This window comes from Apodemus sylvaticus, chromosome 12, assembly GCF_947179515.1.
Source record: "Apodemus sylvaticus chromosome 12, mApoSyl1.1, whole genome shotgun sequence".
Taxonomy (NCBI): Eukaryota; Metazoa; Chordata; class Mammalia; order Rodentia; family Muridae; genus Apodemus; species Apodemus sylvaticus.
In genome coordinates this window covers 62,389,400-62,511,295 of record NC_067483.1, presented here as the reverse complement: position 1 = coordinate 62,511,295, position 121,896 = coordinate 62,389,400, and the positions used below count along the sequence as shown (strand labels likewise).

Genomic DNA, 121,896 nt, shown 5'->3' with positions numbered 1-121,896 from the left:
GGCGCCCGGGACACGGCCCTGTGGCCGCCGGTGCGCCCCAGATGCAGGGCGCATCCTCCGGCCGTCTAGGCGGCCCTCGCTCCGGGAATAGAGCGGAGCCGCGGCTGCTCTGGGCTCCCGGCGGGTGTGCGCCCGGGTCGAGCGGCCGCGACCCTGGGAGGCCGCGGGAGGCTGGGGGTGGGGACAGACCGAGGTCGCGGCTCCTCCAGCCCCTTCCGCCGCCCCTCCTCTCGCCTTCCTCGCCCTCTCTTCCCAGGCCGGCCCGAGGCCGCAGGCTGGGCCTTTCACCTTCAAGAAAAGCTATGAAGTAGCGGTCGCTGAGGCTCCTGGCGCCCAGCGGGGCCCGGGGCGCCGCGCACTCCCGCCAGCCCGGCCTCGCCTCGCGGGGCCCGGGGCGGGACACGCTCCCGGGACGAGGCCTGAGGGCCACACTCCCGCCTGCCCGCCCGGATTCAGGGCGAGTCCGGCCCGGGACTCTGCAGCGGCCCCGGACGGGGAGAGTGGGGCAGGGCCTCGCCTCTCCGAGGGATGCAGGGGATGGAGGCGGTGGCCAAGCCCGCGCGCCGCTCTCAGTGAGTATGGAGAGGAGCCGGGCGGGTGGCGGGGCACACCCGGGGAGACCCGACCTCCTGCCGCCGCAGAGCTGGAGGGGTCGAGGAGGCCCGCCCTTCCCGTCCATTTTCATTCCAGGTTTTTTCTGAGTTAGAGCATCGGTGCTAGGAGTTACGACGTCTTCCAGGAAGATCGTCCGGAGGCCTCCAGGGGGACGGTCTCATTCCTTAAGGTCTGCGGACAAGTCTTGAGCACAGTTGCAGTTTACCCGTCAAGTTTTCTGAAAGCTCGTATTACAACCTGGGCTTCTGGATTGGATCTCAGAGAAGAGGTAGCTGGGCTGCTAAGAGAAACCTAAGTGCATTTTAGATCAGTGGTTCTCAGTCTTCCTAACGCTGCAACCCTTTAAGACAGTTTATCATGTTGTGGTGATCCCAACATGAAATTATTTGCGTTGCTACTTCATGACTGTAATTTTGCTACTGTTACGAATCGTAATGTGAATATCTAATATGCAGTGAATATCTGATCTGCGACCCGGTGATGCCAAGAACCGCTGCTCTAGATGGTCTAGTAGAGAAAACGACTTCTATAATCCTTAAACTTCACAGATTTACTGCTGTGAAATTTTGTGTTACATATGTATCTTGCTTTATAAAATATGCTTATCCTGAAAAACATATAAATTGAATTATAATAAATGACCATAGGAGACTTACCTTTAGGAACATCCTGTGGTGTATCCTATTGTGAGAAGGGAATAATTAACGTCTAATATATAATTTATGCACAAATTCTTATACACTGAGTTTACTTCGTATGGGGCACAGGTAGACGAATGACTTCTGAGTGTTTTAACTGAACAATCACTAAGACACAGTAGCTTATACAGTGAGTAAAACAGTTGTCACTTCATTCTCTGTAAAGCTATTGGAATCAGCTCAGCTACCAAGGGACCATATAATACTAGTGAGTCTTGTGATCTCTGTGGACCCAGGTCTTACTTAAGAACAGGGGGTGCAGTTAAAGGCTCCCTCCCTGTTCCTGAAGAGTCCTGGCTTGGGATGGAAATGTTCAGGTTACAAACTTGGCTCTCCCGTGGCATCTATGTGATGTAATCTCGCTATGCCTCAATTCTTCATCTGTTAAAAATAATATTTCTATTTATATACTATAATATATAGTAATTATATAATAAATGATATCTTTATTTATATGAAAATATCATTCTAGCACAGACATGTCGGAATTATTTTAGAGAATGTTCCATGTTTGAAAAGCCTCTGCTTGGCATAGAGCAGATAGCTTAGAGTTTGTGCCTGTCACTTTCTTCTTTTCGAGCACTGCTTGACTCTAGTCTAAGGCTTTTTCACCGGGGTTGGCATGAAGCTGGCAGGCAGCACCTTCTACTTCAGGGACAGGTCCTTCATCCACAAGGAAGAATATTGACCATTAGCTAACACTTCCATTCTCCTCTGATGTCTCCTTTAGCCCAGGGCTGGGGAATTAACACTGCTTTTCACCAGGGTTCACATTTTTGCATTGGATTGTTTGAGGCCTTGTTTTGCTCACCCTAATAATGGGGATAGAAAAACCGGTATTCTTTTCTTCAGCGGGGTTTCCTGCCCATGCTTCAGTAACCACCCTCCCCAGTCCCCTCACCGCCCCTGAAAGAGCATTCCTCCTCATGCCAGGAGGAAATAAGCTCCCTAGTAACCTATTTCTCCTGTGACTTGTCCTTCCCAGTGTGGGTCCACATTATATAGGGGACACCCCTCTTCCTGAGGTATGTCATCTGAGCAGGGGTCCATGGCAGGCACTGTGGAGGCCAGGGAGGTTACTGGGGCCAGCCAGGTCTCAGCTTCTTTCTTTCCCTGCAGAGCATCGGACTCAGGGAGCAGAACAACAAGCCCCAAACGAGTGACCCCAGCTATGGCCAGGCATGGCGCTGAGCAGCCAGACGGCACACCTCTCCGGAGACCTTCACTCTGCCCCCAGGAAGACCAAGCATCTAACCTGGTGCCCCCCAAACCTCCCAGGACATGGGGGCTGCAGCGCCAAGGCCCTTCTGTGCTGGAGTCTAAGGTGAAGGCCTTGAAGGAGAGAATGACAGCAGGAAAACAGGGGACAACTCCCTGTCCCACTTCCTATGAGTGTCCATCCCCTGCGAAATCCAGATGCCACCAAGTCAAGCCTGAAGCAGTCTGGAGCCTACCAGATGCCCTGGTGGTCCCCCATGCTCAGAACCTTAATGATGGACATCTGGCCAGACATGGTGATGAGAAGAAACCTGGCAGGAACAGTGGATCCAAGCCATCCGCCCCTGAGAGCTGGAACGAACAAAGCCCGTGGTCTCCAGAAGCAGTGTGGATGCTGGCTGATCGTAAGGAGGACTCTGTACCAGGGTCTGACTCTTTACAAGAAAATCCCAACAACCAGGTTTCTGCGGGCCAGCTACAGGAGCCTGATCCCTGCAAAACCACCCACTTGAGCAGCCTGAAGAAGAGAAGACCATACCCGATTGGAGATAGTATGGTCACAAAGGGAGATCTGGACAGCACAGCTCTGACCTCCAAGGAGGATTTAGTTCCCAGAACAGACCAGCCAGAGATGTTCTGGAGAGCCAGGGACCTGGAGGCTCTGGGCACTGCGGCAAATGCTTTGTCCCTGTCTGACCAGGTAGAGAGGAACCGCCTTCTGCTGCAGGAGATGCTGAAGGTTTCCAGACAGAGACTTCCCAAAGCAGGGAGCCCAGACTGGACTCCATCCCGGGACAGGGATGCACCAGGTGAGCCTCATTTTGCTGGCGTGAGTTGGAGCAAATAAGACATGGTAGGGGGCTGGAAAGATGGCGCAATGATGTCACCCACATAATCACTGTCCAGCTGGGACATTTGGTCCTTTATAACACACATGCGGCCCTAACTGCCACCAACCCTGTGGCCCTCTAGATCAATGCAAGGCTATTCTTTGTGCTTAGGGACAGAGGCTATGAGACTCCCTGAGCCTTGTAGCTCTTTGCAGAGCAGCCTCTTGTACTCCATCTAGTGATGTTGCCCCATGCCATGCTAGTGTGGTAAAGTGTGTAAAGTGTGCTACAGTGAACTAGCAGACAGGAGCACATCCGGAAGAGGCTGAGTCCTGCCCTTTGGCTGCTGTTGGAGGTGTGTGCTTAGACTCTCAAAGACATCCTTTCTTGAGCCTCATTACCTTACCTGAGGGCACGTGTGGATGGATCTTCATAGCCAGTCCAAGTCCACTCACAGCCTGACGGCCTGTACCTCCACTTCTCAGACCAGAGCTCTCTAGTCCCATCACACTGGAGATTAGATTTTAGTGTGTGGCTTTGGGGAGCATAGGCATGCGGCCATCTTAGCAGGTAGAGCATCTCTCCTCTGTGTTCACCACTTGGTGGCGCTGCCCTGATCTCTGCTTCTGCTCTGGGCCCTAGAGCGACCAGCGGGAGACGTGGACTGGGACTCGGGCACCCCCCAGCAGGACTCAGGTCAGAGCAGGTAAGGGCTCTTCCTTACCACCACTCCTCCATTTTCTATACACCAGAGCAGTAGGAAACCTTGCTGAGGCCAGAGGAGACAGGCAAACCTTCACCAGTAGATAGTGGCCACTGCCAACCATCGTCCTTGAGGCCCTATAGAAGGGCCTACATGTCTATAGAAGGCAGAGCAGCTGCTGCCTACATGTCATCTGGGCCAAGTCACTGGGTGCAGAGGTCTGCAGTGAGCCTTCCAATTATCTGCTCCTTATCCTGGAGGCCATTTCCCCTGGCTAGGACTCTACCTCTTTTAACAGGAGAAATCAATCAAGACTTCTCGATAATCTGCTTAGTTCACAGGGTTATTGTGAAGCTATTGGGCTTGGGTGTGAGACTCCTTGGGGAAGGCACAGGAACACAACACTTTAACTCCGCCTGTTCTTTTCCTAATCTGAGGAGTGTGCAGGGCTCAGGGCCAAGGATTTCCCATCCAGGCTCTCACGGGCCCACGGACTGCTTTCTAACCCCTTTGTTTCTGTCTGGAGGGGTGAGCAGTGACCTGAGTCCGGAAGCCTGGGATCTGAGGTGTGGTGGGGCCACATGGGGGCCGAGCCTCTGCTGTGCCCACTCAGAGGCTGGCCTTTGCCTTTGGCGGCCTTATGCCTTTGCTGGGATGTTGGCACATGAGGCTGAGAGAGGCCTTGGGTCTGGGAGTGGCGCCCTTTTCCACAGCTGCACATGACATCAGTCTGGGAACAGTCTTCTGATGTCTGCCCACAGTACTCAGCTTTGTTCCTTCTCCCTGGTCAGGCTGCTCCTTGTGTACTCACTAAGATCGACCCGTCCTTTCCAAAGCCCGGGTAAGACCCCAGTAGCAGAATGCTTCTTATAACGACTCAAAATGACTTGTAAACTGCAGAAACACCATTTTTGTGGTTTAGGAGGCTGGGAATCCAAGAGTGAGAGGGCAGAAGACTCAGTGTTTGCTGAGGGCCTGCTTCCTCACAGATGGCATGTCCTCACAGCGTAGACAGGGACAAGGTTGTCTGGTGGTCTTTTTATAAGGGTGGCAGTTTGTCCCTGTGTCCTGACCCCATCACACTGGGGGTTAGATTTCACCACACACAACTTGGGAAACAGTCTGCTTTAGCAAAACGCGGGTGCCCAGAGCCAGGGGTATGCTCAGCTTGGGGAGGGGTGGTGGAGAGATGGATGCCTGGCTCGTCTCTCCTGCCTTCTCAGCCTCCAACCACATCCTTATCCGAGCCGCCGCTATGATGCTCAGTGGTGTTCTGCTCCTCCTGTGTTCTCGATACCTGCAGCCCTCTGAGAGAGCCTCGCAAAGGCTCCTGGGTGCTGTGGGGAAAGCCCCTTCCCCTGACCCCCGCAGCTGCCATGCTCTCCCAGGCTCAGCGCCCAGCCCACGCCAGGGCCCTCACAGGGAAGCACGGCTGCTGAGACTGTGCTCAGAGTCCTTGTAGACAGAAGGCAAGCTCTGAGAGAATGAGGAACAAAACCTGGCTCTCTTAAAGGAGCCGCTCAGTCGGGATAGGCAAAGACTTCCACCCCTGCCTGTGAGGATCTTTAGAACTCCCTGGACGAGACTCCTAGATCAGTTTAACCTGACAGGCCATCTGTAGCCCTGGGTTCTGTGTCAGAATTCAAGTATGAGGGTCCAGTGTGGTGGCACATGGCTGTGAGCCCATCACTTGGGAGGCTGTGGCAATAGGGGTACATGTTCTATGGCTGCCTGGGGTACAGAGTGAAACCTTGTATGGAAAAGAAACAGACAGATCTCGGATATGGCATGTGTGCATGTATATTGTATGATTCACATATGTATTTGTGTGTGTTTATATGTATATATGATGAAACAGTGTATGTGTCTGAGGGGAGATAAATACATAGAGAGAAAAGGACCAATAGACTTAGTTCAAAGACTAATAAAATGTCCCCTTAGAGTGCCTGGCATATAGAGCCACAGGCATGAAGGTCAAGTCCCTGCTAGGTAGACACTTAGGCTGAAGGGCCAGGGAAAATAACTGGTTCAAGGAAAAGAAAATTCCAGGCCTGCCGTGATGTCTGGATCCAATGCCAGGCTCCCCTCTGAGTGAGATGCACTTTATGCTACAGATACAGAGTCTGCATTGCCCAGAGTCTTGGCTTCCCTTGGCTCATGCCCCAGGGACACCACAGAGCGCTCAGGTCCTGGCCTTAGAGCCTGTGCTAAGGCGTGGAGGATCCGAGGCAGAAGAGTGCTCTGCACTTGTGCTAGCTGTCTCGGTGGCCACCCAGCAGAACCTGCCACACTTAAGTTTTTGAGCACTGTGAACTCTCTCAGGCTTGAAGAGCAAAAGGTTCTGCTTCCTGCTCAGTCAGATTTAGAATCCAAATAACCGTGTTCCAATGGCAGAGCTGAGACAGCCAGGTTAACCCAGTGCTCCTTGTTACTGTTCTACAAGGGGGAAAGGCAAGTTCACACTGATTGCCGAACCCGGGGCCTGGCTCTGCGGTATCTGGGCCAGCTTGGCACAAGGTGACCTTAAGGTGTCCACCATGGAGGTGAGAAAAGACTCAGGACTCAAATCCTGCAGGAGACTTCCGTGCCCCACCCCAGGATTGCTCTCTAGCACCCACGAGTGGGTCAGCAGGCTTTTGCTCGGTCCTGGTGGGCTAAGACACTAGAGGCCTGTTGAAAGAGCAGCCCATTGTCATCCTCTGGCTGAGTGCCAGGTGCTAGGAATGCACTGTTTGTACATCTATCTCACTTTGTGGACACATCTCAGCCATTGTTCTTGCTTCACGGACAGAGAGCTCTCTAGGGGAGTCCAAGAAACTTGCCCAGGGCTTTGAGTCAGGCCTTGCACTTGGGTCCCTAGGCTTACATTCTGACTGCCAAGGGACACTGCCTTGAGCTATCCTTTCTGTGTCTCCACAGGTGTCATCCCTTGGATAAGCAACTCCTTGGGCTGGGGACCTGGGGCCTTCTGTGTCCCTGCAAATTCATCTGATCTCTGCTCTGGGGAGTGAGAGACGCATGAGCCAGCTTGCGTGTCTGTGTTTTCACATGGAATCACCCCGCTTCGCTCTTTCTGCTTGCCTGTCCCACAGGCCCTGCTGGCCCTGCCCACCCCCTACTGCCACCAGTACCATTACTGGTGTCTTTCTCCTTGAATTCCTGGAGGCAGGAGCTATGCCACTTTAGAACAGGTGCTCATAATGTATCTGGCAATGGCAGGCAGGAGAGAGCTGACTGAGGACTCCCTGACAGTTGGAGCCTGTGAGGGCTTGCAAGGGTCTGGATGGAAACAGAAGGAACATTCCAGATGGGTGAGGGAGGCTGCAGCATCTGAGGTGGGGGGTGTGGTGATCTGTGGAGGGGAGCTGCCTGGGGAGAGCCTGGAACTGAGATCTCATTTGGATGCAGAGGTATTTGACGGTCTCCTTCCTGCTCCAGCTGTCTCCTCCTACACAAAAGGATGATCTTCTCTCCTGGAAACTTGGGTTGGTGTGAGTCCTGTGGGCTAGTAGCGTCCAGGAGCCTGGGAAGAAGCCATCTTGAATCACTGGCCATTTTTGTACTTTCTGGGCCCAGAGAGTCAGGGATTTGGTTATGAGAAACTTTGTAGCAAGCCTTGGGGATGAGTCATTGGACATTTGGGGATCACAGAGGTCACTGAGGAGTGCCCAGGGTCAAGATGTCACTGGAGTGGTTGTGCCCCAGGCTGCTGCTGGCTTACCACGCATCCCACTGCTACCCTTACCCTGCAATATGCACTATGCAGATACAGAGACAAAGAAAGCTGTGCACTTGCAGTCTCAAGAGGCTCAAAGGAAAAAAGAAAAAACAGAAAGGCAGCCATGGAGCCTCTAAATGCTCTAAATGCTTAACAGCTTCCACAGTGGCCAGGATTCACAGCGGCCGGGATTCCGTTCCCTGGGTTGATCCCACACAGCCAGAGCTTTGGAAGGCTCGGGTACTCTGTCCCTTGCTGCACTTGTTACCATACTCAGTCACTCGGCACAGCCCTGACCCGGGCTTGATGAAGAAGCCAACATCTTCAAGGAGGGAGGGAGCTAAGCTGACCCCAAGAAAAGTCCCTTCTGGGAGTGTCTCAGACATCTGCCATGCCAGCCACTTGTGTGTCCCTGCTGTGCTGATCTAGTCATGTTCTGGGCCTCAGTGGGGAATGTGTCATCATCCTTTGGGAACCACAGAGCTGGTCCGCCCTCTCTGGAAGGATACATTAGAGATGCTAAGTTCTGACCTACCAACAGCCTTTCCTTAGGAGCCCTTTCTTCCTTCTCTGAGGAGAGAAGGGCATTGGCCTTCCTCTGCTCCCCACCAGGATTCCTGTCCCCTGTGCTGTGGAAGTCACCTTTTCCACAGAGCCCATCAAAGGCTTTTGAAAGTCTGGAGCAAACCCAGGAGGCCCTCTCAAGCTGCACGCTGACGTCACTTTTAAACATGCCTTCTTGTCAGCAGCAGTGTAGCTTCATTGGCAGATGACCTTAGTTCATGTTCAGGGGCCCCACCCCCCCACCCCCACCCAGAGAGAAGGGGTGAAAGTAACACTAGGACTAATAACAGAGCATCGATGATACTGCTAACATTTGCGGACTTTTACTGAGCCCTTATTAGCCTATGAGGACACTGAGACTTATCCCTGAAGGCACTGACCAGGTGACACTTGGGTGAGGAGGATTCCTGAAGCCCACTGCAATCCACTTCTTAGGTCCCATTCTGTGGGTGTCCTCCAGACTGAAGAAGGAAGGGTGCGCAAACCCTTGCTCTGCAGCCAGTTGAGACCCGCTCTCCCTCCTCCCTCCCTCAGACAGCAGGACAATGATTGTTGTCCTTGACTGCCAAAGCTTTGATGGAACAATGCCAAGCAAAGACTTAAGACCCCTTGTGCCTGCTCGTACTCTCCCTTCCCCCGGCTGCAGCGGGCGGGGGTGGGGGGTGGGGGGGGTCGGGTCTATCTCCAGTCCTTGATTCGTGTTCCTGAGATGAAGGGGTTAACTCCAGACTTGCTGGAGTCTGTCATCATAATCCAGGATTATGGTGGCTGCTGAGAACTCTCTCTCTCTCTCTTCTCTTTCTTCCTCCTTCCCTCCCTCCTTCTCTCTCCCTCTCTCTCTCTCTCCCTCCCTTCCCCCCCCTCCTACCCCTACCCTTGATTTCCCTGGCTATGAGAGAGATAGGGATTCCTAACCTGCCTCACTGGAGGGGTACTAAAGTCACTGCTAAACTCGTCCCCACTCCAAGAACCTGGCCTAGAGCAGAGGGCAGAGGTCACAGGCTCCCTTTGTCCTCAGGATGCAGGTGGTGTGAGGGTCAGAGGCAAGGGCCTGAACACACCCGTGGACTACTAGCTACCACTCAATAAGTACTTCTTTGGGTGGCCACTCCACAAGAGTCAGTTCTGTGGTCCAAATGGCCCCTAGGTGGGAACCCCACCCCACCATAGCCTGCCTGGCCAAAGACCCAGACTCACAGGGTAGCAGGGTGAGCCCTCTCTCTCCTAAAGGCTCATGCTTACAGGTGGGAAACCGCTACCCTGGAGGAAAAGTATTCGGCTGCCTTATTCCCACACCCTGCCCCAGTGGTAATGGGCTACAGAAATTCAGGCTTTAAGATGCTGATAAGTGTTGTCTGCTTGTAGGTATTACCTGTGCCTGGCTTTACACTGCCTGGCTTTGCCAGAAAATTTCCAAAGGAATTAAAAGAACTGGAAACCCACAGTTAAAAGAGTGGGTTTTAGTTCATGCTAAGAAAGGTTGGCTCTGGGACCTTGTGTCTCTCTCTCTCTCTAGTCCAGGGTCAGAGTAGGGACTTCGTAAGTTGGGAGAGTTTGAACCTATCTTTAAGGAGTGGTGGGTGACCTCTGGTGTGGTATTAAGAGGTGAGTGATAGCAGGAACAGACTTGGCATCCCATAATGCTGTGCCTGCTTGCTCTACTCAGAGAGAGAGAGAGACAGACAGACAGACAGAGAGACACAGAGACAGACAGAAACAGACAGAAAGAGAGATGGCCCTTCCCTTCTCAAGCTGGCAGAGCCACGTCTCCAAGGTGCCGAGTGATGGCGTCCTTGCTCTGCTGACCTTGGCTGTGGTCTGTGAAGGTGGCTGCGACTCCCCTCCCTGCTTGGCAGGTTGCTGCATAGATGCCTCCAGGCAGCCAGAAAGCCTGCCTTTCTAATCAGTGGAGAAACTAGCTTTGTCTGCCAGACTAAAGCAGGGCAGTTGATGGAGGGGGAGGGAGGTGGACAGCTGTTCCAAAAAGGAAAGAGCGAAGCTAGAAATGGCTCAGAAACCTGGGGGCAAGGCTGATCTCGGAGGCAGCATCTGGCCAGCTGCCGAGGGGCCCTCCCGCCTGCCCACCAGGCCTTGTGACAAATGCCCTCCGACAGTCACAGAAGCCCAGCTGTCAGGAAGGCTGTGAGCGTGTCGGCTGGAAGCCAGAGGCTCACCGCTGCAGGGGCACCTCTGTGCTTGGTAACCTCATTATCTCTGCTGTTGGAACTGGAGCCCTGGGGAGCACAGCTGCTCTCAGCTGTGGTTTGGGGAGCTGCCTGCTCTGGCAGCCATGTCAGGGGAGCCTCTCCTGCCAACGGAGGCCTCGTGGGGCAGCAGGCCTGGAGAAGTACTTTTGCATCACTGTGGTGAAGCCCTCCTTCCGAAGCCCGGCCTGGCCCTGCCAGAGCTCGTGGCACAGATGGTGTCTTTATGCTAGCAGCCTTTCCCCCGCTGGCCCAAAGCAGTGTTCAAAACACACGCGAAGAAGAAAACAAAAACCCATCATCTGCTCAGAGCCAGTTCAAGGGTGTCCCAAGGAGCCCTTGTCCTGGAGGTCTCTGTCCACTCCTGTCCTGAGAGTCCCTAGTACCTGCCTGAGATCAGGGTGTGGCCTGTGTAGCATGAGGAGGGATTGAGCCTTTGGCTAAGTTCTCTTTCTGGGGAGCCTCCCAATGAGCAGAGACAAGCATATGTGACAGTGTGGGTACTGGAGTTCCATCAAAGCCTGTCTGACCTCAGCCGCAGACGCCCTGGCCCCCAGGGGGGAAGACAACCGGATGTGGAATGGGCTGCGCTGTCGTCTGCATCACTGCTCTCAATTGATGTTCGACCTTGAGCAATGTGTCCACATTCCTCTCCAATCCAGACCCCTCAGCTGTCAGGCATAGGGAACACCTGCCCCTGTCCAGCCTGGCTGGGAAGCGCGAACTCTGCAGAGAAAGCCATCTTGTCATGGGGAAGTGTGGGCTGTCCCTACTTCCATGTCACTGTCTGGGGTACAGCTTTGGAAAGAGGTGCCTGTCATTTCTACAGCTGTGGACTGACCAGGGAGGCAATGCATCTGGTTAGTAGTTGAGCACCAGAGGACCCTTGTTATGATGAAAGTTGAGCCATATGCTGGCTTGGTTTGAATCCAGCCTAATTTCTCTCCGCCTTGACTCTGTAAGCCCCGACTCGACTCCTGACAGGTCTGGACTGAGACTATGACAAGAAATTACCAGGATTTATAAAACGATATCTCCCAAAGGACCAGGACTGTGACAGCAGTGCCTTGGCCCTGTGTCTGAGATGGGAGCTGGGGACAGTGCCGTGTGGGCTCCAGTGGGTGCCTGTGTACGTGCCTCGAGACAGAAGGAGACAGGGAGGCCATGCGTGGAAAGACCGTCTGTCTGGGCACGGGCCCAGATGCATAACCTCGGGACCTTCCCTTTCTCAGAGCTCCTGCTTCTGCCCAGGGAGGAAAAATAGAATAGTCAGACTCTCTTGTCCGTTTCCCAGCTCCTGAGCAGACGTCCAAGGTCAGGTTGTCTCCTGTCTGAGCTCAAGGTGTTTCCCAGGCCTCGGTGGGTGGGGGTGGGGTGAGAAGACAGTGGGGGTGGAGGGAGCCTTGTGTATGAGTTAGAAGGGAAAGGCTGGATAGAGAAGGCTTTTCCTGGCAGAGCTGGAGCTCCATACCATTAAAGCCTCTTAAACTGTGTTATTTTCTTTTAATCCCCCGCTGTGCTGTCCGTCCTGGCCTGTGCTACCCAGTAGGACCTCTGTTCCCAAGCTGGAGCCTATGCTGAGTGCCAAGCATGAGGAAGCCAAGCATCTGCTTCGGCGTGCTCGCATGAAGGCCAAGACCCAACCTCTCCGAGCCAGCCATGATATTGTGCCCACCATTGCTCAGGGCAGCCGGTGAGTGGGGCTTAAGTCAGGCTGGCCTGGGAGGGCTTGTGGCAGGGAAGGGTCAGTAGCACAAATAGCTGATAGCTGGCCCAAATGCCTCTGTTCCCTCCTGTGTGTGTGTGTGTGTGTGTGTGCTCATGCATGCACGTTTTCTCTGTTGAGCATTTGCTGTGGTCCTTTAGTCAGTCAGCACACCGTTACCCGGTAGAGTGCCATATGTTGAGATACAGAGGTAAATAAAATATGTGATCTGTGCTCTCTGGGGCATACACATCGAGGTCTCCAGGGAGAGAGACGGTCAAATACTTAACCCGTTCTGTGCGGTCATAGTGGAGGAGCGTGTGTGCAGAGCTGGCAATGTGTCGCTCCACCTGGAAGGGACAGGTGAGGCTCTCAAGAGGAGGTAGGCATCTCCCCGGATGGGGCTTCCAGGGGCTGGAAATGTTCACTGGACAGATTCGGGGGCAGGGGGGGGTGGGGGTGGGGGAGACACTGAGAGAGGAAGCTCTGCTCCAGAACCTAGCCAGCTTGGAAGAGAGAAAGCTCTGAGGTAAAGCATGAGGGCGAGAGAGCTTCACAGAGGCCTGTCATGGAGGAACTCCAGACTACCGAACAACTCCTAAGTTCCTGTACTGGAGCCGTTGGGACCACTGAGACTGAGGTAGTTAAACAGATAGACAACAAGATACCGTGGCAGAACCACCTTTCTACCGCGCCCTTCTGGCTGTGCGCAGTGGACTCTGAGAGAGGAGAAAGACTGGGAAGGTTCAAGAGAGCAGGCATGGCGACTTCCCAGAGATGCCCACCAGCAAGAAGCAAGCTGCCTCACCAGGTAGCAGACAAGCACTACCCACGTTGGAATCTGGCCCTGCCAGTGGTTAGCGTGTGCTGTGGAGAGGTCTCTAAATTACTAGTGATCATCTCCCGAGGTGTGAGGTGTTGTGAGCTGATGTACAAAAGCCCACTTGGTATGCTAAGTTCTGTGGGCACGGGGACCACCAGCTCCCGGTCCCCAACACCTGATCAATCAGCTTTTAAGGCAGGACAAGAGGAGGCATTCAGGACAGAACCCAGACTTCTGACTGGTATTGGAGCATTCATGGGTCCCTAGCCAAAGGGCGATTCCTAGGTTCAGGGTCAGGCTGTAGAGGGGAGGTGTTCACTGGATACAGGGTCAGTAGAGGTGAGGCCAGAACCGGAGATGTGGGTCCTGTGGTGAATTCATCCTGCTGGAGCTGCAGGGCTGAGCGCACTCAGTGAGGAGACTAAAGAGAAGAGGCTCAGGGATTCTTGGACTAGCACATCATTCTGTGACCGCCCAAGCCACATGCCTGTCCCCAGTGTTGTGTTCCTCCTTTTCATGGTACACCTTAAAGAGCTACTCACACACGGGCTTCTCCCCGACACAAATGCAGCCACTACTCATGCTTTGAGCTGTCAGGCCATGTCAGGTCTTGCCAGGCCCAAGCAGGCCCACCTCTACACATGGTGAGGCTCGTAGCTTCACAGGCATGGCGGGCATATTGGCTCTGCTTGTCTTCTCCGTCACGATGCGGTAATGAGGACTCTTAGTAAAACCGAGTCATGTGCTCTTTGACGGGGGATGCTGAACCTGCTCACTAAAGGCTCAGGACATTCACAGAACCACCGCCACGATTCCATTGCAAGCAGAGGCCTCTATTCAGTGTCACTGTGACCCTTATGAGAGGGGCACCAGAGACCCCAAATCCTAGGAAATGTGCCTTTCAGGTTATTCTTTCATTTCTACGTGTGTGCCTTGTCAACCTCGAGCTGTAGAGGGCTCACTGCGATGGCAGCTTCTCTGAGGTATCCTACTTATTTTCCACGTGTCCAGAGAGATATCTTAGATGCCAAGGCACTCGTGCCTGGTTTTCTATGGAATTACACTGGAGTAATGGGAGTGGTGAGGCACGCACAGGCAAGACTCTGCCAAGCAGACTTCAGTGTGCTTTGTCCTCTCTGGTACTTCCTTCCCTAGTTCATTCCAGCTAGACTTAATACCCCAGTAGCTATTGTGAAGTAGGTTCCCTCTTTCTTGGCCATAAATACGCTATAAAAATGCAAGGTGACCTACTTCAGCAGCTGCTGTGTCCAGAAAAGAATTACTATGACTTGGCAGCGCTGGTGAATCCTCAGAGGGTAGAGCTGAAAAATCTGCACCAGATGGCTTTCTGCAGCTGCTTTGAAAGGTTACGCTCCATCAGCTCGCCCTGGAGGGCAGGCGAAGTTAACATGGTGATGCCGTGCCGGCCCCAGGCCTCAGCTAGAAGCAGGAGGTCCTGTCCCAGCCCCTCCTTATCACTCCTTCCAGAGAACAGCTCGGCAACAGGCAAACGAGGAAGGGCAGGCAGAGCAGTTTATAGAAGGCTCTCTGTAGCCTAGGTCTACCTAGAGGCAGCAGGGAGAGCCTGGAGCCTGGCCTTTCCCCGGAGGGAGGGGTGGGAACAGATGTGTTGTCCAGAAGCCAATTCAAATAGAAACCGTGCAGCTCCTGGATGCGTAAGATGTCGCCACTTGGGGAAAAGGCAGACTCAGGTTGGTATCCCTAATCCTGAGAGAGTATCCTGGAGAGGTGTGTCCTGTGTGGCCATGGGCTGTGTGTGGCTGCAGAGCTTGCAAACAGTAAATCAATTGCGTGTCTAGGACAGCACTGTCATGGAGCTGTGGGAAGGGATTCTCCCAAAGGCCATGTGATTTCACCAGTACAGGGGGTGCTCTGAGCTCCGCTAGAATCCTGTCCTTCAGGACCTTCGCCCGTGAGAGGCGAGGCAGCTCTGGACTTTGCTTCTGGCTTCGCTGCCTCAAGTGCACATCTCCCAAGGCCTCCCCCTGCTTTCCTGCGCCTGGGTCTGTGTGGCTGCCTGGGGCCTTGGAGTCTGAATAGTTGCACTGAAGACTTTCATGATTAGATCTTTATTTTATTCTCATTATGACGATGAAGTAGGTTTTGTGGGATTTTGTTTCATTCTTGAGACAGGATCTCACTGTGTGGTCCTAGCTGGCCTGGAATTCACTTTGTAGATGAAGATGGTCTTGAATTCACAGACATTTACCTCTGTCTCTGCCTCCCGGGTGCTGGAATCACCATCAGGTATACCACTGTGTCCATCAGGGTCTTGTTTCTGAGACAGGATCTCACTCTGTAGCCTAGACTTTCTTGAACTCAATCCTCCTGCCTCAGCCTCTCGAATGCTAAGTCTGGGGTTCTGTATCACCACACCCAGCTCTTGTTTTTTCCTTTTAAAATAAAAATAATATTTCTCTCTTTGAAATGAATTCTGAAATGGCTCAGTTCAGAATCTGTGCATAAACTTAAGGCTACAGCTGGCGCCCAGGGGACACAGACAGTAACTGTATTGCCCTAAGTACGGATTTTTTTTTTTTCTTTACCAGAACCCAGGGTGGTTCTGAGCCCGCTGCAGAATCTTCAGTGAGCCCTGATTGTGTTGTGTAGACCTAGCTACCCAGCTGGTCCCACCTCTGTGCTGAGGTTACAGCTTCTGCCTGATGAGATAGCACATGTTTGCTGCTGTTCAGTATTTCCTTCCAACGCTGACATCTGACTCTGTGACAGACAGAACGTGGGTGGTTCATGTGTTCAGAGCAGGGACACAGCATCAAGGGGTATTTATTCCGAGTTCTCCAGAGAAGCACAACCAATAGGATGAGTCTATATATAAAGAGGTTCAAAGAGTTGGCTCTCAGACTTGCAGAATCCTGGAAAATCCCAAACCTGTAGGGCAGGCCAGCAGTTCAGTGTCAGTCAGCTTGCAAGCAGAATCCCTTGTTGCTCCAGGGAGGTCAGAGGTCAGCCTTGATTTTCCTCAGGCCTTCAACTGCTAGATGAGGCCTACAATAAGATGGGAGATAATCTGCTTCATTCAAAATCTGTCAGGATAAATGTTAATTTTTATGAACAGCAACAACAACAAAAAAGTCCTCTGCAGTAACATCCAGAATAATGTTTGAGGTAGTATCTGGGTGCTGGGGCCTACTAAGCTGACATTAGATTAACCGTTGGCTGGTTATGGGAGATGGTGCGGTGCAGTCTGAGAACATCCTAGAGATCCCCAGCTCGGTTCAGCCGGGCTCTTGACTTATGTAGAAAAGGGTTTTAGGATCAGCCTGTGTGAAGCACGGGGCGCTTATTAAACAAAGGAGGCACATGTTCAAAGAGGCAGATTGGAGTGTGGCATGGAGAGGGGCGCGCATTTGAATATCGGGTCAGTAGTTAGGCGTGTGACTTGTGGCCTTTGAAGTTACAAAGGATGGGAGGCAGAGCTGGAGAGGGGATAGGGAAGCAGTGAGCCCTTGAATGTTTACCCCAGAGGCTGTCTCCATGCCCTGGAGGTGTTGTGATTCCAGCTGTACTCCATGAGGGACCAAGTCAGGAGGGAAACATGATAAAGGACCACTGCACTGGGATAGAGTGATATAAGTCAGTCCCAAAGACTCAGTCTGTGGTCAGTGGGGAAAGCACCAGAGGGAAAAGGCAGCTGTGTGGGCCTTGGGTCTGGGCCCATTTGCATAACTCTGTTAACCTGGATGTTGGGGTCCTGAGATAGGATTTGTGTGCAGCTGAGCAGGATGTGGTCACCAGCTAGCATTTTCCAGAGCAAAAGCTAAAAAAGATATGAAGATTTCCCCAGCACAGCAGTGTACATCCGAAGGCAGACGTGAGTGTGTGAGCTCTGCAGTTGTCTTAGGAGAGGTGCCAGCATCTGCTGATGTGCAGTCCATCCCAGCAAGGCCTGAGGGATCTCGAGTGGGAACCTCAGGTCAGGGATGTCTCAAATCCCAGAGTTCCAGGCCCACGGAGATTTCCCATGGAGATTTCTTCCCACAAAGGCTTTGCAGCACTTAAAACTGCTCCTCAGTATTCACAGGGGTGGAGGTGGGACCTGGTTCTAGGAGCCCCCTTGGATCCAGGGCCCACGAATGGTCAAGCCGTTGACATAAAAGAGTGTAGCTTTGGCACCTTAATTAGCCACATCCTCCTGTGCACTTTAAACACCCCTAGATCACCCACACTGTTTCCTTATGTGGCACAAGTGCTTGGCAGCGGTAGTGGCTTCATAGTATTAGGAGCACTCTTCTAGTTTGTACTGATCAGTGATTCTCAAGCTGTGGGCCACAACCCTTTGGGGATTGAATGACCTTTCCACAGGGGTCACATATCAAATATTCTTCATATCAGATATTTACATTACTATTCATAACAGTAGCAAAATTACAGTTATAAAGTAGCAATAAGACAATTTTGTGGTTGGTGGTTACCACACCATGAGGAACTGTACTAAAGGATCCCAGCATTAGGAAGGTTGAAAACCACTGCTTTTTAAGGGATGACGAAGAGAATAAGGTCCCTACATGTTCTATACAGATACACAGACACGGGGTTTTATTTTCAGATATTTTCATTATGTGGTTGGCCGAATCCCCAGATGTAGAGCTCCTCACACAGGACTGACTGTACATGTTTCTGCAATCCATCTCTGCCAAGTCAAACCACTTCTTCACCCTGCACACACACATGTACACACACATGCATAGACACACATGCACACATGCATATGCACACACACGAGCACACACATGCACACACAGACACAAACATGCACACACAGACACACACATGCACACACAGACACACACATGCACACACAGACATACACATGCACAGATACACATTCACACAGACACACACATACACACACATGTACACACACATGCACAGATACACAATTCACACAGACACACAATTCACACAGACACACACAGGCACACACATGTACACACACATGCACAGACACACACATGCACAGACACACAATTCACACAGACACACAATTCACACAGACACACACACACATGCACACACACATGCATACACACATGCACAGACACGCATTCACACAGACACACACATACACACATATGTACACACACGTACACACACATGCACAGACACACAATTCACACATACACACACATACACACATGCATACACACACATGCATACAATGCACACATACATACGCATGCACACATACATATGCACACACATATACACACATGCTACACATACACACACATACATACACATGCACATACACACATGCACACACAGAGTACACATAAGGTCTGCCGTCTTTCTTCTGCACAGTCTCTAACTCAGTAGCTTTTCTTGTCAGCTCATGCTAAGCCCAGCAGCAGAGAGCAAGTTAAAAATAAGGAAAGCTGTATCAGTTTTGTTGAACAGTGTGTACTAGGATGTTTTGAGATGTGCTCATCCTGCAGGGCTTGGGGCTTGCCACATGTCTTCCCAGGAGCCTGACTGGGGGTAACCTTGTGGATTGTCTGTACTGCCAAGCACTATGGGAGAATGTGCCCCGGAGTGGTGCAGCCTGGGCCAGAGCACATCCAGGCCAGAGCACATCCTCTCCACCTTGCTGCATGTGATTTCTCCCCTGTCTCTTCTCTAGAAATGGCCAGAGAAGCCCCGCCCCGGATGTGAGGACCTCCTCTGCCTACAGAGAGAACTTCCAGAATGGGAACTCGAATGACCCCTCCAGCGTAGAGTCCAGCAATGAGCAGTGGACCAAGCAAGGAATGCCCCTGTCTCATGTCCGTTTTGAAGATGAGTCTGCCCACGATGCTGAGTTCCGGTACCTGGACCGGCTTCAGCAGCGCCAGCGTCAGGTGTTAAGCACAGTGCTACATGCTGTGGACCAAGGACCTCTGCGCTCCAAACCGGACCTAACCATCTATGTTAACCGCAACGTGGGGAGCAGCTCAGTTTGTAGGGCCGTGGGCTGCCTGGACCAGAGGAACTTCCCTGCACCACCACCTCCATGGGACAGTGAGAGGAAGTGTCCAGCCTGTGGCAGCTGTCTCGAGGAGCATTGCCTTGCTGAGGGGAGGGCAGCCTCTGACCTGAGGGTCCTCCGGAGTCTCCAGGCTGCCTGTGAGGCAGAGGCGGTACTGCTGGGGCCCTGCAATTCCCATGGCCTGAGCTCCCCATTCCTAGGGCTACACACAGAATTGATCCGGGAAACACACATCACAGACACTGTAGCCACACACCCTGAGGAGGAGGAGGAGGAGGAGGAGGAGGAGGAGGAGGAGGACTCTGCCCTGGACAGCACCCACAGTTCAGAGAGCTGGACAGACAGTAAGGGTGCCAGGACCTCTCAGCCCAACAGGGCGAGTGGGCAGATTCAAGTCAGCAGTCCCCAGCAGTGGCAGCATGGGCCTAGGCCCCAGGGAGGCCCCAGGTGGTCCCGAAAGCCTGAGACGGAGCTGCCCTGCGGCTCCCAGGCTTGGTCTCACCTGCACGAGCTTGGTGATGATGTGGTTGTAGGACGGGAGGTGAGAGGAGCCAGTGGGCACGTACCTCAGGGGACTCGGTCTCTAAAGGAAGATGCTGTGCCTAAACCTGCCTTGGAGCCTAAGAGGCCTTGGTCCCAGGGGCAGCTTGAACCAGAGTTACAAAGTCACTGGGCCCACCACAAGGACTGCCGATCTTCATGCGGGACAGCTTATGCTGTGACGTTTTCCAAGAAGCGTGGGTCGTCAGGATCAGGCCAGCCAGACCAAGGTCCTGAAAGCCACGAGTCTCTGGGAACAATCCACACTTCTCCCCTCCAGTGGAACCGTGAAGAGCCCTCTGCACCCCTCCCAGCCTTGCCGCCAGCTCTGCCCCTCAGCCCTGAAGTGCCAACCCCTCCTTCTTCAAGGAAATCCCCCTGCCCTATGCCTCCGACGAAGTCAGTCCAGATGGGGCCTCACAGGCAGGAACACCAGGTGGAGCATATGGATAACCCCCTGCCTCTGTCCCCGCCAAGGACTGTGGTTCTCACACGACCCCAGTCCCAACCCTGTAGCCCCCGAGTCAACATCAACAGCGACTGCAACAGCTGTGCCCATCGAGGGCTACAGAAGCCCTCGGGAGCGACTGTCCACAGGGGCAGATCTGAGAAGGACCAGTGTTGTCAGGAGCCTGGGCCACCTCTGGAGGGTAAGGACCTCTGCCATTCACTCTCCATCCTAATCACCTTAGGATAAGGCCCATACCCCACCCCACCCCACCCCACTCCACCCCCAGCACCTTATGGATCTCTCAGAGCACAGCAGGTGAGCAGGAGGTAAGGGAGCACGGCCAAGTGCAGGATTTAGCAAGAGCATGGAGCGAGTCAGCCAGTTTTCTGTGCTTGGGGGATGGAGAGCAGTGCCTTGGACCTAGGTGGGGATGGAGCCCTCTTTCTGTCGGGAACTCTGAAGTGTGCAGGGAAGCTCCAGTCCAGAGCTGCTGGGGGCCAGGCATCCTGAGAAATCTACTGTTGTTTAGCAGAGTAACTACCCGACAATCACCCGCCTCTTCCGCCATCTTTCTTCTATGCCTTGCACTGTCTGTTCACTGTTGATCAGGCACCTGGTACAAGCTTGGACCTGTCCAGGGCTCTGTGGGGAATGCATACTATGACTCAAGCTGCCCTTGAGGCTTTCTGTGGGCTGCTGTGACCAGCAGGGGGAGTGCTACAGCAAGCCGCCGCCGCCGCTGCCCTCCGTGGCCCTGGCTGCCCCTGCTGGTAGATTCTGATGGGCACGGCAGGGAGGAGGAGTCATGCCATGGGCAGACTCAGTGTGTGCAGACCCAGGCTGCGACCCCAGATCCCAGCGGACAGCAGTGACGTTGCTGAGGCAAAGCCTCTCTCCCTCCACAGCCCTCCCCAGCCCTTGCAGCTGTTGCTCCAACCTGGTGGCTGGTGTGAACCTAGCCACTTCCCGCAGACCTTCTGAGACCCGGGGACCTTTCTGGGAATCCTGGCCCTGCGCATCCTTGAGAGCTCAGTGACAGGGTCCCTGGTGGTCCCCTCCTCCACACTCTTGTTTTCTTACCTACATGGGGAGGGTTAAGATACACCCTGTCTTGTGGGAGCCGCAGGGCAAGGCTGTGAAGGGTTCGCTCAGACAGTGGTCCCAGGGTGGAAGCTATGGTAGAAGCTGAGAGAATTCTAGATTGTTTCCCTGGTTCTTGACTGCATCCCTTGACACCGAATGGGCATGACATATCCCAAGCAACCTGCCACTTAACAGACCCTTCCTTAGTAGGTGCTCTGCGGGGTGGTGGGGTGACAGTAGTCCATGGGACCCCACCCTCGTCCTCACCGTTTCCAGTCTAGAAGGTGCTCAAGGACGATCCCTGGCCATTTCGCTGACTGCTTCCTGGAGCGTCTACTGTTTCTGCTCCTATGGCTTCCACCTCTCCCTGGCGTCTTCCTCCCCTCAGGCTGGGAACTGGGCCTTTCCCCACTGTGACCTGTGGGGACAGTCACATAGCAGGGGCGGTGCTGTGGCTGTTGCAGGAACACTCCAGGACTCTCTCCAGTCAGCGGATGTCACCTCTGTCAATTCTACAGCCATCACCCTCTCCCTCACCTCAGAGGAGCCTGAGCACAGCCAGGAGCTGGGAGGAGGAACACAGAGGACGCAGTCCAGCTCCGGAGGCCATGTGCCCACTGGGTGAGTGGCCGGAGCAAGGCCTGACTACACAGGTGTGCTGGGTGGGGACACACCACCTGGAGCAGCAGCATCTCTAGCCACCCCAGAAGGGTTCTGAGACCACATCCTGGCGCCCTAAACCACCTTCCTAATCCTGGGTGTGTTATGTGTGTGTTGTACATATGTATTCATGGGGGAGGGGTACATGTGTGTCTGGGGACACGTGGGTGTAAGTATATAAGTATGTATACAGGCCAGATGTTAACATTGGGGGATCTTACTTAGTTACCCCACACCTTGTGTTTGAACCCCAAACCCAGTTGTCTCTCCCCCCTCCCCCCCCCCCCAACTGGGGTTATAGACTTGCTCTGCCATGGCCTGGCTTTTAAATGGGTACTGAGGATCTGAACTCAGATCCTCGGGCTTATATGCCATGCGCTTTACCTACTCCCAACCCCACCTTTTCTAGTTCTCGTTGTCTGACATACATCATCGAGACACTGAGGAATCTGCCCACCCTTGAGCCCCGGCTACTAATGATCCAGCTGAGGGCCACAGCTCAGGTGCTCCCGGACGCAAACTGACTCCCTTCTTGGCATCAGCTGGGGCCTAACCATCTGAGGCCTTGCCTAGGGACCTCCCTGGACCAAGTTCAAAGCCTCGGCAAACCTGGTACTAGTAAGGACTTTCCCAGCTCCAGACTGTACCCTGTGACCGCATGGCAGCACACAGCCTCCCTAGGGCCCAGACAGGGCTGGATGGTTGCCAGAATTCTAGGTCTGTCTGGCCAGTTTCTCCCGGACATCTCTCCCAAGTATGTAGCTGTCTCCTCAATAAAAACTCCTCGGGTGCTCTCCCCACACTCCCTCCCCAGCAGCTGTGGTGCCATCCCCACAGCTTAGACCCTGCATCTACCTCCTCCTGCTTTCCCTCCTTCCCCCACCGTCAGCCCTCCCCAGCCCTCAGCCCCCAGCCCCTCTCCTTACCATCTGGTCTAAGCTGCCTCGCTTCTTAGCTGCGCGAGGGAATATTTTTTAAAAACCCAATTAAATGGTATCATTGTCCTACTTAAGGCCCCTCAGCAGTTTCTCCTCACCTTCTCTTCCCGAGGCTGGCAAGGCTCGGCGGCGTGGTGGGACTTGCCCGCCCGCCTGGCTGCACAGCACACCTCTTCCTGCTTCTCTCCCTACCTGGCTGCTGTCGCTGAGCACAGCCAACTTGTTTCTGCTCAGACAGAGGTCCCCAGCTGTTCCCTGCACCTGCAGGTCTCACCTCAGACTTAATGGCCTGATTCCTTCCTGTCACTGGCCCTTGGAAGAAAGATTGTTTTCTGCTGAAGAGATCTTCCCTGGGAACTATATAAAATAAGCACCCAGTCACACCCTGCTCCACCCCGCGCACCGCTGCTGAAGGCCTCTCTTCCTCATGTGCCCCGTTGTTGAGAAGCTTCTCTGCTCCCTTAGCTGAGGGCAGATGATGGGAGGGGAGGCCTGGGAAAGACCCCGGAAGAGCTACGACCCACGGCTGTGCAGCTGTACGGCTGTGCGGCGCTGCGGCAGGGGCTATCCTGGACTGTTCTTCCGGAAGCTAATTTCACGGGCACCTGACAGAGTCTGCGTGGCCCTCTTTGATCCTCCCTGAGAAGTGGTCCATTTGGGGTTCGTGGAGCCCTAGGATGCAGGTGCAGCCAGCTCATGCCCTCCCCCTTCCCTTGTGTTTCAGAGCATCACTGGAGGCCAGCGCAGGGCACAAGCCGCCCTCACCCGCCCATTCTGATGGGAACAAGAAAAGGAGGAGTAGTATTACCTCCACCCTGGGGCTCAAAAAGCTATTCTCAGCCCTGGGCCACACACCCCGGCCCAGACTTGGCCCATCCCGGAGCTACAGTGTGGAACAGTTGCAGCCCTCAGCGCAGGCTCCACATACCAGCACCTCCAAAGTGAAAAGAGCCCCGTCGCTACAGATCCTGCATCTGGTGAGTCCCGAGGCCCTGGACCATAGGGCGTGGTCCCAGTGGTGCCGTAACGGGATGGAGAGTGGACCGGGAGGCCAGTCCAAGTCACAGCAGTGAGGAGCTCCTCCAACCGGCTCAGGGGCTGAGCTCCTGTGTGAGGGTAACCCTTAACTCCGTTTTTCCACCCGCCACCTACTGTCCTTTCTCTCTCCCTAGTTGCCTGCTTCCTGGAGAGTTCATACCCTGATCATCCTTTAACCCACTCCTTGGCCACAGCGATTCTTTAGTCCAAATGCACCTTCTTTTCTCCCTGTTTCTTTCTTTCCTTCCTTCTTTCCTCCCTCCCTTTCTTTCTAAACATTATTTTATTATCTGTGTGCTTTGCCTTCATATATGTCTGTGCATCGTGTGCATGCTTGGAACCCACAGAAGTCAGAAGAGGGCATCGGATCCCCTGGGCCTGGTTTATAAGCTGTTAGGAGCTATTATGTGAGGACCGGATATTGAACCTGGGTTCTCTGGAAGAGCAGCCAGTGCTCTTAACCTCCTAGCCGATCTCTCCGACCTCCAGACACTTCTGATCTGTAATGCCACAGCAAGCCTCGCCTAGCCGCTTTGTTCTGCTTTCTCCGTGCGGCCTCCACAGTGGTTTTCCTGAGGACACACACACACGCCTGGCCATCCGACTGCGCTCTGCCGGGAGTGCTTCCATCTTTGGCCATTTATCACGGTCGGGATAGAGTGGAGGCCACCAGTGTTGTGAGGGGATCCGCGGTCTGCTGCTTTCACATCTCCTCACTCACACAGTGCGACTGAATCTGTACCCGACTGCCTCTACTGTCTCTCCCTGCTGACGCCTGTCTGTCCTCTCCTCCTTAAGAAGCCATCACTGTCCTCAGGCCGAGGACATTCTGCCATTTGTCTTCTCACACAGCCTTTCTCTCCTCCGTGTCTCTCTCCCCTCACTGGAATATGATGTCTGTGCCCCCAATACTGTCTCAGTAGCTAGTGTACCCAGTTCACATCCCGTGACTACAGGCCCCAGCTAAACATCTCCCTCTCTGCGTGCCAGGCTTAGCGAATCACCTCAGTGCACTCACCTCTGCCAGGCCTCCGGAAGTCCTGCTCCGTGGTATGGAGCCATCCTGTTCTCTACCCCTCCTGCTCCTCATGTTCTGGAAACTCCCGACCACAACATTATTTTTGTTGATACTTTATAATTAATTTCTGCTACTGTTATGAATCATAATGTAAATACCAATGTAAAAATATGCAGTGTATCTGATACGTGACCCCTGTGAAAAGGCCGTTCAACCCCAAGGGGTCTCGACCCTCAGGGTGAGAACTGTGGTCTAAGGCCTTGGAGCCTTTCATTTCCAAGGCCGAGGCGGGGAGAGAACGCTGGGTGAATGGCAGGCCACGGACTGATTTCCCTCAGGACAGTGTCTAGGAGTGGAGGTCCCTGTGCAGTAAGTATCTGCTGGCTGGAGGAGAGGCAGAGGGTGAGCTAGGAACGAAGACAGCCCTGCATGACCTCGTGTCTCTGGAAACTCCCAAGTTAGACTTCTCAGGTGTGGAGCTGGGAGCTCTGGCCTTCACATTCCTTACCACTGGAGTTTCTCCATAAGTCCCTCAAGGGAAATGACGATGTCTCTTGTGTCTCAGAGGACTTGCTGTCGTTTAATCTGAGTGGCCAAAGGCAGAGAGCAGCCTGGTTAAAGGCTAAGCCATGCAGGAAGGATGGTGCAGAAACTTGCAAAAACTGGAAAAAAGAAAGAAAGAGAAGAAAAGAAAAGAAAAGAAAAGAAAAGAAAAGAAAAGAAAAGAAAAGAAAAGAAAAGAAAAGAAAAGAAAACCCAGTCTCTCCCAGGAGCACAAATGTCTGAGCCTTCACTGCTAACCAGCACATGCCACACCTCCCATGACCCACCCCTTCTCCCCTGCCCCCACCCCTTCTCCCTGCCCCCACCCCTTCTCCCCAGTCCCCACTCCTTCTCCCCAGTCCCCACTCCTTCTGCCGTGCCCCAACTCCTTCTCCCTGCCCCCACTCCTTCTCCCTGCCCCCACTCTTGTCCCCACCCCTTCTCCCGTGCTGTCTTTCCTTTGTTTTCAGCCGCTGAGCTCTTACTTCCAGCCTCACTCCAGGACCAGCTCCTCCCGCCTCCCCTTCTGGGTCAAAGCCTCTCTGCTCCCAGTTATGAGCTCCTGGAGCTATCATGTTACCTGTCTTACTCCTATTCCCAGCTGGAAGCATTCTGCTCTAAGGTGTGTCTTAAATGTGCTACCAGAGAGCCACACCCCAGCACCTCCCCTCTGAACAGGATCTCCCATGTGACTCAGGCTGGTCCTCCTAATCCTCCTGCCACTGCTTCTGAGTGCTGGGGAGATTTTCATAGGCACGAGCATAAAGCTAAATGCTTTGGACGCCTGTGCTGTCCTGTCTCTTGGAGCAGGCGCTGCTGAGCCTTGCTAGGCACCCGGGTGTCCGACCAACGCTTGCACCCCACCATTGTTTTCTTAGAGTGACCTCAGGTTTATGGTTCCCAGTAAATCCTCTGTGGGGACCCCTTCCCAGGCTGTTTTTTCTCACCTGTAATATTGGGCTTTCTCCACTAGGTGTCACCCTCCCATCAGCATCGGAGAGCAACTTCCTTCCAGAACCTCCATTCTCTGCTAGGTGGCAAGGGAGACCGGTCCAGCCTCTACCTGGTAGAGGGGTCAGGGAACAGCAGTGCACCCAGCAGGTAAGTGTGACCCAAAGAATAAACTCAGAGTGGTGCCACAGCCCTGAGCCCGTTTGTCTCTTTAAGAGGAAGTGGGGCAGTCTTGCCTCCACTAGTCTCCAATGTGGAGAGACAAAGTGACACAGACATCTCAGAAGGACACCTCTGTGCCCTTGCCATGCGCCATGAGCACCGAGAGGCACAGGTTGGCTGGGAGGTGGCTCTGGCAGGCTTGAAGCCTCTCTCTCTTGGCTGTCTGATGACATCCTGAAATCAGTGTTCAGAGTTTTTTTTAGATCTTACTAAACACCTTGACAAGAACCCCCAAAGAGACCCTGGACAATCTGCTTTTACTCAGGGCTTCATGGAAGGACTTTGTGGGGGAAGGGCTCCTGAAAACATTATATAAAATTATAAATTCCTCAGGTTCTCAGAGATCTCTTTCTAAACATGTTAGAGACCACTGTCCTTGCTTCAAGGCTCTTTGGCCTGAGGAGCGGCCAGTGGATGTGAAACCTGTCTGTCTCTACCCTAGGGAGCTCATTTTGCTGGCCAAGGTCAGAGAAACCAGGCCCTTGTGTCGGGTTCCAACATCAGTGATGCGGGTCACCTTAGGGTCAAAAAAACCTGGCCGTGTTACCTATCCCTACTGGTTCTGTCTCTGGTCTCCTTGTAGGCCAGCCAAAGCCTTTCCTCGTCGTGCCCTCAGTGTGGAAGATGTGGGTGCCCCTAGCCTGGCTCGGACTGTGGGCCATGTGGTGGAGGTGTTCCCAGATGGCACGAGCCAGCTGCAGCTGCAACGACCCCCAAAGGGCAGCTTTGGTTTCTGTGTGGCCTATGGCAGTGGCCGTCGAGACTCAGGTATGCCGTTGGGATCATCAGCAAAGAGCCGGGGGTGTGGTCAAGCTCCTTCTAGGCCTTGGTTGAGCAACGGGTTCCCCTCCCTCATCCCTCAGAAGCTCTTCCTGGGTGCCAGGTCCCAGGAGCCCCCACTGCTGAGTGGGTGGAGCTGGCAGATTTGACTCCACTGTCCCCCTGCCGTTCTGTGACATCTTGAAATCAGAGCCTTCAGGCTCTTGCAGAGGGGTCGAGGAAAACTGCCCGAGCTGGCCAGTTCTCAGCTCTTCCTTTGATGTGGCTGATGTATTTCAAGTGTCCTGTTCCCCAGCTGCTTGTGTGTCTGGTCCTGTGGAGTGGGCCTGCCTGTCTGCAGTCCTGTCCACAGCCCTCCCTCACCAGCTCCTGGAGGCCTTGTTCACATGGATGTCGGCTCCGGGTGCCTGACTGGGTTGCCTACTGTATCCTCATTCAATGCCACCATCGCTGAATTCTGACTAGTTAGTTCTTGGGCCCTGTATATCCAGGAGTCCTTCACTGCAACCTGACTCACCCAGGCCACAGCCCATGGTTCAGAATGCGTTTGAGAACTAGAACCCTTGAAAGCTACCCTCAGGCTATGCTTAGCTGGGGCAGAGTGGCCAGTGGAGCGAGGGATGACTCAGAAAGGCAAGCCCAGGAACCCGTGTGGGGGTGGGGGGTGGGGGGGAGGTAGCCTGCCCTCCTGCCTCCTAGGCCAAGGCTGTTAACTGTGAAAGCCCTCCTGTCCCGTGTCTGCAGCACAGTGTGTGTGTGTGCTAGCTCCTGTCCTGTTCGTCACCCACAGCTGTCAGTTAATGAGTACATCAGATGCCTGCCAACAAGTATCATGGACACAGGGTTACAGCGCAGCATGGAGCACACAGACCTCAGGCCTCACGAGCGTGCACTCCAGCAAGGGTGCTAGGTCAGGTCTAACGTTTACTTCATATATTTTGTACTATAAACATGGCATAGTGAAATGGACCAAGAAGCAAATATAAATAAAACAGGCATGGCCAGTACTGGGTAGACAGGCTTGAGGTGACACTCCAGTGGAGACAGGACAGAAGGGAGGAGCCGTGTGGGGTCAAGAGATGAGTCAGGTAGAGGGGCTGTCAAGTGAGAAGGTCCTAAAGGGCCATGGTCCTTGCTGCTAGGGAAACAGGGTCAGGCTGAGAGCTAAGCTCAGAGAGGCTGCAGGCTGTCCTGTCCTAGGGGGCCTGGGTTTTCTCACTGAGTATCATAGGGACCATCTACTGAAGAGGTCTTAACACGAGGGGTGCTCCCTAGCTGTGCTGAGAGTACACAGTGGGACAGGGAAGGGCACTAAACTGATCAAATAACAGGGGGCGGGAGGGTGCCCCTGGAGGTGGAGAGCAGAGGCTATAATCTACTCAACTGCAGTTAGTGTGACCTGAACTTCCTGACAGTTAGGGGCGAGGGAGAGAAGGAGGCAGAGAGAGGACAAGGGGAGGAGGAGACGTGTGTGACTGGGAACAGCGTGGGCCTCCCCCAGTCTGGACCTAGGGTGAGTCAGATGTCAGTGCACACAGGGAGCTGACATTTGGGGAGCAAGACTGAGTGCCATCCAGGCTGTCTAGGTGGAGCCCCACTCTTGCTGCTGTGTTTGGCCACCAGGTGTCACAGGGGTCTCACACTGGGCAGTGTAGTGGCTGCTGGTACTCCACCAAAGGCCTTCCTCTAGACAGCTGCTTAGGGCCGGTTCCCCTGAGCCTCAGAGGAGCCATGGTCTGGGGCCGCTCTGGCTCCTTGCTAAGTGTCAGTCAGGATGCCAGCATGTGTCTCATCTGACACTACACCCACGAAAACAGCAGGCCCTGCCTTCTGCTTCTAACTACTACCACATAGGCACCTAGCACCCTTAACAAAGGCTGCCTCCGGCAGACCACAGATGCCAGAGTTGCCTCAGAGTCACGATTTCAGCTGGGAAGCCTACCCAAGTCTCCCCAAAATGACTGGAGTGACGTCAGTGTCTGGTCTGGCTTGGCTATGTTCTCCTGGGTTTTGTCATTCCTTCCCACCTGCCTCTCCTGCTGCATACCAAACACTCCTGTGGGTTCAGGTGGGGAGGTAAGGGTGGCTCCCACTCTCCAGGCCGCCGTCCCAGAGATGCAGCAGGTAAGCTGTTCAAGCATCGAGAAAGGAGATCAAGCACTGGGCAGGATCTGCTGGGAAGGTCTTCTGCCAAAAACTGTGAGCACTTGGCTATCTCACTGGGAAGACTCATCTTAGCCAAGAAGCACTGAGAGGGACAACCACACCTCAGACAGGAGAGGAAGCATGCACGGAGCTCAGAGCGGCCAAATGGCCACAGTCCTTTAGTAAAGGACTTTTAGACTCGGCATTCAGAGCTGGCTTCTCTGGGTCCCAGGGGCTACAATGGAGGGGAAACTTCTGGGTCCACAGGCCAAGAGGTACCACCTCCCACAGTCCATGATGCTTCAAGCCACAGATGGAGGCCCCAGAACAGACACCCTGCCTATGCTAAGCACCTGACTAGACAAAGGCCGGGAGAAGGCATCATGTGGGCAGTTAGCACGTGTTTCTTCTCAGCCACTGGTGAAGGCGGCAGGACTGCTCTCCTGTCCCCAGATCCCACTGTGTGCTCCTGCAGGAAAGTCACCCACAAGGTTGTCCCCCTCTGTCCCCCAGCAGGCTGGCAATGCTCACACAGCAGAGGATGGCAGTGGGCTCCAGCTTTCCCCAGAGGAACCTACCCACGCATGCTGTCAGTCAGGGCAGTTGACAGAGAACCCGGAAGATGCCTGGCTCTCAGGTGGACACCGTGCTGTGACAGCAGTGGCTGGAGACCTGCCTTGTCAGACCAGGCCCCTGTAGCCTCTCCTACAACATGGCTGTCCTGGGAGCCAGCCACAAGTCCCTGATGGGCTTGATCAATTTACAATCCATGAACGATCCCACTGGCCAGGCTGAGGGAAGGGTGCACTAAACAGGCAAGTGAGCTGCAGATGCAGACATCTGCTTTCCCTGACTTGGGCCACATGCCACCCATTCCCAGGTGAGGAACAGTGTAAGTGACCCTGAGGCCAGGGAGAATCCTGGATAGTACTCTGAAGGAGATGTGGTCTCAGCCACCTCTGTTACTCTAGTGATGAGTCCCCTGCCTTGGCCTTTGGGCTGAGCCTGAGTCACTTGAGCTATGGACTCCGTCTATTTATGAATCCTAAGCAGCACAGCGAACTTAAATGCTGATATCAGAAAAGGGTAAGACTGGTTCATTTGTACTGAACTGAAGACAAATAGTGTAATGTCTTCAAGCATCATTTGCATGGGTTTTGCTGTTTTGAAAGAGGCCACAGAGGAATGAGGTTAAGCATGGGGCAGGGGGCGGGGAGGGACTCATGGCATCAGTTGTGGGGGTGCGTCCCTGTGTCCGGCATGATTTCCCACCTCCCTCTCCTCCTTTCCTTTGCAGGTCTCTATGTGCAGGCCATGGCCGACCTGGACACCGCCAAGCTGTACTCGGGGCTGCTTGGGGTCGGGGACGAGATCCTGGAGGTGAACGGGGCCAAGGTCGCTGGGCTTGGCCTGGCTCACGTCGAAGAGCTACTGGCGCGTGTGGAGAGCTTGTCAATTCGTGTCTTGAGACAAAGGCCTGTCCCCCAGTGACCCTGAAGTACTGCTGACACTCCTTCAGGACCCCTGGCCCCCACATCCAGCAGGAGGGGCTAGAAATGTGCCACCCAGAGACAGCATGAGAAAGGAAAATGCAGGTCACGGATCAGGCATCCGTCTGGGCTGGGCAGGAGCTGTTCTAATGGGCCACCTGCAGGAAGAGGTCGAGGACCTGTGTGCATTTACACAGGTCTGGAGACAGAGAATCCTGGTTTCCTCCTTCACAGAAGTGGTCATGTTCCTTTGTTGGAGGGAGAGAACAGCAATGACTAATCCTCGGATTGGTCCCAGAGAGCTGGCTTCAGCTTCTGGCCACACTCACTGAGAAGGCTCCCCAGCCCCCAGCGCACCAGAGACAGCGTGGCCACATTGGCTCTGTGCCCCATCTCTTTCAGCTGCGGCTTGCCTGGTTTCCATGTGACACTTTGCTTCTGATCCAGAAAGGGCTCAGAGTCTTGGCACAGCCTGACAGCCAGGAGCACATATTCCTAACTGTGTGTTCTGTGAAGTATGGCCTGTCAGAAATTCTGTGCCCCTTCTGGGTATGCAAACTTCTGAGAGATTCTGGGAGCCAGAATATTAAGAATTACTAGAGATTTTTATGGCCAACACAGTTGAAAAACGAAACCACTGCCATTCACAGCAAATGTGGCCGTCGTTCTAAGGCCACCGTAGGGGGCCAGCCCAGGCAGCCCTCTGCCTCCGCCCCCGCCTAGACCGAGGCTGTTGCAGCCTGGCCTGGGCGGGCCTTGTCTTTGTTCTCTTGTCCAGCGCGGAGACAGGGCTGCAGCTGGTGTCTGGCTGGCCCCCAGCTGCAGGGTTCCTCTCCAGACCTCCCTGGTGGCAGCTGTGGGTGGGCAGCAGGCAGGGAGGTTGGGGGCTGGGGGCGGCCACCCCACCTAAGCACAGCACAGGCCACTCAGCTTAGCCCCTGCTCGGGGGTTCAGGACGCAAGATACCTGGACAGGTGTTCATCTTAAATTATTAAAATGCCGGAGCTGCCTCCCCACCCCCCGGACTCGATGGATTCTGTCTTCACTTGTCTCTCCCAGTCCTCAGGGGTGGGGCAGGGGCAGAAGGTACAGGTATAGCCAGGGGGCATTCAGAGGGGGACATGTGGAGGCCTGCAGGAGGAGGGTCATGGCCAGGGTAGATGCAGAAGGCTCTGCAGACCCTGAGTCAGGAGAGAACAGAGCTAAGAACCTTGGGTAGGGGCGTGGTTGCGGTGGTGTGTGCACCTTTGCTGCTGCTTTGGAACTTGGCTGCGGTGCCAGCAATGGCTTCATCTGGCTTGGGCTGACATGAATGTCACAGGCAGTTTTTATCAGACAAGGAAGACACTGAGGGAATATTGTCTGTGGAGAGGTGACAGCCGAAACTGGCCTGTCTGGGGAGGAGATGGGGCCATTTGCAGCAGAAGTCAGCTAAAACCCTGCTGCTTCTGCCCCAGAGGCTGGGAGGGGAAGGGAAGTAGGGGAGTGTCTCGGAGCCCCCAAGAGTGCAGGACTGGACGGCTAGGACTACCTCAGGCTGGAGGCAAAGCAGAAAGGGGAGGGGGTTCTAGCAGGTGGGCAGAGTAGCCAGCATATCACGTACATGAAACCTCAGGGCATAAAGAGGGCACTGGAACACCCCAGAGATGAATCTGCCCCCATCCCTTCCCTGCAGAAGCTACCGCCAAGCGGAAACCCTGGCGACCAGCAACAGCAGTGGTTCTCAACCTGTGGTTTGCAACTCTTTTGGCAAACCTGGCTCCAAAGATTATTATTATTTTTTTTTTCGAGATACGGTTTCTCTGTAGCCCTGGCTGTCCTGGAACTCTCTCTGTAGACCAGGCTGGCCTCGAACTCAGAAATCTGCCTGCCTCTGCCTCCCAAGTGCTGGGATTAATTAAAGGTGTGCGTCATCACCACCCAGCTTCCATTTACTTCATAACAGCAGGAACATTACAGTGTTGAAGTAGCAATGAAAATAATTTTATTGGGGTCACCACAGCAGGAGGAACTGTATTAAAGGGTCGCAGCGTTAGGAAGGCTGAGAGGCACTGCCCTGCTGACTAGTCCCTAGCCTGGAGCTGCTGCAGACGAAATTTCACCTTGGAAAAAGAGTTAATAGCAAAAGTCACCTCTGCTTTCTGTACAGCAGGGTCACTTGTCTCCTGGAGAAATGCAGGGACAGGGCTGGGACTGGGAGAGGACAGGAAGAGGCTGGAGTGGCAGGAGCTTCTGCTGGCCAGGCCCTGGTGTACCCCAGTCTTTACCAGGCGTGTCCTGCTTCCTGTCCTTTCAGAGGCCCTGTCTGCCCAGAGTGAGGGCCACCTGCCTTCTCCAGCCTTTTTCTTTCTTTCCTCCCCCAGGCCAGAGAAGGCCAGAACCTGGATGTGAGAACGAATATACAGGGGCCAATACAGGCTCTCCTGCCTCTGACCTGGGGTCTGAGGTGTGTGTGTGTGTGTGTGTGTGTGTGTGTGTGTGTGTATGTGGTGGGGGACAGGGGGAGTGCTTTGTTCTCTCTCCAGTATCTTGTCTGGTCTCTGTCATTTGCTCTACCTAGAGTTGCTGGCGTGGTTTAGCCCTTCTCCAGAACCTTCTAGAACTTAGTTAATTGTCCAAGCCAGGTCTGATGCAGGCTGGAGGGGTTGGGGCAATGAGGAAGACTCCATCAACATGCAGAACAAGGAGGGGGAAGGCTATCACACCACCTGGGCAGTGTGGCCATGTCCTGGCATGGTGCAGCCTGGTGCAGAGCTGGAGGTCTGGTGGTGAGGAGGGAGAAGGCGCCCCTAAGTGTGGCTTTGTGAAGTGAACAGGGATTTTTAGTGAGAGCAAGGATGATCAGGCATCAAAAATACACAGCCTGTGCAAAGGCATGCATTTCCCCTTGAATAACCTGCATCCCTTAAATCCACAAGAAGCAATTGGTGTTGGGGACCACAGAACAGCAAGGACCAGCTTTGGCCTCAGACAGGCCATGCCACTCTCCTGGGGGTTGCAGGGCAGGGGTGGGCAGAGCTTGCAGGGGAGCCCAGAAGGCACTATTCCAGTCAAGCTGTGCTTCCGCTTCCAGGAAGAGGCCACTGGGTGACCTCTACGGTTGTACAGGACCTGTAGGAGTTGGGAGCAGGATTCCTGTCGCCAGGCACTGCTGGTGCTGGGTTCACCTTGGAGAGAAGACAGGTGTGCCATGGGCCTGTGGCTGGTACGTAACCTCCCTGCCGAGTCAGAGGCAGCTTTGCTGCAACTCTGGGATATATCCTAAGACCCAACAGTGCAGTAGGGTACAAGTCTGGCAAAGACAGGTGTCCCCGAGGGTCTGGGCGGTGACAGACCAGTTGTCAGCTGCAGCGCCTTCAAGGCTACTTGCCATTGAGTAATGTTCCTGGCAGGGCCTGCTCCTGCCGGGCAGGGGACCTCACAGCCTTGTATGCAGTGTCCTGGATGAAGTTCAGTCTGCTCTGGAGCACAATGCAGAGGGAGGGGCAAGTGAGCAGAACTTGGAGGACAGGTACTGTAGGAGAGACCAGGCAGCCTGGGGTGGAGGAGGGGCGGGCGGGCTAAAGCTGACCCTAGGCAAATGCACACACTGGATCCAAGTGTGTGTGTGTGTGTGTGTGCGCGCAGAGGAGCCACAGAGGCATGGCTCAGGCGTGGGTGCAGTGGCAGGCAGTGGCGCCACCCCATCTGCTGACCTTTACAGGTCACACGTCACTCTCAGCTTTGAGGTCCTTTGTGAAACTACGGTCCAACCTTCCACCTTGCCACCTGCAGGAGAGGTTTTCTCTGGCTGTGTTTCTGACTCTAATAGACATTTCAAGCAGGATGCATTGTGGGGAGGGCTGGGAAACCAAGAGTTCCTCCCACGGGGCAGTGACAAGTTCTATGTATCACCTCAGGTTGAGTTGGCAGAACTGATGAAACCCAGGCATGGTCTTTTTTTTGGGGGGGGGGGGGGCGGATTTTTTTTTCGAGACAGGGTTTCTCTGTGTAGCCCTGGCTGTCACGGAACTCGCTCTGTAGACCAGGCTGGCCTCAAACTCAGAAATCTGCCTGCCTCTGCCTCCCACAGTGCTGGGATTACAGGCATGCGCCACCACCGCCAGGCTACCAGGCACGGTCTTTATAGACCAAAGTCCCCAAGAAGCCACGGGCCTGGAAGCAGATTTAATAACATAACTGGACTTCAGGCCCTTCTCAGTGGCCGGGAAAGAGGGCTGACCACTGTGGCGTTCCCAGCGACAGCGACAGCCTTGGCTGCTGGCTGCCCTTGCTCTGGGCTCTTTCGTGTCTCCTGTTCATCTGTGGCCTTTGCTGCCTCTCTTCCACCTACCCACTGCCTGGCAACCTTTACAAGGATTAGAGAAGTGTCTGTCCTGGGAGTGAACCATGACACTGAGTGCTGGCACTGGTTCGCTCCCTCTTTGACCCTCACACAATTACACAGTTGGGGACTTTAGACTGTGACTTTTCCTCAGTGCAATTATCCTTCAGACTTACCTGGCAACAACTGGTCTGCCCTGGTGCACCTGCCCAAGCCATTTCTTCCATCCCCAGGCATATTCTGGAGCTATTCACAAGCCCCCACCATCCCGGATCCCTTCCCACTCTGCACTGTGAAGTCTCTTTCCAGTGCAGCCAGAACACCTGCTCAGAAATGGCAGCCTTCCTTGGCAAACTCTGCCCAGCTCTCAAAGGCTGTGGGTTTGGCCAGGTCGCTGTGCTAGGCCCAGGAAGGGAGCTGCTGGGACTGGCTCAGATACCGTGCCCACGGAGCCAGGGCTCAACAGCTGCCCTGCCAGCCCTGGAGGGCATCCGGGACTGTTCTGTGGATGCCCAGACACCTGCTAGGCCTGTCTTTGTCTTGTCCTTCTGCAGTCTGGGCTCAGGCCTCTATCACAGTGTGGGGCTGCCCTTGGGGTCTGGCCAGGTGCCAGGCATGGAGGGGAGGCCCGCTCTGCGCTTTGGGATGCCCACACCTCCTGAATGAAGTCAGCTACAGCTGAGAGATAAGGCGACTCAGCAGGTCATAGGCCACAAGCGACCCTGAGGCAGCAGGCCCATCCACCTGGGGACCACAAAAGCTTCAGGGGAGGGCCAGCCTCAGCCCTGTGACGACCCAAGTTCACCAGCCTCCATCCAGCTCGGGAGCTAACTGAGAGGAAGCTACGTGGACATGGTGGGAGCTCATGCACTACACTTTCTGCGCCACGGACATGGCAGAGTCTCTGGGGCTTCTGGGTTACTATGATCAGCAGTTTGTTTAGTTTTCTTTTAAACAAAATCCAGACACCACTGGGGCCGACTTCCCGAGCTCCTGGACCAGAATTATTATCTTGGGTTAACCAAGGCTGGCCTTAAACTTGCTGCAATCTTCAGCCTTCTGAGTGGCTGGGATTACAGGCCTATGCGACTACGCCCAGGCCTAAATCAGGTTTCCTGACCTAACAGCAGACTTTATTAACAGCTCCGAGACATGGTCGAGACCAAGGCAACCGTCCTCCATTCTGTCCCTTAGGCCCTGAAGAGTGTGATGTTTCAGGAGCTGGGAGGTGGCTCCATCAGGAGTGTTTGTCTCTTAAAGTGTGAGGACCCCAGTGCTGAGGACCTGATTCTCAGCCCCCACATCCGCCAGCTATGCTGATGGATGCTGGAGACCCCAGGGCTGGGAAGGCAGAGGTGGAAGGGCACCTGGAGTCTGCTAGGCCCAGCTAGAGACCAAGGAGGACGGCTCCTGAGGGACACGCCAGGTTGGAGACAGCTTTCGTGAGCCACCTGGTTGCCATTACTCATGTCACACTGGCATCTTTTCCCTGAAGCAAAAACCTGTGGTCCAGTCAAACTTGGTTCCAGCAGTATCTTTGAGTGAAATTTTCTTCCAGTACTGGAGACTGAACTTGATCTTACATGTTAGGTGGGCACTCTACTTCTGAACTATTATGTCCTAGCCTTTTCCTACATTTTATATATACACACACACACACACACACACCTATTTACTTAGTCTGCATGTGTGTGTGGGTATGTTGGTGCCATGCACCCATCTCCTACCACGTGGGCTCCCAGGATTGGATGGCAAGTGCTTTAACTACTGTACCATTTCCTATCTTACTTCTTTTTTTTTTTTTTTTTTTTTTTTTTTTAAGGATAAGGTCTCACTAAAGTTCATTGGGCTGGCCTTGACTTTTAAATCCTCCTGCCTCAGCCTTTGGAATAGCTGAGGATTATAGGCCTTCAACACTAGACTGGGGGTTAATTTCTTTTTTCAGGTTTATATGTGAGCATGTATGTCTGCAGAGCAAGTGCTCAGTGCCGAGCCTTCTCCAGCCCCACGCTGGTGCTTCTCTTAGTGGCTTCATGCTGCAGTCTTCAGGCAGAGGCCTGTAATCCCAGCTGCTTGGGAAGCTGAGGCAGGGGGATTGAAAATCTGCCCCCCCCCCCCCCCCCCCCCCGCTCCACTCTCCTATGTGTTAGTTAGGACTCCAGCAGGCACATCTGGTCCTAGGGACCGAGCCCTGGGCCTGGCTGGCAAGCGCTCTACCAGCCGCGCTGCCTGTGAGCTCTAACAATCCCCAACTCTGACCTTCTAGCAGCCGCTGGCTTTCTCTGCCCCAAGCAGATGTTCATGTCAGGAAGGATTTTATTTAATTTTTTTCAGATACTTTAACCACGTACTTTCCTCTCCCCCAATTCCTCCCAGATCTTCCCCACCTACTTACCAACTTCATGTTCTTTCTCCCCTTTCACACACCCACACACAAAACAAAAACGACCCTGGGCATGGCCCCTGCCTCCAAGTGCAGATGCCGTACACAACGATACGCCGTGGATTCTTTTCCTGACACCCAGCAGGTATCAACTGCAAATCGTTTCCTTCAGATGTCAGTAGTTTCAAGTGTGTGTGTGTGTTGTGTGAATGCACACATGTCTTTACTTCCCATAGCCAGCGTCTTTCGCTGAGTTTGGAGCCTGTGGGTTTTTCCAGCCAGGTTGGCCATGGAGTCCCAGTAATCCTCCTGTCTCCACCCAACCCCAGTGCTAAGGCTACAAACACAAGCAACCACACCCAGCTTTCTGTGTGTGTACTAGAGAATCAGAACTCGGGTACTCAAGCCTGCATGGCGAGTGCTCTGGTCCACCGAGCTATCTCCCTGGTTCCATACTGACTAGTGCGGATGGGAAGGAGGAATAGCCTGTGTTTAAGTGTGAAGACTAAAACCAAGAACAAGAGTGGATGGAAGTGGTAGAGCACGTGCATAGCTTAAGCTCAGCCTTCCATCTTTGAAGCCAAAGGAGGAAGGGGAAGGAAGAAAACACCCAGGACAGTGCTCTGGTCTTCATTTCGCTTTAATACTGAACAGAATTCCATTACACGGCTGCAACACCACTTCAGGGGCAGTGGTAAGACGTGGACCTGCAAGGTGTGAAAACATCACCTTTATGGAGTTTATTTTACATGGAGTATTTTTATGGAGTATGTCTTAGAAGTTTTCAAGTGTGTGAGGTCATCTAATTTTAGATTACCATCAGAGCAGGGCTGACTCTGAGGAAGGTTCCCTGTAGGTGGAGGGGGGGAGGAGGGGTGCTAGCCTCCTCTCTTCTCCTCTCTTAATGACTCCGCAGAAAATGCATCTCTAACAAGCTTTTCACTCTGGGAGAGCCACCATATAAACCTACCTGTGGCAGAGGTGACAGAACTCTAGTCCCAGGGACCTGGCTCACTCTTACCATGCTGCGGGGACGTGCCACCTGGAAGCAGCCCAGGTAAAGTTCTGACTCCGACCCCATACCAGTGTGTACATCCTATTATTTAAAAGTAAAAGTATTAATCCTTGGAAAAATATATAAGGGTTTCTTTCCTACTATTTTGCCACTTATAAATTCCATTTCTGTATTATACCAATTTCTGATTAAAATGAGCCAGGGATGTTACTTCTACTTATAAAATCAAATCTGCCATTGTCTGCAGCTCAGATCCTTGGCTGTTCCCTAGATGGTCCTCATATCTGCTAGCATGCTGAGGGTTAGGTCCAGCCTGGGCCAGTCAGGAAAATGTCATAGGGAGCTAGCCGAAAACACTTGTCAAAGCTGGGGCATGACTCAGTGGTACTCGGCGTGCTGTATGTACAAGGTCCTGGGTTCAAAAGCAGAACGAAACAAAAAAGCAATTCCCCAGCCTCAGCAGTGGGTGGATGGCCGCCCCGCCCTCAGACAACCAGAGCACAGACACGCTGCTCTCCCCGGGAACAAGGACGCCTGCTTCACAGACACGCTGCTCTCCCCAGGAATAAGGACGCCTGCTTCACCTGAGACAGAGCTCAGCTTCGGGGTCACACTCGCTGTCCACAAATGGATCCCAGCCGAACCTATAGTCCGCTGAGATGAACAATACGCCTGATCCTGGTCCCACCCCTGGGCTCAGGAAAGCTCAGATGGAGCAGGGGACAGGGCCCAGATATCTGCTCAGCAAGCAGTAATGCCGGTGGTCTTCTTCCTAACAGCCCCTGAGGACCAAGTGGCCTTTCAGAAGAAAATTCATAACCATAAGAAAAAAAACTGTAAGATGCACTTCCTCACAAAGCTCTGGTTGCAGTTGACAAGCAGGCCCATGAGCTGCCCATGTGAAGCCCAGCAGCGGGGCAGGCACTGCCTGAGCAGTGTGCACGGCTAGGGAAAGAGCATTTCTGGATTAAGGTCCTATCAGAAGAAAAATAGCACCAACGTGTTAGCTGATGGCAGGGACACACACACACACACACACACACACACGCTCTTTTCTTTCTCACCCTGCCCTGACAGCTGACTTGGCAGAAGTTGTAACATATGGAGGATCTCCAAATGCAGCCCGTCAGCAGCCACCTGAACAGGCACCACTCAGAACTGCCTCAGTGTTTGTCCGTAGGCAAAACACACCACGCCGAGGGGCTGAGTGCAAGTTAGCATCACTCTGAGTGCTGTTACCAAGGCCAGCTCCAAGTGCCTTGACTTGTCCTAAAAGGATATGGGCTCCCGATGGCTAAGTCCTGCCTGCAATGGCTAGTCATCTTCTGCTAGGGACGGCCCCTGGGTCACAGCCCTGCTGCTCAGGTCACAGGAGCTGTCCCACTCTAAACTCATGCTTTTGTGGATTCAAACCAGACAGGAAAGCTGCCCAGGGAGCATTAGTAGGAAACAGGCGACAGTGGCACCCACACAATGGGCCAATGTCATCCTTTCTTTTAAAAATGCACATTTATATATTTATTTATTTGTGTGTGTGCCTGTGCATGCACCCACAATACAGCATGGATGGAGAGGAGAGGACAGCCTGTAGGCGTTGGTTCTCTTTTTCCACAGAGTGGGCCCTGGCAGCAGGCTGTCCCATCTCCCCAGACCCCCTGCTGCACTCTGAAGAGAAAGGCCATTCTCAGGGTAAGGTGGGTTTTAAAGGTTGGGAGTTGAGTAAGGGTAAGTGGACATTTCGGACAGACCACCTCCTTCCTTACGAGGCCCTTCCCAGTGAGGGTTGGGGACGATCCTGTGGCTGAGTCTCCAGTGGCCCAGTAAGGCCTCTTGTTGGGGATTCTTCTCTTCAGGGATTGACTGGGGTGCACAGTGAGGGGCTGATACGTCTGTGAACTCCAATTTTACATTCTCTCTACTCTTGATGGACAAAGTACACTTTTAAAAGATAAACAGAAGCCTATCGCTCCTACCAATTTGGGAGGGAGGCTATGCAGTCGGAGGGAGGCGGAGGTGGAGGCAGCTGCTGGTCTCCGCGGTTATAACTTGCTTCCAGATAGCCCGTTTCTGTTTCCGTTATAAATTCACTTTGTGGCACAAGGTGAAGCCAAAGCACCAAGTCCACAGAGGTGACTCAGCGCGCCCTCCTGCGAGCTCTGGGCCTCAGATGCTACGAATGCCCTCTGGTCTCCCTCCATGGGCAGAGAAATTACCGAAAGAAAAACCTTGGCGCCACCTCCTTTACTTACAGAAGGTAAAGCACTTAACAGAGACAGATTTCTGTTGGAATCAGACTGGATTTCTCTTCGCAGCCCTTACCCGCACGAGGTGAGAAGGCATGGAAATTGCCAAGTTGTTGGCTACCAGACTCATCAGTCTGTTTAACTCTGGCTAAAAGCGGAGGATAATGGGCAAGTCGCCAAGTTTCCCTGTGTCGGCTCTAGCATGAATTCTGAAATTGAAGAAAACACAACATGCGTGTTCCGGCACACACGGCAATTCCATTTGCCTCACGGTCCAGGGCAGGCATAGCATTGTGATTTCCCAGCCCAAACAAAGACGAGATCAACACAGAGGGCTGAGAACCAAAGGCGTTCTGCGATCCGCACTCTGGCAGGCGCTCGGCGGACTGTCCTCCGTCTCATCTCCAGTCGATGAGGTAAAGTGTTCTTCCGCAAGCACGGTGAGCTCCTTCTGTTGACCAGCATATAGATCCACCCGGTCTTTAAGCACGATGGGTGCGAGACCAAGTGCAGAAGGCAGGGTGGGGCTGGGGGAGCGCACCTGTAAGAGCCACCCCCTAGGCAGTGTGGGCTATCCCTGTGTCCTTTCCCTATCCTAGGACATGTTGGAAGGACACCCTCAGCTCTCTGGGTCACTACGGAAGGAAGGTCTGTCCTTGCTCTTTGCCCTGGCTCTGCAGTGACTGCCCAGGCAGCGCACAACAGGCTGGCCTGGAGGAAGCCAACTGCATGGCCCAGGGAGGAACACCTGCAGGAGAAGTTACTTTCTCTCTGCCACACCACACTCAGTTCCAGCCTGTTTTCAGCTCTACAACACTGTTCAGCCAATACCTTTAATCAGTGAGGTCACCATATGAATGCAAAATAGATGCAACAAAATTAAAGCCAGAGTCACAAGACTTCATCCCTGACCTGATGCAGGAATCTTACTAAAGGATTGCTTTCTGAATGGGTCCGAAGGACTCTCCTCTACTAACGGAAAACATGGCTTTAAGTAGGGTAATTTTAATTCTTAGACTGTTCACGGCTAATGTGGAGTGTGGGTTACAGTACTCAGACAAGGCCCACATTGATTTGTAACAAAAGGCTTCTATATTTTAATGCAAATCTGAGGACTGTCCATGGTCTATACTCACAGAAGACTATTCAAAACTTTAAAATTTCGTGAAACAAAAATAACAGAACCCTACATTGAAGCCCTTTGTAATATTCACATTTTCTCCTCATCTGAAAAACAATGTCGCTATTATTTTTACCAGAGCTGCACGCAGACATGGTGCTGACCACCTTTTGGTCTTACTAATCTTTTAGCTTTTACCAACAGGTAGATTTCCTTACCTATCATGATCCTAAACAAGATAAAATATCCTTTTTTTAAAAATTGTTACAAATATTTATTTAAAAGTGCAATTTAAAAGTTAGCTGGGTAAGCACATCATTGGTAATAATAAAACAAAACAAGAACAGGACCCAAAAGGCAAAATCCCAAGGAATATGGACAACCCGGGATTTTTCTTTTCTTAAGTTGGCATGCTAAGGAATGCACAGAAAGGCAAAGCAAGAAGTCAAAGGTCACACTGTCCAGATGCTGCTCTTCCCAGCACGGTGGATGACTGAGCGGCTGCGTCCGATGTGAAAGATTGGCTCTGGCCCTGGCAGCTACTTTAATACCAGGCTATGCATTTGGGACATTATAAGAAATCCCACATTTATGAGCACACCTGAGGCATGGAAACCGTCGCCCGAGGCCTGAAGTGTAGTGTCAGCAGATTCAGCCACCTCAACCCAATGAACCATTTGTCAGGGGATTTAGACTCCCTCCCTCAGTAACTCCAATGGATGATGAAGTCAAGTTGTCATCTTGGAGAACAGAGTACCAAGTTCTCTTCCCCACCCATACTATTACTCATAGAGTAGGGGAGCTCTGGTTCAGAACCAGCCTTTCTGTGTCAGGACACTTTCTGCATAAATGTAATAGATGTGCTGACCCTTCCACCTCGTCTCTGAGTGCTACTGAATACAAGCGTCAGAGAGGAAGGAGTGTCCCACCTGGCTGAGCATCGCTGTGCTGTCCCACACTGTATGAGGCCCTACATTTGCAAGCTGCACCTCTGGAGACCCTGGGACAGAGCAGGTCAGCAGCTCTGGCCAGGCCTTGGGAGATATCAGCAGCCCTTCACTAGGCTAGACCAACACAGGCGCTGCTGTTCTCAACTGCCCCAGTCCGTTAAAGCCTTTTGTCTCTGCACCCCACCCCCAGGGATTTCACTATTTCCTGTTGCTTATCCCTGCCACACAAACACCCGGAAAAGCAATTTAATCTCAGCTCTTACCCAGCAAAACGAAACACTGCATTTCTGTCACAAAGTGTTTCTGAGCCTTCTGTCCCCAGCAACAGCCAGCTCTCGGGGGCTACAAAACATAACAGCAATGGGAACCACACATCCCCAGATGCCCTCATCCTTGCCAGGCTTCTTTAGAAGGGAGAGTGGCCCCCATCTAAGCAGGGAAAGGGTCTGAGCAGAAGGAAGGCGGCCAGAGACAGCAGAAAGAGCAACAGTGTGTGGAGCTGTTAGTTCTTCTGATGCCTCTGAGTCCTTCCTTCCTCAAGGAGCGAGGTCCAGTAAGGCAAAGCAGTGGCTTGCTGTCCTCAGGAGGAATGGGCAGCCGGGGCTTCTGCTATCCAGCGGCATGTGGTCACCTCTTTCCTCTTCTACGCTTGTCCTTTGAGCACTGGGGAGAGGGCTGTGTCACTGCTGGAGTCACAGAGGAAGCGGGCAGAGGTGTGTTTCTGGGAGAGGAATGTAAGTGGCGGAGTGCTTGCTTCTCCTCTCCCCTGCGTCCTCGTGCAGAAGCGCCTGAGGCGGGCCACCATCACAGCACTAGGAAGAGGATCAGCACGACCACCAGGACCGCGAAGAGGATGGCTATGGCACACCACTGGCGCCGATCTGCAAGGCAGGACACAGAGGTGACCTTCCCAGTGTTAGGACACAGGTACTCAGACTTTAGGACCACATCACTGACAGGATCATGCACTTGACAAGGAAGAGCAGACCCCGACCCTGCTCAGGCGCCAGGTCCCCAGTGCTGTCTGCCTTGAGGCTACACTTCAGATGCATCTACAACTCTGCCACTGAGTGCAGGCTTTGAGTCCCGAGCCTTTAGCCGAAGCCCGCAGTTCTTAGCTTTCTGCTGGTGGCAGGAGCGCCAGTGAAAGGCTTCTGGCACTGGTGTGACAGACCAAAGCTCGCCTGCTTTAATCTCCCACAAAGAAATGTACTTCAGCACTGTGCACGCTCTCCTTGTGAGCACTATGAGAGGGCGGAAAGGAGAGAAAGCCATCGCTGGTCAGTTCAGGAAATGAACAGCTGAAAACTAAGCCCTGATGGCAGAGAATGACTAATTTCATATCACACCTAGTCCGCTGAGAAGCAGTTCAGTTAGCCAGTAACTGCTCAAATGATTTACATAGAATATCTGTAATGAAAGCCAATGTCTTCTGAAACCTTCAGCCCTACCAACAGTTTGGAACAACTGGCACAGGATACAGAAAGGCTACAGTTTCTCTAGATGGTTGAAAGCAGAGATGCCCTCTGCACAACAGAAAGGCAGGCAGGCCCAGAGATGCCTATTGCAGCCCACAATCCTGATGCTACAACTGTCCCCCAAAGGGTTAAAGAACAGCTGCACCGCATGCTGCTCAGGGCCCCAGCTTGAGGCCCCCAACACGTCATTAGGACACTTATGTCACTTGGAGAAATGTGGACCTCACAAGTGGCATGTCTTCTAGCAAGTCCTAGTGTTCTTCACAAAGGAGCAGGGCCATACAAAGGAACTTACTAGGCATGCTGGGTGTGTCTGTTAACACTAGGAAGGCTGAAGTATCAAATCAGCCAAAGCTATACAGATTCTATTAAGGAACAAAAAGCAGAGAAGGACATGCTGAGGAATGACTGAGCCCCTAACTGCTGCACGGGCATGAGAGCCAGCACCCTGAACCCAGGGAAACAGGAGGATGGCGGTGTGCACCTGGAGCCCGGGGCTGGTGTGGAGCAGAGCTAGGTAGATCCTTGGGACTTTGCTGGCCAGCCATTCTAGCAGAACTTACAAGCTCTAGGTCTCAAAAAGATAAAGATGCTAAGGTGGGAAGTAACAGCGGGAGACCCCTAGCTGACCTCCAGCCTCCACTTGCACACCCACAGTGAGTGCACACACAGTGTGAATTGTGAGAATGCGGCTGGACGAGGAACAGTGAGCCACTGGAACACAAGTGTAACGGTGTCGGTGAAGTCCGTGAAGTGCAGATGCTGGTGGTCTACTGGACAACCTTCAGACCTCAGCACAGCATAGCCTTGACAAGCATATTATGGGATGGTCTGAATTTAGGAAAATAGCGAAACTCTCCACTGAGCAAATCATGTACTTAGTAAGTGCCACAGCGTCAACGTCCGAGAGCTGTTCCATGGCCAAAAGATGTGAAGACAGCACAGCAGACAGCTTTTTGCTGGACCAACACCTTGTCTACTCCACACCACAAACTCACTGAGTAAAAAGGTGTGAGGAGGCTGGCCTTGGGCAAAGGTCAATGTTTGGGAAGCATTCTCTTATCTCTTTAAAGACACAGGACCTAGTTTCCAGTCCAGCGTGGAGGGATTCCTCCTCATCACTCCTCATCACTCCGTCTTAGCAAGTGAACGCGGTGACAAATTAGCCTTTCTCAGACCCTCCAGAGGAGTGAGCCCCAGAAGACTGCTGCTCCAACATCAGAAAATCTACAGACCAACCCTGGGACTTGCATCTTGGAGAGGACCCCTTCCCCAACCTTACCCAGAGTGTCCTACCGGAACCACTGTGGAGCTGGGAAGCATGAGGTGTAACTGGCCAGCTGCTGGAGAGTTTGTACAGACAACTCTAAGATATGACCCGTTACAGCAGTGGCTCTCAGCCTTGCTAATGCTGCAACCCTGTAATACCACACGCTGCGGCGACCCCAGCCACAGAATTATTTTCATTGCTACCTCATAACTATAATTTTGCTACTATTATGATCGAAATGTTCTGATGTGACCCCTGTGAAAGGCTGTTGGACTCCTCAAAGGAGTTGCACCCCACACGCAGGTTGGGAACCACTGTGTTAAAGGCCACAATGCTGAGCTTTACTTCAGAAGCTCAGCCAGCCCACCAGCGGGCGAGGGAGAAATGAAACATCTGAGGTGCTGGATACGCCACCTCCTTCACTGATCACGACCCAAGACACACACAGTATTAGCATTCTGTCTAAGCACCTTCCCACAGTTACCTGGCAACAGCAGGTACGCCTGACTCACTATAAAAGGGGGTTCTTGTCTCCCTCCCCCTCCCCCTGCAGATCAGACCACTACTCTGTAGCTCATAAATACATACAAATATTATGTGTTAATTCCCCAAATTAAATTAACCAAGAATTTTGAGGCCACTAAAACTCTCCAGTATGACAGAGGGCATGGTGGGCACATGTCCTACTTAGTCAAAGCCATGACAGGCTTGCTGTGGTTGCACACCTTTAATCCCAGCTCTTGGAAGGCAGAGGCGGGCAGATCTCTCTGAGCTCTAGCATAGCTGGGGTATGTAGAGAGACCCTGTCTCAAACAAAGAAAAGAAAGAAGAAAGCCTATTAATATAAAAAACCACTTGTATTTCAAGCAATTGATACTTAGCCAGGGCAAAGCCAGAGCAGGGACCTGGCCCCTCCTTCCTCCTGTCATACACACTTCCTGGCACTTCCCCCTCCAGCAGCCCAGCATGCTAAGTGCCAGATTTCCTATACAACCTGGCCATTGACACGCCAAATTCTGAAGCCCTCCAGTCCATTTCTCTTGAGCAACTGCATTACATAGGAGTTCTAATCAAGCTGACCGCTGTGGGAACTACCACAGGCCAGGCCTGCACTTTTTAGGCTCTTTCCTCTGAAGTGGTCAAGTTGCTTCTAGGAAGCATAACTAGGTAACCCTAGGAAGCTACTGCCCTGGCAGACATCTGAGCACTTCTTGTATGGCTTCAAGCACACAAGGGATGGGTCCTAACTCCAGTTCCCCAGTGGCAGGCATGTAACTCACAGCTAAGCTTGTGTCCCACCACTGAGCTACACCTCCAGCTGGAAGCAAGCTCAGAACAAAAGGAACTCCAATGGTAGTTTCTTCCTCAAAGTATTTCCTGCCTTCACGAGAAAAGATGAATCGCAGACTGTGGAAGGGGAAGAGAGCTCAGCATTATTCAAAAGAGAACCTTTCTCTGGGTAACAGAAAGGCTAATTATTGCCTCTCTTGGGTCATTCACAAAATGAGTGTGGGGTCTTGACACCTCCCTCCCATGCAGTAGCCGACCAGGAAGGGAAGGGAAGGCAGGGCCTGGCTCTCAGGAGCTGCTGACGCGTGCTCAGGGCAGCTAAATCAAACCCTGATGCTGTTGAGACTGCCTTTACATACAGGTTTGATAACAAAGCAATAAACTTAACCAAAAGTTATGGAGGAGAGAAGAACAATCACAAGCTGCCTGGTCGATGAACTGAAACGCATACTGTAGCAGCATTTCTTTGGTAGCAAACAAAAATTAAAATGAAGGGTATTTCATGCTAATACTCTGCTAATATACAACAGAGCAGTTGTAGACTCTCTTCTGTACACAAATATAACCAAATATCTCACACTGTTCCCAGGCTCTTCTTTCTGGACTAAGTGGGCTGAAGCACAGAAAGTGTCAGCGCTGGACACACTCTGCAGGGCTTCCCTGCGCTCTTCACACAACACACAGACCGCCTTTGTTCCCTCGCTCTTCCTCACAGAGCTGATGCTGAGGAGCTACTTGACTGCACAATGAACACACATGCCAATGAGAGGACAGTGTTCAAACTGGCTATGGAACACGTCCTTAAAGAAATTAAAAAAAAAAAAATACCAGCACTCAGGGAGGCAGAGGCAGGCAGATTTCTGAGTTCGAGGCCAGCTTGGTTTACAGAGTTCTAGGACAGAGAAACCTGTCTGTTCTAGGTTAGAGTTCTAGGTTAGAGAAACCCGGTTTCAAATAAACCAAAAAAAACCAAAACAACAACAACAACAACAACAAAAAAAAAACCCTAAACAAACAAGGGTACTGAGGAGATGACTCGGTGGGTGACATGTCTGCTGGCTAAGCATGAGGACCTGAGTGTGGATCCCCACAGGCAGCGAACAGCCAAGCACATTGGTTTGTGCCCATATCCACAGTGCTGGGTTGGGAAAAAGACAAGGGGGCAGAGATAGGTGGATCCAGGGGCTTCATGCTGTAGCCAGGCTTGACAAAATGGTATGGTTCAGGTTATGAGTGACTTAGTCTCCAAAAAATAAGGCTGAAGGCAGGAGAGACTGTTCTGACTGCTCTTCTAGATAACCCTAGTTCAATTCTCAACACCCACATGGTGGCTCACAACTATGTACAGTTCCAGGAAACTAGCATCCCACACAGACATACATGCAGGCAAAACATCAATGTATATAAATAAATAGCTAGATAGCTAGATAGCTAGATAGCTAGGTAGGTAGATAGATAATAAGGCCCAGAGTCTAGTGAGACAGCTGAGTGGGGAAAGTACTTGCTGCCAAGCCTCACGACATGAGTTAGATCTGCAGATCCCACACAGTAGGAGGAACCAACTCCCTCAACATGCATGTGCACAAGCATGTGCACAAACAATAGATAGACAGACAGACAGACAGACAGACAGAGACAGAAAAATAAAAATGACCTCTGGTTTCCACACATGCACATACTCATAAAACTACAAGCACACACCCACAAAAACAGATGTACACACATGTACACCACACACACATACATAAAATTTAAAAGCAAACACATAAATAAAGTAGAGGACTACAGATAGGGGAGAACAGAGGAACCAGAAAACCCCTTCTCTAATCGTGGGGAAGACACAATGAGCTGGTGCCTGCTTCCTGTATAATACACACAGCTTCAGGCAAAGAACCTGCTTGAAGCATAAAGGCATTTCACCTAGAGAGACAGCAGAGAACTCAGAGAAGTGCTTCTTCTTGGTTTGGAGCTGACTGGTCCTTGTCCCTAGGCCTTCCCCACAGAGTGGTATTTTGAGTATTTACAGAGCACCAATGCACTCTGAAGCACCTTTGCATTACTGTTCATCCAATGCTCACTGCTCTTAGGGGCTTGAGCACAGGCCTCATCCCTGCCTGCTGAAGTACTGAAGACTCTCCATTGAGCCTAGCCACAACTCTCAATGTTTTAGTTAAGAAGTGAAGACCAGACACTGCTGTGCAGCGGAGCCAGGAGGTACACTGCTGAAGGGTCCACGGGCGTCTGTGTTTCAGTCCTCCATGTTGCATGCACCTGACTGACATCCAGAAACCACCAGGGGAATGGGGAGGCAGGAAATGGGAAGGTCTTTTATGAGGGGAACATCCTATGGCCCAAAGCACTCAAATTATCTCAAGAAATATCTCGGGTCTTCCTTTCACCAGGCAACAACCTCCAGAAAAGAGGAGATACTAGATTTTGACTTGAAATACATCATTTCCTGTCTGTCAGGGAAGGCAATTTGTAGTAACCAAAAACAATGTAGATTAGAAGACATCTTCAAAAATGGTACTGACCTGAAAACTTACTTATTCACCCCCATCTGCCACACAGTTGCTAGGGCAGCGCTTTATATACCATCACACTCTGAAGAAGTAGGTATTTTCCCAATGATAAAAGGAAGACAGGTCCCTGAAAGCAGCAACTGTTACTGAAATTGCAACTTTAAGTAAGTTCCCTGGGCTGGCGAGCAACAGGGCCTGCCGCCATGAACACACACGCCACACAAAGTGTGTGCATGCACGCACTCATGCTAAAATAAAACTACCGGAAGAAAAGTGTTAAGTTCCATAATGTGGCAAGAAAAATAGAAAAGAGTAAAAAGAGGATTTATGATTGTGGGTTAGCTTCTCTGCTGGAGAAACTCGACAATGTGTGTCAGGCACAAGGCTCTCCCACGAGCACAGGCTACGGCCTCTTCACACTACTATTCCATTTTCTGACAGGAAAGTAGCAGCACAGACAAATATGCTGGAGGCAAGGGAAGGTCACAGCAGAGTCACACATACATACCACTGGTCATGTGAGATACTTTTGCAAGTTTCTTCATCACGTTGTCTAGTCGAGACTGAGTGCTCTCTAACTCGTGAGAGAAATCATCCAGCATGCTAGAGAGAAGAAGAAAGCAGGTGGTGAGCAGAGCCTTGTATTTGCCACGCATTAAGTAAGGCCTGGGCCTCCATCTCAATAAAGATAAAAAGTGTCCCCTGGGACTCAGGGTCCACACTATTACTTCAAATCCTTGGAACGACTTCTGTTTTGTTAAATAAATTTGGAAAATATATGCTTTAAAAAAAACATGTTACATATGCTATAGATTAGTCAACAACCTTAGCAGGGTCTGGGGTAGTTCCCATTATCACGTATGCTTGTATTTCTGCAGAAGAACCCATGAAGAATCCCAGCCACAGTCGGTTTTGCCGAGGCTTTTCCATCACACAAGTCTGCTGCAAATTAAACACTTGGATTTGTAGCTCTCAGGATTGAGACAGGCAGTGTGCCTCTGACTATCACCACGCCAGCTCAGGCCTAGCGCCAGGGCCAGCCTGTGTTATGTCTACCTTGAACAAGGCATCTTACACAACTCTTTGAGACTCCTGATACCTGTTAAACAGGGTAACTGTGCCAAACCAATGCCTAGCGAGGGGGCCTGTGAGAAGCACACAACACACAAAAGTACTTCATGTCACTGAGAGTTAAGGAGTATACTTGAAACCAGACAGATTCTCCAGAGGCTTGACATCCCTGATGGTGTATGGGGTAGGGTGGGGATGCGCTCTCTCTCTCTCTCTCTCTCTCTCTCTCTCTCTCTCTCTCTCTCTCTCTCTCTTTCTCTCTCTCTCTCTCTCTCTCTGTGTGTGTGTGTGTGTGTGTGTATGATGCATCATCGCTGTGAAAAACAGTGTTTCTCCAAGAACTGGAGAATCAGCTCAGGAGGCCTCTGTTATCTGCTATCCAACATGTTGCTGGAAACAGCACTGAATACTGTACTTGTATTCTAGCAACCTTTATTTCATACATTGCTGTACATTCCAAACTTCAGCTTCTGACTAGAACATGATTAGTTTGAGGCTAAAATTAATATACCAATTAGTACCACAGCCCACCTACAAAGAACTTATTTACTTTGACAGTGTCACTGGCAGCTATAAACCATTGCTCTGGGTGTGAGCCCACAAAGGACACATGACAGTCCCCCAGTATCTAGAACTACTAAATCCTCATTAAGTTAACTATCACACGCTACACTGACAACCAAGTAAACAAGTCTTTGTTCTACACCTGAGTTTTCAAATTAAAACATGTTTAGTTCATCTCAGATCCTGGCAGCACTTTGGTCCTGTAGCTGGCAGGCATCTCCAGGCCAAGCACTGAAACAAGGGCTATCTGTGTGTGCTGGGCCTAACTTTTCTTCCTAAAGATAGAACAGGCATGCCGACCAACCATCAGCCAGGCGCAGCCACACGAAGCCTCTGCCCAACAGAGAGACACGGTCACCAGCGCCACTTTGCATTTTTGGCCACTGTGCTTTTTAAAAGGTTTTCAAATTTGAGCCAGGATCTCGAATGCAGTCCAGGCTGGCCTGGAACTTACAAGGGTGATCTTGACCTTCCGACCCTCCTGCCTCTACCTACCAACTGCGAGAACCACACCTGGCTGATCCAAGTGCTACACCAACTGGTCTCTGAAATTAATTTGTAGCTATGTTTTATCTAGGCTACTATATCTGAAATATCCCTTCAACGTGAAATATAAAGATGATGAATAACCTCCCCTGCCCTGGCCCCTTGCTCCAGACTCCAGCACCCCCTTTCTGCTCACAGCCCAGTTTAGTTCATCTGGCCACATCCCAATGCTCAGTAGCCTCATGAGGCTGGTGGCTAGTCTCCCAGACAGCATACGCATTAGTTCAAGGCCCATATTTCTTCCCTTTCATTTTTACCAGATGGAGAAACACCGAGTTTAAAGAGCAAAGCAGTCCTGCAGGGATGTTATAGCAAACCACGACTCTCTTCTGTTACCTATGTGCTCCTATCACCTCAGCTGCTTCTGGTCTTTTCTCCTCTTCTGAAGTAACCAGCTTGTGTCTTATGATGCAGACTTTAGTCCTCAGACTTGATGGTGCAGAACTATGGCATTAGGATTTAGTCCTAGACCATGTGATTCCCACCCCTGCCCCCCTTCCCACTTCTCTGATATACATATACATATACATACACATTTGTGTCACATTTAGATTGGGTCAATATCAACATCAACATTAGCCATCTAAGTGCAGGCTCTTCACAGCTGAGAGGTCTGCGGTGAGTCACACCCTTCACTGCTGCTCTCCTCTGGCTCAGGGGTCAGCTTTCTTAGGCCTACTGAATCCATCCCCTGCCTGCTTTTTATGAGCTAAACTGGTATAACCCAGGTTGCCTGTTTTATGTTCTCCAGAAGTTTATATCTGTTGCTGCTGTGCTGACTTTGAAGGGAATGGAGATACAGACCATCATCATGTCAGCATCTTTAACTAGTGGGATCTTAGGTTGCCTTTCTTTTCAAGCTGCCTCACCAACAAAGTAGCAGAAGCCCTTCCATTTTAAATGGGAACTCACCGTGTGTTTGGGTTCCTGTCACTCTGGAGCCTCACCTGGCACAGCACCTGGTCCACTCTGGTATACCATCTAAAGGCAGCACCTGCTCTCTCTCTCTCTCTCTCTCTCTCTCTCTCTCTCTCTCTCTCTCTCTCTCTCTCTCTCTCTCTCTCTCTCTCTCTCTCTCTCTCTCTCTCTCTCTCTCTCTCTCTCTCTCTCTCTCGCACGCGCCTTTCCTCCACACTGGAAAGGAAAGCCCCGCCTCCTCATCACACTGACAGGCCACACCTGCTGTGCTCTGCCGCCCCCTCAGAACTTCCGCTACCCCTCTCCCCACGCAGACACTGAAAACCTCGTTCTGTGTGTGTACACTTGCCCCTCTGATCTCTCAGGCGCTTGCTCCCGCCTACACACACATCTCTGCAGAATCACTGGCACACTCTCTCAGGCCCCTATCTTCTGAATATCCCACAGGTTTCAGCGGACGCTCTTTCTTGGAAAAGACAGGGCTCTCCAGCTGGCTGAACTGGCCTATCACAGTGACAGTGGCTCCCTCCCCACTGCCACCATGGAACTGCTTCCCTTCCTTTGTGCAGTATGTGCTGTGCCTGGGAAGCAGCAGGCATTCCGGATGGCAGGCACCTCCTGCTCTCTCCTACAGCCCCAGGACCTGCAGACAGCCTGGTGCAGAACACGTGGCCAGAACTGATAATGAGCATATGGAACAGTGAACATTAAGACAGAGGTAGTCTGAGACATCCAGGGAAGACACCCCCACTCACCCTGGGAAAGAGCAGAATGGTAGATTATACCGCAGCCCTCAAGAAAGCTGTGTATGCACCTCATACTTTAGAGTGTAAGAGACAGGTTCTTCAGCAAAAATAATTTGAAGAGTTATGTTTTGCCGTTCTTTTTTTATTTAAAGATTTACGTATTTATTTTATGCATATGAGTACACTGTACATGCTTACAGGCACACCAGAAGAGGATGTCTGATCCCATTACAGATGGTTGTGAGCCACCATGTGGGTGCTGGGAATTGAACTCTGGATCTCTGGAAGAGCAGTGATCTTAACCGCTGAGTCATCTCTTCAGCCCATGTTTTGGTTTTTTTATTCCTTTGTTTTGAGAGGAAAGACTTTTTCTGCTAATCACAATCAAATTTGAATGTTCTTTTGTAAGCTATGACTCATGTCAGCGTAGCAGGGAGGGGTGCCAGCTGGGGGTCCTAACTCCACCCTCAGGCCCAGCATCCTCTTCAGGCACTGTCTCCAGAGGGCGGTTCTACCAGCTTCCCACTCCTAACTGTGCCTGGAGAATCTGCTCAGAGAACCTAGTGTGCCTTTTAAAGGGTTTTAAAGTAACAGTCTGCCTAAGCCACAGTTGTGACCTTTTATTGGGTAGATTTGCTTCTTTGGGGGAGCTACTCTGTGCAACAAAGTAAAAGCTGCAGCCATGCAGTAAGCAGCCACGTAACTCAGGCTAGGCTTTCAGGGTCTCAGTCAGCGGCTCTGCAGATAAGGGTATCTCACTACTCACACTGCCTGTTCCTCCAGCTCCCCTCCGATGCGCTGGGACATGTTCTTCAGCACCCCGATGCTGCCAGAGACCAGCTCCAACTGCTCATCCTGCTGTTCCACAATCAACTGGTGCCAGAGAAACGGAAATAAGCAATTAAAATCCATCTTACCTGGTTCCAAGCCCAGCACTCCAGCAGCTGCTAGTTTCTTTGCCAGCTTGGGACAATTCACATTCAAAAGCAAAGCCCAGAAATCAAAGCAGCAGACCATTGCCTCTGAGAACACACTGCTCCAAAGCCTGGACTGTCAAGCCACTGCTAACCCCTGCTGATCCAGCTTGTGAACAGTCGGCGGGGCTTGAAACCACCAAGAGAGAGTTCCTCTGCCTGGCTGAGGTCCAGGAAGGGAGCAGACAACGTCTAGGGCCAGAGCGCACAAGCGTATGACCAGCACGCCAGGGGCTGGTGAGGAAGAGGAAGCCCACTGCCGAGATCAAGGTCTCCGTCCACAACAGACTGTCAGTGTCAGTGAAAGACAGCCGTGCAGATCCCTGGATGTGGGAGGACTGCAAAGAGCCCTTTTCTTCTTCAAGGACAGTAAGTTACCTTAAAGATGAATGTTGGCTGGCAAAAGACATACTTTCAATTGTGCTGATTCCCTTGCTCTCTATTAAAAACTTTGCTTCACTGTAACATTTTGAGAGCAAGCAACTAGTTAGGTCAATTGATAATATAAAAAGAACAAAGGAGCACAAAGCCGCCATATAAGCATAAACACAGTATCTCTCAGCCAAAGAGTCAACCGACAGCAGATCCTCATAGCCTGATCCACAGTGTCACCCTTAGCTAGTTTTAATAGCACAGCCGTCTTAAAAGCAAAGACACAAGCTGGTGTCGGTGCCTCAGCCTACAAACTCAGCACAAAGGAAGCTGGGGCAGAATGATTATGAGTTTGAGGCCAACCTGGACTACATACCATGACTATGTCTCAATAGAACCATGTCAATAAATACATACATAAATAAATGCAACAACATGGAGACATGAAGTTCATTTTCCTTCAATGCCTCGACCTTTATCAAAACATCTGTTTTTATGAAGAATGAAACAAACTTTCAATGGACTAAACAAGAACTCAATGTTTCTGAAAGTATCTTTGTTAAAATAGACAAAAGGCTAAATGTACAAATAAGAAGTTGGGAAGAGGGAATGTTTCCTTTTTAAAGTCCGTGGCCTGAGCTGGAGCACCTCTGCTTGCAGAAGGAAGAAGCAGGCAAATCTCCCTGAGCTGGCGGCCAGCCACTCAACCACAGCGACACAGCCAGAACCCATCTCAGAACAACAGCAACGAAACCAAAGCCTGCACAAATCCTTGGTCTTGTTGGTTTAGATGTCAGCCAGCCCTGCTTTTCCTGAGATCTGATCATGTGGTTATTTTGGACACCATGCTCTCAAGATTTTAAATAGAGTATACAAGCATTACACACCCGACAACCCAGCATAAGGCAGCTCGGTCTAAGCTGCTTGGCATTAGGTAATAAGCTGTGGCTAGCGGAAGAGTCGGGAGCCCTGGGACACCCCCGCACCCCCCACCCGCACCCTCCCACACCCCCACACCCCCCTCCCCAACTCCCTCCCCCCCCCCCAGCAGCTGTCCTCAGGTACCTGCTGCTGGGCCTGCTGCTCCTCGATGAAGTGGGAGTTGGCTAGCTGCAGCTCCCGGTCAAGGCGGCCATATCGATCTGTCACTCCGGCATTCCAATTCTGGCTGCTGCTATCTCCTAGTAGTGCCTGTGTGGGCAGGGACAACCAGTCAGGAGAAACACCAGGAGCTACTACTGACCGAGCCAAACGGCCCTCAAACCTGCTCCAGGCTTTGATACGGGCATGCAGGTTGGTGCCTGGTAGATGGTTTAAGGAACACCAGGAAGGTATATTTAAGACCTCCAGATGAGTCTCACAGACAGATGCTACTCCTAAGGAGAGAGGCTGGGGGAAGATGACAGGGAGCAGTGGGGAGCAGAGTTAGGGCAGGCTGGCTAAAGTTTGTTCAAGTGTGCCAAAGGCCAATGAGGTAATGGCCACCTTAGCCACTCACTAGCTTCTCTGAACGGCTCCAGGCAGATGGGATAGCTGGCTAGCTGGCTGGTAGCTTTTCCTAGCTATAGCTCAAAACAAAAACAAAAACAAACAAACAAGAGAGGGAGGTAAGTGAGAACAATGAAAAACCTAAGCAAACAAGAAAAAGACAAAAATCAGAACCTAAATTCAAAATTAAGTTCTAGGTGATAGCTATTTGAACAATTAGAAAGGAGTTTCCATTTTATTAGTTTTAATTCTGTGTTAGTGTGTAGTGTGTGCATGTGGGTCTGTGCATGTGAATGAAAGCAATGGGTCCCAGGGTTAGAGTTACGCAGCTGGGAGTGCGGGACAAGGATCCTGGGAGCTGCATCGGGTCTCCATCCTCTGGAAGAGCAGCAAGTGCTTGTAACTGCAGAGCCATCTCCAGCTCAAAAAAGAACCAGGCATGGTGCCTCATATCTGTAATCCCAGCACTCAGAAAGCTAGGACAGGAAGATTTTTATCTTTAGTTTCAAGACAACTTGGGCTACATAGGCCAGCCATAGCTACATGAATAGAAAAACCTTATCTCAAAGCAAAAACAATCCCCTACCCCAAACCATGGGGTCAGGACTGCACTTGGGAAACAGAGGCAGATAGACCTCTGAGTTCAAGGCAAGCCTGATCTACATAGAGTTCCAGGACAGCCATGGCTGTGTAGAGAGACTGTCTCAAACAAACAAACAAAGAAATTTGAAACATGCTAAAGATTCCTCAAATGTCTGTATCAATTTCATTCATGTGTTTAGTTTTGAGATAGAGTTTCACTATGCATCCCAGGCCAGAGCTAAGTTTACATTATGTGGACCCAGATTGGCCTTAGATGTACGTGCAACCACCTGGCTACATTAAAATTCAAACATAACCATGCCATGTTCAAGGAGCCTGGAGTCCCATAGAGAGACAGTAAGTAATTAAGAATCCTTAGCAGATGCCTGACAACATAGTGGTTCCAGAAGAAGAGTAGGAGGCGCTGTGGGGTCTGGCGGCCCAGGACAGGTGAACTGGAGGGTGGGTACAGTGTTGCGAGAAACTGGCTAGAAGCTAAGGTTTGTCTAAATGTCTGCCAAAGGCCACATGGTAAATCCTAGCCCGTGGCACTCCTGAGAGGTAATGGAATCCTTTAGAAGTATAGCTAATACCCATAAATCAATGCATTGGTGAACCCTCACTGGATATGTGTCGTCTTGCAGTAGATGGCAATGAACAGAGACCCACAACTGGACAATGTGCATTTGGAGCACATTTGGAGCACAAAGACTTTGGAGCATTAGTTCTAACTGGGATCACACCCCTCCACCCAAGGCACAGGGATGTATGTGCAAAAGAACATGGAAACACTGTAAGAGTCAGAGATGGCAGATGACTCCAAGGAAACAGCACTCTCTAGACACAACAGGGGTGATGCTCATACAAACTCACAGGATCTACAACAACATGGACAAGGCCTGACAGGTTCAAGCCAGACAAAATCCCAGCATGGAGAAAGAGGAAGTGGGCACAAAGTCCCATCCCCAAACACACAGCTAATGGCTACTGAATGATGGTGGCTGAACGAAAATTAACTCAGGAGAGAGACACTAGGCATTATGAGCTACCTCCCAGGGCAGGCCGCATGCTCAGGAGTAGCGCTCCAACATGAATGGGTTTGTGTGCACTTGCTTGGGCTTGCTTTTTTGGCTTGGGTTTTTGTTTATTAAAGATTTATTTACTTATTATATCTAAAGCATACACCATTCCACTTGCATGTATGCCTGCAGGCCAGAAGAGGGCACCAGATCTCATTCTAGATGGCTGTGAGCCACCATGTGGTTGCTGGGAATTGAATTCAGGGCCTTTGGAAGAGCAGCCAGTACTCTTAACCGCTGGGCCATCTCTCCAGCCCAGCTTTTTTGTTTTTGTTTTTTTGAGAGAAGAAGCAGAAGCCACTGTGATGTGCAAGTATGTGATGGAGAGCTAGAAGAGAAAGAAAAGTGGGATGCTGTGAGTACTACAGAGAAATGGAACTGAGGTGGAGAGAAACAGCCTGATATGTAGCCGGCCCTGCCACCTGCCACTGGAGGCCATAGTGACATCTTGGCCTGTGCTGCCACCGATGGCCAAATCTGAGTGGGAGAGCTGGCCCTGCCCTGCCCCGTGCCAGCTGCTACTCTGTGGAAGTGTGGGCACAGGAGAACTGGTGGGTGGACTGAGCAGCTCAGCTACCACCCAGGCCCTCCCCAGCAGCTCCCCCACCTATGATCTGCTGGAGCATGTGAAGGGGCCGGTCCTGCAGATCCAAAGCTGCAGGATCTGTATGACACAGGGCAGCAACAGGCTCTCTGAGGAGTCCCTGTGAGGGTTCAGTAGTGACAGTGTAGCAGAAGCCAGAGGCCTCAAATCAGACTCATTGCAATGAACATTTGCAGGTAAGGAAGTGTGGACAAAGGTATACTGTGGGACACACTGACACACTGTGGCTTCCACTGTGAGATATTTATTTGGGCGAGGGGTGTGGTTTTTTTATTTGTTTGTTTCTACTTTTCTTTCCAGGGGAGGTTGCAAGGGTAGAGGGAAGATATTGAGGGTTAGGAGATGAGTGGGATTGAGGTGTGTGATGTGAAATTCACAAAGGATCGATAAAAAGTTTTAAAGAAAAGGTATACTTAGAGAAAAAATGAGAAAGACTGACATGGGGCAGGTAAGGGGAGGGGAATCTGAGAAAAGTTGGAGAGGGGAAACAATATAAACAAAATATATTGTATAAAAATATTTTCTTTTTTTTAAAAAAGTGTAGTTAATAAGTTTTATGTCCTGCTGTCCTGAAGCCCTTCCTGCCTCGTGCCTGAAAGCACAGGGGCTAACCAATGCAATCACGGAGGGAGACCTGCCAACTGGAGCCAAAATAAACCCCTTTCTCTTCTCTGTAAGCTGATTAGCTCAGGATTTAACAAACAAAAGACTTCCGCAATACCTACCCTATCCCCCCTTCCCCTCCAGTGTATACAGCTCTTGTCCTCCATCACTAAGCCAGGGATGCTCAGCGATTTCCAAGTCAAGTACCTAGCCAGGTATTTCCTTAACGGGCACTTATACTCTGGTATTTTCTCACCTGTCTGTTTTTCCTTTCAGCCAGTGCCTGCACAGATGAAGATGACATCTGATCCTTCATGTCCTGATGAGACAGAAAACAAGTGAGATCCAAGGAAGGCACAGGCAGCACACACGATTGATTGGCTATCTTTAAAGGTGAGGGGACCTAGGTCCAGATGACAGATACTTTCTCAAAATCACACAGCCAATAAAGGACAATGGGAGGGTAAAAGCCAAGGACTGTGCTCAAGGACCAGCACCCTCTAAAACGCATGTAAAACCTGTTCTTAAAGCACATTTACCATCGACTCTGGCATGTCCAGTTCTTCTGAGCTGCATTAATTCACAGGACAGGCTATTTCTAACATCAGAGTGAATTCTAAAATATTATCAAAAATAATGTATAGAAAAAATCAGTGGCTATATTATGTTAGATAATATATTTAAGCAAAATTTCATTAAATATGAGCCATTAAAATTCTTACTATAATAGATTTAATTCTTAAGTATGACGGAAAACACTAAAGAAAGAAAGATCTAAAGTAAGTATGTTGTAATTGCAATACAGTTCCTTTTTATAAAAGAAAAAAGAAAAAAAGAAAAAAGTCAAGATACTTTGAAATTTTCTGTTGGCAAGTAGACTTTTTTGTTTTGTTTTGTCTTGTTTTGTTTTTTTTCCGAGACAGGGTTTCTCTGTGTAGCCCTGGCTGTCCTGGAACTCACTCTGTAGACCAGGCTGGCCTCGAACTCAGAGATCTGCCTACTTCTACCTCCCAAGTGCTGGGATTAAAGGCATGTGCCACCACCTCCTGGCTTAGACTTATTTTTTATAGATACAAATATATTAAGGTATTCAACTTCTGTTGTTTTAAAGCAAGGTCTCACTCTGTAGCCCTGACTGGCATGGAACTCACTCTGTAGACTTGGCTAATCTTGAAATCACAGATGTGCCTGCCTCTGCTTCCCTGTACTGGGATTGAAGGTGTATGCCCTCATTCCCAGCCAGGTATTAAGAACCACGACAAGTGATTGCTGAATCACGTGTGCCATGGCTTTACATTTCTTACTGTAGTTAGTTTTGAATAATCACCTGGCTTCAACTTTCAAAGTACCGGGGTCATTCATTCAACGAGACTAAATGGTATCTAATATGTCCAAGCATGCAGCGGGTGACAGGTTTAGTCCCCTGCTCCCTTGGAGTTCACATGGTGACTTACCTGACCCAAGAGGTTACTAAAAGTATACTTTTCTAGGCCCCATCCTGATCTATGCCAAATACTCTTCATGGCACACTTTAACAAGTCTCTCTGGGGGAATCTTAACACTGAAACTTGAGAACGTCTACATACAAATTCTAGAAACCTCAAAACAAGACAGCATGTCTTAGGCCGCAGATTTCCCTACTTATCAACTGAAGTACTTTCAGATAACATTTATTCAATCCAGAAACTTTATTTATTTAATATACATTACAAATGAGAGAACAATAACTTTCCAGTTTGCCAATGTTATAACAGTCTTTCTAAAACAACAATGAGCATTATACTTCCATAATGGAATCAGACAAGGCACCTTAGTCTTCAATGGTGTGTGTGTATGGAATCTGTTCACTGTCTGAAGGTGGATGTTAGTGGTAGGTAATGGCTTGAACACACCTCCAACAGGCACCTGAAGATCTGGGTAAGCCTGGGCAGGCTCCTGCTCCTAGGTGCTGTTCAAATGGACTATCCCATTAATAAACTCATCAAATTGAATGCTTAGGATTGGTGACTTTTCTCTATTATTGTATGTTAATAGAGTGTTTTAGAAACTACCATATAATGCATGGATGGTATCAGGACAAACTCTTTGAAAATGAATTTTGTTGTTTTGTATTAAACAATTTAAGAATATTCACTGCCTTGACCCCAATAATAGCAATTTATTTAAAGAAATTAACTAAAACAGATGGGTTAAAAAATGTCTGCAGTATCATTTATAAAAGTAGAAGTAAGAACTGTGTCCAAATAAGGGGAAAAGAATGTATGGTAGACCCAGACCCTCTAGTACTATGGTCAGGTGCAAGGCCAGACATAACTGATCAAGCACAGAAAGGCTCACCAGCCCAGTACTATGGTCAGGTGCAAGGCCAGACATAACTGATCAAGCATAGAAAGGCTCACCAGCCCAGTACTATGGTCAGGTGCAAGGCCAGACATAATTGATCAAGCACAGAAAGGCTCACCAGCCCAGTACTATGGTCAGGTGCAAGGCCAGACATAACTGATCAAGCATAGAAAGGCTCACCAGCCCAGCAGTGATCAAAGCACAGCTCAAGGCATTTTCCCAACTGAGGTCAAGACTTAGCCATGCTTCTTAGATAACTGGCTAAGCTGGGCAGCTTGCTGAACTTCTGTTTCTCCCATGCATTTGCAGTAGTATCTCATGGGCCCACTGGTGATTAACAGTGACCACTGAAACAGATACTATATATAAGTATGTGGCTATTGAAAAAGGTTATCAAAATTTGCTTCTGTCCAACACAGTCGCCATACCAGTTGTAGTTGTGGATCACTTCAAACAAGGTCAGTACATTATTTTAATTAACTAAAATGTAAATTCAATAACTGGTAATCTTTTTAAGCATGCTCAGAAAAAACTGGGTTTCTAAATCTACTTTTCAATTGTAAGTTTTATAAAGTTCAAATGATGGCTAAGTTATTTTCAATAAAAACTTCACACTTGAACTGAAAATGTAGTTTGTAGTATAATAAGTTAAAAAAAACTTTAACACTTCTTACATTGGCTATGCTCAAATGATAATCTTTTGAGCATATTAAGTTAAATAAAGTATATTAAACTCACTTGTTTCTTTTTTAAATGTGGCTACTTGACATAAGTGGCTCATACTGTATTTCAACTGAACAGAGTCGACAACATCGATCTGTATTTATACACACGTATGTTGTTGTTTGTCTTGAGACAGTTTTCTCTATGTAGCCCAGGTTGGTCTTGAACTCAGGATCCTCCTGCTTCACCTCGAAAATGCTAAGCCACCAGGTCCAAGTCACAATACACTCTCTTCTCTTTTTCTTTACTCTCCTTCTCTCTCCCTGACATCATGCATGCTAGGTACACTCTGCAATAAACTTCAAGAAAAATTTACAGGATATCATATTTCTTTTTTTTAAATTCAAGATTTATTTATTTATTATATAAGTACATTGTGGCTGTCTTCACACATACCAGAAGAGGGTGCCAGATCTCATTACAGATGGTTGTGAGCTACCACGTGGTTGCTGGGAATTGAACTCAGGACCTTCAGAAGAGCAGTCAATGCTCTTAACGGCTGAGCCATCTTTCTAGCTCGATATCATATTTCTTAATAAGAGTTTGTGTTATAATACCCAGAAATCAGGCAGAAAAATAATTTTTAAAAAAAAAATCTTATCTATCAATTTACTTATGTATTTAATGCGTTCTTTTCTGCATGCATGTCTATGCACCCTGTGTGTGTGCCTCGTGCCTGTAGAAGCCAGATGTCAGAGCCCCTGGAACAGGAGCTGCAGGCAGCTGTGAGTCATGATGAGGGAGCTGGGAAGCTGTGTTCCTGTCCTCTGGAAGGGCAGCCAGTGCTCTAAACCACTAGGCCATTCTCCAGTCCCAGAAAGTTATTATTTCTAGAAAGTAAATTTCAGACTGGAGGGGCCTTTTCACCCTTCAAACAGAACTGTTCACATTTCAAAAACAGCAAGCAAAGAGTATTCTCAATATGTAAACATACACTTGATTAACAACAAGGCTCCAGCTATGCATCAAGGGAAAACTAGAACACAGTGCTGAATCACGGATTATTCTGAGTACAGATTTGTTTTCTCCTCTTGTAAAAAAACCTACTCTTTTCTTTAATGAAAATGCAATAAATGAAATATGTTTTTTAATCTCAGATTTTTAAAGTTCTTATTTGATGAAGGAGGGAGGGAGTGTATGTATGTGTGTGTGTGGGGGGGGTGTTCAGGGTGTAGGGGTGGTGTGTGTATGTTCAGGGTGTAGGGGTGGTGTGTGTATGTTCAGGGTGTAGGGGTGGTGTGTGTATGTTCAGGGTGTAGGGGTGGTGTGTGTATGTGTGTGTGTGTATGTGTGTGTTGGATACATTCTCTCAACAGTTGTGTGATGTACATATTACACATGCTCACTCCTGCAGTGGAGCTCAGCTTTCGTGTATCTATGTAGGCTAGTCACCAGACACCGCATGGGAGATCACCTTCACACTGGGATATGGAATTTTAAGCTGTGTTACTAAACAGTTTTAAACATCTTGTAACAATCTATCATGCCAAAAACAAAATTACTCATCTTCTTTCTAACACTTGAAGCTTAGGATCAGCAGTTAGTCCCAATAAAAAATGATCCATCTGCTAAAAGAACAACAAATACCCTGGTTATTTATGCTCCTGTTTTCATGTCAACTCTTTCCAAGCAGATAAATGAGACAGTGTGGATCCCAGCACTTGTACTCAAGGGCCCCTCATCCTAATGTCATCTGTATACCTCTGCTTATCTTAGCCTTGTAGACTAACCAAAGTCATTTCTGCTCTAACTGATGGCAAACGCTCTTGGGGTGAAACCCTGTGGACTGTTGGGTACAGGATGCAGTATAGTTCCGATTTTCCTTCCAAAGTTAAAACCAGAGACTGTTAGCAAGGGCTGTTTTGTTGCTACAAAGGAGGTCCAAAAGGCTTACTGACTTATGACAGAATCTATCACGGTCAGAGATTAGCCTACGTCTCAGTTTCTTGGTGTCTTGTTCACTGACCTCCTAAATATGCTGCAAACCCAAATGTACTGAATGGCTGAGGTAAGCCTCAGTCATTTGAGGGGTATCTCCAAAACAAATCTTTCCACTGTGATGACTGCTGAAGAGATGACTCCACAACATAAAAAGAATTAGCTGACTACAGACGAGCCAGGATGTAGCTAGTGCTAGACTGCTTACCTGGTGTGCAGGAGGACCTGGGTTTATCTGAAGGATCGGGGGAAGAGACTATTTTATAGAATAACTAAAATTTTATTTTTTTCAGATAAAAATTACCAGGAAAACTTAATAAAAATTGGACAACCTTGGAAGATGCTTAGCAACTCTGCAAACAAGAGAAGAGTAGAAATTCATGGCCAATGACTCTGAATCAGGAAGTCACTTGGGAGAAAGGCTGTGCTGTAGCTCAGCGTGTATGTCTAGAGTGCACAAGGACCTCACATACAAATCACACAGGAGACGGATTTTCTTCTTCACAGAAAAGAGAAAAGGTATAGTTTATCTCTGACTGCCCTGCCTGACAAGGTGACTTGCTAATTAGAATATCCTCACTTAAGAATAAAGTAGAACACATGTGGCGGCTCACGCCTTTAATCCCAACACTTGGGAGGGAGAATCAGGTGGGTCTGAGTTTGAGGCTAGCCAGGTCTATATAGTGAGTTCCAGGATAGGCAGGGCTATGTAATGAGACCCTGCCTCAAAAAACAAAAACAACAACAAAAAATATATAGGGCAATAACTTTCCTAAACTTTCCAGTTCAACTCCCCAATCGTTCTCAAGGCTCACCCTACTCTCACTTATTAGTGTAACTCTCACTCTCACCAAGGAAGCTGTCTTTGCAGCACATGAAGGCTGTTAAGCGGAGCCACAACTGGTCAAAATACAGAGAACTGACTGCGGGGTGCCCAGGCCCAGTCAATACATCTGCAACACAAACCCTACACCAAAGGCTCAGGGAACATCATGGAAGAAAGGGCAGACAGATTGTCAGAGCCAGAGGACCAGGATGTGTGCTTAAATGACAGGGAAATGAACCCATGAAATTTTAACAATGAGGTACCTAAACAAGACCTGCACAATGACACCAGCTGACATCCACACACATCGTAGTGTGGATGGGAACATGTCACAGGCTCCACTCCTACATGAAGATCTACAGGTTGTGACTGGCTGCTGAGAAGGAGAGCTAGTCTTCTCCAGGCACAAGCCCTGTGATGGGCTATCCAATCCCAGGAGGACTGGATATGTACTATCTATCCAAGGGACAAAGGAGTTGAACTGGAAAGAAAGGGTGGAAATGATATCAATAAAGCACTAATACATGACATTCTGAAGGAAAAAAAAGTAGGCCATTACTAAACGTAAGGTCAGTAGGCCCAATGTTGGCTAAGCCTGTAATCTCAAAGTCCTCCTGTAAAATCTGCCTTGTCCCATTTCCCAAATCTGCTACCCCTGGTCCTTCTTCACAGTTTCTACCAAGAGCCTGCGATCTCTTCAGCTGAACACACTGAGGCCAAAACATACGATTCTTTTGTTTTTTAATCAAGGTGACTCTGCTGTTATTTCCTTCTTCTCTGTAAGGCTTTCAATTAAAGTTATTAAAACCAAGTCAGCAAAAGTCCTGGTTTATTACCCCATCTGTGGCAAATACTAACCGTTTCCCAAAGGTAGGGGTGGGGAATAAAGTAAAACAACAATGCTAGTAAGTCAAGCATTCAGTTAAGAGCACAGCAGAGTGTGGTTCAGGTCCCAAGCTCTGTAAGAACAGGTAGATTCTGGTGTACTGTTATGATTTTAAACAATCCTGAGATGTACTTTAAACAGATTTTCAAATATTAAGAAATGAAATTCAGCCAGGCGGTGGTGGCTCACGCCTGTAATCTCAGCACTCTGGGAGGCAGAGGCAGAGGCAGAGGCAGGCGGATCTCTGAGTTCGAGATCAGCCTGGTCTACAGAGTGAGTTCCAGGACAGCCAGGGCTACACAGAGAAACCCTGTCTCGAAAAAAAAAAAAAAAAAAAAAAAAACAACAAATCCAAAAAACCAAAAAAAAGAAATGAAATTCAGCCGAGCAGTGGTGGCTCACAACTTTAATCCCAGCAGTCAGGAGGCAGAGGCAGGTGGATCTCTGTGATTTTGAGGCCAGCCTGGTCTAGATAGCGAGTTCTATGATAGCCAGAGACACACAGAGAGACCCCGTCTAGAAAAAAACAAAGTAAAAAAGAAAAAAGAAATGCACTTCAGAATCTACTTCCAGTCATAATTTAATTTTCAATATACAGAGAACTTTGAATTCCAATTCTCAAAACTCACAAGTACCACCTTACAGAAAGAATAAATGCATTGATTAAAGACTATAAGCTTTACAGTGAGGCGCAGTGAAGTATTAGGATCAACAGTAGCATCCTTCAGAAAAACCATTGCAGCAAAAAGGAAAGGAGGGAGGACAAGAGCGGAGAGCTGGGGGACAGAGCGTGGAACAGCAGAAGCAAGGAGGGAAGGGAAATGGACCGTGCTTAGGAGGAACCTGAGGGCTGGAGACAGCTCCGCCAGTGCTCAGGAGCACTTGGTGCACACAGGCTGGTGGGTAGGCTCAGCCAGCCAGATGTGCTGGTTCACACCTGCAAAGCTAGTGCTTGGGAGCCTGAGACAAATGGATCCACACTGAGGCTGAGGGCTACAGGGTGAGAGCGTATCTGAATGACTAAACAAATTGATTGAGGGAATTACACACAAAGATGTCACCTAGCAATTTTTACAACTCCCCAGAAAGTCAGAATGTTGAATTCAAGCACTCATTGTCTCCAGGGGGCACCTGAAGTCAAAAAGGTTTCTGCTCTATTACATGTGAGCTTATATATAAACAATTTAGTTATAAGTACATGGAAAGGCCAACTACTGAGTGAAACAAAAAACAAGAATAAAGTTCAATGATAATCTACCATTTGAGATCATTTCGAGAGGAAATGGCATGATGAAAGTCTCTGGCAAACACTGAGCAAGGTTCCTGCCATATGTCAGCACTGGTCTGATCCCAAGTCTTTTTCTTCAAGGAAGCTACTTTCGAGTACATATGCTAATGGCAGCTGCTTCTCTTACATCTAGTTATGCTAATCAAACGGCTTAGCCATAGACTTTCAAAGTATAAAATACATCTGAATGACACAAAATTTTTACCTAAACTATTTTCTCTTTTATCCTTTACTAGTGGGCAGTATTCTTAATAATTTTGTACTAAAACTGTATCCACTCACCAGCTTGTTTTCTATACCACCCTTGGCTTGCCTGCTCTGGGTAACTCCTGGGAAGCTGTCAAGCCCTTGTATGGCAATAGTAATAGCGTGGTGGGAGTTCCAGAAGCAACTCAGATGGTAGGGACAGCCACCAGCCAAACCCAGGAGGAGCACTCTAACAATGCACACGATTACCAGTCAATCAGGAAACCAAACGGCTCCTACAAGAGATTTTGCTTTTGTCCAGAAATAGCACACATTAAGAAGGTTTTATTTTTTAATCTCTATTTTAAGGAAGATAGAGACAGAGGCAAGCAGACCAGGCTGTTAGAGTAACCTTCCAGCCAGCCATTTATTACCTCATTCTCATCCTAACCACCCAGACAATATTCAAAGTAGATTCTCCCAATCACAGACATTGAGTTCATGTGGAAAGGTTGTTTCAGAGTCAACCTGCTGGGTTGGGACTGAGGGAGGGTTCTGACCAGGGTGTCTATCTCTTGCACAGACAACACAGCAAGGCACACTCCTTACCCTGACAATTTGCCGAGTACTTGTGATGAAGGCTTTTCTTATGCTCAATTCAGTTGCATCCAGGTTGAATTTTCTAGGATTTGCTTCAACTATGCGTAGCCAACAAATTAAGGCAAAACAACAGTACCTGATAAGCCGCAGGCACTGAATCACAAGGAATGAAATAACCCAAACCCCCTGAAAACACTCAACTTCACCGAACAACCTTAACTTTTCTCCCCAACCACAGCTACGAGAGGATCCCGTTGCCCCAAGACAGAGATGACCTAGCTGGGCATGGCGGAGCACACCTGTAATCCCAGCACATGGGAGGAGGAAGGATCTTGAGTTCCAGGCTAACCTGAGTCTCAGGTTGGGAATGTAGCTGGGCTGAAAGCATGGGAGAGGCTGGGAGGGGTAGAAAAGAGCTGTGGGGTTCACCATGAATTCATAGCTAACTGACCACAGGTCAGCTAAGATCTTCCTGGTGTTCGCCAGCATGTGTGTCAACCCTTTTGGGACTCCTGATTAGTTGACAGAGGGAACCCAGAGTGTCCTGGACCTCATTATGTAGCTTTCAACTTGTAGTGATAACCTGCCTCAGCCTACCAAGTGCTAGAATCATAGTCACCATAAACAGCTTTTGCAAACTTTTTAATTTGTCATTCCAAAAACTCTTCCTTATGCCAATGTGGTTCCCTTTTCCTCAACCTAAAGAGATCAAACCTTCTTCAGAGAAGCAGCCTTTGGTCTCTTAGGCCCAGCCCTGGCTCAAAATCCTTGAGTACTCTCTCATAGCCTATACGTTATCTTTATTATGATGATGATGATCTGTTCTCAACCCTAATTCTACGAGGCTGGGTAGCTACAGTTTCTTTTGACCTAACCTTAAAAATCAAGAAAATGTTCTGTAGAAATAACAATTGTGGAATGAATGATGAAGACCAAAACTTCTGTCCTTTATCTCATGATCTGAGACAAGGACAGACTATGCAGTCAAGGCTAGCCTAGACTTCACTGCATAGCCCTAAAGCCCAGGTCGGCACTAACTCCTGATTCTCCTGCCTCATCCATCCAAGGCGAGGTGGACACCACCATGCCTGGGCCTAACAATTTTCTTCTTTCTTTCTTGTGGTTTTTAAATTTTATTCGTATAGTCTTTTAAAAATTTGGTTAGCATGCAAAGCAATAGGTTCCCTGTAATACTCCATACAAATGTGTCATTATACTTCACTCTTGTTTTCCCCACTGCCCTCTCCTATTCTCTTGCCTCACAACTTACATGCTCTGATCTGTCTCAGAGGAAACAATATCCTCTTGAAATTGCTTTTGATCCTATCCCCTCACATTTTATTTAATTTAAAAGGCACCATATATAACAGTATAAGTACCACAATGATGAAGAAAAAGTACCGTGGTCTCTAAAACAGAAATTAAACACTACATATCAAGGGCCTATAGGCCCATGCTGCCCAGTGAGAACCTTGTAGAAGCTGGTTTCCTTGATGCCTTATTTCAAAGAAAAACACAAACCAGAATTTAGACACTGAACCAGCATATCATCTAACTAAAGTTTGGTTACAGAGACTTTCTGGCCAAGAACAGAAAGCTGCACAATTCAGCATCAATGGATCTCACGTTCATTGGTCAGATCTGTGGGCAGTATCCCCAGTATCAACTGCATAAATTAGCATAATGGATCTACTTTCACCCAACATGGCTTCTCATGGTACAGGCAGCTGTTCAATGGCTGCCTCTTAAGTGGAGAAGTCTTTGAAGAGATTGTCTTTTGAGCTCTAACTAGCAGGCTGTGCCACTGGCCTATCAACACTGCTCCGCAGCAATGACTGCTAGTATGGTGCATGCACTGATGCCTGTGCTTCTACAGGGCCAGAAATCTGGTTCTCGCATGCTAGGATTAAGGGCTATATTACCTAAGAGCATCCCAGCCCAACTGCTAATCCTGTATAATCAATTAGTCTGGGCAGGCCCATTTTAAGCTCTTGATACACGTAACTCTTGGCATTCCTAAGTTGGGCACTCTCTTTATCCTAGCATTCTTCTGAAGAGGAAACTAAAGTACAGAGAAGCTTACTAATGTGGCCAAAGCCAGAGTCACTGCTGTGTCACTGTATCAAATATATATTTCAATTCCATCTCTGGCACAGGGCTCCTAAGGCCCTTGGACTCTCCAGATTCTGTATGCTACTAGATAACTGGTTTCTACTGCACAATTCCTCTGATCACCAAACAAACCAACTCTATGACTTCCAGCCACCAATGCCCCTGGGTTGAGAAAGGTTCTAAAGGTTGAGCTAATCACCAATAGCTAATGACCTAATCAATAATGTTTCTGTGATGAAACTTTCATAATCCTGAGGTGGACAGGGTTCCTGTGGTGCACCACAGGAGAGTGGCATTCCTAAAAGCCACACAATGCACCTCCCCCTGGGCATCTCTTCTACACACAGTATTAGCATTCTGTCTAAGCTCCTTCCCAGTTACCTGGCAACAGCAGCTATGCTTGACTCACTATGAGAGGGGATGCTGGCCCTCTGCGCTCTCTTGCTCCTCTCTTGCTATTGCCTTCCCTTCCCCTCTCTCCATGTGCTCATGTCCCAGCCTCCTCTACTCCTCTTTCTTCTCCTCTCCCCTCCCCCCTCTACCCTTCCTTCCCCTCCCCTCTCCCTCCCTCTCTCTGCCTCTACTATCCTCTTAACTCCCCTCCCCATGCCCTGAATAAACTCTGTTCTACACTATACCAGTCTTGTGGCTGGTCCCTCAGGAGGAAAGGATGTCTCAGCATGGGCCCACCGAGGCACCCCCTAAGCCCCATCCCTGACTACACCTCCATAGGACATACTCCCCTTTATCTTTTTATAAACACATCACACAGACTTTACAATACATGAGCAGTTAAGTAATGCATTTCCCTGAACTCTACAAGCTGCTCTTAAAAAATTAAACAAACAGGAAGTGAGTTTGAAGCATGGTTAGAACCTGAGGTTTGCACCTGGCATCTGATATGGGGGCTATGAGCACTACAGGATCCCATGCTATCTCCAGGTGCATAGTCTCAAAACCATAGGACACTCAGCTAGTATCTGCTGGAGAACTGTTTGGTGTGTGAGGAAAAATCCCTCACAGATATCAGAAGTTATCCTGTGTGAGAAGAAAAGTTTACTGTCACTTCTACAATGGTGGAATGAGAAACGGGACACCAGCAGACTGACTGCAGGGTCCAAAGTGATGATCACTGACTGCCCTGTACAGCCCAGATAATGCAGGATTTGCCACAGACGGAAGAACAGGGCTGTCCTCCCTGAGATCACCCGGCAATGGCCAACAAAAGAAGATCGAGCACTATAAAAGCCAGCCTCTCGGCTATGGCTCAAGACATCTGCATAAAACCTTGTCTCCTGCCCATGTTCCCACATCCCTATATCCCCAGACAACAGAGAAGGATATTGATGGTTTCATCGAGGTCCTCCAGATCCCACTCTATGCTGCGGAGATTGTTCCTCAGTTCGTTGGTGGTCCAGTCGATTTCTTCCCTCGTTGCTGCAGAGGGACCCTGAAGGAGCTCCGTCCATCTCTGAAACAATCCTTGGGCAGTGTTGACTGCTTTCTGTACCTCTCTGTAGTAAGGTGAAGAGAAAGGAGAGGTCACACATGACTTTTGATGAATAAGAGCAGGACTTAAGGCAATATTACCACACATCCTCACAGCACCACCACACACCATCCTCACAGCATCACCACACCATCCTCACACACCATCCTCACAGCACCTTCACATGCATCTTCACAGCATCACCACACACAACCTCGCAGAACCACCACATGCCATCTTCACAGCATCCCCACAAACCATCCTCACAGCATCACTACACCATCCTCACACACCATCCTCACACACCATCCTCACAGTATCATCACACACCATCCTCACAGTATCATCACACATCATCCTCACAGTATCATCACACACCATCCTCACACACCATCCTCACAGCATCACCACACACCATCCTCACAGCATCACCACACACCATCTTCACAGCATCACCACACCATCCTCACAGCACTTTCACATGCATCCTCACATCATCCTCACAGCATCACCACACCATCCTCACAGCATCACCACACACCATCTTCACAGCATCACCACACCATCCTCACAGCATCACCACACACCATCCTCACAGCACCTTCACATGCATCTTCACAGCATCACCATGCACATCCTCATAGAACTACCACATGCCATCTTCACAGCATTCCCACAAACCATCCTCACAGCATCACCACACACCATCCTCACAGTACCACCACATTCATCTTCACAGCCTCACCACACGCCATCTTTACAGCATCACCACATGCCACCCTCACAGCATCACCACACACCATCCTCACTGCATCACCACACACCATCCTCACAGCATCACCACACACCATCCTCACAGCATCACCACACACCATCCTCATAGCATCACCACACACCACCTTCACAGTACCACCACATGCCATCTTCACAGCATCCTCACATGCATCCTCACACCATCACCACACTATCCTTCACAGCATCACCACACCATCCTCACAGCACCACACACCATTCTCACAGAACCACCACACGCCATCCTCACAGGACAAACACATCACCACCCTCACCATTCTCATAACCCTCACATCTCCAATGCACAAAACAAACACACAGAGTGGGTATTATGTTCCCAGCAGATGCAGAACAAATTGGCCATTATTTAAGCAACTTTAACATCAAGTTTGTTTGAGGAAGACAGTTCTGAGTTTTTCTAAACAGACAATACTAAAGTAATGCAAAGAAGCAATGCTATAAATTAACTAGCGGGTCCTTCACACTTGGGTAGCTTCCATTTGGTGTGCTAGTCAATCTTTCTTTTCTGGGTGTGGGAGGAGTGGAGCACTACCCTCCATGGCTCGTGTTTTACAGATTTAAAGTATTTCATCTGAGACATTTTAAACTAGAAATCTCACTGGAATATTTTGAGTATGTTCGTCTTTGCTAAGTACCTGCTTCCCTAGACTAAGCAACACAGTTTAACACACTGACATGTTCTTATTTACAGTAGGCCCGAGGCCCAGAAACATGACCATGCAGCATGCTTTCAGAGCAGATGTAGCTAGAAGGCTCTACAAATCTTCTTCACTATCACTACACTTACATCCCATTGAAACTACTGTATCAAAAGAGTACATGTGTGCATAAGTGTGCATGTGTACACTTATATGCACATGTATGTACATACATGCCAAGGCCAAACAACATCCTTGGGTACTGTTCCTTAGCCCCTATCCTCCTTGTTTTTTGAAGCTGTCTCTCTTGGCCTAGAGCTCATTAACAAAGCTGGGCTGGCTAGGGAGCCATGCCCAAGGATCTCCCTGTCTCCACCTGAGCAGTCTTGAATAACAAGCTAAAAACACAGCGGTTGCTGGAGATCTGAGGTTCTCATGCTTTTGAAGCACAGCATACCTTTACCAAATGAACTGTCTCTATAGCCTGTCCAGTATCTTAGCTATGGTAATTACATACCTGAGAATTCATGTCATTATGCAGAAGCAGACGATAAAAGAGGTGAATTTCATTATAACTGAAGTATAACTTTAAACAAGAAAAAGAAAATCCAGGCACAGTGGTACAAGCCTTTAATCCCAACACTTGGAGCCAGGCGGTGGTGGTGCATGCCTTTAATACCAGCACTTGGGAGGCAGAGGCAGGTGGATTTCTGAGTTCAAGGCCAGCCTGGTCTACAGAGTGAGTTCCAGGACAGCCAGGGCTACACAGAGAAACCCTGTCTTGGGGGGAGGGAGGAGGGACAAAAACCAAATTAAAAAAAAAACAAAAACCCAACACTTGGGGAGGCAGAGGCAGGTAGAACTTTGTGAGTTCAAGGTTGGCCTAGTCTATAAGGTGAGTTTCAGGACAGCAAGGGCTACATGAAGAGACCCTGGCTCAACAAAAATAAATAAAAATAAATGAAGAAATGTCTATTTAAGGGGCAAGATGTATAAAATTAATAACTCTTACTGTTTCGTGAAGACTCTGTGTAAAAGCATATAATGAACTTTTTTTCTGAGTCCCGGGTTGTAAATCACTGTGCTACAACAAGGTACAATGATTTACAGGATCGCCCAGTATACCACTATTCATCAATGCAAACATCAACAGAGTGAGAGGCAAAAGTGTAATACTGTTACGAAGAGAGTCTGAGTAACAAACAAATCCTCCTGTGGTTCATTGTAATAGCCCCTGGGGTCCCAGACCAGACTTTGAGGACTGCACGGTCTCAGGGCTGCACAGATGGCTCCAGAGCCGAGAGAGCTTGCTGCTCCTCCAGAGGATCTGAGTTTGGTTCCTAACACCGACACTGGGTTCCAGAGATCAGCACTCTCTTCTGACCTCCTCAAGCTCCTGAATACATGGGGAACACATACAGCAGACACGCATACACATGAATCAAAATGAGAGAGAGAGAGAGAGAGAGAGAGAGAGAGAGAGAGAGAGAGAGAGAGAGAGAGAGAGAGAGAGAGAGAGAAAGACTGCACAGTTTTTAAAAAGCTCTCTGGGTGACTGAATATGGAGTGGATGCTGGGGGCACTAAGTCCCTAAGTAAGCCACAATTAAAGCATGTCCCAAAGAAGCAGGAATCAGAAAAATGCGATCTCAGAATAATGCCCAACACCCCACAGACCTAACCAGGTCTTGGTTTATTTCACTCTAGAGACCTTGGTTTTAAATCAGGACTCATTTTTAGTTTTCATTGTAGAGTACAAACATAAGAAAAGTAAACAACCATTACTTCACGTTTCCAAGTCAGGGTTTTGTTTTTTTGTTTGTTTGTTTATTTTTTTAAAGAGACTCCAAAGTTAGGTACTGTCAGCAATGGTTCAATATTTGAAAGAAAAGTCAGAGCTCATGGTGTGTCCAGAAACTCCAACTTAACAATTCCAAAGAGGCTGTCCAGAGAACCAAACAGCCCAACCTGCTAGTAACATTTTCCCAGGCATGAATAAGTAATAGGGAATAATTTGGGTCACGACCAAGTTTTCTGAGGGGTGGTTCTTTTCTCTTTTCTTAGTGGGGAAGCATTTTGTTTTTTAAGACAGGGCCCCTCTATGCAGTCCTGGATTTTCCGGAATCCTCTCTATAGATCAGGCTTGCCTTAAACTCAGAGATTTGTCTGTCTCTGCCTCCTGTGTGCTGGGTTTAAAAGACTGTATCCCCATGATTAACAGGTGGCAGGTTTTGAGAGTCTCATTTTGTAGTCTAGGCTTTCAGAAGGCTGACAGTATTGTAGGCACATGCCAACCATGCCTTACAGAAAACTGAAAACACTCACACTCATCAGAGTTTCCCAAAGAACTTGACATTTCCACAAAGTGCCAAGAGCCACTGGCCACTTCTCAGAACGCACAAGACCAACCAGGACAACCTCTTCCACTCAGACCCTCACATAAGCACCTAGCAGTAAACACTGAGAACCACTGAGAACTGTACATAAGCACCTAGCAGTAAACACTGAGAACCACTGAGAACTGCACATAAGCACCTAGCAGTAAACACTGAGGAGCACTCAGAACTGCACATAAGCACCTAGCAGTAAACACTGAGAACCACTGAGAACTGCACATAAGCACCTAGCAGTAAACACTGAGGAGCACTCAGAACTGCACATAAGCACCTAGCAGTAAACACTGAGGAGCACTCAGAACTTCACATAAGCACCTAGCAGTATACACAGAGGACCATTTAGCATTTCAACAAATTGGTCCCTAAAACTCAGCAGCATGTAATCCTGTCATCCATCCATCTGACATCTGGAAGGGAAAAAGGAGAAGAGCCCTTCTTTTCTTCTCTGACTTCCTAGAAAAGGAAAGGAAGGGAGGGGATCTCAGTCAAACCAGCTGAGGAGGGGCTGCCCAGAAAGCCACCTTCCCCCCTACACGGCAAGCCTAGGAAGCCCTTGATTGAATGAGCAGCTGTGGCCAAGCTGCTCCTTTATTTGGACAGCCCAGCTTAGCTATTCCAGGCTTTTCTCTCAGTTATGTGATGGGAATGATGAAGAACACACAAGAGCACGATACACTTTGACTTCTTAGGGTTTGACTCCTTGGCTACTAACCAAGCAAGCTTCTTGGTTAGTAGCAGTTGGCTCACCACCAGCTTTGGAATCATGTCCAGCATTTCAATTAAAGCTCACTGGCTATCTTCCTGAGAACTAAGGCTCTAGCCCCTCTGCAGAGACACCTTGATCAAGCACTGAGGAAGAGAAGTGACTATGTCCATGTGAGTCAGGGAAGTTTTCTTCTAATCATAGGCTTCAAAACTCAGCCCTATGCACCACGCCATAGGCAATAAGGGCACCACATTAGTAAGACTCTGAAAACAGAAACTTGACCCCTTCTGTTTGACAGCCTGTCAAAATCACTGTATCTGACAAATTCTTATAACCACAAAAAGAAGGATCCTAACAGCAACCCACAATATGACCACAAGACCACTGTAATATAACAATTCTTTCCTGATTAAGAAATGAATGTACCTTCTCAGAAACAGGAAAAGCCAGCTAAACTTTCCAAATAAAAGTTGATAGCAAAAGGACTAACCTTTTGAAGCTAACTCAACACTGACCCACTGGTATTGACTATAAAGCATCTTCCACTCAACTTTCCAATCTGTCATGACATAGTAAAGGGCTTACCATCCCAAACAGTCTAGGCTAGGAGGGCTACAAAGAATATTTCCAAATGTCACCCACTCCCAAAAAAATCACAAAGTTTTCTTACTTATATTTAATTAATTTTGCCAAATATATGCCCCCTATGGTGGTGCATGCCTTAATCCCTTAGAAGACAGAGGCTAGCAGATCTATAAGTTTGAAGCCAGCCTGATCTATTGAGATCCTGCCTCAAAAGGAAAAAAAAAATTGCCAAATATAGAAGTAAATGAGGGCTATCTCAGCTAACATCAAGTGTCACACTTTGGATATGGTTAAGTGTGTCTCTAACAGTGAGTGTCACATTTTGGCTATGGTTAAGTGTGTCTCTAACAGTGAGTGCCACACTTTGGATATGGTTAAGTGTGTCTCTAAGGGTTCAGGCATGCAGCAGGTGGCTTGTCCTCAGCATGGCAGTATAGAGGTTTTGAAAGCTTTAAGAGGCAAGCCCTAGCAGAAGGTGAGTAGATCTTTGGCAGTTCTTATGGGACCCCAGGTAGTTCCTGAAATGCGAAGCTGCTACAAAAGACAGAGCTTGACCCTTCTTCCTTGCCTCTGGCTTACTGCCTCCACAGCCTATGTCCCTCCCATAAGTGACCGCATCAGGTGCGATACAGCTCAGGGCCTTTCTCTACAGGACCCAGTCTTGGACTCTCCATGAGCTGAGCAAATCTCTTCTCTTTATAAATGTCCAGCCTTGGTTACTGCGTTAGATCAGCAGAGAAGATGTTTCTTCGTAGCTGCTATGTGCCTGTGCTAACAAGCTGTGGGACTGCAGCTTCAACTTCCCTTTGGGTTCTGCCTCTCTTCTTTGACAATGCAGACAGACTCTGAATTGGCATCTGTTCCTGTGCTTGTGCAACAATTACTCCCCAACTTGTTGTGAAACAGTGTTTGCTGTGCTCACGGACTCTGTGAGTAAGTGATCAGACACAACAGGGATGACCTGTCCCGGGTCCACACTGTCCCAGGTCTGAGCTGAAGAGTGTGAAGAACAGGGCCCTCCAGTGACCTCCCCAGAGCTCTCTGGGATCTCTCCCCAGCCCTCTGGGGGAGTAGCTTCAGTGTGGCTGACTTCCTACCCAGTCAGCTGACCATCCTAAGAGCGTCCTAAGAGAAGATACCACAGGAGAGAGCTTCGGTAGTTGAGGGACCTTAGGGGTCAGGGTCACCATTTCATTCTGTTCATCAAGACAGTGACACAAATCTACACAGGTGCGACACAAAGGAACACAGACTACTGACTGACAGAAATGAGTGGCTGCTTCCCACCATAAGAAGAAAATGGAACAGTGCCTGCGCTGGTGCAGCCTGTGTCTGGGGCAGCACCCATCCTGTAAGCCTCCTTACAGAGAAGCTTCTGGTTTGACAACACAACATACAAAACATACAAGAAGTCAGAGAGTTTCGGAATCAGAGCCCAATTTCAAAGACCCAGGCTGCAAGCTGTGCAAGCCTCAGCAACCACTTTACTCGCCCACCTCCCACGCTCCTGGAGCTGCTCCTGCCCTGAGCCCCACACTCCACTGCCAACCTCAGATGAGAAAGGCTCTTTCCACACACACCTTCTGCATTCAAGGGAAAATCAAAACACTCTTCACTTAGTTTTACTGCCAACCAAATTCAGAGAGGAAAAGGGCTCTATTTAACTACAACAGTCTCTCTCTCTCTCTCTCTCTCTCTCTCTCTCTCTCACACACACACACACACACACACACCTTACTGTTGTACATTTGTTACTTGTGCATTACTATGACCAAAGTACTAGAGAGAGCAAGAGAGACTGGTTTCTGTCTTAGGGTCTCAGAAGGGATCAGTCCATGCCTGGGCAGAACATGGAGCCAGTGGGAGAGTGTGGAAGAGGGGAGGTGTTCATTCATGGCAGGCAGTAGCAGAGAAAGTGAGACAGGAAGGGTCAGGGACAGGATAACCCCGGGGACAGACAGACAGACAGACAGACACAGGCATGCATACACACACACACACACACACACACACACACACACACACACACACACAGTGACTTAGTTCTTCCAGCTAGATCCTCCCTGCTAAAGTTTTGAGAACTCCCAAACAGCACCACCAGCTGAGCTGAGGCCCCCTGAGGTGCCCTTCATCCCCAAGGCACAGCATGCAGCTCCCACAATGCCCTGTGCTAGTCCTCACAGCACTGACCCTGCAGGCCAGGTCAGGTCAGGAGTGAATCTGACTTGAACTTACTTTCACTGCACCTCACTGCTTTCAGAGTCCTTAGTTGTTTTCTTGGAATGGCTCTTGTTCCTTCGACCTGTGCTTTCTAGTGTACACTGACTATCTCTCTGTCCCACGTGATCCCGTATTCACTCCTCAGAGTCCTTTTACAGCTTCTGGGTACTCACCAGCATTCATGGGTTCAGAGCACGTCTTTAAAGCTAATCAGTCTCCAACTGTATTTCTAACCCCAGCCACTTATCCAGGGGTTACCCCCTTATCCAGGGTTACCCCCTTATCCAGGGTTACCCCCTTATCCAGGGTTACCCCCTATCTGGAGTTATCCCTTCCTCCTACATTAGCAATAGTAATAGAACATTACTATTGCTAAAACCAAAGATTGTAGCATCTCCTACAAGGAAACAGACATTGGAACAAGCAAGCAAAGGCCAACTAGAAAGAAAGCCTGCCTCTTCCTCTAACTCCTACGGAAGCCAACAGTGCCACCACTTCCCAAGCTTGAAGACTTAATCTAGGTGTGAGTCACTGCCTCCTCCCTCACTTATCCTGCACAGCCTCCACTAAATCAACCACTGGGATTTAGATCAGGGAGGAACTTTCAAGATAACCCAGCCTTCACCCACCCAATAGCTAAAGAGATTCAGGGCTTAGACATTTTGGCTGTTTGCCTCAAGTTTATTTGACCTTGAAGATGAAAAGTATTCCACCACCAAGACCTATTTAATCTCAGTACTGAAAGCTTCCAGACAAGTCTGATTTCCTTATAAAACTAGAATATCTGTGTTTAAGGCCCTGAAAAAGTGATTTTTGGACTGGAGAGATGGCTCAGAGGTTAAGAGCACTGGATATTCTTTGAAAGGTCCCGAGTTCAATTCCCAGCAACCACATAGTGGTTATGAAACCATCTATAATGAGATCAGATGCCTTCTTCTGGTGTGTAGGCATATGTGCAGATGGAATGCTAAATAAATAATTTTTAAAAATTTGATTTTAAATTAGTGAACAGTAACCTCTTAAAAAAACAGTATCAAACAAAAACAAAAGCAAAAAACACAAAACCACCCTCTGGGCTCAGCCGTTAAGAGCACTTGTTCCTGCAGAGGAACTGGGTCCAATTCCCAGTACCTACATGGCGACTTGCAACTATACATTAGTCCAGTTCTAGAAGATCTGATGTCCTCTTCTGACTTCCATGGGAACCAAACATTCATGGGAGCACATTTATATACATAAAATAAAATTAATCTTAGCCCCGCCCCCTAAGCTTCATTGACTCAATGAGGAAGAATAGTAAAAACAAAACAATAACAAAAAAAACCTTCCTCCTAAGCAAGATATGGTTAGTGTGTGCATGTAACCCTAGCCCTTGGGAGGCAGGAGCTAGAGGATTGCCATGGTTTTGAGGTCAGCCTAGGCTGCATATTGGATCTGAGGCCATCTTGAGCAATATGGTGAAACTTTGTCTCAAAACAAACAAACCAAAAGCAGGGTCTGTAAGATGGCTCAGTAGGTGATGACTTTGCCTTCCTGTGAAGCACATGGTGAAGGAGAGAACTTCCACAGTCTGACTTCCAGTGTGGTGTGTCCCCAACACATGTATACAAAAATAAATACAAATTTAATTTAGAAAATCAAGAACAAAAAAACCCATAGGATTATGGCCTTAGTAGTACAGTCTTCTTTTTTTTTAAAGGTGTATTTATTTATTATATGTGAGTACACTGTAGCTGTCTTCAGGTATTCCAGAAGAGGGCATCAGATCTCATTACAAATGGTTGTAAGCCACCATGTGGTTGCTGGAATTTGAACTCAGGACCTTCAAAAGAGCAGTCAGTGCTGTTAACCATTGAGTCATCTCTCCAGCCCTAGTGTAGTCTTCTTAGTTGCTGTAAGTACACCTGTGATATCTCACAGCTGACAACATTGTCTAATGAGGCACCCCTCAGACTGTAGCCCAAACCAAGCAACACATAACTGTACTGACACATCCCAACATGCTAAAGTTTGTGGTTTTCTTGATGTCTTGTTTCAGTAGAGGCTGATAATTCAAAAAAGCTAATTCTGAAAGCTTGTGTAACAAGGGGGAGGAGAGGGCTAAAGAACCCAAAACTCGACTGAATTAACTCATTAAATCCTGACTGAGTTCCTATCCTGTATTTTCACATCCAACAAATTAGTACTGAACCTATGCAACAGCAAAGGATTAATAAAATAGGCCTCTTAAAGTAGTCAGGCACATTGTAGGGACAGCCTGGCAATATTCACGAAAGCTTTGCTGTGCATGTGCACTGAATCAGCTATCATGCTGCAGGAACATAGTCCATGAGATCAACCTAAGCAGCCACAGGCCTGGGATAAGCAGCCTACCACCACGTTCAGAGTAAAAAGTTACAGGTGTGAGTTACTTAGAAACTGCTTTTGCTGAAGAAAAAAAACCCCAACCCAAAACCACAGATCTTCTGGATCTACAAGGGACAAGGCCTCCTGTACAGGACAGACTACCTACAAGATGAGAACAGTCATCTACACCCTGGAGCAGATCATCTAGTAGGAACTGGATTAGTCACCCCCCACCCTGCAATGACAAAGACAGTCATAACCAGATGAGAGGCAGATCAGTACCACCTTTACAGGACCACCTGCTGATCTTTGCACGCTTAAAACAATACTTTGCAAAGGCCTCCTTTTTTAATTCCCTCACACTGACACAGCCAGCACTGTTATCAAACTAATATTCCTAAATCCCTAATTTTACTTTCTTCCCAGTTTCCAAGATCTCTAAAAGCGTCAAGATGAGGTCTTCCTTGGGTCAACACAATTTGACCCTGTTCTGCCTGTACTCAGTGAAATCAGGTTGTTTAAATGTGGGGTCTGCAGCTGTTAACTGTGCAACCCCTCAGCTCCTTCTCTTTGAAATGAAACAAAATTCCCAATTATCTGTTCAGTCTTTACAAGGTGACAATTCATATAAAGTGCTCCTGGCTCAGGAGATGTATTCTTTAAATATCACCTGGTCTGTCTCAACAAACTTTCTATTCCATTTGACTGCTTACCTCCATAATTTCTAAACACACAGTTCCCCCACTCCCACACCCCAGGGGCCTCTGCTGATGGTGTGGCCTTCTATGAAGCACCCTACCTCCTCTACCAACAACAACACCACCAGTAAAGAGTGCGTGTTAGCATTTATGCTGTGCATTTAAGGTACTAGAACACCGGAAATTCAGAAAAAAGTCACAGTTAATAAGGCAGCATGAGGAAGCAACACAATAAATGATGAGAAGCACCAAGGAAGCCCTTCCTGAGGCAGTGGAGTGCTCACAGTGACTCATAGAAGCTCGGTGTGTGAACAGGCAGAAGTAAGAACCTAGTGTAGCAGGCACAGGCTGGATTGCATGCTGGAGCACTGAGGCAAAAGGGAGCCGAGTGAGTGTGGTGCTCCACCAGGTAGTGTTCTGGAGATGGCTAAAGTGAGGAAGAGGGTAACCCTGGATAAGGGGGTAACCCTGGATAAGGGGGTAACCCCTGGATAAGTGGCTGGGGTTGGAAATACAGTTGGAGACTGATTAGCTTTAAAGACGTGCTCTGAACCCATGAATGCTGGTGAGTACCCAGAAGCTGTAAAAGAACTCTGAGGAGTGAATACGGGATCACGTGGGACAGAGAGAAAGTCAGTGTACACTAGAAAGCACAGGTCGAAGGAACAAGAGCCATTCCAAGAAAACAACTAAGGACTCTGAAAGCAGTGAGGTGCAGTGAAAGTAAGGTCAAGTCAGATTCACTCCTGACCTGACCTGGCCTGCAGGGTCAGTGCTGTGAGGACTAGCACAGGGCATTGTGGGAGCTGCATGCTGTGCCTTGGAGATGAAGGGCACCTCAGGGGGCCTCAGCTCAGCTGGTGGTGCTGTTTGGGAGTTCTCAAAACTTTAGCAGGGAGGATCTAGCTGGAAGAAGTAAGTCACTGTGTGTGTGTGTGTGTGTGTGTGTGTGTGCCTGTGTCTGTCTGTCTGTCTGTCTGTCCCCGGGGTTATCCTGTCCCTGACCCTTCCTGTCTCACTTTCTCTGCTACTGCCTGCCATGAATGAACACCTCCCCTCGTCCACACTCTCCCACTGGCTCCATGTTCTGCCCAGGCATGGACTGAACCCTTCTGAGACCCTAAGACAGAAACCAGTCTCTCCTCTCTTGCTCTCTCTAGTACTTTAATCATAGTAATGCACAAGTAACAAATGTACAACAGTGAGTTAGGGTCAAAATGTATAAAGCTGTTGGTAATTAAAAACAGACTTTTTTTCTGAATTTGGCTGAATTTAGGTTGGCAGTAAGATAATCAAGGAGTGTTTTGATTTTGCATTTCGATTCTGCAGAGAGAAGCCATTAATCGACACTAAGTAGGCTACACCTGCTTACACCTGCTTGGATCTTGAAAGGTCATACTATGCTGTCAAAATTAAAATCACATGTAACTGTTTAGGTACAACTAAGGATGTTGAAAGCAGTGTCACTGAACAACTAGCGTTTAATTATTTTAAAAACTAATATGAAAGTCAGTGCCCAAAAGTGATATGCATGTTTGGAGCTAGAAGGGCACGTGAATTCCCTCCTCCTCTTCCTTCTTCCTCTTCTCCTCCTCCTCCTCTTCTTCCTCTTCATCCTTCTTTTTCTCCTCCTCTTCCTTCTTTCTTCTTTGAGATCAAATCTCATGTAGCTCAGGCTAACCTCAAATTCATTATGAGGCTAGCTAGCTTCTGAACATCTGTTCCTTCTGCCTCTGACTTCCAGGCCATTACCAATAATCCTTATCACCCAGATACTGAATACATCTTTTGAATTGTAAGTTTAATGAATTCTAAGTGTACGACAATATATTCAAAGTTTTAACAACCAAATTGAAATGACATAGAGGTTTAAAATAACAAATTTTGAGAACTTTATACAAATAATGTTTAATTGCATGTTGAAGCCAAGTGCATGCCTATAATGTCAACACTCAGGAGGCTGAGGTCTGACTGCTAAGTTTAAGGCTACCCTGGTCTACACTGCAAATACCAAGCAGGCAAGTTCTTCACAACAAGACCCTATCTCAAAAACAAAATAAACAAACAAAAAGCAAAACCCACAGCAGTAGTAATATTTTTGATTCTACTAACAAAGATATTAAATTATTTCCACTTCTTTTTAATGTAAGTAGTACAAAATGTCAAATAATGATGCATGCTCACAATTCTAGCAATCAAAGGGCAGAGACACAATCAGAAGATCAAGGCCAGATTGGAAGACAGGAGACTTGGCCACCAAAAAAAAAAAAAAAAAAAAAAAAAAGTAAGAACAAAAAGAAAAGAAAATGGAACTTGCTTTGTGTTTCTGCTCAACAAGGTTTTTGGTTGGTTGGTTTTGTTTTTGTTTTTTTGTTTGTTTGTTTTTGTTTGTTTGGTGAGTTGGTTTGCTTTGAGACAAGGTTTCTCCATGTAGCTCTGGCTGTCCTGGAACTGATTTTGTAGACCAGGCTGCCTTCAAACTCAAGAGATCTGCCTACCTCTGCCTCTCCAGTGATAGGATCAAAGACTGTGTCACCACCTCCTGCTTCTGCTGGATAGTTTTAAGCAAATCCATCAAAAGGCAGAAGAAATAAAATGGAAGCAGGAACATTAATGCAAGTCTCTTTCCTAAGTCCCTAGACAGGACAGAGGGGCCTAAACTGTCTGAATTCTGCTACCTTCCACACATCCCTGTTCCAATAGCTTCTCCCACCACAATTCCTAAGGCACTGCCTTTTCTCTGGACACCTGAGATGCTCATCAGCTGTAGGATGCACTGCTCCACTTACTGATCACATGTCATGCCTACTTAATTCTGATGTGATTTAGTCCACTGATTATACCAGAGCACCTTGTTTCACAATCTTGAGACATCTTTACTTTTTCTACATTGTAATGCACTTTCAATAATCTTGTTTTTTAAACTTCAGCATGAGTGTGTGTGTGTGTGTGTGTGTGTGTGTGTGTGTGTGTGTAAATTCCTACATATGGGTTCTGGGGATCAAATTCAGGTCATCAGTCTTGGCTGCATGAGCCTTACATACCAAGATATCTCAGTGGCCCTCAATACTGTTAATAAAAGAATATGCATGGATATGCTACCACACATCTAGAGACAATGATGCGGCTGGCTTGTCTTTTTTATTGTAACAAGTGACCTAGGACAGTGTTCTAATAGAGTAGGAACACCTAGTCAGTAAGTAAGTACTAGTAGACTCTCAGGGGGAAATACCAATATGGCTGAGCAATAAAGAACTTTCCAGTTTTTCCCCCAAAGGCGTACATAGAAATTTGCTGGTTATCTCTGAGATCTACTCACTGCCTGAGATAACCGTTGCAACTTGAATGTTAAAAATTTCTATTCTGGGGCTGGTGAGATGGCTCAGCAGACAGAGGTGCCTGCCACCAAGTCTGAGACTTGAGTTAGATCCCTAAGGCCGGCACAGTGGAAGATGAGAAGTCCCTGAAAGCTGTCCCCTGGCTTCCACATGTATGCCACACTCACTCACCCCCACACAAGACAAAACAAAAGCCAGGAAAACCCTTCCATTCAAAGGAAAAGTATACAACTCTAACTCTAGATTTAAAAACAAAAAATAACTAAAACTTACATCAATTCCATAATAAAGAACACATTTTTCCGGGTAGGTAAATCTTACTGTTAAATATATACCTTCTTGTACCCCATCTAAATTAAAGCAAGGCAAAAGAAAAACCCTTGGAAGGAAACGTAGGCACAGTCTTAGCCAAGCTGGCCTTTAATCCCAGCACTCAGGAAGCAGAGGCAGGCAGATCTCAGTGAGTTCAAGGGGTTACACAGAGAAACCCTGTCTCAAAAAGCCAAAAACAAAAAAACAAAGCCAACAAACAACCTCCCCCGCAAAACCAGTCATATATTTGACTGTGCATTGACTGTACACACCACAGATAATAAAGTATCTCATTTAAAACACCATTTTAAGTTTCCCAGGACTCTTAAATACAAAAACAAACACCCACACAACTGGTCAGATTTTACCACTACACAAATACGATGCAAGTAGCAACTAGTTAAAAGCAAAGAACACTCTGCAGTCAGAACTTACTCTGTCGTAACTTCGCACTTCTCAGATTTTTGACATTTCTCTAACATTCAAAGCATAAAACTGACACCTTATTAGAAATAAGTTGCGACATCATAATTGCGCTTTCTTGCATTTGTGTAATGGCTACAAAGTTGATACAACAAAGTAAAATTGATGTTTCCATCTCACAACACTCAAACAAAGATGGAGTCAGGACAGTTCCGTCGCAAAAAGAGGGCAGTAGGCTTCTAAAAAGGCAGAATGTGAAGTGAAGGAAACCTGTCAGACACCCAGGACGAAATCAAGGAGTTCAATAGAAACACTCATTTCCTTCGACACGGTGGGAAAATCCCGGTGGCTCACAGAAAGCCTCGGAAAGTTTGGTTTGGCTGATTGCATATTGTTTTCCTTCCAACATCAGCACCGGGCCTGGAGGACTTTTCCTCCCCCGGGAAAGCGCGCGTCCTCCCGCACCCGGCTCCCGCACCCACTGGACGCCACCGGGCAAGCCGCGGGGTGGCCGTCCCGAGCTAGCTCCGCGACTCCACAATGGAGCTCGCCCCCGCGCACGCCCACTCCAAGAGGGCCATTTCCCTTTTCCTGCCCAGATGCTGTCCGCCGACTCCGGCCCGTCGCTCCCCACCTGCGGCGCGCGACCCCGAGGAAGGGGTGGTGCGGGCCGATAATGGGACCCCAGGGGCCCAGCCCCGAACGACGCGCGGTGTCGGAGCAAAGAGGCTGTGCCGCCCTGCCTCGATTTCCCTTCCCTCCTCCTGAGGCGGGAGTCCTCGGCCCACACTCACCCTTTCACTACAAAGAAGGGGTCCTCCATGGACATGGCGCCCGGCCCGGCAACCCGAGCCCTCCCTGAGGTCTACCGTGGCCAGCGCCTCGGCCGGGGCAACCCGGAGCAGCCGTGCGTGCAGACCCGGGTGCCCGACGGCCGTCGGTCCAGCAGTCGGTCAGCGCCGCGGGTCGAATCCCACTCGAAGCCGGCCCCCACGGAGCCTCCTCCCCCGGCACCTCCGGCGTCTGGCCCCGCCCCCAGGACCCTCGCCACGACCAATCATGGACGCGTACCTCAGCCTCACTTCCGCACTCAAGCTCACGTGACCCCGATCGCCCAGGCATTGCGCTGGAGAGGGGCGGAGCCTAGGTTGCGTCACTAGGCCCAAGAGGCGGGGCTCTGGATAGTGGGGGCGGTCTTCTGCTGCTGAGAGAAGGCAATGGGGATTTTAAGAAAGCTGTTGCTGTGTCTGATTTGCATAAACCTTTTACCTTTTCTCTACTTTCTCTCTAATACTTGCTTTTAACGCCCTGTGATTTACATGCCCATCTAATCGTCTTGCACTAAAGGATTCTCAAATTATCTGATTATGGTCATGTAGTATGTAAAGGCTATATAAACATCCTCAATCACTACTCTTTTAGAGGATGATCTTACTGTTTCTATTTTGTTAGAGACTTCAGTCTTTCCTGTACAGGGTCACACAACCCCAGAAACACAGATCCACAGATCCTGGGCATTTTCCCCCAAATGTATTATCGTTTGAACTTCTTCTGAAAGCAAGAAGCAGACATGTGGGGTAACTTCCTCTCAACTATGATTCCAAAACATCCAGAGAGCATTTTATATGGCACAATTAGACACACTGTGCATAGCTTTCATGGATGAGGACTGTGACTTTTGATTATTGATAATCACTGAGCTCTTACTGAGTGTTGGGCAGGATTCTAAGTTACCTCACTGTCTCCCAGTGAGGTAATTCCTATTATTTATTATCTTCATTTTATGAATGAGCTTTAACTCAGGGAGGTTAAGTGACTTACCCAAATTCTCTAATCTTCTTGGAGCTCACATCAAATAAATTCCCTTTGAACCCGCAGCCCCCCCCCCCCATTCAATTCCTCGTCTTTAAGATGTAAGCAAGCCAGGTGGTGGTGGCACACACCGTTAAGACCTGCACTCAGGGGCAGAGGCAGATGGATCTCTCTATGAGTCTGAGGCCAGTCTGGTCTAATGAACTAGTTCTAGGACAGCCTGGGTGGGGAGTGCACCGTAAACATGATCTAACTCTTTAGTTGTTATGTGAACTCTGAGGCCCCAATGCCATCAGGGCCCCCTGAAGGAAGCTGTTGTTGGGAGACCAGCAAGAGGACATGATGGGAGAAGGGAAAAAAGAGAAAAGCAAAAGTCAGAGATGTCAAGCCTCTCTGAACTCCTGAAAGAGCAGTGGGTGGCAGGTGTAGAGAAGGGGAGCTGCTGGGAAGTTGCTGCAGGCTCTAGTTACCTACAGACTGAAATGGGGAGATAAAATGGTCATTCGACAATGGCATGTAAGCGTCAAGCCTCAGCTCTGCTATTCCCAGTGGTGGCGGCACCATGCCAGGTTCTTAATTGTTCATTGTCCTGTCTGTGGATGGATACCATAGTAACATCTTTCTCCTACAGTGTACAAGGTTTGGGACAAAGTCCAGCACATCTGAGCTTCTTTCCTCTGTTCAGGGCATTAAGGACTCAGAGATCAATTCTCTAGTCTCCGAGGAGCTCCCAGGCCTGCGGGGAGGAGTATTCAGTTCCAGATAATGAGAAAGGGCACAGGTAACCGGAGAAATGCACAGCCCAGATAACAGAGCTGAGATACCGGTGTGTTTTGTGGGTGTGTTGAGGCTGGGCTGGGAGGCTCCTAAACAGTGACCAAAGGCAGGAGGGGTCAGCGACGGGGACAAGCAGGGTGGCCTCTCAGGCTGGAGCAGAGAGCTGGGGTAGAGGGGTCAGTAGCAACAAGGAGACACAGCCCAACATTGCAGCTGCCAATCATTCCCTTGGGCATTATGGTCTCCACGCAGGCATGGCCACACAGGCATGGCCACACAGGCATGGCCACAATCTTGGCTATACCGCAGAAAGATTGTCAGAATAAACTATAGTGAAGTCAAGTTAGCACATATACTAAGTATTTAGAAAGCTTGTTGTATAGGAAAGGGGCGGGCACATTCTCGAGACATGAATGTGGGCTCTTCCATAGAGAGTCACACTTAGACGTCTATGTGAATGAATCTGTAGCTTTTACGAGTTTCAGCTTCTCTAAGGATGAAAACTACAGGGCTTAAAGATTATGAAAAATTTAAAGGTTAAAGGTTAAATAGGTATATGAACTTGCTAGCTTTTTAAAAGGACTTGTTTTGTAGTAAATGAAGTTGAAATGTGCTTTCATGATGTCCATTATTTAGATGAGAGGTGAGGGGTCTGGAGCGATGGCTCAGTGGTTAAGAGCACTTACGGCTGGTAGTAAGGATTGGAGTTCAGATTTCAGTTCCTATGTTGGACAGCTCACAACTGCCTGTTAACTCCAACTCCAAAGGATTGAACTCCCTTTTCTCCTTTACTACATTAATGCGCGCGTGCGCGCGCGCGCACACACACACACACACACACACATCAAATCTTAGATTTAAAGATGAGAAATGCCTGAAGATATGGTAAAAACACAGGATTACGAACATTCTGGTCCTATGTAAGAATAGCTCACTGAAGTCAGATTAATTTTTGAGTAAAGATGTTTGCCACTAAGCCTGAAGTCTTAAGTTCAAGCCCCAGAATACACAATGGAAGGGAGAGAACTGATTCCTGCAAAATGTCCTCTGACTACCACGTAGATATTGTGCTATGTGTATGCACAAGTGTACACACACACACACACACAAATGTAAAACTTATATTAACAAAATTAAAATTAATAGACTAGTTCATTTACTGTTTTTAATATCAGATTTGAAATGTTTTTTTAAGAAAACACATTATCTCTGTGGGCAATTTCTCTTTATCATTTGTATTACAGTTCCTTGATTCTGTCAGCAGGAAAGGTAAATTAGAGCCCAGGGCAAGGAGAATCTTCTTCGAATGTTCCATTCACTTTCCTTGTCTTTCTTTCCATCTTGCCTCAGCAGGCTAAGGCTGCAGGTGGGCAGGGCTAGGTGGTTGGGAATGTTGAGTACTCTGTACTCTGTCCTGTAAGCCTAGGAACTCAGAGAAATAGCTGGGCCAGAGCGAATAAGAATGGTCCAGGTATGATCCTATGTCTGAATGCTTGCTCCAGATGATGGAACTGTTTGGGAAGGATTGAGAGGTATGGCCTTGTTGGAGGATGTATATGGACTTTAAAGTTTCAAAAGCCCAAGCGCTCTCTCTCTCTCTCTCTCTCTCTCTCTCTCTCTCTCTCTCTCTCTCTCTCTCTTTCTCTCTCTCTTTCCTCCCACCCCTTTCTCTCTCCCCTTCACAGTTGTTGTGTCAACATGTAAGTTCTCGGTGCTCCAGCACCTTGTTAACATGCCCGCTGTCATGCTCCCCGCCATGATCATGAACTCTACTATTCTCTGAAACTGTGGGCCTAAAATTAAATGTATACTTTTATAAGTTGCCTTGGTCATGGTGTCTCTTCACAGCAATAGAAAAGTAACAAAGACAGACAGGCCTTGAGACAGAGATGTTGCAGAGCCGGGCTTGTGGAAATGAAGACATGGTGGGGTAGATGCCCTTGATAAGAGCTCTGGCGACCACCCACAGAGGTAGACATCGTTGGTTCCTGATGTGGAGAACTTGGTAAAGGGAGGAGGAAGAGGGTCAGGGAGAAGGCTTGCAGCATTTGGAGCTGTCAGTGAGTAGTAGTTGGCTGCATCCCAAGAAAGAAACTCCTACTATTTGGGAAAACGAGCTAGCCAATGGAAGTAGGGGACAAAAGAGGCTAGTGGGAGAGAGAAGGATAGAAGCAAAGCACAGTGTATGCACATATGAAAATGCCACAATGAAGGCTGGAGAGATGGCTCAGTGGTTAAGAGCACTGACTGCTCTTCCAGAGGTCCTGAGTTCAAATCCCAGCAACCACATGGTGGCTCACAACCATCTATAATGGGATTAGATGCCCTCTCCTGGTATGTCTGAAGACAGCTGCAGTGTACTCATATGCATAAAATAAGTAAATAAATCTGAAAAAAAAGGAAAATGCCACAATGAAACAAAGTATGTCTAATATATTCTAATAAAAATTGTTATTTTTTTTAAAGGAAAGGCATTCCAGAGGATGACCTGAGTTAGGTATGTACATATTAGCTTCATGTATTTTGGTCTTTCTCACTAAACTGTAAACTCCTGGAGGGTCTGGGTACTATGTAAATGCCATTGCCATCTCAAGGGCTAGTGTAGACCCTTATTTTCCAGCTCATGGATTTATTAATTGAGTTACAAAGAGGTTTACGGGTAGGAAAAGCAGATCAAGCACACATGCTTAAGGAAGCCTAATAATTAGGACCTGAAAGAGGCAATAATGGAGATTGTGGTGGATTCAGGGAGCATGTAGGCATGGGGTACCCTCTTCAATATGTCACCTTCCTTCATCCTCACACACTAGAACTTGGCCTCCACTATCTAAGGAAAGGGAAGTTTTAGCTAAATGTGAGAAACAGAGGAAGTTATTTCTTTGTTTTCTGTGTTTTTGTGCTCCCACCCCCATTCAGCAGGGCCCTGGTCTTAGGTGAGAAACAATAGCTCAGAAACAATGCTCAGCTAAAAACCACCTCCTCCCTGACTCCCACTCACATCTGACCCTCTCAAAAACAACCAAGATTCTTATAGAGTAAAAAATCCAAAGAGCAGTTGCTTTGGGGTCGAGTGCTGAACTTTCTAGGTTGCTAAAAATACTCTGTGTTTTGATGGGGTGTTGGGTACAAGGATGCATGTATTTGTCAGAATTTACTCAACCACATCACTAAAATTCTGTTCAGGTTGCTGAGGGAAGCTAACTCCATTTTCTATGAAGTCATTGAGCAAGCTTCCTGGGGGAACTCTAGTCCCTGACTGGGTCTCCAAAGTTAGGAGAGTGGATGGTAGAGAGAGCTCACATGGGTCCTGTAAGACAGATGTGTAGAGATGAAGATATGAAGATGCCAAAAAATAGGTCACAGGTGTCAGAGCCCCAGAGCTGAGAGGATCACATCAAAGCTCACAACCACAGATGCCTGCACCAAGGTTTAAATACAGAGCCAGAGGTCTGCATAGCTAAGCAGTCACCTTCAAAGTGTAGTGTAGCCCATCATGGATTCTGATAACTTGTCAGACCATGTGAGATCTCTTTCCTGGAAACAGTTTTTCCTCTGGGGTAGGGGGAATCTTGGGAGGAGGAAGCTCCCAGCACTTAGGAGGCAGAAGCAGGCAGATCTCTGAGTTTGAAGCCAGACTGGTCTACAGAGAGTTCCAGAACAGCCAGGGCTACACAGAGAAACCCTGTCTCTTAAAACAAAAAACCCAAACAAAAGAAAGTTTGTTCTCTGTCTGGCACCAGGCTTCAGTCTCCTTCTCCCAGTGTGAGATTCCAGGGGAAATTCCTATTTCTTGGGGACCATTGTTTCCATAGTCTGAGAGCCAAAGGGAGGGGCACAAATGTCTCTTTAAAACTTCCCTATTCCTGTTGAGCTGGTTTACAAAACCCCTACTCCTACAAGGAATCTCTTCTACTCTCAAAGGGAAGTAACAACACTCAGCCGGCTCCTCTGTAAGTTGTTGTAAAGAATCTAGTGGACACATACTGAACACATTTTACAAAGTATGAAATACCATAGACCATCCAAACTCATTTCTAGTATGCTTTTTTTTTAATTATGGTAAAATACTTATAAAAACCTATCATCCTAAACACATGTGTGCATGTTTTTGTCTGTTCAATGATCCAAGTGTGTTTGCATGTGCAAATGCACATAGAGGCCTATAGACAGTGTGTGCAAGTGCACATAGAGACTGATAGACAGTATGTCCAAGTGCACATAGAGACCGATAGACAGTATGTGCAAATGCACTTAGAGACCGATAGACAGTATGTGCAAGTGTACATAGAGACTGATAGACAATGTGGCGTCATTCCTCAGTATTGTCAACCTTGTTTTCTGAAACAGGGTCTCTCATCAGCTCAGACCTTGGCAATTAGATTAGGCTAGCTGGTCTTCAGGCTCCAGGGATCTTCCCACTACTGCCTCCTCAGCTCTGAGATCATAAGCCGGGCATGTTAAAGTGTAGCGTGGTACAACCCTACTCCAGAAATATTTTCATCTTCTACCCATGAAACAACTCCCCATTGTTCCCTTCCTCCAGTCTCTGACATCAGCCATCCTTTGCCTATGTCCCTGACTGTGGCTGCCCTAGGTCTCTCAGAGGAGTGGGCTCAGACAAAATGTGTCTTTCTGTGACTTCAAGGTTCATGTGTGTCATAAAGCTTTGAAAAATTTCACTTTCAAAGCTGAATAATGTTCTGCTGCTATTTTTTTTTGTCTGTCCATTCACCCATCCTGGGACAGTTAGATGGCATTCATCTTTTGGTGTTTATGAAAAATGATGCTTTGAGAACAAATGTATAAATATTTAGTCAAGACCCTGAATTTGACTAATTTGAATAAATAATGAAAGTTGAATTGCTATATTATATGGTAATTCTTTTTTTTTTAAGCATTTGGAAGGACTAGTTTTATAGTGGCTTTACCATCTCACACTCTCACTAGTAGTTCACAAGGGTTCCTTGTCAACACTTGTTATTTTCTTCTCTGTTTAAATAGCAGCCAACCTAATAGGTGTGAGATGATATCTTATGGTTGTGATTTTCATTTCCCTAATGATCAATGCCACTGAGAATCTTGTCATGTGTTTCATGGCCATTTGTATAATCTTCTCATGGCCTATCCAAATTCTTGGTCTGTTTCTAACTAGTGTGTTTGTTTTGTTGGGTCCATGCTATATCTTTTGTGAAAGAAGCAAAGAAGAAAAGGATACTATGGGAACAAGATGTTATACTTTTAATCATTATGGCAAACTTAAAACAGATTTCTGTTCATTTTATGTGTACATGTGTTTGCCTGCATGAGTTAACATGTGCCAGGGGCATACAGGAGCCCCCGGAGGTCAGACAAGGGAGTTATATGCCTTGGAATTGGAGTTATGGAGGGTTGTGAGCTGCCGTGTGGGTGTTGGGAACTGAACTTGGGTCCTCTGGAAAAGCAGGAGGCATACTTGACCTCTGAGTCATCTATTCCAACCTAATAACTGTGAAGCCCTCTGGGTCACTCCAGGAAGTATTCTCTCACCTTAAGTTCCATTGATCTGGCTGTAGTTTTTCACATTTCCACCGACCGACTGACAGGAATGTGCACGCGTATGCACACACTGGCTGTGTTATTGTTCCACTCTTTGGCTGTCATCAATATGTCTGCTCCTGCCTTCCACGTGCTGCCTTAAAAGGAACACTGACACACTTATATGTTTAACACTAAAAAGTGATGAATGATTTATGGAATGTTCAATTGATGGCCATTAGAAATGATTAAAAGTATGTCATAACAAAAAGTACTAAAAAAGTCAGGTGGTCACATATGTACCAAAAATGCTGAAAATTCGTTTTAATTTTTTTTTTTTTACAATAAAGGACTTTCTTTGGGACCACCAGGTCCTGAATAACGACACAGTGACTTATACTGATTATGAGTGCTTAAGGTCTTAGCCTAGGCTTGCTGCCATTCAGGTCTTCTAACTTAGTAACCTGTTTATTCTAGTCTAAGTCCTGCCACATGGCTCGCAAGTTACCTCACCTTTAGTCCCAGCCTGCTTCTTCCTCCTCGTCTGGCCAGGGAATTCTCCCATACCTAACTCCTAGAATTCCTATCTCTGCCAGAAATCCCGCCTATCCTCTCCCCCTTTACTATAGGCCATCAGCTTTTTATTGACGCATGATGCTTTTACACAATGCACAAGAATATTATCCCAACAAGCAAGTTAGGAACCAATTTGACTCAAAGAACCCACATACAGATGGAAAGAAAACTGACCACACAAAGTTGCCCTCTGACCTCTACAAGGCACGGGCACCCATGCTCACATGTTCACAAACACAATAATAATAAGTACAATTTTTAAATTGTGTAAATAAAAAAAAATCTTGATCCTGATTTGAACCTTAAGAACCAGTAAAGTTACACCATTAAATATGTATATTAATCCTGGGAAACATAAATTTGAAAAGGAACTTAGAAAACAGAATCAGAACAAGAAAAAGAAGTTCCTTAGGGAGGAAGAGCGGTAAATACAAAAGAAGGTGGGAAGTGGGTGCCTTAGTTAGGGTTTTATTGCTATAAAGAGAAACCATGACCTCTTATAAAGAAAAATATCTAATTGGGGCTGGCTTACAGTTTCAGAAGTTTGGTCTGTGATCATCATGGTGGGAAGCATGGCAGCATGTAGGCAGACATGGTACTGGAGAGGAAGCTCAGAGTTCTACATCTGTGTCCGCAGACGGCAAGAAGAGAGAGTGACACTAGGTCTGGCTTGAGCATCTGAAACCTCAAAGGCCACCCACAGTGACCTACCTACTTCACCAGGCCACACCTACTCCAATAAGGCCACACGCCCCAGTTCTTTCAAATAGTGCCACTCCTTATGAGCTACGCAGGCTATTTTCATGCAAACCACCAAAGAGGATAAAGGGAAATTTCAGGAGATAAATAATATGATAGGGAAATGAGAAAACCGGGAGCTCGTTAGGGAAGCAGAGGGAGGTAAACACAGAAGGGAGGATGTCTGAAAAGTCTTCATCGCTCATCAAGAAAACTTTTCTTTGCAATGGATGGAGACGATTACAGAAAACAATAGCCAATCAAAATGTAGAATTATGAAGCCTAGCTCTGATAGGTACATCTATAAAACACTCCCACATCTAATGCTCAAAGAGCATTACAGAAGAGGAGGGCAGAACAATTTTAAGAGTGTGATGATCAGGGAATTTTGCTATGAGGTTGTGTCTCCTAGTAATATTAGAGACTATACTCATAGCATCTCACCTACATGACTGCCTATCTTGTATATTATTTTACTTCTATGAAGAGACACCGTAACAAATGCAACTCTTACAAAAGGAAGCATTGAATTAGGAACTTGCTTACAATTTAAGAAGGTTAGTCCATTATCATCATGGCAGACCAGACCAGCATAGTGATGGAGAAGGAGCTGAGAGTTTTACATCCTGAGCTTTAAGCAGCAGGCAGAGAGACGCTAGGCCTGGTGTGGGCTTTGAGGCCACCCCCAATGACACACTTTCTCCAACAAGGCCACACATTCTAACCTTCTAATCCTTCTCGAACAGTTCACCATCTGGAAACTAAGTAAGCAACTGTATGAACCTATGGAGCCATTATCACTCAAACCACCACATTCTCCTCCCTGACCCCCAGAAGCTTATAGTCATATCATAACACAAAATTTGTTTAGTCCAACTTTAAAAGTTACAGAAATCTTTTACAGTCTCAACACTATTTAAGAGCCCAAAGTCTCTTCTGCGAGTCAAGGCAAACTCTTCATTGCGACCTCCTGTAAAATAAAAATAAAAAGGTGGATCACATATCTCCAATATACAGTGGCACAGAATATACCTTACCATTCCAAAGGAGGAGAAGAAAGAGAGTAAGCAATACTAGACCAAAGCAAGACAAAAATCCAGCAGGGCAAACTCCAGATTCTGCATTTCCATGTCTGATGTCAAAGTGCTCTTCAGAACTCCCAACTCCTTCCAGCCAGCAGCTTTATGTATTTACATCCTTATTTATTTACTGTTCTCTCTCTCTCTCTCTCTCTCTCTCTCTCTCTCTCTCTCTCTCTCTCTGTGTGTGTGTGTGTGTGTGTGTGTGTATGTTTGTCCCATTAAGCCATACTTAAAGCATCCAACCACTTTTCTAATCCAAAGTCACAAAGTCTTCTGTATTCCTCCAAATAACACCATGGACAGGCCTGTCACAGCAATACCCCACTTCTGGTACCACCTTCTGCCTTTGTTGCTGTTCTGTTGCTGTGGAGTGACACCATAACCAAGGCAACCCTTAAAAAAGGAACCACTTGAGGGCTTGCTTACAGTTTGAGAAAGTTAGTCTATTATCATCACAGTGGGAGACAGACAGGCATGGCACTGCATCCGTAACTGAGAGCTGTACATTCTGATCCACAGGCAGCAGGCAAAGAGAGCAACACTGAGTCTGGCAAGAGCTTTCGAAGAGCTTTCGAAGCCTCAAAGCCCACCTCCAGTAACACACTTCCTCCAGCAAGGCCACGCCTCCTAATCCTTCTAAAACAGTTCACAAACTAGGGACTAAGCATGCAAACACGTGAGCCTATGGAGTTATCAGCATTCAAACCACTTCCCAAAGCTGAACTGAACAAGGTAATACCATAAACTTGTCAAAATGGTTGGAGAAAAAGCCATGAAGTCTCAACCTTACACAAAGAACCCCAGGCAACCTAGAATGGAAAGGTGGCCTTTCCCAGAAAACAGCACACAAATTGGTTGTCCCCTGTCAAACAGTCAGCCCTGAAAGCATACACATAGATTGAACAAGTTATATTTAGGTATATATGTATATGTATATGTATGTAAATGCATCTGATAACAATTAGTTTTAAAAATAAAAAGGCCATGAATTTGAAAGAGAGCAGGAATATGGTATATGGAAGAGTTTGGAGAGAAGAAAGGGAAGGGAGAAATGGTGTCACCTTATAATCTCAAAAATTAAAAAAGAGAAAAATATAAGTACTTGTAAAGTTATACCATTAATATGTGTATCTGTTTTGGCAAATATAAATTTGAGAAATAATTTACAAACTAGGATTAGAACATGAAACCCCTTTTAGAAAAGAGAACCTCACATGCATATCCACATGCATATCCTACATACATATCTACAACAAAATCACCAAAGAAACATATACTAAAATATATCAGGACTGGTGTCCACTGCCTTTGTACCCTTCGCTAATTTGCAGTTAGTTAACGTGATTTTAAGCTACCTACTCTCTTCAGGCTTCCTTTTTAAGAGTACAGTATGACATTTTGGGGACAAGCTATTAACAGAAAAAAGGCAAAGGAACAAATACATTGGTATAGAATGCAAGCACTACTGAGCAGTAACACCAGTCTCTGGGAAGGCACATGGATATCTACATTTGCTAGATGACTAACCGCAGGAGAAAACAAAAGAGGAAAATTAGGAAAAAAGAAATACAAGCATCTGAGGAGTGGTCATCAAATCATTTCTTTTAGCCTTTTGTGGGGCAAAGAAGACATACCTAAGAGTTTTCTATTCTCATAAAAAGCAAAAATTAGCAAAAATTAGGTGGCTGCAAACAATATACATTTTCTCTCCAATAATTTAGGAGGTCACAATTCTGAAGACAGGTCTTAAGGGAAAAAAACAACAACAAAACAAAACAAAAAACCACCACCAACAACAAAAATAAAAAAAACAGCTTTTGATACATGCATGTCTTCTAGAGGTTCTGGGGTAGGGCCTAGAACCTTCTCATCCCAGGTCCTGGGGCCACCTGCACGCATCGGCTCACACCTGCTTCAGCATTGCATCTGCTGTCACAGACCCTTCTCAGATTCTGACCCTCTGCCTTCCTGTAATAGGGGACTTTTGTGATTATGTTGGTTCTGCCAGGTAGTCCGGGATCATCTCTGCATCTCTGTGTCTTTAAACCAACCGCACCTACAGAGTCCCTTGTGCCATATAAAAGGTGTTGTATTCACCACGAGTTCTGAGCTTTAGAGTGGGCCATCACTCAGCTCACGACTGAAGGAAACCAGGATGTTTGATTCTCCCATCCCCTCTTCCCACATAATAAGCAATCTCACCGCCTCAACAGTCAGTGGAATACGTGGCAGATTTCTTTTAAAGTGGAAGATGCTTGGTCATGGTGCAGTCTGAGATTCTGCCCCATGTCAAAGAGCTGGGAACAAGCCCTGGTCCCCAACCCCGAGCCAAAGCCCACTGCTTCCCTGCCTTGTCCCCAGTCTTCTCTCTATTCTGCCGCACTTCCTCTTTCCTGTCCAGACCTGTTCCCCAGCTCCCTGAATTGCCTCTGCTGGCTGCTGTTTCCTAACTTGTCATGTGTTTCTAGCAATAATGTGACCATAGCTTGCTCTTGGAGATTGCTTTCCTTGAAAGATCAGTGGCGACCCCTTAGAAACTCCCACAGGCCTTCTTTTTTCCCCAAGGGGTTGTTTAGGGTCTATTGTACTAGGTAAAAAAAAAAAGTACAGGAAAGACAGACATAAGTAAAAACAAACAAGCAAACAAACAAATTACAGGACAATCTAAATGGTACATCTAAGACGGATGGATGGGAAAATCACACTAAGCAGGGAGTTCCATAATCTTAGAAGCCAGGGTGTGATTTTCTTTGTCCCTTGGTTAAAAATCTAAATTCCAAGAAAGAACCAAAAGCAATAAATTACCTGTGTTATTAATCTTTGCTTCCCTATACCTCTCACGTAACTGAGCTGCAATTGGGAACTGGATGAAAAGAAGACAGGAGCAAGCCGAGTCTAAAACCCACAAGGGGTTAATGTTTATTGCTTTCATTTTCTATGTCTCTATTCTACCTAGCAACTAATGACACAAAATATAGTTCCCAGTTCTTATTGGAGAATGCTCCCCTCATGCCACCACCTCCCCAACCTCCCATCCAAGCAGTGCTCAGTAACCAAATTTCCCCACAAGTCGGTAGAGTACAGGTTCTCAAAAGATTCATCAGGGGACTGTCACTGTCTGAGGCAAAAAACAAAAAACAAAAAACAAAAAAACAAATCTGGGAAGAAAAGGACTTCAGAGGGGGTTGATGATGCTCCTGTTACCTCTCCTCACTGTATTCTTGGCGAAGCGAAGCCTTACTCGTAAGTATTCCAAGTGCTCTTTGCTTCCAAATGCAAAGCTGACACATAACGACTACTTTGCTTCCTAAACTTGTGGTGCAAACTATGAAAAAGCCAGAGACAAACCCACAGGTCCTTTGTACCCAAGACCTGAAGGGCGATGGAGCAGCTGGCCTGCCGCCCAGATGTATGTGCACGGACGGCAGCCTGTCTAGAAAGACTGCCTCACGTTTCCTCTGAGAACTGTCTCCCCACTTTTCTGCTACATCCTTATTTTCCCTTCTGTTTCTCTTCTTTTCTAACAATGTACCTTCTAATAGGCCTGTATGTAGTGAGAGCTTCGGGGAGAGTTGAACAGTCCAGTCTGTCCATTGTTCAAGTCAATAGATAATTTTTCCTCCTCAGGGCAAGAACAGCCTGTAACAAAAGATGCAAGAAAGATAAAGCCATGGCTCTGACTTTGTTTACTAGGTGTAGGAAATATTCATGGATTGAAAACAAAGTTCTGGGGCTAGAGAGATAGCTCAGCAGTTAGGAGCAATGGCTACTCTTCCAGAGGGCACCAATTCAATCCCCAGCACCCACATGGCAGCTCACAACTGTCTGTAACTCCAATTCCAGGGGATCCGACATCCTCACATAGACATACATGCAGAACACCAAAGTAAGTAAAAATAGATAAAAATTAAAATAAACATACAAAAAAAAAAAAAAACCAAACCAAACCCCTCAATAGTTCATCATAGTTTAGGGAGCTTGTGTCTCTGGGGAATCAGGAGGCCTGTGTTGCCACAGACACAGAAAGCCTCTACCCTAAGCAGCTACTTTCTAGCTGGTGTTAGTGCTTCTAAAGGTTCAGAGGAGAATTCCAGAACTCAGATCAGACCACCCAAGCTGACTAATGCTCAAGCCAGGAAGGAACTCTTTCAAATCGTCTCTGTGTTAATTCTACACGTATTGATTGCTATGTGTCAGTTGATTGGAGGAACAACTGAATATTGGTATGGTGATGCAAACTTACAATCCTAGCTACTGTAAAGCTTAGGGGGAATGATGAACTTGAGGTCAGTTTGAGTGCTGAAAGGAAGGAAGGAAGGAAGGAAGGAAGAAAGAAAGAAAGAAAGAAAGAAAGAAAGAAAGAAAGAAAGAAAGAAAGAAAGAAAGAAAGCAAAAGAAAGAAAGAAAGAAAGAAAGAAAGAAAGAAAGAAAGAAAGAAAGAAAGAAAGAAAGAAAGAAAGAAAAGAAGAGAGAGAAAGACAGACAGATGAAGGAAGAGAGAAAGAGAGAACAATAAAGACAAGGCTAGATGTTTCTCTGGCTTAAGGAGATTGCAGAACCTTCTAGCACAGTGATTAAAAGTGTAACACATGTCTTCTGCTTTTAGTCCAGGCCTTTCTCTGATACCGCTAGACTTCCGAGTACCCCGTACGTAGATAATTTGTGGGGAGTTATAGGATGCGGTGCTGCTGCTCTGAGTGAGTTGTTTCCCTCTGACTCTTAGATGTGCTCCTGCCGTGTTGCTTTGTGTTCTGGCTGATGGCTACAGACTGCATCATCCAGTCCTAGCTTCTGGGGTGGTTGACTTGATAGGAAATGCTAGGAAAGGGATGAGAACATGGAGAAAAGAGAGACTGAAGTTTGCTTTTCTTGCTTCCTTACGTCTTTTAGTAGTCTCTGGCTGTAGCTCTCTGCAGTGTAGGTTGTTTTTCCTTTTCTCTGAAAATCTCTCTTCTTTATAGTTTCAGCCTCTGCTGGGCTTTAGCAATTCTTATTTGCTGTCCATTTCCCTGTAGTCTTAGGGGTGAACATGGTTTGTTATAATTACTTCCTTATGGTCTGTCCATGGTGAGGGCTGTTTCCTCCCATGATTCTCACTAAATGAACTTTGAGGAAAATGACAGGGAAGGGATTTCAGATTTATGGATGATATTTGTGCCCAGTGTGACCCATAAATAGATACTTTTATACCAAGGATGCATGGCAGACATGGGGAAGAGAAACCAGAGTGGTTGGGACATAACGGCAGGAAATGTTAAGATTATTACGTCCAGCGGCAGCATAGCCCACAGGTGATGGATGTGCCTGCTCCTTCCTTGGAGTTCCCATAGCTCTTCATGGTTTTCTCGTTTCCCCAAATCTTCCCTTAGCTGCTCTTTTTACAGGTGGGAAGAGACAGCTCCGTTTTCCTTTTGTTTTTGTGATCTTGTTCCCAACAGACACTTAAATGCTTCCTAAAAGACCTTATGTTTCAAAGTAATGTTCCTAAGACATTAAAGTCACCTGACTACAAAGCGTAGCAAGCTTGGACAACAATAATTAATTCAAATGTAAAACTATGATCTACTGTTGCTGCAGAACTGATGTAAAAATTGATGCTTTGTGCTTCTTGCCCTTGGTTTCAGCTAGTGTGAAACTGAAGTGGTGATGTGTGCCTCTAATCAATCCGGGCCAGTGTGCACAAGATTTCCCTTGCACAGCTATATATACTTTGTGTGTTTCATTTTGATAATAATCCAGGTTAGTCTCTTGATGTTATTTGTTGTGTATAATTTTAAAATCCACCCAATTGCCTTCCTGGGGCCACACTTTCAGCTCAGCTCCAAGAACACACTTTAGCTGGTCCCACTCCCATCACAGCTGCACCAATGGTCAGCTGGTTCCCTAACTGGGACCTGTGCTCTCTCAATCTCTCACTGTTACCTCCTCCAAGCCTCTAACAACCACCCAGGCTGTGCTCTTTCTCCTGCCCATCTTAGTTGCAACGGATGGAAAACACCAGGCAGCCTTAATATTTTAAAACTAGTCAGATAACTCAATGGCTGGGTGAAGAATATCCTGCCCTATCCTTCTTAGCTTCCGCCCCCTGCAAAAGCTACAAACTATTAGTGTCCTGAAACTTACATGCCTGCTTCTTCCTCTGTTCCACTGTCCCCCTCCTTTCCTCCTGGGACCTGGAAATCCTACTTTTCCCCTTCATCCAACGATTGGCTTCGCCATCTTTACTGACACAATCAAGAACCAATTAGGGAAACAATACCTCCACCTACAGTTATTCATAATTTAATAGATGAATTAGCCCACTACATCAATCTACTTTGTGAATGATGCTTCAGAGACAAGGACTGATCATGGACAAACCAGTTGTGTTATTGTTAGAAGACAAACTTGCAGATTATCTACTTAGAAATAACCTTGAGTTGGCAGTGGTGGAGCATGCCTTTAATCCCAGCACTTGGGAAGCAGAGGCAGGTGAATATCTGAGATCGAGGTCAGCATTGTCTACAGAGTAAGTTCCAGGACAGCCAGAGCTGCACAAAGAAATCTTGTCAAAAAAACAAAAACAAAAACAAAAACAAAAACAAAAACAAAAACAAAAACAAAAAACCAAAGAGGAGGGAGGGGATGGGGGAGAGGGAAGGGAGGGAGAAAGGAGAGAGGAGGGGGAGAAGGGAGGGGAGAGAGAGAGAGAGAGAGAGAGAGAGAGAGAGAGAGAGAGAGAGAGAGAGCCTTGAATTCAAAGAGTTGGCATGAGAAAATATGGGCAATTAGATTTCAGTCTGTTTCCGTGGTGCTCTCACCCAGGTTCATGCAAGAGAAATTTCTCCAAGACAATATTTTATTCCCCTAAGGCCCTCTTCTTCATAGTTGATAATGAATGTATATGATTCTGATAAATAGATTCTTTTAAAAAAGGATTTTATTTATTTTATATATGTGAGTACACTGTTGCTGTCTTCAGACACACTAGAAGAGTGCATCAGATCCCATTACAGATGGTTGTGAGCCACCATGTGGTAGCTGGGAATTGAACTCAGGACCTCTGGAAGAGCAGCCAGTGCTCTTAACAGTGAAGCCATCTCTCCAGTCCAGATTTTTCTTTTCACTAGGGAGAACAGCCATCTATTCTTGCTTGATCACAGTCCTCTTACCCTCTAGGATTGCTAAAAATTGGAGAGAGGAGGTCTAGATTAAAGATCAAACACATAGCTCTTTAAATGCTTTTATGAAGTTCAAACTGACATAGATACTAGGGACATTATTTTCAACATCTAAGTTTATATTAGAGAAAATCTTTTAAGGGCATAAACATCAAATCACATTGTATTACACTTTCAATGAATTATTTAAATAGAATACAATCCACTGTAAGTTCAAGGCCAGCCTGATCTACAGAGCAAGTTCCAGGACAGTCAGGGCTACACAGAGAAGCCCTGTTTCAGGAAAGCAAAACAAAAAAACAAAGAACAGGATTCATAGATGGAGATTCTTCTGGGATATGAGACGTGTGGTCATTGTTGTACTCAAGGAGTAGGGAGGAGAAGAGAAGCATTTCAGCTCCTCATTCATTCCCTCTCTGGAGCAGCACCGTCTCCTTGATGACCTTCCAGTATGGAAAGCATACACCCTCAAGAATTTGGGCTCAGTTATCTGGAAGGATTGTCCCACACACACACATACACACACAGCCCCTCCTTCACTCTAGACACAACTCTGCTCAATGCTACCTGGTCAAAAAAGCCTTTTCTGGTTGGTTTAACACATTCGCTCCATTCACTCTCTCTTCACTGTCTCCTTTCTCTACTTTTGTTTTCTTTATTTGTTTGTTTGCTTTTTGTTTTCTGAGACAGCGTTTCTCTGTGTAGCCCTGGCTGTCCTGAAACTCACAGAGATTCACCTGCCTCTGTTGCCCAGATGCTGGGATTAAAGGCATATACCACCATGCACACTAGTTTCTTAATACAATTTATTATCACTTGACCTTGTATTATATATTTGTCAATTGACAATATCCCTTCTAGAAATTATCTCAGAGGACTGGTCCTTTATTTGTTCTGTATTGTGCCCCTAGCACCTAGAACTATGTTTACTGGGATTCAGAAAAGAATAATATTTGTATGAAATGAGATATTGGTACATGTTGAAAGGATAGCCATGAAAGAGTAATTGTTATGGTTTCAATAGGAAATATTCCTCACAGGTATATGTGTTGGAACACTGGATTTCAGATGGTGGCTCTGTTGTGATATTGGGAAGTTTTAGGACATGAGACTTAGTTTGCAGACTTAAGGCAGCAGAGGCAAGAATTGAGAGGTATAGGTTGACCCTACTTCTATCCAAAGCTCAGTACTTCCTGGCTGTGTAGCATGAGGATAATGAACCCCTTCCTTCCCAGCTAAGCTAATCCCAGCTTCCATGCCTTCTCCACTATGATGGATGGTCTCTCCTTAAGCCATCATGCAAATAAGTCTTTCTTGCCTTGTGTCGTTTCTGTCAATCAAGTTTGCATCACTGCAATGAGAAAAGTAACTTATACAGAAAATTGGTACCAGGGGTGGGGTCACTACAATGCTAAACCTGACTGTGTAGTCTGTAGGACTTCAGGAGTGGTGTGTAAAAGTAATAAGAAAAAGGTTGGAGCTATGGGCTCCATATGCTGTAACTAGAGCTTCAAGGGATGTTCTGGCAGAGGGCAAGAGAGATTTTATCAGGAATTGGACTAGAGGCCATTTGTGTTACATTCTGGCAAACAAGCTATGTCCCTCCTGTGTCCTGAAAATCGAAACAAGGCTGAATTTAAAAGCAATGTATTAATTTTTTTTGGTGAAGAAAATCTCTGGCTAGAAGTGTTCTACTGTGGTGGTTACTGTCCCTGCTTTTAGCCATATTAAAGCAATAGACAGCCAAAAGCAGAGAAGGAATATTTGAAAAGTGCGTAGTTTGGCAGAGAAAGGGACATAAATACAGTTGTAGTCAAAGCAACTGTGGGAAAAAGCTGTGATAATTCATAAGGATATTAGTGCTATTAAAGAAAAATCCACATCTCTCCAGCCCCAAGATTTTGGATTTTGATCAGTGTTGGAACCCTTAAGATGTTAGGGGCATGGCGGAGAGATGGCTCAGTGGTTAAATTGGCTGCTCTTCCAGAGGTCCTGAGTTCAATTCTCAGCAACCACATGGTGGCTCACAACCATCAGTTATGGGATCCAATGTCCTCTTCTGGTGTGTTTGCAGACAGTCACAACGTACTCATATACATAAAAAGATGATTTTCAGACAAGCAAAAATTTTAATAAAATCACTCAAGTAAAAACAAAACAAAACAAAAAGATGGTAAGGACTTTTACAATTGTAAAATGCATCTTGTCATGAGATGGCCACGGGCCTCTGGGGCCAGGGTGGGATCCTGTGGATTGAATGTGAAATGTACCCCCAAGTTTATGTATTTACATACTAGGTGCTTAGTTGGTGATGTCTCTTGAGAGTGCAGTTTTGGGGCACAGAACCTAGATAACACGCCTTAAGGTTAGCTAGGGGTTATTACTGTCCAGCACACTTCTAGCCTGAGCCCTCTGCTTTCTGACCTGGAGAGACATGAGGAACTAGAGCACAGGCTCCAGCAGACCCAGACCAGACGCATCCCAGACACCTTTTCTTCCCACCACTATGAACTCTACTCCTTTTTTCCATGAGCCAAAATAAATCCTTCCTCCCGTATATTTCTATCACATATTTCTCCATAAAAATAAGGGAAGTAATTAATACTATGGCTAAGAAGTCAGACTGTCACATTTGTCATTTTTAGACTCGCCATAAGAGCCAGTCACTTGACAGCTTTTAGGAAAGGGGACTAGTGGTTTGGGTTGCATGCAGAACCATCGGCATCACTGCATGCAGAACCATCGGCATCACTGCATGCATTGAGGAGTGTCCAAAGATTTTTTTAACTAAAAATACAGCCATTTACTTCTCATTCCCACAATACCCAGAATCTCAAAGATTAGTTATCAGAAATCACAATCATTTTTACCTTACTAAGGCACTGAGTTACTTGAAGAGGGTAACAATAAACTGTTCTTTATTGACATGGCTACCCAATCAGAACCTGCTACCCACCAGAGGAAGATCTGCTTGGGTTTTAGGGACTGTAAAATCAGAGACTGAAATGTGTCTGACACAAGGGGGCAGGAGAGAGCACTTTAATCCAGGCTCTGAAGACTGCAGCATCCTGTTGAAAGAGTATCTATCAAACAGAGTTGTGTGGTCATAGGTGGAGCAGCTCCCTATGCGAGAGTTCAGATTTTTGATTTCTGGTTCCTTCACTGTGTCTTCTAAGGTTGTATTTAATTTAGTTAATTTGGAGCAATGTATTTAATCTCTCTGCATCTTCCATCTGCGGAATCAGAATGATAGGACCTACCTTGAAGGATGTTATTGTGAGGGTTGGGTATGTAGCCCAATGGATAGAGTATTTGTCCAGCTTGTACAAAGTCCTGGAGTCAATCCCCGGTGCCACCTGAACCAGATTTGGTGATTTGTGAGGTAGGAGACTCAGAAGTTCAAGGTCATGATTGACTACACAGAGAGCTTGAGGCTAGCCTGGGATACATGAGACCATGTTTTGTTTTGCTTAATTATTGTGAGGAATGAATGAAACCAATGTTTCATAAGGGTGATTATGACACTGGCCACGTGGTCCTTGCACAATAAATAAATACACCTTAATAATTATTATGGACATACCTGCCGCCTTTTAGGACTCATTGAAGGTGTAACTGATCTCACTTGATTTCTTTGGAGGATTCTCAGTGGGCCTCTCCTATAAGTGCAGGGCCACTGTCTTGCCCGCATCCCATTGGTGCCTCTTTTGTGACACTTGTATTTGTTCTGTTATATAAAAATCCCCAGTTATACTGTAAATTTCTGGAGGGAAGAAGTAGTACCCGATTCATTTTCCTCTTTCAGATGTCGCCTTATAGCTTGTCCATAGCAGATATTCAAGAAAAACAAGTCTCTATGGATGAATGCCCTAAAACACATGTTTCGTTGTTTTATATTCTAGTAATTTTCCTTAGATGTTTGTCAAACATGGCCCAACTGCTTCTGTACCAAGTTAAAGAGACAAAGCTCGGGGAGGGGCCGTGAACGAGCCAGCATGTTGGTGTGAGAGATGCTTGTTAAGTTAAATGGACTCTCCAGCAAGGCCTAGGAGATTTGAGTAAACAGTAAACGACCCTTGAGAAGCAGCGTGACTGGCCCAGCTAGACAAAGGGCCAAATGCTAAGATCATAGATCTCAGCTCCACAAGTGAGTCATGCTGGTGACTCACAGAAAGGGGAGAACCAACCTGACTTCATAATCATCGGAGCAAGAAGGGGATTGGAGTAAATGGTTTCAGAATCACCATCTGTGTAGAATAATCTTAGTCCTTCCAAATGATTTGACCTTAGCAGTTACATTAAATCTTTGAATATCTGGTCAACACATTCTAGTAAGATACGAATTGTCACAAGGTTTGTCATGCTACGAGGTCAAGTGTAACATGGACTTTTCTTCATCCCTGTTCTGAATTACTGACTTCATGTCTGTCAGCAGACATCCCTAGGTCATGAAGTGCCATTTTAGAAGCCCAGCTAAGTGCCAGGCATGACTTGCAGAGTCACCAGATGGTTTCCGTGGAGAATGAAGAGAAGGCTATAGTGTCCTTAACCAGCATGCACACTTCTGCTAACCCCTACTCCCTTCTCTCCCCTTGGCCTGCTCACCTCTTGACCCTGAGATCTCCTCCAAGATGCTGGCCCTCTCTACAGAAACTTTCCCAAGAGCCCACATTGACATGATAGCCCGTATATGCTACTTTTGAAACCATCTTCCTTATCTCTACCACATCCTGAACTTCTTGCACAACCTAGGAGTTCATTTCAGTTTACTTTAACCTTTTGTGGTGATCACAATCCTCATATTGATATTTAAATGGAAGAAAAAGTAGAAAAGTAGTAAGATAATAGCTACCAGGAATGGTTGGGTACAACAAGGAAAAGTATGATGCTTTTGGAAGTATTTTCTGCAGGAGGCCTGAGCCTTAATAGCTGTTCTGACTCTCTTTAATCAGGGAAGAGGGGTGTGTACCCCAATATGTGTAGCTGGAAGATGATAGAATGAAGGTCCTCAATTATCAACCCAGAGACTTTATCAGTAAAACAAAGGAGTTGGAATGTCAGTGGACTGTCAGAGGCTCCAAAGGCTTCTTGAGGCATCCAGCCGAGTGAATTGTCTTTGGCTCTTCCCCCAAGATCAAGTTGAGGTTACCTGTAAAGTTTCATCTTCGGTCACACGGCTAAAGTCTTTCCAGGTTGTAATTCCTAGGATTCTATATCTGTGTTGGATAAAATAGTGGGATGGGCACCATGGAGTATCAGGGCTAGGGCACTGGTGCGGGGATGCCAGGGAATGAGGCTATTACATTCTGTCATCTGTGACTCTCAACGCCTTCCTTCCTGTCTCCTCCTCCTCAGGGACCCACTCGCTGAGATATTTTCGTCTGGCTGTTTCGGATCCTGTCCCCGGAGTCCCTGAATTTATCTCTGTTGGGTATGTGGACTCACACCCTATCACTACATACGACAGTGTCACCCGACAGAAGGAGCCAAAGGCTCCATGGATGGCGGCGAACCTGGCACCTGATCACTGGGAGAGGTACACTCAGCTGCTAAGGGGCTGGCAGCAGACATTCCAGACGGAGCTGAGGCACCTGCAGAGGCACTACAACCACTCAGGTGTGATTGCAGCAGGGATGAGCACTCTCCCTCACTGGCTACTCCCCAGAAGGAAGGCCCTGGGCTGTCTATGGCTAATGTCACCTGTTGTGATATCCTCTGACAAAACTTTGAAAACGAGGTTGCTGTGTTCTGTGCCCACCATCTCCCCTATGGTTCTTCCACACTGACCTTTTGTGAAAGTCTGTTATCCCTTGCCCCCATATTCCTATCCCATTGGTACCCAACTACCGGCTCTTTCCTCAGTCTAAATTTGCTTACCTTGGCACTCACGTTCTGACAGCTAGGCTTCGTGATTTGCTTATTTCTGCACAGAAACTTACAGTATTAATTGTCCCAGATATATTTCTGGCTCCTGCATATCTCTTGCTCCTACACTGCACTCAGAATAGCTATGAAAATTTATCAATGAATCATCCCAAAGAGAGGATAATTCCCCAAGACAGGCATCATTGTGATCCTTTCCCACGCTGTAGGTACTTCACCAATGTCTGTGAGTAGATGGGTCTGCAAAACAGGAACCTTCTGGAAGCCAAATACATGATAGGCCTGTGTGGTGGTGTCTCCCAAGGCAAAGAATGCTTCCAGACATGCTCCAGTTATACCGCTTGAGAAGCCTCTCTGTGTCTCTGTTTGAAGCCATCCTTCCATAGGCTGTGTATGTTTCAGGGCTTCACACCTACCAGAGAATGATTGGTTGTGAGTTGCTCGAAGATGGCAGCACCACAGGGTTTCTCCAGTACGCATATGATGGACAAGATTTCATCATCTTCAATAAAGACACTCTCTCCTGGTTGGCTGTAGATAATGTGGCTCACATCACCAAGCGAGCATGGGAGGCTAACCTGCATGAGTTGCAATACCAAAAGAACTGGCTGGAAGAAGAATGCATTGCCTGGCTCAAGAGGTTCTTGGAGTATGGAAGAGATGCTCTAGAAAGAACAGGTAATGGGAAGAGGGAACACCTCATTCTTAACATCCCTAGAAAACCTGGCTTTGTGTCTAACTTCCTCTTCTGCAGGTGATATTCATCCTGTGCTGAAATCCATCTCTTGGTTGGACTTTTCTGACCTGTAACCCCTCTAGAGAACTCTCATTAGTTATATTTTTAGCAGCATCTTGACAAGCCTTAGCAGTTCCACTTGTCTTGACAGAATGTAATACCTCCAAGGGCACCTCTATCAAAAAAAAAAAAAAAGTTCTCTCCTGTCAGTGAGAGGCTAGGGAAAGCTTTGGGAAGCTGTTGCAGATTATTTAATAAGCAAGGGTTCACAGAATCCCTGTGTGAGTGCAAAGCTAGCCCTATGAAGAAGAGCCTTGGGAAGACAGGTTTTTTTCCTTACTTGGGGAGTAACTCTTCAGTTCTTCTGGGTACAGAGTTTATCTTCTGCCATAAATGCATGATCCCACTGGTCAACTTCAGCAGCATGTGGAATGTTGCATGTTGGACTGGATGATTCAAAATGTTTCAGGAAATCCCTGAACGCTATAGACCCTTTCCCATGAGAGTAATGGCCAGTCTGTGGGACTTTCCAGAAATGTGGCAAGCCCCGTGTTGGGAGGAAGGGTGTGGACTGTGGTTATAAACACGTGCTGCCCTATTGGGTGGTGGTAGCTAAGGCCTTTAGCCTCAGCACCCAGGAAGCAGAGGTAGGTGAATCTCTGTTAGTTCAAGGCCAACCTGGTCTATGGACTGAGTCCTAGGACAGCCAGAGCTACACAGAGAAACTGTCTCAAAAACAAAACAAAATAACCATGTGCTGTCAGTCTAAAATGCCCAAGCTTAGGAGGCAGATGACAACAGCCTAGTACTGGCTTTCTTCCCTACTAGCAGAATAACTACCATAGGCTCAGTGGTTGCAGTTAACAAACCTATTTCAAAAAGGCTCACATCCTATTTGAAAGCAAGAATCAGAATAGCACGGGGACCTAAGAAACCACAACCAGTACTTGAATGCTGTTCTCCATGGTGGCGGTGGGGTAGCTGAGGCTAGGAGCACAAATCTTACATCCTCATGGCTTCTCCATTCCACAAAACAGGCTACTACTGTCTCTGAGTACTTGTTGCCTAAATAAAAAAATAAATCATAAGAGAACTGGCCTGAGTTGGATCACATGTGGCTTCATTAGCTAATCACTGTGAACATTGGGAAAGACTTCAAAGATTAACAGTGGCTTACAAAGTTCCAGCAGGAACTCACAGCACACACAGCCAAAATGGTCTCATTTCGGAGATTCACTCAGGACTCCTTTACAAGGTGTCTAGTGAGGATCCTGGAAGGGGTGGTGAAGTGTCTGACAAAGTACAACGCGGAAACGCCACGGCCACTAGAGCAATCTGAGGGGCAGGAAAAGTGGGCATCTGCTAGCAGAGGTATGCAAGGGCTGGTGGGCTGAAAGGGGATCCTTGAGGGAGGTGAGGCTAAAGAGGAACGTTCCCAGGGCAGGACTGTCTGTGCATTGAGATTGGTACTTCATCAGCTCACTGCTCTCTGGCTGAGGCTGTCCAGCTGGGAACCAGGGACGAGAAGCACTAGAGCTACAGTGTGAAGTCCTAGACATCACAGAAGGTCAGACACTAGATCCAGGAGCTAACACGGAGATACCAGCTGTTCTGCACTGAGTGATGGTTGTAGGGGAGGAATTAGGATGAGTACTTCACAGAAGCCCATGTTCCAGAGGGTTCTGGTAATGTCTCAAAATATGCTGTCAATTGACAGGAGAAGGAGCCGCTCTTATCAGGAAAAAGCGAAGTTTCTGGAAGGTCTCGGTCAGCCAGCAAAACCCCAGTCTGGGGTAATATAATGTCGCCTTGCCTACTTCCCAGAAAGTGTGGAAGATGATGCTAAGCCTTAGAGCGGGGCTCTCATATTGAATGTGAATGTCGCCTGACTGAAGAACATCTGAGATCTGGTTAAATTCTATCATAGATCTTGGCTGTTCTTCATCACTAAGGGTGTTTTAGGCTGAGTCTCAGCAGACAGGAAAAGGAAAAATAGGTGTTTGCTTTCTGATTTGGGTATGTTTGCCACATAGCTGGGTTGGTTATTTTTCTCTTTGCTGTGACAGAATGCCTGAAACAACTTAGCCTAAGAGGAGGGAAAGACTCGTCACAGTTTCAGACATTTGGCACCGTCCTGGTGGGAAGGGTGTGGTGAAGCATTTGATGTCACAGTGGACAGTAAGCAGGAGGAGCAAGGAAAGGGCCAACGACAAGATACAAGCCCCAGGGATTCCCACAGTGATCTGCTTCACTTAGCTTGACACCACCTCCTAGAGTTTCCAGAACCTCCCAAAATAACACCAATGGCAAGAAAGCCTGGATTTAACTCATGATCCTGTCAGGGTTTATCTTCAAAGCACACCAGTAGCATTTGCCCCCAGTTGCCTGGCCTGATGCTTGTCCTGAATACAGTAGGCAAAGGTAGGAAAACTCAAGCCGAGTTGCTAAGAATTGAGATTCAGAGGTAACTAGTTAATTTTGATGATTCTGCCTGGTGCAGAAGCTCTTGGGATCAACCAGGAGGAACCTGGGTTGTGTGGGAAGAGTATGGAAGGTTTGACTCAAGTGTGTGTATGTGTACTTCTCATTTCTTGTCTTGAGTGTCATAATGGTGTTGACCTTTTGATCAAAACCCCCTGCCTTGGGAGGTTGTTTCATTTCTTGCAGGCATAGTGTAAAAAAAAAAAAAAATCTCTTGGCAATGTTTTATTTTGAATGTTGGTAAGTCTTTTCCTACTACTAAATTCCGTGCCTCAGATAAGAGACAAGGAGGTATTTTTGAGGTGGAGGCTTTTCCCTGAACCCACAATGTCAGACACTAATGAGGAAGGAAGTCTCACAGATGACTAGGAAGATCCACCAGACAGTGTGTTTGGTTTCAGTTTGGCTTTATGACCAGTCTCAGCTGGAAAGGTAAAGATAACACCGTATGGAAAATGGGCATATGATGTCATGAGGAAGTTAGATCACCAGTGGCGATTGGTGGGCAACGGGCTGAGCATCGTGGTTCATACCTGTAATCCTAATATTTAGGAGGCTGAGGGAGGAGCACGGTGAGGTCATCCTTGAGCATAGGGATGGTGTCTCCTCCCCTCCTGCCTCCATTGTTAGAGCCCTTCTGTAATATTAATTTCTGTAGCTTCTTTGAGGGCACATGGGACCATGACATGTGCTTGCATCTGATTATAACCATCAGAATGCTACCCCAATAGCATGGGGCAATCCAGAGCCCCCATTGACCTGACATGGCTGCGTGTTGTTATTGTCACTAAGTGCAGAATTGAGATCTATTTCATTCTAGTCTCCAACCTCTAGGTGAATTATTTATCAAGAATAACCATGGGCTGGAGAGATGGCTCAGTGGTTAAGAGCACTGAGTGCTCTTTCAGAGGTCCTGAGTTCAATTCCCAGCAACCACATGGTGGCTCACAACCATCTACGATGGGATCCGATGCCCCCCTCTTCTGGTGTGTCTGAAGAGCTACAGTGTACTCACATAAAATAAATAAATAAATAAAACTTAAAAAAAAAAAAGAATAACCATTTACATATGCTGTGACTTACTTATCCTTAACCATAGGGTATTTGTTTTGTTTCATGTGCACTGGTGTTTTGCCTGTGTATCTGTGTGAAGGTGTTGGATCCTCTGGAACTAGATGGCGTTATGGCAATTGTGAGCTGCCATGTGGGTGCTGGGAACTGGACCTGGGCCCTCTGGACAATCAGAGCTCGCTCTTATCCACGGAACCATCTCTCCGGCCCCCACATAAGGGTATTTCAAAGGTGAACAGTAAGCAACTTCAATACACTCTCCAAATACTTGAAATGCTATGACCCTTTTCTCCCCTTAGAGCACAAAAGTGCCTTAGCTGCATGTGTCCCCTTGCCTACTGCATAGGAGGAAGGCCACAGAATCCAAGTTTGTTGTTGATGAGTTTGGGTTCTGGTTCATTCTCAGCTTCATTTTTTGCAGCAAAGAAAATTAACTGGAAAATTTTTGTGTTTGAACATGGTAAGTTCAGTACCCAAGACCCTTCCATTTAACGGTGGCTGCTTCTCTCTAGAGCATCCAGTGGTAAGAACAACTCGAAAGGAAACTTTTCCAGGGATTACAACACTCTTCTGCAGAGCTCATGGCTTCTACCCACCAGAAATTTCCATGACATGGATGAAGAATGGGAAAGAAATTCCCCAGGAAATGGATTATGGAGGGGTGCTTCCCAGTGGGGATGGAACCTATCAAACGTGGGTGTCAGTTGAGTTGGATCCTCAGAGTAATGACATTTATTCTTGCCATGTGGAGCACTGTGGTCGTCAGATGGTTCTGGAAGCCCCTCCCGGTAAGTATGGGGGTGGTGGCTCTCTGGGAAGTGAGACTAAGAAAGGGGTAGAAAGCTGTGACGCCTGTGCAGAAGGGAGGCTGGGTCAGCTCAGGCTTCACCAGGTGGAGGTACAATGGCAACTGCTTTGTTTGTTTGCTTGTTTGTTTTTTTAGAGTCAGGGTTTCTGTGTAGCCCTGGCTGTCCTGAAACCTGCTTTGTAGACCAGGCTGGCCTTGAACTCACAGAGATCCACCTGCCTCTGCCTCTTGAGTGCTGGGATTAAAGGTGTGGACAACTACGCCTGACTTCAATTTCTATTTGTAATTTTAAAATTTCATTTTGTTTTGCCTGCATGTATGGCTGTGCACCACATGTGTAGAGTGTCCACAATGGCCAGAAGAGGATCATTGAATCCTTTGGATTTAGAGTGATAGTTGTTAGCCACCATGTGTGCTGGGAATCCAACCTAGAACCCCCGGAAGAGCAGCCTGTGCTCTTAACCACTGAGCCATCTCTCCAGCTCCAAAATTTATTTTATTATTTTTATTCATGTGTGTATCTATGTGTGTCTATGTGGGGGTATGTTATTTGTGTGAATGCAGGTGCCAAACGAGTTCAGAAAAAGGCATCAGATCCCTTGGAGCTGGAGTTTCAGATGGTTGTGGACTATCTAGGCAGGTGCTGGAGTTTCAGATGGTTGTGGACTATCTAGGCAGGTGCTGGAAGCTGGAGTTTCAGATGGTTGTGGACTATCTAGGCAGGTGCTGGAAGTTCTTATCCTCCATAAGAGCAGTCAGTGCTCTTAATGGCTGAGCCATTTCTCCAGCTCCAACGATGTTTGTTTGTTTTAATTTTATTTATTTATTTATATGAGTACTCTGTCGCTGTCTTCTTTTTTATTTCAAATGATTTCCCCTTTCCTGGCTCCCGAAAGTCCCATAAGCCCTCTTCCCTCCCCCTGTTCCCCCATCCACCCCTTCCCACTTCCCTGTTCTGGTATTGCCCTATACTGCTGCACTGAGCCTTTCCAGAACCAGGGGCCACTCCTTCCTTCTTCTTGGGTATCATTTGATATGAGGATTATGTCTTGGTTATTCCAAGTTTCTAGGCTAATATCTGCTTATCAGTGAGTGCACACCATGAGTGATCTTTTGAGACTGGGTTACCTCACTTAGTATGATGTTCTCCAGCTTCATACATTTGTCTAAGAATTTCATGAATTCATTGTTTCTAATGGCTGAATAGTACTCCATTGTGTAAATATACCACATTTTTTTGTATCCATTCCTCCATTGAGGGACAACTGGGTTCTTTCCAGCTTCTGGCTATTGTAAATAGGGCTGCTTTGAACATAGTGGAGCATGTATCCTTATTACATGCTGGGGAATCCTCTGGGTATATGCCCAGGAGTGGTATAGCAGGGTCCTCTGGAAGTGTCGTGCCCAGTTTTCTGAGGAACCACCAGACTGATTTCCAGAGTGATTGTACCAGCTTGCAACCTCACCAGCAGTGGAGGAGTGTTCCTCTTTCTCCACATCCTCGCTAACACCTGCTGTCTCCTGAGTTTTTAATCTTAGCCATTCTGACTGGTGTGAGGTGAAATCTCAGGGTTGTTTTCTTCAGCTCCAACAATGTTTGTTTAATTTTATGTATGTATTCATGTATGTATGTATTTATATGAATACTCTGTCGTTGTCTTCAAACACACCAGAAGAGGGCATCAGATGCCATTGTGGATTGTTGTGAGTCATCATGTGGTTGCTAGGAATTGAACTCTGGACCTCTGGAAGGACAGTCAGTGCTCTTAACCACTGAGCCATCTCTCCAGCCCCTGCAATGGTTCTTTTCAGTGCCTCTCACAGTGTTTAGTTCCCACACTCATCTATACTCCTACGAATTACTGAGGACCTCAAATAGCTGTCATTTGTGTGTGTCATGCCTGTTGCTGCTTACTATATTACATATTACATTTTTAAAAAATAGCCAGGTGGTGGCGGCACATGCCTTTAACCCCAACACTCAGAAGGTAGAGGCAGACAAGTCTCTGAGTTTGAGGCCTGGTTTGCAAAGTGAGTTCTAAGACTACACAAAGAAACCCTGTCTTGGAAAAAAAAAACCAAAATAGAAAGATAGATGATAAATATATATATATAAATGTATATATATATATAGATAGATAGATATAGATAGATAGATAGATAGATAGATAGATAGATAGATAGATAGATAGATAGATAGAACTGGGTGGTAGAGGCATATACCTTTAATCCCAGCACTGGGGGCCTAGGGTGGGGTGGGAGGCAAAGGCAGGTTGATCTCTGATTTGAGGCCAGCCTGATCTGCAAAGTGAATTTCAGGGCAGCTGGTGCTACACAGAGAAACCCTGTCTCAGGAAAAACAAACAGATAAACAAACAGAAGAAAGCATACCCATATATTTATGTGCCATCAGATGGTAACTGAGAAGTGGCAATAGCTAAGCTTCCTACTGAACACCATAATGCACTTCATGCAATGTGGAGGTTTTTCTCATTTACCTACAGAATCAGGAAGCATCCTTCTAGTGGTGATCACAATCTCCGGGACCACGGTTCTCATCGTCATCCTGGCTGGAACTGGTGTTCTAATCTGGAGAAGAAGGTCACGAGGTGAGAGCATGTAGGACTCTTGGCAGATGCTGCTAGTGGTCTCCTGAGATTTCTGTTTACTGGATCTGCCACTTAAGTTCCGTTTAGAAACAGGTTGACCCTCATGTTAGAATCACATGAGGGCCTGGGACAACTTTCCCCCTCTATAGAGAAAACACCTGTTAATTTTCCCATTTGTCTTGGTGTAGGTTTCCATTGCTGTGAACAGACACCATGACCAAAGCATCTCTTTTGTTGTTGTTGTTGTTGTTGTTGGTTTTTTTTTTGTTTTGTTTTTTTTTTTGATTTGGTTTTTTCGAGACAGGGTTTCTCTGTGTATCCCTGGCTGTCCTGGAACTCACTCTGTAGACCAGGCTGACCTCGAACTCAGAAATCCGCGTGCCTCTGCCTCCCAGAGTGCTGGGATTACAGGCGTGTGCCACCACCGCCCAGCAAGGCATCTCTTATAATGAACAGCATTTAATTGGGGCTGGCTTAAGCTTTAAGAGGTCCAGTGCATTATCATCATGGCAGGAAACACGGCAGCATCTAGGCAGACTTGGCACTGGAGGAGCAGATTGTTTCTGCATCTTGACAAGAAGGCAGCTATAAGAAGTCTGTCCTCCAGGCAGCTAGGAGAAGGGTCTCAAAGCCCACCCCCAAAGTAACACACCTACTCCAACAAGGCCACACATCCTAGTGGTGCCAAGTCTTGGGCCACATGTATCCAAACCACCACACCATTCTTCTAGCCCAATTATATGAAAGTCCTCTTTCTCTGAAATTCATTTTTCAGCACATGAACTGTTTAAAAGTAGATATCGTTGTAAAATAGGACTTGAGATAAGAAGGAAGGAGATAGCATAGATAATGAATCTATTCGTTAAACATGTACTAAATGTCTGTTGTATAAATCTATTCATTAAAAAACATGTGTAAAATGTCTGTTGTGCTTTAAGCATTGTACTGACTCCTGGGAAACAACAATGAAAAGGACAATTAAGATGGTATGTCATAGAGCTAATGGCATAGTCTTGAAATGTCATTTTCTATTTCTGGTTTACTAGTTACTCAAGCTGATCACAACAAATATTAATGAAATCTGGATCAGGGCTCAGAAGCTGGGTGGACAGGAGCTTGCCTTTCCTTGATTGTTGTTAACTTGAATCCAATCCAGGGGATACTGTACCTGTGTGATATTAGTTACTAGTCAGACCAGTCCATTTGCTAGAAAATCAACCCAGCTAGTGGGTAAGTAATGCTTCCATAATAAATAGAATGCAATATGAATCCTAAACAAATCAACATATACATCTCTAGAAAAGATCCTGCTTCTCTTCTGGAGTTTGTAAATTTTGAGTTAAAAAGTAACAACTTCTAGGAGAATCTTGAGAAAGCAGACTAAAACTGCCAGTGGCTACTTCTAGGTTTTGCTGAATATTGAATAATTTTTGAGATGTGAGGAAACTGTACACATAACTAACTAAAACTTTTTCCTTTCAGAACCAAAAGAAGTCATGTACCAACCCACTCAAGTGAATGAGGTCAGCTCTCCCTCTTAGGAGCCATGATCTCTGCTCTCAGGCACCCACATGTCTCAGCCATACTCCTGACACAAAGGGGGATTGTAGAATCGAGCATTTGTGACAGGAAGATAGGAGCTACAAATTTCTCTTCATTCTTTGGCTCCAGAAGATCTGTCAACTTTTAGACTCCTGGTGGACTCCTTTATCACAATCAACTTTAAATAGTTTGTCCCATGACCCAATACTTCCCAATATCATAATTGTAAATGGTGATTTACAAGTAGATTAGAGTCTCAGAGCTGCATGCAACTTTCTTATCTAAGCAGGAGGTGTCTTCTAAAATGTCACAGAGTTGAGCATCAGCCTTTACTTGACATCATGTGCAAGTTCCCCCATTCTACCACAAAACAGCCTTTCTTGTCCATTTTCTCTCGTGAAAATGTTTACCGTGTAAGAACTTTGACCATCATGGCTCTCATGACTAAGAATCTGTAAGGAGGGGTGAGCCGGCCCAAGAAAACAGCCAGCAAGTTTCCACAACAGCCTTTGAATGGGCACGTCCCAAAACACAGATCATGGCACGAGGGGAAGCAGAAGCACCCAGTTCATGGTGGCTCTGTCAGAAAACATGGAATAGATATACGGCAATGGCTTCCTTCGATTTTACTGTTTCTGTGAGAAATTAGAACAATAATTTATCAAGCTGAATGTGATGGGAATCTTATAAGCACAGTACTCAGGAAGCTGAGGCAGGTGGATTATATGTTTGGGACTAGCTTGAGCTACACAATGAAACCCTATTTAAAATAAACCAAAACAATAACAACACACTTAACAGAACTAAAACAGGGGCTGGAGAGATGGCTCAACAGGTAAGAGCACTGACTGTTCTTCCAAAGGTTATGAGTTCAAATCCCAGCATCCACATGGTGGCTCACAAGCATCCATAAAGAGATCTGATGCCCTCTTCTGGTGTCTGAAGACAGCTACAGTGTACTTACATATAATAAATAAATCTTAACAAAAAAAAAACAGAACTAAAACAATATTTACCAGACATATTATCCCCTTCCGTAGAACTGCAGAGACCTAGACTCACTTGCAATATTTCAACATGAAAATAATATATTTGGCTGGAGATGATCCAGTGGGTAAAGATGTCTGTTGCCAAGCATGTCCACCTGAGGTCAGGCACCCTGACCCACACAGTGAAAGAGAGAACTGACTCCTGAAAGTTGCCCTCTGACCTCTCCATGAGTGCTAAATAAATGGTTTTTGGTTTGTGTGTGTGTGTGTGTGTGTGTGTGTGTGTGTTTTGGTTGTTTTTTTTTTTTAATCTGACAAAATGTGTTCATATGTTTATGTCTCAAAAGGAGTTCTCTTCACTCTGGTGTCGGAGACTGAGCTAGTACAGAAAAGACAGAAGTTAGACTTGAACCTTTGGGGGTTTAGGGTGTAGTTCAGTGGTAGAGAATTTTCTTATCAGGCTCCGAGGTCAGTCTTAAGCACTGCAAACACACACACACACACACACACACCACCACCACCACCACCACCACCACCACTAATACCAGTAACAACAAACAAAAACTAAAACTTTGCCTCTTTTTATTGTAAGTGGCTTAAAATTAAATTGTTTCTTAATTCTTTTAATTCATTTAATTAATTCACATTTACTGACTATAGATGTTTGTTAACTGAGGCCTATGAACAGGGTTATGCCATATTCTAAATGTTACAGAAAACTGCACTACCACTCCAATTGTGTTTAGGCTTTGAGTTTTCTTTGCCAATGTTTTAGATCAAGAACATTATATGAAGAACCTGTTTGACTGGTTTTGTTTTAAACTCCTCTACATTTATTATCTGTTTTCTCTTTTAGCATGCACAGACCAAGGGTTTGCCCATAAAATAGAGAATGGAGCAGGTTAGGAAGGAAGCAGTTGGAGGAGCAGTGTGGGGACTGGGCGCGTTAGACTGCTTGCTTTTGGAAGCCCTACGTTCAATTTCTAGAGCAACATAAAACTCGGCATGATAACACATGCCTATAATTCCAGCACCCGGGAGATAGAGGCAAGAGGATCAGGGGTTCAAGGCCACCCTCAGCTACAGAGGAAAATTGAGGCCAACCTGAGATACATGATATCCTGTAAAATAATGATGATGATGATGATGATGATGATGACAGCAATGTAGTTATAGGATCCTTGCTTCCCTCTTTTGCCTCATAAAATCGATGAGAAATGGAATGTTCTGCGTGGGCATATAGCTCATACACCTTGCCTGACATGCTTGAGATACTAAATCCAATCCCCAGAAACACACGGGGCGTGGGGGAGACTGTTGTTTCAACAATTCCCATGTTCGGAGCTGCCGGTTTCTCCTCTTCTATTTTTGGATGGAGAGAAGAGCACTCTGCCTTGAATCACGAGGTCCATTAGTTGGTTCTTTGCTGGCAGGCTCCCACGGGCAGTGGTTTTGATCACTCCGGCCTGAGCCGTTGTCCTCATACGTGCAGGTCAAGCGTCCCCGTGAGGGAATCAGATGGATGCACAGAGAGGAATGCCGAATGCCAATGCATTCACTTGGCTGTCAGGAGCAGAATTGCCAAATGGGTCAGGGACTAGTTTCACCTGGACTGCACATCTTCTGGTGGGAGGGTTCACATGAGAACAAGCGAATCACAGGGCTTTACCAACATCAGACTTGGGGGCACAGGGACATATCGTTTTACCTCCTACCTTTCCATAACAATATATTCATTCATTCACAGAATGTTCCCTCGGGAGAAGGAGCTTGTCTTGAGCCACACACAGTGGACAACAAAGCTAGAAAGGAATATGGGTCTGTCTCCAACCTGGGTCTTTCCCACTCCTTTGATTGACAGCATTGCCATCCTTAGATGATGGCCTCCACTGGCCCTTTCAGGGTGCCTCCCCTCAGATGCGTGTCCTCATTTAGCCTCTATCTCTCTGTAAAATATCTGCATCTCCCTTTCACTTCGAACTCTCTTGTTTCACTGTCCTTTTAACTTGTAATTATCCCAAACCCCACAGGTTATGAAACAAATCCCCAAACCCAGTTGCTTAAAAGCAACAATCATTTCAGTATCTTTCATAGCTTTTATAGATCAGGAATTTGGGTAGAAACTGAGGAGGCAAGTCTGGCTTTTAGTCTTTCATGGAGCTTCAGA

The 121,896-nt window shown here is 47.6% G+C and overlaps 3 protein-coding genes across 8 annotated transcripts; 2 read left to right on the top strand and 1 right to left on the bottom strand.

The window, feature by feature from the left end:
• Positions 1-232: 232 nt before the first annotated feature.
• Positions 233-31,960, top strand: Kiaa1614 (KIAA1614 ortholog). Of its 2 annotated transcripts, none has more exons than XM_052200895.1 (10): positions 233-572; positions 2,433-3,340; positions 4,004-4,067; positions 12,100-12,243; positions 18,741-20,275; positions 21,678-21,780; positions 23,482-23,734; positions 26,330-26,457; positions 27,113-27,297; positions 30,752-31,960. In XM_052200895.1, the coding sequence occupies exons 1-10, from the start codon at positions 529-531 to the stop codon at positions 30,943-30,945; spliced, it is 3,558 nt and encodes a 1,185-aa protein (XP_052056855.1). In that variant the 5' UTR covers positions 233-528; the 3' UTR covers positions 30,946-31,960. The 2 variants fall into 2 exon arrangements, with proteins under 2 accessions (XP_052056855.1, XP_052056854.1); XM_052200894.1 differs by having other exon boundaries at positions 21,624-21,780.
• Positions 31,961-41,728: 9,768 nt separating this feature from the next.
• On the bottom strand, positions 41,729-86,968 carry Stx6 (syntaxin 6). Of its 2 annotated transcripts, none has more exons than XM_052200225.1 (8): positions 86,746-86,968; positions 71,333-71,502; positions 67,886-67,980; positions 59,343-59,405; positions 55,796-55,921; positions 54,151-54,257; positions 50,048-50,142; positions 41,729-43,885 (listed from the first exon to the last, which is right to left on the bottom strand). In XM_052200225.1, the coding sequence occupies exons 1-8, from the start codon at positions 86,778-86,780 to the stop codon at positions 43,623-43,625; spliced, it is 954 nt and encodes a 317-aa protein (XP_052056185.1). In that variant the 5' UTR covers positions 86,781-86,968; the 3' UTR covers positions 41,729-43,622. The 2 variants fall into 2 exon arrangements, with proteins under 2 accessions (XP_052056185.1, XP_052056186.1); XM_052200226.1 differs by having other exon boundaries at positions 43,687-43,860.
• Positions 86,969-99,510: 12,542 nt separating this feature from the next.
• On the top strand, positions 99,511-119,988 carry LOC127697590 (major histocompatibility complex class I-related gene protein). 4 transcript variants are annotated; one of them, XM_052200838.1, is made up of 6 exons: positions 99,511-99,693; positions 108,966-109,226; positions 110,031-110,171; positions 114,294-114,569; positions 117,094-117,198; positions 118,681-119,988. In XM_052200838.1, the coding sequence occupies exons 1-6, from the start codon at positions 99,639-99,641 to the stop codon at positions 118,737-118,739; spliced, it is 897 nt and encodes a 298-aa protein (XP_052056798.1). In that variant the 5' UTR covers positions 99,511-99,638; the 3' UTR covers positions 118,740-119,988. The 4 variants fall into 4 exon arrangements, with proteins under 4 accessions (XP_052056798.1, XP_052056797.1, XP_052056799.1 ...); XM_052200837.1 differs by having other exon boundaries at positions 109,896-110,171; XM_052200839.1 differs by lacking the exon at positions 99,511-99,693 and having other exon boundaries at positions 108,971-109,041; positions 109,896-110,171.
• The last annotated feature ends 1,908 nt before the right edge of the window (positions 119,989-121,896 follow it).

What these genes read in the sequence shown, in the direction of transcription:
- Kiaa1614 (XM_052200894.1), top strand. Translation starts at nt 529, where the DNA reads ATGCAGGGGATGGAGGCGGTGGCCAAGCCCGCGCGCCGCTCTCA. An exon ending in GCCTGGGCCACCTCTGGAGG is followed by an intron (nt 20,276 to 21,623) that starts GTAAGGACCTCT and finishes TGGCTGTTGCAG; the next exon opens with GAACACTCCAGGACTCTCTC. An exon ending in CAGTGGCCGTCGAGACTCAG is followed by an intron (nt 27,298 to 30,751) that starts GTATGCCGTTGG and finishes TTTCCTTTGCAG; the next exon opens with GTCTCTATGTGCAGGCCATG.
- Stx6 (XM_052200225.1), bottom strand. Translation starts at nt 86,780, where the DNA reads ATGTCCATGGAGGACCCCTTCTTTGTAGTGAAAGG. An exon ending in GTACTCGGCAAATTGTCAGG is followed by an intron (nt 59,406 to 67,885) that starts GTAAGGAGTGTG and finishes CTGTCTCATCAG; the next exon opens with GACATGAAGGATCAGATGTC. An exon ending in GAGCTGGAGGAACAGGCAGT is followed by an intron (nt 50,143 to 54,150) that starts GTGAGTAGTGAG and finishes TCTTCTCTCTAG; the next exon opens with CATGCTGGATGATTTCTCTC.
- LOC127697590 (XM_052200837.1), top strand. Translation starts at nt 99,639, where the DNA reads ATGATGCTCCTGTTACCTCTCCTCACTGTATTCTTGGCGAAGCGAAGC. An exon ending in GAGGCACTACAACCACTCAG is followed by an intron (nt 109,227 to 109,895) that starts GTGTGATTGCAG and finishes TGTATGTTTCAG; the next exon opens with GGCTTCACACCTACCAGAGA. An exon ending in CTGGAGAAGAAGGTCACGAG is followed by an intron (nt 117,199 to 118,680) that starts GTGAGAGCATGT and finishes TTTTCCTTTCAG; the next exon opens with AACCAAAAGAAGTCATGTAC.